The sequence below is a fragment of the Gopherus evgoodei genome, chromosome 1 (assembly GCF_007399415.2).
Source record: "Gopherus evgoodei ecotype Sinaloan lineage chromosome 1, rGopEvg1_v1.p, whole genome shotgun sequence".
In the NCBI taxonomy this organism is placed as follows: Eukaryota; Metazoa; Chordata; order Testudines; family Testudinidae; genus Gopherus; species Gopherus evgoodei.
The window spans coordinates 269,402,781-269,524,676 of record NC_044322.1 but is presented as its reverse complement, the minus strand read 5'-3'; the positions used below and the strand labels follow the sequence as shown (position 1 = coordinate 269,524,676).

General features: G+C 53.4%; 5 protein-coding genes across 8 annotated transcripts; 4 read left to right on the top strand and 1 right to left on the bottom strand.

The window, feature by feature from the left end:
• The first annotated feature begins 256 nt into the window (after nt 1-256).
• LGALS2 (galectin 2) lies at nt 257-17,515 on the top strand. Of its 3 annotated transcripts, none has more exons than XM_030545822.1 (6): nt 8,935-8,965; nt 10,380-10,531; nt 11,265-14,966; nt 15,336-15,418; nt 15,923-16,082; nt 17,311-17,515. In XM_030545822.1, exons 3-6 carry the CDS (start codon nt 14,961-14,963, stop codon nt 17,455-17,457), a joined length of 396 nt encoding a protein of 131 aa, XP_030401682.1. In that variant the 5' UTR covers nt 8,935-8,965; nt 10,380-10,531; nt 11,265-14,960; the 3' UTR covers nt 17,458-17,515. The 3 variants fall into 3 exon arrangements, with proteins under 3 accessions (XP_030401692.1, XP_030401682.1, XP_030401699.1); XM_030545839.1 differs by lacking the exon at nt 8,935-8,965 and having other exon boundaries at nt 10,401-10,531; nt 11,265-11,397; nt 14,821-14,966; XM_030545832.1 differs by lacking the exons at nt 8,935-8,965; nt 10,380-10,531 and adding an exon at nt 257-849.
• A 1,541-nt stretch (nt 17,516-19,056) lies between these two features.
• CDC42EP1 (CDC42 effector protein 1) lies at nt 19,057-32,187 on the bottom strand. Of its 2 annotated transcripts, none has more exons than XM_030545797.1 (3): nt 32,010-32,187; nt 24,663-25,758; nt 19,057-22,571 (listed from the first exon to the last, which is right to left on the bottom strand). In XM_030545797.1, exons 2-3 carry the CDS (start codon nt 25,093-25,095, stop codon nt 21,754-21,756), a joined length of 1,251 nt encoding a protein of 416 aa, XP_030401657.1. In that variant the 5' UTR covers nt 25,096-25,758; nt 32,010-32,187; the 3' UTR covers nt 19,057-21,753. The 2 variants fall into 2 exon arrangements, with proteins under 2 accessions (XP_030401657.1, XP_030401666.1); XM_030545806.1 differs by having other exon boundaries at nt 24,663-25,594.
• On the top strand, nt 25,909-28,548 carry LOC115644821 (proline-rich extensin-like protein EPR1). Its single transcript, XM_030549289.1, has one exon. The coding sequence runs from the start codon at nt 25,909-25,911 to the stop codon at nt 28,546-28,548; it is 2,640 nt and encodes an 879-aa protein (XP_030405149.1).
• A 22,026-nt stretch (nt 32,188-54,213) lies between the features above and the next one.
• CARD10 (caspase recruitment domain family member 10) lies at nt 54,214-78,153 on the top strand. Its single transcript, XM_030549283.1, has 21 exons — nt 54,214-54,220; nt 56,088-56,357; nt 57,424-57,561; nt 58,054-58,379; nt 60,887-61,069; nt 62,704-62,859; nt 62,958-63,083; nt 63,406-63,603; nt 63,788-63,934; nt 65,128-65,243; nt 66,496-66,536; nt 67,229-67,346; nt 67,616-67,796; nt 68,982-69,105; nt 69,484-69,724; nt 70,034-70,103; nt 71,450-71,540; nt 72,177-72,353; nt 74,847-74,968; nt 75,659-75,774; nt 77,319-78,153. Exons 1-21 carry the CDS (start codon nt 54,214-54,216, stop codon nt 77,524-77,526), a joined length of 3,156 nt encoding a protein of 1,051 aa, XP_030405143.1. The 3' UTR covers nt 77,527-78,153.
• Nucleotides 78,154-82,059: 3,906 nt separating this feature from the next.
• MFNG (MFNG O-fucosylpeptide 3-beta-N-acetylglucosaminyltransferase) lies at nt 82,060-97,518 on the top strand. The gene is made up of 8 exons (XM_030545789.1): nt 82,060-83,083; nt 90,667-90,715; nt 91,803-91,905; nt 92,212-92,365; nt 94,029-94,114; nt 94,796-94,961; nt 95,594-95,679; nt 96,089-97,518. Exons 1-8 carry the CDS (start codon nt 82,634-82,636, stop codon nt 96,147-96,149), a joined length of 1,155 nt encoding a protein of 384 aa, XP_030401649.1. The 5' UTR covers nt 82,060-82,633; the 3' UTR covers nt 96,150-97,518.
• Nucleotides 97,519-121,896: the final 24,378 nt, after the last annotated feature.

Sequence of the window (121,896 nt, the reverse complement as noted above, 5' to 3'; positions counted from 1 at the left end):
GGCGTGAGTCATGACTTCCATCCCTGCCTCTGCCAGAGAGGGGACGGAGGGAGCAGGGGAAGTAGAAGATAGGTTAAATACATTTCTTTGATTTATTGCTATCTAGTTTTACCATAAAGGATGATGGTGGGGAACTCTTATTGCAAAAGCATATTCCATGAGCAAAGTCTGGCCCTAGCACAGAGTACAGCCTCCGAGGTGGAAGTTACGGAGCAGCCTAAGAAAACCAAGCACGGTGGATCACCAGGTCTGGATGGTCAGTACCTCTATAGGTCGTGGTGGCAATCGAGTGTGAAATAGCAGAGCTGCTCTTGGGGATGCTTGGTCCCACGGTTGTCTGGGAAGCTCAAAAAGTCAGACCTATGCAGTCTGGCTTTAACATGGAGCTAAGGGAGGTCCTAGGAGTTACCGCCTCTAAATGCCCCATTGCTCGAATACGGTCTGAGCTGTGCATCGGTCTAGTTTGAGTTTGACTGGCAGTCCTTGGCCCCAGCTGAAAATCCCAGACCTGCTATCCTGCCCGAGGCTCCCTGAAAAACTTCAGTCCTGGCCTAAGTCAGGAGTGGGAAGCAGCTGGAGGAGCCTGTTCCACTGCTGTCAGCACTGTCTATCCTGGCTGTGCTAGAGCCTCACCCCCTGCCATTTGCCACATGCTGTCAGCTTCAGCCCTGGCTGCCTGCTGCTAAGAGACAGCAGGGTGGGGCTGCGGGGGGAGGACTGCTGACTGAAGAAGAAGCAGCCCAGCAGCTGGGAGATGCAAGAGAGCTGGGTGGAGGGTACAAAAGGCAGAGAAGCCTTAAAGGACGAGAGACCTGAAATGTACCTGCACAAGTGCACATTTCTCTCCAGGTAGGGTTCGGTGGCCCCGAGCTTCCTGCTTTGGAGAACTGTTGTGGGCCATATTAATCCCAGATCCCTCCACCCCCCAGGCAGGACTTTGAGTGACTCCCCTGTGGAGGCCTTCTGGGGCGACTGTCATTTGTGTGCCCATGTGCATGGTGTTTGCTGCGGAGGCTCGCTGGCAGCCGGCCCAATCGGAACTAGAAGCCTTTTGTATTTCCCAGCAAGCAAGCTGCCATGCCTTCAGCTCCTCCCCTGTAAGCTGTGACATGGGGGTGTCTGTTCCCACTTGCCCTGGCAATCCCCCAGAAGGGTCACTCTGTGTGAGTGGGGATAGGGGAATAATGGTTGGGTCTAGTGTGTGGGTGCTGGGTGGTGGTGGTGGTGGTCTGTGATTTACCGGAGGTTGCACTAGATGACTGGTGGTCCCGTCTGGCCTTAAGCCCTAAGACACCATGAATAGTGGGGTGCCCCCCGTGAGCTGGGCATGGCGTTGAGAGTGATGGAATCTGTTGGTTTATATCTCAGGTGACACCTAAAGCTGGGGGACCCCCAAGAGGATGACAAACTGTAAATCCTCCCTAGACACAAACATGGGGCCAGATCCGCAGCTGGAGTAAAGTACCATAACTCTGCTGCCGTTGGTGGAACCACACTGGTTCACAGCCGATGAGGATCTGGCCCATGATTAATATTTAATAATATTAATAACATGATTTATTTTTATTGCCATGGTGCCTAACAGCCCCACTCCTAGCCATTGTGCAAGGTGCTGTACGAACATGGTCCCTGCGTCAATTAAACCCTCACGTCACAAAATCTCCATGACACCATACTGTACTTCGGGCAATGCTGGCACAGCCTAGCAAGCGTTTCAGCCTGTACGCTTCCTGTTCTGATTTGTTTTCTGTATCACTGAGGTGCCCAGCCCTGGACCAGAATCCCACTGCCAGCGCGCAAAGAGATGGTCCCTACCCCAATGAGCTTACAATCTGAGTAGCCCAGGGGCTATTTATTCCTTTCCCAACAGGTCCTGCGGCTTGTGCTTTGTTTCTGCCCATTGGGGCCTTTCCTTGGTGGTGCTAGGGCAGGGGTTAAAATAAGGGGCGTGCCAGTGGAGCAGCACAGCTCCCTCCCTTGCTAAAAACAGAGGGGCTCCCACCTCCTCTCCCCGGCACAGCCACTCCTTCCCCCCTGCCCTTTGGCTGATGCAGCAAGAGCTCCCTCTGCTGTTTCAATCTATTGTAGCCTCTGTTCTCTGGTACTGCAGCTGGGTAAACTGATGTCATTTAGCTCGGTGTCCAGATTAGATGGCACCGTGTTTTAGTAACTTCTGGTCCCTGATCCACGGGGAGATGGTACCATGGAGCTGTTCTGTGACTATTCACTCCCTTGTTTTAACGAGATGCAGTGAGTCATAGAGACACCCCTTAGAAATTGTGCTGTGCTAAGGTGCTACATTCAGGCTCAGGAACAGATAACAGGCCTCCACAGGCCTTGCACTGCTGTTGCGTAGTAGCTGGGGATGCGTCTCCCATCTTGGCAGCGGAGGAGATAAGGCTATCTCTGCACTGACGGGTACTGTCTTGCAGTTAGTGTTGCCATCTGTCCCACTGCTTTTATCAGATCTCCTGGCTGGGCGAGTTTGTTTGTTCCTGGGTAGATGGCAATATGTTTTGGCTTGTTCAGCCTGGTACTTGATAAAACTTGTCTGGCCTGATCTGCATTCAGGCATTTAACTTGTATTACTCTTTCCCTCTTGTGGGAGCGAGTGTTTCCCAGCCAGCAATCTGAATGCAATAGAAGGAACAGATCGCTTGTGGGGGCTTGTCTCTCCCAAGAAACCTGGGGGCAGGCCAGATTCAGCCAGGGGCGCAGAGCGGCTCCTGCAAGTAGAACACATAGGGCAGAAAGTCCACTGAAGGGGGGAATTGTGGCAGGCCAAAGCAGCCCCAATCCCTCTGCTGTAGGGAGGCTGGCGTGGGGCAGCTCTGCTTGAAGAGCCAAGGGCTCGTGTCAGAACTGTAAGGTAGTTTCCTGGCCCAGCTGACTGCTGGTGGATTTGAAAGCTGCCCTGCTCTCGTGGAAACCCTAGGGGAGTACACTGGGAGTTGCTGTCACCTGTCCTTCCTTGGGGAGCAGGAAGGATGTAATGAACGCAATCTGTCATATGCTCTCAAGATCCCCCTCTGACCCACGATAACTATATGGTTGTCGTCTGAGGCCTGGTCTGCACTAGAAAATTAGGTTGGGTTAACTATGTCGGTCGGGGTGTGAAAAATCCACCACTCTGAGCAGTGCTGTTAAGCCAACCTAAGTCTCAGTGTACGCAGCGCTAGGTCAATGCAAGAGTTCTTCCATCGACCTAGCTACTGCCTCTCAGGGAGGTGGATTACCTATGTCAACAGGAGAATCCCTGCTGTCAGCGTAGTAGTGGCTACACTGAAGTGCTACAGCTGTTTGTAGCCAAGCCCTTAGTTCTCCCCTGGCGTTTGCAGTTCAGGTTCAGCTCTCTTCCCAATAGCTTCATTTATTTTTGGCATTTCTCTTGGCAGCACACTCATTGCATCAACCTGGGCTTCTCTTAGTTCTCTTTTGGCTATCTGAGGTTCCCCTTTTTAGAGGCCTATTTCCCAGCACTCAATTCAGTTATTTGGGGATTTCTGTTCCCTTTTCTAGCAGGCTTTTATTTTCAGTTTCCATCTGGTTTGGTTTTGCCGTTTCATTCTGTAGGCCAGGGGTCGGCAGCCTTTCAGAAGTGGTGTGCTGAGTCTTCATTTATTCACTCTAATTTAAGGTTTCGCGTGCCAGTCATACATTTTAACGTTTTTAGAAGGTCTCTTTCTATAAGTCTATAATATATAACTAAACTGTTGTATGTAAAGTAAATAAAGTTTTTTATATGTTTAAGAAGCTTCATTTAAAATTAAATTAAAATGCAGAGCCCCCCCTGGACCAGTAGCCAGGACCTAGGCAGTGTGAGTGCCAATGAAAATCAGCTCGTGTGCCGCCTTCGGCACCTGTGCCATAGGTTGCCTACCCCTGCTGTAGGCAATCAAAGGGAGTTTGTTCTAGTTAATTTCATAGCAACATATGGTTTCAACTTGACATCCTCTCTAAGCCATCATTTAGGCCCGGATCCTGCCAGGCGCTGAGTGCCTTCAGACCCCGTTAAAGCTGGTGGAAATTAAGGATGCTTGGCATTTTCCTGCATGCTCCCAGCACCTTGCAGGATCCACCCCCTTGGACTTTGGTGATTTGATGACCAGGGAACAGACATTGTTTGCTCTCCCTCTTGGTAGCTCATGAGCTAGGAATTCTTGTGGCTTCTCTCAACGTGTTGTTTGAACTTCAGAAGCTTCTCCTTTTTTTTCCAGTTGATGAGCCATCCTTGGCATTTCTGTCACATGTGTGACTCAGACAGACACTTTCTGCCTGTCTTAGGGATTTCTGTGACCAGGCAGCCTTGGATCATTGCTGTCCCAGTGTGATGAATAGCCACAGTCACTGATAATGTGCTATCAGCGTTGGTCTCATCTGGCTGGATGTAATGTGTGTGCAGTGATTTATCTGTCACCACCATCACGTTTCGGGTGGGCGTGAAGGATGTGGAGGTGGTCGGACGCTAGGGCGAGCTTCAAGCCACAGTCCCCTCAGCAATGTCGTCGGCAAGCAGAAATTGCAGGTTTGTTTTTACTGCATTGAGCTCAGTCGTGTAGCCTTACGCAGTCCTTGCTACGGGAGACGCTCCCCTCAAAGTCAGTGGGAGTTTGGCCTGTGAGACCCTGGCCTCAGTTTTGAAGAGTGGCCACTAACTGTGAATGGCTCTGTTTTTGGAGGCCCAGTTTGAGACACAAAGGGACTGATCTTCAGAGGCATTGAGCATCTCCAATTCCTGTTGGCCTCAACTGGAGTTGGGAGTGATCGGCTACTCTGAACGCCAGTTTGTCTGGGCCAGATTTTCAAAAGAGTTCAGCTCCCGTTTAGGATCCTAGGGCAGATTTGCAAAACCAGACTGCTCAGCACGTGGGATATGCTGGGAGCTGAGCTCTTTGGAAAATCTGGTCTGGTGTGTCTCAAGTGGAGCACCCAAAGTCCCTGGATACTTTTTGAACTGTAGGCCTCATGTTGTCATGTGCCTCAGTTTCCCCATCTACTCAAGAGGAGGCTAATATTTCCCTTCCACCAGGGCTGCGGTGACAGCGCCTTTACTTTTGTACAGAGAGCTGATGAAAGGTGCTAGGGAAGTGCAGGGTCTCACGATGCTTTCCCTCCTCCCGGAGCACTGTGAATAGGTTTCTCCTCCCCTCCCTTTGCCTGGCAGTGTCGTATCCTGCCTGAGTGGCTGAGGCAGAGCTGGAGAGCCAGCGAGCAACCTGTGCATCCTCGCCTTTGCCAGTGGAAAGGCCTGAGGACAAGCATTCCTCTTACCAGGCCCTTGGGAGGGGCCTTGTTGAGAACCTACCCGGTGCTAGTCTTATTGGAAAACCCGGGAAGTGCACCCGCCCACTTCTAAAGGCCCCTCCCTCAGCCTAGTGGGAGGGACCACTGGATCCAGGGACCAAATGAGTACAGGGGACAACAAATGAGAAAAACAGGGAGTGAGGTTAAGGTCATAGGTTAAAAATGAGTACCGGATGGGGACACTGAGCAGAGAACCTGGGACAGCACCCACTGCTCCTCAAAGGTGTCGAGGGAGCCAGCAGTTGCTGCCCAGTGGGACTCTGCCCGAATGCATGAAACTAGGGAGGAACGGAAATAGGCCCCACAGTCGCAGAGCACCCTCGCATCTATCATCCTCCTCCTGGTAGTGTAGATGGAGAGTTTGGCCAGGGCCAAGAGGAGGTTGACGAGGAGGCCTCGTGACTTCGTGGGGCCACGGATGGGGCTGACAAACACCTGCAGCTCTTTCCTCCAACCTTGCAACGTGCATGCCACTGCCCCCGGTCCCTGAAGAGGCCTTGTACCACCTCAGCAGCAGGGCCACTGGGAATGAAAGGGATGGGCTGGCAGTCAGGGCCAGCTTTAGGAAGTGTGGGGCCCAAGTTGAACATTTTCGACATGGCCCCGGCAGGGTTACCTAAAAAAAACAAACACGTAAAAAAATCCCTTTCATTTCTTCCATGTATTATTTACTTTCCATAACTATATAAATAATAACAAAATTATATATTACGTACATTGCGTAATGTATGTGGATGCATGTTAACCCCACCTAAAGTTCTTGACACTCCCTCCACATGGACCCATGCCCCATCCATCCCCCTTCCCTATCCCCTGACTGCCCCCTGCTGCCCCATTCAACCCCTCCTCTCATTCCTGATGCTCCCCTGGGACCCCTGCCCCATCCAACCACCCCTTCTCTCTGTCCCCGAATGCCCCTGGAACCCCTGCCCCTGACTGCCCCCCACTGCCCCATCCAACCCCTGTTCCTTCCTGACTTCCCCCCCGGGATCCTTGCCCCCATTCAATCTCCCTGTTCCCTGCCCTCTGACCACCCCGACCCCTGTCCACCCCCCCAACACCCTCCAAACTCCCCTGCCCTCTTCCAGCACCCCCTCCCTGCTCCCTTACCGCGCTGCCTGGTCCCATCGGCTGCGAAACTTTTGCATGCATAAGGGCACTTTCATGAAACTTTGTGACTGACTTTCCTCTGCCCTGAAGCACCAGAATACCAAGATGAGAGCAGCCCTCACAGTTGAGAAGTGAGTGGTGATAGCCCTGTGGAAGCTTGCAATGCCAGACAGCTACCGGTCAGTTGGGCAACAATTTGGAGTGAGCAAATCTACTGTGGGGGCTGCTGTGATCCAAGTAGCCAACGCAATCAAAGAGCTGCTAATGTCAAGGGTAGTGACTCTGAGAAATGTGCAGGTCATAGTGGATGGCTTTGCTGCAATGGGATTCCCTAACTGTGGTGGGGCGATAGACGGAATCCATATCCCTATCTTGGCACCGGAGCACCAAGCCAGTGAGTACATAAACTGAAACTTTTCCATGGTGAGTACTTTTCCATGGTGCTGCAAGCACTGGTGGATCACAAAGGACCTTTCACCAACATCAAGGTGGGATGGCCGGGAAAGGTACATGACGCTCGCATCTTCAGGAACTCTGGTCTGTTTCAAAAGCTGCAGCAAGGGACTTTCTTCCCAGACCAGAAAATAACCGTTGGGGATGTTGAAATGCCTGTAGTTATCCTCGGGGACCCAGCCTACCCCTTAATGCCATGGCTCATGAAGCCGTACACAGGCAGCCTGGACAGTAGTCAGGAGCTGTTCAACTATAGGCTGAGCAAGTGCAGAATGGTGGTAGAATGTGCATTTGGACGTTTAAAAGCCCGCTGGTGCAGTTTACTGACTGGGATAGACCTCAGCGAAACCAATATTCCCATTGTTATTACTGCTTGCTGTGCGCTCCACAATATCTGTGAGAGTAAGGGGGAGACGTTTATGGTGGGGTGGGAGGTTGAGGCAAATCGCCTGGCTGCTGATTACACGCAACCAGACACCAAGGCGGTTAGAAGAGTACAGGAGGGCATGGTGTGCATCAGAGAAGCTTTGAAAGCCAATTTCATGACTGTCCAGGCTACGGTATGAAAATTCTGTTTGTTTCTCCTTGATGATACCCCTCCTGCCCCCGGTTCACTCTACTTCCCTGTAAGCTAACCACCTTCCCCTCCCCGCTTCGATCACTGCTTGCAGAGGCAATAAAGTCATCGTTGCTTCACATTCATGCATTCTTTATTAAATCGTCACACAAATAGAGGGATAACTGCCAAGGTAGCCCAGGAGGGGTGGGGGAGGAGGGAAGGACAAGGCCACACTGCACTTTAAAACTTAAAAACTTATTGAATGCCAGCCTTCTGTTGCTTGGGGAATCCTCTGGGGTGGAGTGGCTGGGTGGCCGAAGGCCCCCCCACCGTGTTCTTGGGCATCTGGGTGTCAAAGTTAGACTCAGGACTCACAGTTTGTCAGACCACTCTGTTTTATTAGCACAGCGCTCTGCTAATAACACCCAGATAATGTGAGCACCATGCAAGACACAAACTATCTTATTTATACAGATAAAAGGGCGAGCACTTAGCACGATAACAAAGGAGGCAGAATCTGTTAAGTTTACGTGGGCTAGGCATGCCTATCTTATTTCCTTACTAACTATTACCGATCTTCTGTTAATGTTTCGCCATTAGCACCATTGTTTATGCCTAATGTTTCTTTTCCTGGCACCTGTATTTCAACATTTCTTATTTCTGCTTAAAGGTACATACAACATTTCTTTAATCCATTCTTATTTTTACAATATAATTCAATCTACTTTCACATGGGTGAGGAGGCTATGGAACTTGGGGAGGAGGGCGGTTGGTTACACAGGGGCTGTAGCAGTGGTCTATGCTCCTGCTGCCTTTCCTGCAGCTCAACCATATGCTGGAGCATATGAGTTTGATCCTCCAGCAGCCTGAGCATTGACTCCTGCCTTCTGTCAGCAAGCTGACGCCACCTATCATCTTCAGCCCGCCACTTACTCTCTTCAGGCCGCCACCTGTCCTCGCATTCATATTGTGCTTTCCTGCACTCTGACAGTGTCTGCCTCCATGCATTCTGCTGTGCTCTGTCAGTGTGGGAGGACTGCATGAGCTCAGAGAACATTTCATCCCGAGTGCATTTTTTTCACCTTCTAATCTTCGCTAGCCTCTGGGAAGGAGAAAGATATGCAGCTGGTGGAGGGGAAAAAAGGGAGAGTGATAGTTAAAGACACCTTTTATAGAACAATGGGTACACTCTTTCACGGTAAACCTTGCTGTTAACATTACATAGCACATGTGCTTTTGTTACAAAATCACATTTTGATGGCTTCACCCTTCCCCCCCCCCCCCCCCCGCATGGCTAACAGTGGGAAACATTTCTGTTCAGCCACAGGCAAACAGCCCAGCAGGAACGGGCACCTCTGAATGTCCGCTTAATAAAACCACCCTATTTCAACCAGGTGACCAGGAATGATATCACCCTCCTGAGGATAAGAGAGAGAGATAAAGAACGGATGTTGTTTGAATGCCAGCAAACACTGGGACCATATGCTGCAATGCTTTGTTCTGCAATGATTCCCGACTACACGCTACTGGCCTGGCATGGTAAAGTGTCCTACCATGGAGGACGGAATAAGGCTGCCCTCCCCAGAAACCTTTTGCAAAGGCTTTGGGAGTACATCCAGGAGAGCTTTATGGAGATGTCTCTGGAGGATTTCCGCTCCACCCCCAGACACGTTAACAGACTTTTCCAGTAGCTGTACTGGCTGTGAATGCCAGGGCAAATTAATCATTAAACATGCTTGCTTTTAAACCATATATAACATTTACAAAGGTACATTCACCAGAGGTCCCTTCTCTGCCTACAGCGTCTGGCCGGGAGCCCACCTTGGGTGGGCTTGGGGGTTACTGGCTCCAGGTCCAGGGTGAGAAACAGATCCTGGCTTTTGGGACAACCGGTTTCTCCACTTCCTTGCAGTGAGCTATCTTCAACCTCTCCATCATCATCTTCCTTGTCCCTCAAACCCACTTCCGTGTTGTGTCCTACTCCACTGACGGAGTCAAAGCACAGGATTGGGGTACTGGTTGGTGCACCCCCTAGAATGGCATGCAGCTTATCATAGAAGCGGCATGTTTGGGGCTTTGACCCGGAGCAGCCGTTTGCCTCTCTGTTTTTTTGGTAGGCTTGCCTGAGCTCCTTAATTTTCATGCGGCACTGCTGCGGGTCCCTGTTATAGCCTCTGTCCTTCATGCCTTTGGAGACATTTTCAAATGTTTTGGCATTTGGTTTACTGGAATGGAGTTCACCTAGCACGGACTCGTCTCCCCATACAGCGATCAGATCCAGTACCTCCCGTTCAGTCCATGCTGGAGCTCTTTTGTGATTCTGGGACTCCATGGTCACCTCTGCTGATGAGCTCTGCATGGTCACCTGTGCTGATCAGCTCGCAACGCTGGCCAAACAGGAAATGAAATTAAAAAGTTCGTGGGACTTTTCCTGTCTACCTGGCCAGTGCATCTGAGTTGAGAGCGCTGTCCAGAGCAGTCACAATGGAGCACTCTGGGATAGCTCCCAGAGGCCAATACTGTCGAATTGCGTCCACACTACCCCAAACTCGACCTGGCAAGATCAATTTCAGCGTTAATCCCCTCGTCGGAGGTGGAGTAAAGAAATCAATTTTAAGAGCCCTTTAAGTCGGAATAAAGGGCTTTGTCATGTGGACGGGTGCAGGGTTAAATTGAGGCAACGCTGCTAAAGTCGACCTAAAATCGTAGTGTAGACCAGGCCTAAAACTATTAAATGCCATGCTCAAGGTTGTGGTTGCTACAGCCGGGACATGTATGTGACACTGACAGCTGTTTCCACCTCAAGGGGACTGAGATTTTGAAAGCATTCCCAAGGGCCTAAGAGATCTCCTTGAAGCTAGAGGTTAGGTAATCTTATAGGGATGTTAGTCTCAGTCTCAGTTCCCAGGTCAAATTCCAATTTAGTAAATGCATTCTCTGCTTTTCTCTTTAGAAATGGTATTCTTCTCCTCTTCCTGTCCAGAACTGTTGCTGCCATTCATTGTTAATCAGCTGCCCTGTTCCATCCCAGAGGTGGCTGCCTTTCAGTGTTGTGATTCCTATGTACAGTTTGTAAAGGCCTTTGGGATGAACAGGACTATAAATGTAAGTTGTGATCATTAGTATGGTATTAACACCCATGCGCTTCTCCATGTGACAGTTAGGTCCCCCTCCTCTCGTCTGATTGTCCCATTTCAGCGGCGCTGAATTGCAGACTCACATCCTGTTGAAAGCCTGGCTCATCCTCGCTAGGCGTGTATGGCTGCTTGTGACAGTTAGTCATTCTGGGGCGAGGGCTCTGCATGGCGCTGCACAGTGCCCTCTGCTGTGACCATGCTTGCAGCTGCAAAGCACATATTTGGTTAGGCTAGGCTTCCTGTAGCTCAAGTGGGTTAAACACTTCCTGCCATTCGTGGGGCCTCCTTCCAGGCATGATTCCCACAGTGTGGGGCTGGATTCACCCGCACTTGGGTGCAGTTTGCATGCACACTTTGTGTCCAGGGAGGGGGCATTCACACCCCCTACCTCTGGAGGAGCGGGGGCAGCCAATGGCAGGCCCATTGACCTTCACTAGGCATCCAAAAGGGTGTGGCCTGGAGGAGGCTGCCCAGGAGATACGCTGATCCAGGCACTGGTAGAGCCAGGTGTATGGGCAGCTCGGGTTGCTGGATCCCCACCATTGGGGGCTGCAGCCTGGTTTGTGCTGGCCGACATGGTCACTCTCAATTGGTATCCTCCTCCCTTCCCTTAGAGCTGTTTCCTCCTTTCCCCCACAGGCTCCCCTCCTCCCTTCTTTCCCCCCCCAGCTCATTGCACAGACCATCTTCCTCTTTTGCAGATGCCCTTCAGTGGCAATTCCTCTGTGACTCATCTTCACAAACCCAGAAAGAACCAGAACGAGATTATCATGTGCTGGGATTTCTTTTGGGACCAGAGATTTGATCTTCCACCAGCCTGATCTCCAGCTAAAGGTGAGACTACACACCCTGCATCTTAGGGTACATCTACACTACCTGCCAGATTGGCGGGCAGCAATCAATCCAGTGGGGGGTTGATTTATCGCATCTAGTCTAGACGTGAGAAATTGACCCCCAAGCACTCTCCTGTTGACTCCTGTATTCCACTGCCATGAGAGGTGCAGGTAGAGTCGACGGGGAGTGGCAGCAGTTGACTCACCGCAGTGAAGACACCGCGGTGAGTAGGTCTAAGTATGTCGACTTCAGCTACGTTATTCACAAAGCTGAAGTTGCGTAACTTAGATCGCTTCTCCCCCTGCTTCCCTCAGTGTAGACCGGGCATTAGTCTTCACATGTAAGTCAGCAGTGTGGAGATGCGATGTGGCAGAGACAAGCCAGACATCCACCGTAGTCTCTCCATCAAACACAGTGGAGGCCTCCCTGCAGTTACAAGCTCTGCTGACACATGGCGGGATTCATCCCTAGCCCGGCGCAGGGACCAAGACGGCAGACAATGCACCTCCCCTTAATTGGGGGCTAGTTTGGCCCTTTGGTGGCTGTCAGGGCAGCTGTCATTTACACTATGGTTGCAACAGTCTCTGTAGACCTTTGCACCACTGCCAAAAGCTGCCATTCAGGAATGCCCTGTCCACTCCTGCTCCTCCACTACTGCCCCTGCTCCAGGGTTATGGAGCTGGCTACACTGACTGTGTGCCCATTGGAGACGCTTGCTACGCTGGGGGTATTCCCTGAATCTATATGGCACATGACAGGGATGAATTCCCCCCATCCCCAATGCACCACGAAAAGGGCTCTCTCTATGTGTGTATATATATGTTTCAGCTGTGGTGCTGAAAAGCCACTTGCTCTGGTCCAGGGTGCAACGAAACCTTAATCCGCCTCTGTGTGGAAAAAGCAGAGACCATCCCTTCCCATCTGCTTTGCAAGGGTAGTGTGAATCTGCATGCAGCCACTCTGTGAAGTGACAGGACAGAGGGGGATTTCTGGAGTAACTTCTGTCTTCCAAGATCTTGCTCCCCTTTTTGGGGACACCCCCATCCCTTCCCACCGACCGCATCGGAGCGTCCCCTCTGCACCTGGACAAGATCATTTTCCTCCTTGAAATCTGACAGTCCCAGTTTCCCACTTAATTGTAGCTGTTACTGGGGGAGGGGAGCCTAAAGAGATCAGCCAGGCCAATGCTCCCTCATGGAAGGAGAGCAGCTAGGATATTACTCTTTTGTAGGGTGGGAGTGGGAAGGAGCAGATGAGGTGATGGTCCTGTGACATTGACAGACCAGGTGCCAACTCATGGCAAGTCCCGTAGGCCTTGCTGAACTCTGACAAATGCATAGCTGGAAACCAGTCTAGGTCACCTAGGTGTTAAAATAGGTATCAGATTCATAAAAACATATTTAGTGTTTAGACTTTATGAAATGCTTGTGAGTTGCTACATGCGTTAATCTCACTTACAATAGCTGTGTCCCATGTTCGAAGATATTAGAGAGTTGGCTCTGAAACTCTAAATCAAGAGAGCAGCATTACCAACTATGAAATACTAGTTTGCCACAAGAGGTCTCATCTTCTGCCCAACAAAAGAAGGCCCATAGAAACCAGACAAGCCGTTGTGGAACATCAGAGGACAGAATACTTTCCTGATTGTTTCCCCCTCCTGCCATGAATGGGACGTGCATGTGGACTCGTCCCACCAGCTTGAACTCTGGCGGAAGCAAATAAAAATCCCTGGCAAGGAGGAACTGTATCTTTATGCTGCTTGGACTCTGCGGGGAAAGGATTACTAAGTATAAGCAAAAGATCCCCAGCACATGGTCTGGATTAACCCTAGGGATATATAAAACTTACTTATTATAGATGCTTCTACCTCCCGTTGGAACCTAAGACTGTAACTCATGTGTGTGTTTACCTGCTTTAAGCTTGTCAATAACTCCCTTACTTCTTTTTTTTAGTTAATACATTTGTATTTAGTTTATTACAGGCTAGAAATGTGATCTTTGGTATAAGATCTTAAGTGCAGTTGACCTGGGGTAAGTGACTGATCCTTTGGGACTGGGAATAACCTGAATATTGTGATTTTTGGTGTGAGGGACTGGGAGCTCTCTAGAAGTGTGAGGTGGCACCGGCACCTGGACTGTGGCCCTGTCCACAAGGCCCCACCTCCGCTTGGCCTCTCTCTTCCAAAGTCCCATTCTTGCTCCACCTTTTCCTGGCCCTCTCCCGAGGCCCTGCCCACTGCCACTTGTTCTTCTCTGCCTCTTCCCCTGAGACTCCCCCACTGCTCGCTCCTCTCCGCCCCCTTCCCCAATGTGTCCCACCCGCCTCTCACTCCTCTCTGCCTCCTTCCCAGAACGGGAGTCCTGCCCTAGGGGAGCGACGGAGGAGAGGAGGTGGAGATGAGCGAGCGGCAGTTGGGGGGAGCCTTGGGAGAAGAGGCGGAGCAAAAGTGGAGTGGAGTGCAGGCGGGGTCATGGTTCAGGTGCGGCGCCTCCTCCGCACTTCTGTGGAGCTTCGCTTCTGGTGGTCCAAAGGCAGTGGCAGGCCAGCGTGCCTTCGGAGGGGTGACCCATGCTGCCGTGGCATTTCCCCCATGCATGGCCAGCTTTTTTGGGGAGGTTTAACCTCCCCTGGCCTCTTATACACACCACCCATGGGGATCTCCATCCCCTCACAAGACTTGGAGGGGTTAAGGTGGCAGTTGGGCCAATGAACTCCCCAGGTTGCACCTGCAGGAGGTGCCAGGGAGTAGGGATTAATTAGATGAGACTCAGCTGGGCAGGAACAGGAGCCGCCTGTATAAAGCCCAGGAGTGGGGAGCAGAAAGGGGCTGCAGGGAAGTAGGCTGCAGTCACGGCCTGGAAGAAGGGAGGCATGGTTGGGGCCACAGTTACTTCCTGAGAGGTGGGAGTTTGGGCTGGCAAACCCAGGGAGGTGGGGAGAGCCAGCAAGGTAGGGGAGGCTTGGGAGAAAGGCAGCAAGGTTTGCTCCCCCAGCCACTGGGGAAATGGCTCCAATGAGGCAGTGCAATTGCCCCAAAAGCCTTTGATACCCCAGAAGTGGAGGACCATAGTGGCCTGGCCGCAGGGCCAGGTCACAGACAGGAAGCTGCAGCTCCTGGATCAAGAGGGGCTGCAGGGTGAGAGAAATAGATGAGCTGAAAGGCTGCTAGAGGAGGGCACAGTGCCTGGGAAGTGCTAATCCCCAGAGTGGCCAGGAGGAGGCGCCTCTAGTGGTGAGTGCACCCTCATGACAAGGTCCCTTAGTGATTAAACCCCCTCCGGGTCAGGCAGCTGGAGTAACTTTCCCGAGTCAGCAGAGTGCTGATCCCTTATCAGGGAATGGGGCTGGGGCAGGGTATTGATCAAGACACGTCAATTCTTTGCTCAGAGGAAGTTGGGAAGCAGATAATTCTTTGATTTGCAGCCTTCCCCAACGGCTTGGAGAGATGGGAGAGAGCTGTTAATGTGTAACTCTCCGAGACCTATAAGATCTCCTGCGGGAGGTGTACCTGAGCCAGATCCTCAGCAGTTCCCAGCCGCGTCTATCCAGCACCAGCAAGGAGGATGTCTGTAAGGATTGCGGTGTCTCACCATGAGCTCTTCCCTTTTCTTGCTCTCAGCTATTCCCCTGTATTGCTGGGCTCTCACGTTCTTCCTTTGTGTCTGCTGTCATCACCCCCGCTCAGTCGTTCATTCCCCCTCACCTTTCTATTTCTCCGGTTTCCACTCCCACCTCTTCCCCTCGCCAAGCAAGGAGTGTGGGGTACCAGGGTGGTCCTGGCTCAGGGCCATTAGGTGACAACTGGAGGGCAGGGGACCTGCTTCCGGCCTTTGTCCCGGCTCAGGTGGAATTGCTGAGCTTCGTTCCTTTTCATTTGGGGCAGGGGCTGGGCATGGGTCACCCAGGGAGTCTCATGACGTCAGGTCTCTCTGCCGCAGGAGAAATTTGAAATCTTGAACCTGGATCTGAAAGCAGGGAACAGCCTGAAGATAAAGGGCAACATCGCCAATGATGCTGAGAAGTGAGTGTGAGAGCGGTCTCAGACGAGGGGGGCATGGGCTGCAGAGATGGGGGCAGCACCCCAGTTTCCCTGACTGTACCAGGTCTGTCTCTCTGGCTTGGTACTTATACAGCCCCCACCACCCTTGTAACTGAGTGCTCCGCAGATATCCTGGCCCTGTCTGTGGATGGGGAAACTGAGGCACAGAGGTTAAAGCGACTTGCATGTGGTCAGCCAAGGTGTCTGCAGCAGAGCTGGGAGCTGAGCCCAGGTCTCCTGAGTCCCAGGCCGGTGCCTGAGCCGCAGGCCTGACCTTCCTCTAGGGAAAGTGGGTCTTGGGCTGGAAGCTCTAGCTCTCCCTAAAAGTGGCAGGGTGGAGCCCTCTGCCCCCCATGAAATTGGTAAAAGGAGAGGTGGGTGTAACTAATTCAACTGCCCTCCTTTGGGCAGGGGTGGGGCTCCTGTAGCAGCAATGCTGGCTCCGTGGGGGGAGTCTCTAATGCCTGCTCTGCTCCCACCGCACAGCTTTGTGATTAACCTTGGCAAGAGCCCTAGTGAGCTGGGGCTGCACTTCAACCCTCGCTTCAATGAATCCACCATCATCTGCAACTCCAAATGTGCCAACTGCTGGCAGTCGGAGCATCGCGACAAGCACCTGTCGTTCTCCCGGGGCTCGGAGGTCAAGGTGAGGCGGCTCCTGGGAAAGCAGGGCGGGGGTGGGGGGTGGCTGGATGAGCTGCCAAGCTCTTACTCTGCCACCCTTCTTCCCCTCCTGGCTGGTGTCTTCAGGCGTTGTTTCTCCCTGCCTGCATCTCTGGCTCCTGTGACCCTGAGCCCTCCTCATCAGCCTGTTCAGAGTCCCAGTCCCCACAGATCCTGTTCTCTTGTCATTTAACCCTGCCCATGCTGGAGGCCTCCTGAAGGCTGCTGCCTGTGACCTACCTTTGAGAGCCCCCCCGTGCCTCTGCCCAGCAGGTGCTCACGCCTTCGCTGGGGGAGGGAGAGGGCTGTAGGGAGCAGATCCCTCTTCCCCTGGCCCTCGGATCTGTCTCCATCATTCTCTCCTCGCTCTCACCCCTTATTTTCTTCCCTCTAGTGCTTTGCAGAATGAGACTCTTGGGCCTCCCTGCTCCCTTCTCCTTGGGCAGCTGTTTGTTTGCCTCTTAGCATTGCACAGTTAGATCACCCGGTTTCTCTGTGGCTTGGAAATGGTTCCTTCTCCTTGCCCAGTGCTCCCCGGGCTGGGCTGGCTGGGGCTGGGAAGTGCCCGCGGGAAGGAGACGATTCATTTCCAGCGATGAGTTATTAGTTTTGTTCTTTGAAGAGTCCTAGGTCCATCCTGTCCCCTCGCGCTGTCTGCGCTGTGGGCTAGAGGTGGCATTTCCCCACTGTTGCTAACCCCAAGTCAGATCTGCTGGTGGGGTAACAGTGGGAGAGCCAGTGGGGCAAGGCTTCTGCAGCCACTGGTATTTCATGTGCTGTCCCGCCCAGTGCAGAACAGACCTAAGCAACGCAGTGCATTAAAACAGTGGTGGGCGCAGGAGCCTTGTCTACACTAGGGCTCCCGGTGTTGCCACCACCGTTGCAGCTGAACCAGAGTTAGCAGCGGTGTGGGAGACATTGCCCCCAGTCTCCTGGTGTAGGCAAGACTTTAACTTCCTGAGACAGGCTGATCACTCTGATTTCAATGGGAGTTAGGTGCCTAAATATCTTTGAGGACCTGGGCCTCTGGCACCCAACCCTGCAATGCGTTTAGTGAGCTCAGCTCCCAGCAACTTGCCCAAGGCCAACAGAATCGGGGCCTTTCCGCCCAGGCAGTAGGGACAGGTGCTTGCTGTTGCCAGCCAGTTGTTTGCTTTTGATGCTAACTCCCCTCCCCGTTCCTGTCCTTCCCTTGCTCCCCGCTCTTGCAGTTTATCGTCAGCTTCCTGGGAGACAAGTTCAAGGTGAAGCTGCCAGACGGGCATGAGGTGGAGTTCCCCAACCGGCACAGCTACGACAAGATCACCTATCTGAGTGTGCAGGGTGGGTTCAAAGTCATCTCCTTCAAACAAGAATGATGGGCCCCGCTTCCCTGCTCTAATAAAGACCCCAGGTGAGGGGCTAGTTTGTCCCAACTGTGCTGGCTCCTGTGATGTCCTTGGCCATGACCTTTCAGCACCCAGTACAGGAAAGGTTCTTGTGGGAACACCCCGAACTGGGCTCACCATCTGCTGGGAAGAGGCAGATGTCCGCTATTCTGGTAGGATGTCTTCTCTAGGCACCTATGGGTGTGATTAGTGGAGTGGGAGACAGTGGCTGGGATGAAAGTGTCTCCAGGACACCAGAAGGGGGCGCTGCCCTGGGTGCAGTGACAGAGTGGAAAGGAGTTCCCAAGCCTGAGTGTGCAAAAGAAGGAAATGATTCTTTGGCAAGGCTAGGTTGCGGGTTGCGCTTTCAGCAGGCTGGGATGAACTGATGGCCAGGTGGGAGACAAAGCCCAGGGTTTATCTCAGTAGGAGGGTGGTAATGTCCTGCACCTGCAGAATGCTTTGTCTCCAGGCTGGGGAACACTGCTGGTGCATGGGGAGATTCTCTCTCCTTGGTGCTGTCCCTATACATGGAATTTCCCCACCAGCTGGTGTGAGGTGGCTTGACCTGCCCCCCGGTACCAGGCACAGCATTGAGGATGCAACTGCACAGGTGTTAATAAGTGCTTGCATCCAGCAAGAGATAAGGAGAATATTCCTCATCTCCTTCATTCTTATCACTGTGTCTCTTATCAGCTGGGAAATTCCAGCCAAGTTATTCATTACCCAGCCTTTCCAATATCTTATCTCAGTCAGTGTGGGTGAGAGAGAGGGGGAGGCTTTGGAATTGCAAGGGAATGAAACCTGTGTCAGCTTGCGTCGTTCACATGGGCTGGCACTACCTAATGTCTGGTGAAACCGCTCTGGTTAAAGTTGCAGTGACTCACTCCAGAGGTTCACATGCCACAGGGGGAATGGTGCTGGAGAAAAACTGGCTTGAAGCATTATGGGTAACTCCCCTCCACCCCACACAGCTGAACTATAGGAAGTCTTTGGTACCAGCAGGGGGCAGTCTTGCCCTCTGACAGTCCAGGACAAGGGGTTCCCAGCACAGGGAAAACAGACATTAGATGTGACTCCCCCAAAGCCCCACAAAGGGACACGCCTCACCAGGCTTAAAGTGGCTTCAGAGAAGAGCCAGCTTCTAACAAGTGGGGGTGAGGAAGAACTGGGACGGCTCATCCATAGCTGACTAGTGCAGGGTTCTTACTCCTTCCTCTCCAGCATCTCCTGCTGGCCACGGTCAGAGACAGGATACTGGGCTACCTGGCCCTCGGGTTGGATCCAGTGTGGCAATGCGTATGCTCAGGATATAAGGATAGCAAATGTTAGGGTTATTTAGTCGGCAAAGGCCAAGCATGGAAGAGACTGATATTTAGAGAGACTCCCCTAAAGGAGCACACACTGCTCCTTCCCTTCTACGTCCACTCTGCTCCAGTGTCTGAGGGTGATTCAGTAAAATGCAGAACAAATAACTTTCATAACATATGTTGTTGGCCTGTGGAACTCACTGCTCCAGGCTCAAGGGCTAGGGCTGGTTGAGAACATTTGTAGCCAGGGTGGCTATGAGCAGGATAATCAGGGCTCTAGATGCGAGGTGTAAACTGATCTCTGCTGGGGTCAAGATGGAATCTCCTCACCTTGGCCAGCATTACTGGGGTTTTGCTTTCCTCTGATGCAACACATATAGGTCACAGCAGGAGCGTAGGGACCAGAATGGCTGGTCCAGTGATCTGAGATGGGGTAGCAAATCCTATTTTCTCAGGAGTCCCAGGACTGGAAGTGCAGAGAATACCAATGCAGGGAGGGGGTTCAGGCACTGGGAGCTGGGAGGAGATGACTCACTGGAGTCTGAAAGTGCAGAGGGAGTAGACTGATTTGCTGCTGTTCTGCAGGCTGAAAGCCTGGGGCTGGCTGGGGCATGGGAAGAATCATCAGAGGAGAGAATAGTATCAAAAACTTTTTTAATAAGATCAATAATAAGTGCACAGGCTGCAAAGGGAGACAGTTGGGATGTTCCTTGGGGGTGGATCTTTGGTATGGAGCTTCTGTGACAAACGTGAATGAGCAGGGTGAGCCTGAGAAAGACCCTGGCTCCTAGGGTGGGGGCAGTGATGCGTAGCAATGGTTGCAGGCTCTGGACTCTACACTCTAGAGCCCTGCTGGGCACCTGCAGCTCCCGCTCACTTCAGCCCTCTCTCCCCCCATGGCTGAGCGTGAAAGGCTGAGCAGCTGCCTGCAGTGTGATGAGATCAGTGAGCTGGCAGCTCCAGGGCCTGTGTGGGGAGCAGAACGGGCTCCTAGGACTCTTCCTACCCAGTGTCAAAGCCTGGTTATTATGCTCTCGTATGCTCCCTGACAGACACAGACCCCCGGGGCGACCGGGCAGCGGGAGCGTGGGCATGGGATCCCCCCGGCCACAGACTCGCGGGCCCTGGGCGAACAATGGGCATGCTGTGCGGGCCAGTGGAATGACCTCACCACCCTAGTCATTCCTGCTCCGGGCTGTGGCACAAAGCCCTCTCTGTGTGAACGTGTCCGCACGCAGGGCAGCGTGGGGAGTGGCTCCTTCCAAGGGGCCGCGTTGCCCAGAGACACAAGGATCACAGTGAGCAGCCCCCACCCCCTGCCAGCAAAAGGACACCAGAAAGGGGAAGTGTGTTTGGAGGGGGGCGAGTTTAGACCCCTCCAAATAGTGTCAATGGGAACCCATCTCTGGAACGGCTGCCCAGACTAAGAGCAGCCCCCCTTTCAACTGCCTGGGTTGAACACTATAGCACAGAGAAAATGTTCTTGTTCTAAGAGGGGGTGGAAGGGCGTATTGGAGTTTGGGGGTGTCCCCTCTGGGGTATGGAGGGGGTCTACTGGGAGCAAGGGCAGCGGGACCTTATTCTGCCTGATTACTGGAGTCGCAGCATTGCCAACACTAACGACGTTGTTGCAACTCTAGCGCTATTTGGTGTTTCCCCTGAAGGCCCAGCTGCCAAAGCCAGTTACTGCCCGAGCCTCCCAGCTTTCATTACACAACAACAGGAAGTTTCTAGCTCTCCTGGTTGTGGGGGAAACCTTGAAACGGCCCCTCGGCGCAGTCCAGCACCGCAGGGCACATGGAAAGAACCCACCAGTTACAGCTTTGAAAAATCTCATGAGTTTTGACGTCTGACTCTGGCAGGACTCCTTGGTGCCCAGGTTAAGGGCCATGTCATGATTTCCCCGGCTGTGCTGCATTTGGATACCAAGTCATTGCTGGCTGCACTCCCACCCCCACCGAGCCTCCTGTATTGCTGCTCTCAACACCTCCCCGAGGACAGTGTGGCAGGAACTTGGGGGGTGGGGCAGGGGGAGCTCCTCCCCAAATCTGTGGAGTGGAGGAGCTGGCTCTCTCGAACCAGCCTCAGAGTCTTCAGCTCACGGTACTGCTGGAGGATAAGAGCCACACCTGCCTTTCTCCCTGAGCACAGCCCTGCACCAGCTCAAGGAAGGAGGGCCACCCCACTCAGGTGGGAGAACTCCTCAATCTGCTGCCTGCTCCATGGGGAGGGGATTGTTGTGCCCTTGGAATGGCCTCAGGGGGGAAGGGAGGCCCCATAACTGGCTTAATAGGGCAGGCCTTGGCAGGAGGGAACCGGGAATTAGCTAGCCCAGCGGTATGGCCGCTGGCTGAAGGCAACAGAACTGGCGAGGGCTGGTAGGAGCTGTGTGAGACAAGCCCAGCCCCCTCACTGACAGTGCTGTGTGGTGCTGCTTGGCAGAACCTCGTTCAATCCTCAGGCCCAGCCGTGCGCTGGAAGAACAGCCAAGAGCGCTCAGGCCCCAGAGAGAAGAGGAGAGAGAACGCTGTGCTGCTCCAGCCTGGGATGGCCGACTCGGAAGCAAGCCTGCCCCAGGCCTCTAGCTCAGAGGGACGCGGGGGAGTGAGCTGTGCGGCTGGAGTGCTTTCTCTGTCTGTCTGCTCCTGTTCGTTGCTTGCTGAGGGCTTACCAGCCCAGCCTCCCTTACCAGCCCAGCCTCCCAGGGAGCAGGAGCCTCATTTCGAATGAGAGAAATGAGTAGAGGGAAGGAGCATGCGATCATTGCGATTTCCCCATTAGCATGACCTGCCCTTTGGGGAAGGCGGGGCCTGCTCAGGGCACTGGGCGGATCAAAGAGCTGCTTCCCCTGCCTCCATCCCCATCAACCCTCTGCAGCCGGAGGGGTTCACAGCTCCCAAGGGGCGCTGGCCCCCGGACAGCTGACGTCTCTCGGGGAGGGCTGGGGAGTCCCAAGGCCACAGGAGATGGTGGCTGTTCAGACCTTCACTTCATCATCCTCTTCCTCCTCGTCGGCGTACTCAAAGGAGTCACTGCGGCCCTCCCCAGCTGTGGCTTCCCCCTCCCGCACAGCTGAGAGCGCAGCCTCCTCTTCCTCGCTGTGACTCCACCTAGCCTTCTCCGCCCGCCATGAGCTGACAACCGGGCTCTCCCGGGGCCCCTCCTCCTCTTCCTCTAGGCTGCCATGTGCACCTCTCGCGCTGTAGTGGCGAGCCAGGACCTGGGCAGCCCGGTGGAACTTTCCCGCCTCCATGCTGCAGTCATTCCAGTGCCCCTGCCACAGACTGTCTTTCGGGAGCGCCCCCAGCTCCTCAGCGGGTGCTGAGGCCCATGCAGGGCTCTGGTGCCCGCTCCCAGCATAGGCAGGCCCCTCCTCAGCATGCTCTAGGGCATGAGCATCTCCATTGGCATGCACCAACTGTCCCGATGGGGAGCTGGCCCCCTGCCTGGAGTGGCCCCAGAGGCTTTCTGCCATGTCGCCCTCTATACACCTGTCATTGGGTGTCCCTGATCCCTGAGGGACCCCGGCCTCAACCCACTCGCCATGCTGGGCAAGGGGCGACGCAGCCTGGCCGCCAGCCAGGGCCCTGGCTTCCTCCCTCTTGTCACTGCTGTCCATGGCTTCTGTGAAGCTGATGACCTGGAGGAGCTCGCTCATGAGGGAGGGCCCAAGGTCCAGGCGGAAGGACAGCAGGGAGTCCGAGCGCTGGAGCTCTGCTTCTGCGGGGAAGGAGCTCTCTCGGGCCTTCTCTGAGCGCGGGGCACGCGGGATGGTGCAGAACCCGGTCTCCAGCCCTGAAAGGACAAGGAGCCTTTTGGTGAGTGGGAAGCCTCTGGCACTGCACAAGAGACAGGGGGAGGCAGCAACTGTCACACTGGCTGGGGACGGACTGTCCTGTGCTATGGGAGACTGGGACTAGTGACTGTATGTAAACAGGGATAGACAAGTCACACATGTCAGCTGGGCTATTTTGGGATCAATCACTCTCATATGGATCACTTTGCTAGACAGCCTAGGAGCAATTTCACCATCTAGTGCAGAGGTTGGCAACCTTTCAGAAGTGCTGTGCCGAATCTTCATTTATTCCCTCTAATTTAAGGTTTCGCGTGCCAGTAATACATTTTAACGTTTTTAGAAGGTCTCTTTCTATGTCTATAATATATAACTAAACTATTGTTGTATGTAAAGTAAATAAGGTTTTAAAAATGTTTAAAAAGCATTTAAAATTAAAATGCAAAGCCCCCCAGACCGGTGGCCAGGACCTGGGCAGCGTGAGTGCCACTGAAAATCAGCTTGCATGCCGCCTTTGGCACACGTGCCATAGGTTGCCTACCCCTGATCTAGTAGTGCCTGCTCAGTATTGGGAAAGTCTGGCTTGTACTAGTGAAAACTAGCACCAGTTACATTCCACTGTAACGTGACTTGCCGGCGCTAGGGAAGATGGGAATCAGTCCCGCTGTTTAAGGACTGCTTGGTGCCGGACACCCATGGCCCAGCCAAACTGGAAGATAACAGCACGTGCTGGAACTGGTCTCTGCCAAGAGTTGAGAGGGTGACCTTGAGAGGGTGACGGGTGATCAGCCCTTGGAAACTATTTCCACTGGAATGGCTGTATAACCTGTGACCAGCAGGTGGCAGCATTGCACCATGCCACCTTCGCTGCCTGTCCCTGGCCCAGGCCCAGCCACTCCCACACTGGTCACACTGACCTGAGCATTAGTGCCACGGGAAATGCTGAGCTGGGCCCCTGCGTTTGGAGAACGCGGCCTTTGTGCTAAAGAACCCAGCCCCTGGCACCCGCCAGAGCGTCGCTCAGACATAGCCAGGACTGAGGAGCATGGACAGGGAGCCAGGGCTGGAACAGGGCAACCGGGAGGAGCATCAGCAGAGCCATTGGGGGCATGGAGGGGGGGCACTGGATAAGCGGGGGGCTGCAGGCCCAGAAATAGTAACAATGCCCAGCTCTTACACAGCGCATTTCCTCAGCAAATGATAAAGCGTTTTACATCCCATTTTACAGATGGGGAAACTGAGGCACAGGACAGGGAAGTGACTTGCCCAAGGTCACCCATCAGGCCAGGGGCAGAGCTAGGAAATAGAGCCCAGGTCTCCTGACTCCCAATTCAGTGCTTTAACCATTAGGCTACTGCCTCCCACTGGGCTGTCTCCAGAGCTGGCTGGCTGGGGGGACATCGCCCGCTGCCTACTCCCAGGAGCAGTAAAGTTCACCTAAATCACCCCCCACTCCTTTCTTCGCTGTGGGGCTGGAAACAGCCCTTCTGTGTGAACGCCAGCAGCTCAGCCTCTCCCTCGGTGCTTCCTCTTCACACTGGATGGACCGTTCCTAGTGGGGCACGCAGGCTCGGTGGCCCATTTGCACCCTGAGGCAGCCAGGGGGACAGTGAGTCTCCCTTGCTGTCTGTGAACAAGTTTCTCTCATAGGAGGTGGCTCGAGACCTGCCCCCCCCCCGACTCATTTCCCACAGGCCACCAATTGGCCATCAGATGGGAACGACCTTGGGTTACTACCACCTCAGCACTGGACTGGAGCTGGTGGATCAGAGGTGAGAAACTATATCCCACCCATAATGGCCTGAGCACTGCAGGGCCGTTAACAGGTGAAGTTGAGGGGAAGTGGGTTCGGGGGAGGAACAACTGGGGGCTAAGGGTATATCTCAGAAAAGGATCATTCTGGGATTCACCGGGACCAGGAACTCCCTTGATCATAGCTCTTAAATAGGCCAGTCCATCCAGAGATGGAGATTGCACAGATGGGGAAACTGAGGCACAGGAGGGTGGGCAGGGACTTGCCCTGGTTTCAGCGACACAGACGGGAATAGCACTGACATCTCCAAAGCCCATGCCCCCACTACAGGACTACTCACCATAAGCATAGTGTGTCTCGGACACGTTGTTTGGAGCGCTCTTGAAGGTGAACTTCCCAGCCGGGCTGCTGCTCCCATACATCCCCTCGTTGAGCTGTGGCAGCGACACGGCGTTCTTGATGATGGGCGAGATGTCTGGGGGGGCAGGCGAGGCTTCGGCCTTGCTCACGCTGCCCCGGTTCCTCAGTGGCGTCCTCCGCACGTGCCGCAGGGTCCGGGCAAAGAAGTTGTTGGCTTTGGCCGTCTCGGTGCCACCGTGGTTGCTGAGGAAGGAGGTGTCCCCGAAGACATCCCCGCCACGCCCCACGTGCATGGTGTGCCGGAAGTCCCCCAACGGTGGGCTGATCATGTCCGGCGTCAGCTCCGATTTCAACCGGCGTTTGCCATGGGAGCCCGACACCCAGCCAAGCACCGGTAGCTTCCCAAGACTCATGTCACACCCCGTTGTTACTCCACACCCTCGCCCCTAAAACACAGGAAACTGGCCTTCAGTGTGAGGGGGCACAAATTCCAGAGGGGTCACAGAGGCTTGTCACGCCCCCGGACTCCCCATCACTCATGCTACCCCCTCCTTTCGGCTGGGTCGTGTCCTGGGCTGGAGCGCTGCTCCCAGGGCCAGCCCCTGCTCCTGATCTTTGGAGACACCTTAGAGCGGCCGGTGGGAGTGTGGGCCTGACCTTTCTCCAGTTCGGCACTCCTTCTGGGTAATTGCTTTCCACAGCACTCATTAAACTGTCCAGGGGAGGCTTTTCTGAACTGGTTCACCCCTAGCAGCTTCTGCTATTGAGTGCAGGCCTCTGGATCCTCATCTCTCCAGGTGGGTGCGGGGAGTCCTGCTTGGCCCTGGGCAGGTAGGACGGCAGGGCTGGGGCGAAGGTATCTCCAAGGAGTCTGTCGTCACCCTGGCTGCTGCCGCTGGAGCTCTCGTGCGGCTGGAAGTAAGCAAAGCTGGGGATTAACGTTAATCCTCCATCTCTGTCTCCCCGCTTCCGCCCCCGCCGCCTGCTAGCGTGGGAGTGGCTGGCAGATGGGGCAGCAGGTCACAGCCGAAGGGGGGGATCTCAGGGCAAACTCCTTGATCCTGATGTAAGACGGCCTAAAAATGACAACAGCAAAGGTGAAGGCTCAGGGTGAGATTTTCTGACTGTTCTGGCTGCAGGAGTGAGTTACCGGGATGCTCTGCAGGGTTCCTGCCAGGAATGGGTAACGCCAATGCCTGGGGAGGGACGGGCCAGGTGAAATAAGAATGGACACTCCGGACCTGTGCCCGACACCACCCCTGCGACTGCACTTACCTCTGAACCTGTGCTCAACCCCGAACCTCCGCCCGCCCCTGCATCTGCACCCGCCTTCGAACCTGCACTCGACCCCACCCACACCCCTGCATCTGCACCCACCTTCAAACCTGCACTCGACCCCACCCCAGCCCCTGCATCTGCACCCGCCTTCAAACCTGCACTCGCCTTCGAACCTGCACTCGACCCCACCCACACCTCTGCATCTGCACTCACCTTCAAACCTGCACTCAACCCCACCCCCGCCCCTGCATCTGCACCCGCCTTCGAACCTGCACTCAACCCCACCCCCGCCCCTGCATCTGCACCCGCCTTCGAACCTGCACTCGACCCCAACCCCACCCCTGCATCTGCACCCACCTTCGAATCGGCACTCGACCCCACCCCCGCCCCTGCATCTCCACCCGCCTTCGAACAGGCACTCGACCTCACTCCCGCCCCTGCATCTCCACCCGCCTTCGAACCTGCACTCGACCCCACTCCCGCCCCTGCATCTCCACCCGCCTTCGAACCTGCACTCGACCCCACTCCCGCCCCTGCATCTGCACCCGCCTTCGAACCTGCACTCGACCCCACCCCCGCCCCTGCATCTGCACCCGCCTTCGAACCTGCACTCGACCCCACCCCCGCCCCTGCATCTCCACCCGCCTTCGAACCTGCACTCGACCCCACCCCCGCCCCTGCATCTCCACCCGCCTTCGAACCTGCACTCGACCCCAACCCCGCCCCTGCATCTGCACCCGCCTTTGAACCTGCACTCGACCCCACTCCCGCCCCTGCATCTGCACCCGCCTTCGAACCTGCACTCGACCCCACTCCCGCCCCTGCATCTGCACCCGCCTTTGAACCTGCACTCGACCCCACTCCCGCCCCTGCATCTGCACCCGCCTTCGAACCTGCACTCGACCCCACCCCCGCCCCTGCATCTGCACCCGCCTTCGAACCTGCACTCGACCCCACCCCCGCCCCTGCATCTGCACCCGCCTTCGAACCTGCACTCGACCCCACTCCCTCCCCTGCATCTCCACCCGCCTTCGAACCTGCACTCGACCCCAACCGCGCCCCTGCATCTGCACCCGCCTTCGAACCTGCACTCGACCCCACTCCCGCCCCTGCATTTGCACCCGCCTTCGAACCTGCACTCGACCCCACTCCCGCCCCTGCATCTGCACCCGCCTTTGAACCTGCACTCGACCCCACTCCCGCCCCTGCATCTGCACCCGCCTTCGAACCTGCACTCGACCCCACCCCCGCCCCTGCATCTGCACCCGCCTTCGAACCTGCACTCGACCCCACCCCCGCCCCTGCATCTGCACCCGCCTTCGAACCTGCACTCGACCCCACTCCCTCCCCTGCATCTCCACCCGCCTTCGAACCTGCACTCGACCCCAACCCCGCCCCTGCATCTGCACCCGCCTTCGAACCTGCACTCGACCCCACTCCCGCCCCTGCATCTGCACCCGCCTTCGAACCTGCACTCGACCCCACTCCCGCCCCTGCATCTGCACCCGCCTTCGAACCTGCACTCGACCCCACTCCCGCCCCTGCATCTGCACCCGCCTTCGAACCTGCACTCGACCCCACCCCCGCCCCTGCATCTGCACCCGCCTTCGAACCTGCACTCGACCCCACCCCCGCCCCTGCATCTGCACCCGCCTTCGAACCTGCACTCGACCCCACTCCCGCCCCTGCATCTCCACCCGCCTTCGAACCTGCACTCGACCCCACTCCCGCCCCTGCATCTGCACCCGCCTTCGAACCTGCACTCGACCCCACCCCCGCCCCTGCATCTGCACCCGCCTTCGAACCTGCACTCGACCCCACCCCCGCCCCTGCATCTGCACCGGCCTTCGAACCTGCACTCGACCCCACCCCCGCCCCTGCATCTGCACCGGCCTTCAAACCTGCACTCGACCCCACCCCCGCCCCTGCATCTGCACCCGCCTTCGAACCTGCACTCGACCCCACCCCCGCCCCTGCATCTGCACCCGCCTTCGAACCTGCACTCGACCCCAACCCCGCCCCTGCATCTGCACCCGCCTTCGAACCTGCACTCGACCCCACCCCCGCCCCTGCATCTGCACCCGCCTTCGAACCTGCACTCGACCCCATCCCCGCCCCTGCATCTGCACCCGCCTTCGAACCTGCACTCGACCCCATCCTCGCCCCTGCATCTGCACCCGCCTTCGAACCTGCACTCGACCCCACCCCCGCCCCTGCATCTGCACCCACCCCTGTACCTGCCTTCGAACCTGCATCCGACTCTGCATCTGCACCCGCCTTCGAACCTGCGCCCACCCCTGCATCGACACCCGCCTTCGAACCTGCACCTGACCCCATCCCCAACCCTGCATCTGCACCCGCCTTCAAACCTGAGTCTGCCCCTTCATCTGCACCCACCTTCGAACTTGCACCCGACCCCACCCCGGACCCCGCTTCGGCACCTTCCTTCGAACCTGCGCCCGACTCCACCCGACCCCACCTCTGAACCTGTACCCACCCCCGACCCTATGCCCGTCCACTCCGGCACCTGCGCCTGCCCTACGTCTAACCCCACTTCTGAACTTGTATCCCCGCAGACCTGTGCCTGAGCCCAACCCACGGGGTAGCTAGAAAGGGAAAGAAATACATTAAATATTATGATTCCTGGGGAATTCTTTTGCATTTCTATGGCAATTTCTCTCCAAGATTCACAAAGCACTTCACCAATGCTACCGTATTAAGCATCAGCCCCTGCAGCCCCCATTCTGGAGGCAGGAAAACTGAGTCACAGAGACGATGTGACTTGTCCAAGGTCAGCAAGCCAGCGGCCAAGCTGGGATTGGAAGCCAGCTCTCAGTCTGTCCACAAATAGTCTCTCCCTAAATATTATAGCGATAAGCAGGCTGGAAATAAGTAGGCAGACTGTGTCGGTAGGTCAGGTTGTCTCTGGGCTCCTGGTCCCAGGTTAAGCCAAGTTTCTCTCCTAGCAGACTCTCAGTCTTGCTTTCCAGCCCTGAATGGGTCAGGGTAGCTGTTCAGATCAGCTTTGCATTGTGGAGTGTTGCCATTTCAGAATCCCCTGGAGGCTGCTCCACTCCAGGCCTCCACTGAGCAGTCCTCTGCCAACACAGCAGGTGAATAATCAATGGGCCAAAGGCTGCTGGCACCTTGGCATGTTCCCCCTGCCCAGGTAAGTTCAGCTCCAGGGCCAGAGGAAGACACCTTGGTTCCTACACTGAGGGGCAGGGCTGGGTCCTTTCAGCAGAATTTGCGACAGGGAGGAGTAAGCCAGACAGGTTGCTGGCCGGGCTGGGGTCTGGAGGACTCTTGGAGGGCTAGGGGTGAGATTACCTATGGCCCAGCCCCTGAGGTTCTGCCTTGCAGCTGGAGAGCACAGACATGCTCTGTGGCTGTGTGTGCACGGGGCTAGGCGGAGCGATGGTGTGGAGGAAGTAGGGTTGGGGAGAAGGAGGAATGCCAGAACAGACTCCAGGAGATCAGTGATAAACCCAGCCAATACCCCCCGCTAGTGGCATTTCCAGTGCTCCTTGGCCCTTGTCCCCAACAGAGCCACCCTTTGTCCTGTCCCCAGCTGTGCTCCCAGCCCATTTCAGCCTCCTGCTCTGTGTTCCCCTCCCTGCCACGTTCCCCTGTGCTGCTGCCTGCAAGTCACCTTGACAAGGAGCAGGTGCCAGGGAGGGCTATGCTCCGGGAACGCTGACCATGAGTCTCCGTCACCACTGGCGCCACGTGTCCTTCGCCACTCCAGCCTTGTTTGCTCACCCAGGGCCCCTCTTATCTGCCAGGGGGTAGAGGTAGGCAAATGCAAAACAAAACTCCCCTTGAAATCCACTGCAACCATTGGCTGTTTCCCTGGGGATCGGGGGGCAGGGAGCCTGTTTCCTGGGGTCCTCTAACCCCATGGCTCCCAGGGGCCCGCCTCCTTGCTGATGGAGAAACTGGGGGAGCTCTCCCTTCTCAGCTGAGACCTGCTAGGCATGTGGTGTGGGGTGGCTTGGGGATCAGCCAGGCCTGGCTACAATGGGGATCCAGGCTTCCCCTCTGGACTGGGCTCCTACTGGGCTGTGTGAATTCCCCACTGCCTCCAGCTGGGGGGTTGGATCCCCCCTTCCCCCCATGAAGACCCCTCCCCCCAGCCACAGCTTGCACCCGTTGGGCCAGGCAAGAAAAGGATGGGGGTGGGGAAAGCAGGGGAATTTTCCGGGGCCCCTGCCCGCCCCCTGCAGCCTCGCTTAGCCATCCTGGGGCCAGGAAGAGCCAAGCCTCCTGTGCAGGGAAGGCAGTGGGGCGGTTGAGATGGTTCCCAGCACTCCAGCTCCCCTGGCCTTGGGCCAGGCTCAGAGAACAGGGAGAGGGGATGAGCTGTGCCCCTGCATTCCCCCTCCCCCCCAGGAGTCTCCCTCTCCTTGGGGCACATGGGGGCCAGATGCTCAAGGCTACAGCAGAGTCAGATCAGAAAGAATAGGGGAAGGGGGCAGGAGAGAGGTGGTGTTCAGCAAAAGGCCGATCTGGGCTGGGGGTTGTGGGCCCATTCCCTGCCTGGCGGGATCCTTGGAGGAGGAGGCGGGTACTTTTCTCCCCTTCGTTCTTTCCCTCACTACCACAAAAATGACTAGCCCACAACCACAGTCTGGATTTCAGCAGCCCACCCTGCCTCTAGCTGGCACTGCCCTCCCCTGCAATGCCAAATCCAGGCTGCAGGGCAGGCCTTCTGTCGCCAGCCTGTTCCTGTTACCCCTTTCCTTTTTGCCTGTCAGCCCTCACTGGTGTGTGGCCGCCCCAAATCAACAGAGGCGCTCAGAACCCTGCCTTCCCACCTGGTCTCTCTCGTTTGCAGCTCCACTCCAGTTAGTCTTTCATCCAAGTGAAACTCGTGATTCTCTGAGCAAAGGGTCAGCCAGGGCATGCGTTCTATTCCTCCTACTGTGTCTGTGTTACAGCCCATCACTGCAACGGCTGGGCCCTTTCCCTCTCCAACAGCTCCCTTCTCCTTAATCCTCCCCGCCTCTCCCCTTTCCCCAGGGGCCCCCAAAAGGCAAGCCACAATCAGACTGCCAACATCTCTCCAGCCTCCCTGCTCCCTGACTTCAGCTGGTTTCCACTGATTTGTCTCCGCTGGGATGGGAGGAAAGCAGAGAGGGGAAAAGTGATCCAGATGAGCAGGACTGCCAAACGCAGACTCCCCCACCACATGCCCGCCCCCAGGGCGTAAAGGCCCAGGAGGGAGAGGAGATGTCCAGGGTGGTCTGAGGAACATCAGGACGGGGAGGAGCGAAGGGAAATTTGGGCTGGAAATTGGGAGAACATTCCTAGCCGGGAGGGCCTATCAAGCTGTGGAAGAGTCTCTCAGAGGAAACAACAACCCCATTGCTTGGATCATGTAAAACCAGACTGAAGCGTGCTATAGGGGATGCTATAGGGGACAGTCCAGTGCTGAATGGCCTAGACAGGACCATCTCCAGCTCCTCTGAGCACAGGAGAAATGCAAACTGCGTGTGCTAGAATAAAGCACCGCTCAGCTCCCGGGCGCCTGCTGCTATATATATAGATAGATCACATAGGGGTTTTTTGGAACTGACCCGCATTGAGGCTGAGGCTCGAATTCCAAATGTAGCACTTTTTGCCCCCCTAACCCTTGAAAACAAAACAAAAACAAAACTACTCCCTTTCCTGTTAGGAAAAAAAAGTCTCTCTCAGACCCTGCAGGAATGGGTGGTCACAGTTGAGCGCAGGAAGGCAGAGGGAACCCTACAACCCTCCCAGCTCTCCTGCTGCCTCAGTGCCCCTTCTTCCCCCTCTTCTTCTGCGTCCCTCCCTCCACCCCCCCATCCCTCTCTCTTCTGCCATATCCCCCTTCCTCTCCTCCCCCTCCTTCCACATTCCCCTCTTCCCTTCCCCTTCTTCTGCCATATTTCCCTTTCCCCCATTCCCTACCCCCTCCTTCAAACCCCTGGTTCTCCAACACCCCACCACACGCGCCTTCCTTCGCTTGCCCTCTGCTCCACTGAACTTTCCCCCATGCCCGTCAAATCTTAACTTTAGCTTTTACCTTTTTGGAAAAAAAAAAAGGTTTAAAAAAAGAAAAGTTCTCCGAGGTTTCAAACGTTCCCTGTGGCTCTTGGTGAAGTGCTGCCGCTCCCAGGGGAGGTGACCCCCTTTTCCCACTGCTTGGGGGCTGGCTCCTCAGCAGTCTCCCCCTTCTCTGCGCTGTTCCTTGGCTGCTGTGCAGGAGCACTGGTGTCAGTGGAGGGAGGGAGAAGGGAATGGGGAGGAGATGTGGGAGCGGTGGGTGGGGTCTCCACATTTACTGACCAATCCCCAGCTGTCTGGGAAAGGAGGCCAGAGAAAAAGAGGGAGTTAGTCCAACTGTCCAGGAGAAAAGATTGCAGGAGCCCCTGTTCTGCCCCCTCCCTCCCCACTACCCCTTGTGCCTGGGTCGGCAGCATCTCACCCTCATCAAGAGAGCAGCCTCAGAGAACGCCTGTGTCTAGTTGAGTCTGTCTATCAGGAAGCCATGGCTGGGTCAGAGGTCCCTTGCCCCAGCCTGTCTGTGTGTGCTGTGCAACAGCACTGCCCACAGGTGACTGGGTGTGGCCAGCAAGGCTAAGAATTGCCGTGTGATGCACACCTCACTAAGAACATGTCTGAGGGCATCCCAGTCCTTGAGAACGCTGAGATTCACCTCCCTCACTATACTTTTACTCCAGGATTGCCCCTGCCACACACATCCCCGTTTTACCAGCAAGGGATGGGGAGAGCTCCGGCTGGCTTGGAGGGAGGGTCCCATTAGTAGAACTGAGCAGGGTCTCTGGGTAGGGTTGGAAGGAAGGTCTTCTTAGGGGCACTGATCAGGGTGGGGATGGAGGGTTTCACTGGCAGGACTGTGCAGGGTCAGGAAAGATGGTGTTAAGGAGCAGAATGTAGGCAATCTTGCCTAGTAGTCAGAGCAGGAGTCCAGGTTGGGGAACAAAGCCAAGAGTCTGCATGAGAGTCAACTGCCAGTTACCAGAGCTGGGGCCAAGTCAGAGTTGGGTCAGAAGTCAGAGAAAGGACTGGTAACTGATGGCTGGAGGTGAGGCATAAGGGTAGGAACGGGAGGAGAGACAGGGATCAAGCCTAGAGCAGGAGCACCGTGGGAACAGTAGCAAAGGCAGGAGCCGTGCAGGAATCAGGAACAGGGTTGGGTGCAAAGCAGGCACAAATAGGGTCCAATGTTGCCACAACAGGAAATCACCTTGTCACTCAAACAAACTTCCTGTGTCTCCTTCTGGCTTAAAAAGTGTGGTTGGACCAATTGGTGGAACCGGGCGATCTTCCAGTCAGGGCCCCTGTGGGTGGTGCCTTGGCTGAGGCTATAGTCCTACTAGCTTCTCAGTCCACCAGGTTTTGACAGACCTTGGGAGGCCAGGACGTGGCAGCTGTCTGGAGTGGCCCAGGCCTGAGTTCAAGACCTGGGACATCACAGAGGGTCTCATTAGTGGCCCTGTGCAGGGTAAGGCTGGAGGGTCTCATTAGTGGTGGCACTGTGTAGGGTGGGGATGGAGGATCCTATTGGGGGTACTGCATAGGGTTTCTGCATCTGTATGGAGCATCTCCATGGTATCGCCAGGGGTTTGTCCCTTTACAGGAGTGTGGTGAAAAATCCTGCAGGAGGGAATGTTGCATTAATGTCATCATGAGGGGAGTCTCCTGGGAGAGGTAGGGTGGAGTGTCTGGTTGATAGGAGGTACAAAGTAGAGGTGGGATGAGATCCTGTGGCTCTGTGTGGGAGCTCTGGGCCAGAATGGAATGGAGGGTCCCACTGGTGGCACAATGTGGGGGTCTTTAGGTAGAGGAGGGGAGATGGGCTCTCTGGCACTGAGTAGGGCAGGCATGAAAAAATTGCTACACAGCTGCTAGCCAGAGGGAGAAATGGAAGATGGGAATGAAGCTCAGATCCTTGGCATCTCCACCTGGGTGCTGCTGAGATTATGCCAGGCAGGGCCAGCTCCAGGCACCAGCTCAGCAAGCAGGTGCTTGGGGCGGCCAAGGGGAAGGGGCAGGACATTGGGCTCTTCGGCGGCAGGTCCCTCTATCCCTCTTGAAGGGAAGGACCTGCCGCCGAATTACCACCGAAGAAGAAAGTGGCATGATGGAGGTGCTGCCGATCACGATTGTGGCTTTTTTTTTTTTTACTGCTTGGGGTGCCAGGGTGCTGTCTCTGGACTCTGCTTGGGAAACTCCATCTTTGATATGGGCCTCTGTCTACAAAGTGTCTGATCAGTTTGAAGCTCTAGCCTCTTCTAGCTCCTGGTAGGGGAAGATGTCTATCTCTTTTACACCCTCCAGATCCTCTGCTGCTACCACTTTTCCACCCCTTCCCGGGCCTCTGCTCTTTGGTTCCCCTTTCCACATGACTAGCTCCAATGCATGAGTAGCTAGTGCTGCTTGGGGAAGTTAGAGGAGCTGTGTCACCTTCCAGAGTCTGCACACTGTTCAGAATGCCTCTACAGCTGCTCTGAATTTTTCCAAGCAGCAGCACGAAATTGATAGGATTCTGGGGAGTTTCACTGTTATGGCTGGTTTCGATGAAGTTTGGATAGGCTACTTGTGGCCCCATGTAATATCGTGGGCCAGGGATGGGATGGAGAGTCCTACTAATAGCACTGTGTGTGAGTACACGCTCACAGGGCAGCGAGACCTGTGTTAGTGGGGGAGGATAGCCTTGGGGCTAAAACACAGTGTGGAGAGTTAGATTCCATTCCTGGTTCTGCAACAGACCTGGGTAAATCAGCCTCAGTTTCCCCATCTGTAAAACAAGGATAATTTTTTCTGTCTCATGGGGGTGAGGGGAGATCAGATTCATTAGGGCAACATATTATTAACACGCAAAGCCCGCGTTCCTGGAATACTTATTACTGGCGTAGCAAACCTGCCAGCCCTATAGATTTGAGGGGTAGAAGGTGATGTCTGAAACACTCCTTTCTCCCTGGCGGAGGAGCTGCCCCACTAGAGGAAGCCATCTGAAGTGGGGAGAGGGGCAGGATAGGCCCTTTCATCAGATCTCATTCATCCCCAGAGGGATCTGGAAATGCTATTCCCTGTCATGGTGCATCCTCTTCAGTCTGCATCTCTCCTATGCTGGAGCCACTTTGGCTGGATGGGTACCTCCGCGCCTCCACTGTAGTCTCGAGGGCCCCCCACTCTCCCCAGTGTGTCTGTGCTGGGGAGCACTGATTCCAGACGAGTGGCAATCATCCCTGCTTGGGAATGCAGAACAAATCTCTTCCAGATGGGGGTGGGGGCAACACTCTCCACAGGGAGGGGTTGCGAGGAGTCCACTCTCTCTTCCTCCTGCTCTCCATCCCCTCCCCCACCACACTCTAAGCATCTTTGAGCTCCAGGGCAGCAGGATCCACTATGTTTCCAGGACAGTGGGTGGAAATCCAGCCAGTGGTTTTGCAGCCAAATGACCTGGAATTGTGATTCTTGTATCCCACCAACTGACCAGGATTAGGTTGGGGTGCAATGAGCTAGGAGACCTCCAAGGAACACGCAGGCTGCTGCAACCAGAGGCGCTGGCCATTCAGTGGGGTCACTCTGAATCAGAACTGAACCCAGGCTCAGCACAGTGGAAGGGGTGCTGTGCTGTGCTGTGGAAAGTGCCTTAAAAGGGAGCCGGGACATTTGATCCCTGGCACAAATACAGAAGTGTTAGCCCAGGTAGCCTCATTCCAAAGTGGGTAATTACTTACTCCATACAGTCCTCCCTCCACTGCTAGCCACCTGGAAAATGGGGACATAATCTTTCCTTTCCTCTGCCCTTTGTCTGGCTTGCCTGTTTAGACTGTAAGCTCTTTGGAGTGGGGACAGTTTCTCACTATGATATGTGCAGCACCTAGCACAATGGAGCCCTGATCACAGCTGGCACCTCCAGGCCATACAAATAAATAATCATATTAATTAATAATTAAAAATCAATAGGCATTTCTGCCGTGCCTCTCATTATGATGTCCAAGTGACCGCACAGTATCAGCTGGAGATGTCATTATTAGCTCTGATTTCTGTGGCATTGAAAGCATGGAGAACACAAGGAGACACGGTCCCTGCCCCAAGGAGTTTACAATCTAATGCATAGGTGAGAGGTGGGGATGCAATGAAAAGCCAAGTGACTGGGCAGCGGCACTCAGAGTGTGTCTTGCTAGATCCCCGTCTGGTTTTGAGTTGTCATTGCCCTACGTTTCCTCCCTCTCCTTGTGTCTACCATGTCCATGTGCCTAGGGTTCGGTGGAGGTGCTTGTTGCAAGATGGGCTTTGAAGGAGGCCAGGGTGCTGGGCCTGATCAGGAAGGAGATTTCAGTTATTCTCTTCCCTGTCACAGAGCTGCTGGGTGCAGGATGGCTGCTGAAGCCCAGCTTAAGGGTAATTGCCTTAAGGGTAATGGCTGGGTATCCGCCTGCTCTCCATCCACAGTGCAATCTGTAAAGTGCTTCGGGCTCCCGGATACTGGAAGGTGCTCTCCAATGGTAGAGGAAAATTCATTCATTAGTGGCCTTTGGCCTCTCTGGGATGCCCCTTGTCTCTCCACCTGGTCTCCTTTCCTCTCTCCATGTCTGGCCAGTGGCCCTTCCCTGACACATGTCTGTGAGCCAAGGAGGGCTGTGGGCGTGTGCCAGGTAGGTGACAGTGGGCATAGTGACAGTGCTCTTTGCATGGCTATTTCCCTTCCCCTCCCTGCAAGCGATGCCCTATCTTTGGCCTTGCTGCTCTCGTTGGCTGCTTTGAGGGCAGGCCGTGCTGGGGGCTCCAGGGCTCCATCCACACACAGGCAGAGTGGGGTCTCTGAGCGCTTGGTCCCTGCACAGTTATTTGGGAGGGAGAAGAGAGATGGTGGGAGCAGGGGCAGGCATCTGGTTCAGCACACGAGAAGCAGATATCCTGTTGCTGCCCAGGCTCCTTGGCTCATGTTTCCTCATTAACTGGGAGTGCCGTTCATTTGCGGGCGACTTCCAGATGTTTCCATTCTCCTCGCAAAGCGGCTGTGAGGTCGCATACCACACAGTCTAGGAATAACTGCAGGCATCTGGGCAGAGACAGCCCCCTGCCACAAGTGGAGGGGAGGGGGCCTTCCTCCCCACACCCTGCCTAGGGTTATCCAGCTTCCTTCTCCCCCGGCCCCCAGGGCCAGTCTGTCAGGCCCGATCCTAAGCCTCTGGCCCTGGGCACTTGCCCCCTCTCTGTGTGTCTCACCGAGTGACAATAAGGCTTTCTTTTGTGGGGGGGAGAAGGTGACTTCTGACCTTCTTCCCCCAACCCCCTCAGCTTCTAGATCACGGGGCCACTGAATAGCAGAAGCTATAGGGATTCTGGGACTTTATTCCCCCATCTTCCTCTTCCCAGTGATCAGAGTTTTTGGACACGTTCCTTTTGTGGCCGGGGGTTAGTAGGGGATGAGGCGCCTTTCCCCTGGGAGTTGGGGAGAGACACCGAGAGCTCAGGCATCGCTGTCTGCCAGATGCCAGGGGAGGGCTGAGTTTCCAGGCTCCCTCTCTGACTGTCCCTTCCCTCCTGTCAACTTTTATATCTCTGTCTCTTCCTCTCCCACCTGTCCTTCTTGCTTCCTACCAGCGCCGGTTGCATGGTGGAGGGGAATGCGCTGCAATGCTGGTGTGCCTGCTGTGGAGGCTGGGCATGGGTGTGGTGAGGGCAGAGGTGGGCTGAGAGGGCTGGGGGGAGTGGGGTGCAGAGGAAGGGGCAATGGAAAGCCCTGGGCAGGGGCACTCTCTGCTTGCCCCCTCTAGAAGGGAGGATAGGGTTGTGTCCATGGGGTGAGGGGCTGTTCTATAAACTAGAGACAGTAAGTGGAGATCAGGAACAGCTGCCGGGGGCCCGGAAACGCTTCTGGAATTCCAGGCGCCAGGAAAGGATTTTTTTCTTCGTCTTCTTCTCACTCCCCCCGCCCCCCATCCCTCTTAATTCTCTGGTTCCTGTTCACAGGCCCTTCGGGGGCCAGAAGGGGCAGAGGGGGGCTCAGATATCAGCTTTCTTTCCTGCAGGAGCCTGTGTAGCAATAGAGCAAGGGGGGGCACTTCTGGGTCCACTTCCCCTCCCCCGAATGCATTCCCTGAGCAGAAGATTGGGGTGAGGGTTGCACATCTGCAGGAGTTTAAAGTCTGTCTGTGCTGGCGGGAGGAGAGGGGTGGGGGGACAGCTAGGGGGCGGGCATGGGTAGGCTGCAAGGATAGGGGAGATAGGGAGAGAATGCCCTGGGGGGGAAGGGGGAGATTAATGGGCGGATGAGAGTGGGAAAAGGAGACTGCCTGGGAATGGAGAGGAAGGGGGAAAAGTGGAGACCGAGCTGGAAGACTGGAGGGGAGGAGAGAGGTAGTGAAAGGGTGGTAGACTGTGGGGAGAGTGCCAGAAGGGAAGGTTTGGGGTTGGCAGCACGCGCCTGTAGGTAAGGCAGTGAGATGGAGGGGGGAGATGTGTGTGGGGACAGGCAGGGAAGCGGAAGTGGAGGAGGCAGGAGAGGCTGGGAGGCAGGCAGCTACGGTGGGCTGGACGCTATTTTATCCTAATTGCTCTGCCTGTCCCTCCTACTTGGGTATTTTTGGCTTGGGGAAGGGGGGAGGCAGCTAAAAATAGGGGTCTCTCCATCCACCCCCCAAGGTGGCGTCTGCCTGCCTGTGGGGATGCTGCGGGGTCTGGAGGAGAGGAGCAGGCCGGGTCTCTTCCCCGAACTGTCTGGCTCTGCCTTTGTTTGTGTCTCAGGCCTATGAGGACAGGAAGAGGCTGTGAGGCTGGGAAACAATGGCTCATTCTCCTGCAGTCGGTAGCTGCAGAGCAGCGATAGGGATGCGGGCGGGCGGCCAGCAGGCAGGCACTGCCTTTGACCGCCTCTCTGGCGGGCGGACAAGGGCTGCGGTAGGGGGAAGAAGGGCTGAACGAACAGCTGCCCTGGGGCCTTGTGCAAAGCTGCGCCGAACCCAGCCACCCCCAAGGGGCACCCCCAAACCAGATAGTGTTCTGGGAGGGGTAAACAGCTCGTTACGACATACAGGGCCAGTGGGTGGTGCCCATGAAAGCTCCTCAAGCGGGGCCGTGGCACATGGTGCCCCTTTCCCTGCACCTGCAGAAGGTGGGAAATGTAGCGAGAGGTGGGAAAGGGAGCTTTCCTATGGGAATGGACTCAACAGAACTGTCTGTAAGGGGATGATAGAGCCTTTCCCCCAAACTATGTGCCCCCTAGTGCTACTAAGGAGACCATTCCAGTCTGTGTAGACTCAGAGCTGATGACTCCTCTCCCCTTGAGCTGTCCTGTACCCAACATCTATTGAGCGTGCCCCTGGCTGGAGCCATAGGCAAGTGTCCGTTCTTCTCTTCTGCTGAGCAGTGGCTCAGGTTCTTCTCCCTCCAACACAGCCTGGTCAGACTGCCCCCTGGGGAGGGCAGGGGGGTGGGTGGCACAATACATTCTCTTAACGCCCGGTCCTGGGGACTCCTCTCCCCATGTGCACCCTAACCCCAACTTGTGGCAGAGTCTCTCCCAGAATCCTGCTCAGCATTTCCTTCTGGGCCTCACTGGGGTCCCCCGAGCTGGGCTGTGCCACGTCAGATCCCAGAGGCCTTAGCTGGAATGGCCTAAATGACTCCCGCCCTGGCAGGGGTGAGCAGCATATGTCCTTGGCAGCTCCCTTCAGGACCTGACTTCATGAGGTTAAAAGGGTGCGGGGCTAATGCCTGAGCCTGGAGAGAGGTTTGCAGACTTTGTGCGGGAGGGGGGATCCCTCTCCACTCCTCCATGAGATCTCTGACTGTGAGGCTGAACGCCTGCCAAAGCGCCTCTTGTTTACTTAGCTGGGAGCTGACACATCCAAGGTCTCTGCTGATTCCAGTTTCCCACATGCAGCTTGCTGCTGCATTCCTGGAGAGAGTGGGAAGGGGTGGAGAGAGGAATGCAAGGGGCTTCGATCAGGGACCAATCCATTTGCTTCCTACCCCAGACAGCAGGGAGTAGCACCACACCCCCTGGGGGTGGCACAGAGCACTGTGGAAAGGGGGATAGTACCTGTGGAGTAGTACCCTGGACCTGCTGAGCTGGGGGCCTAACTGAGCCCTGCCTTATGAGCTGAAGTTACTACAGCAAGGTGGATTGGGCTGTGCTTGCTCCTTCCAGCTCAGGGCTAGTGCTCTGCACTGCCATGTGAGAGACCCAGATCCCAGTCCAACTCTTGGGGTCCTGGAAGTCCTGTGGGCATTGGGCCTGGTGCCCAAGGAATTAACACATCGGGAGAGCCAGGTTCCACCCACAGTCTTGTGTCTTGCTCCCCAGGGCTGGATCATGCTGCGGGGGCCCAGGCTAGTCTCACTCTGTAGTGGCTTGGCAGGGGCTGAGAGAAACTGTGTGGGCCAGTACCTTCAGGGACAACGCTCCATGCAGGAGACTCAGCTTCTGGTCCCAGCCCTGAATCCTTTGCCTGCACCACAGTGCAGCGAGCCAAGGGTTAAAAGTTTTGGTCTGCGAGAGCCAAGAGAGCCAAGGACAATCCAGCTCCAGCTTGGCAGCGGGAGGAAACGAGCCCCTCCCTTGAGGGCACCCTCTGCAGCTCTCCAGGCTCTGCCGTGCACGCCCTCCTTGGCAGCTGCCAGGCCTGGCGCTGGCCCGGACGCCTTTGGTTTTGGGAGGGAACACCACAGAGCTTTTAAAAATAAGCCTGGGAGCAAATGAGGCTCTTCGGAGTCGACTCTGGCCCCGGGGCTGGAGAGGAGCCTTGCCCTTTTGTGCTCTGCGCTCTCTTTCACTACGCGTCAGCAACCTCCGTTCCTAAGGCAGAGCACCCAAGTGAGGCTTGGGGCATGCTGCCCCCAGGGTTGGGGACAGCCCTGGCCATATGCACTGGTGTAGGGCCCCCCCTTCTGCCTGAGGTCGCTGGGGGTGACAGAGACGGGCTGGGAGAGCCTGGGGTGACTTCCTTTCTCCCTGCATCTGCCTCACATAGGCGCTTTCACACTGAGGCATGCTCTGTGTTGAGAATAAGGGGCTTAGTCTCCCTCTGAAGCAGCCACGGGAAATGCAGAGACTGAAGTCGGGGCAGCCAACAGCCCTCCCCTAGGAGGCCATGCACACAGAATACAGGGACTTCTTTAACTCTGAAGGGAGGTGGGGGAGGCCAGGCTCTTCCTGTTTATGTAACTAACAGACCCTCCCCCCCAAAGGGAGGGAGTCAGGGGAGGAGAGCTCACAGTTCTTGGTCTGTCAGTATGTCTGTGGCTAGAAAGACAGACTGAGGCTTGCATCCCTGGGGTAGGGCTGCAGTCCTGCGTTACTGAGACTGGGCTTTGATTTGTAAGGCCATGAACCTGACTGTGCCAGGGAGTCTGGGGTTAGATTGCCCAGGGCTGAGCATAGATCCTACTGGGGCAGGGAAGCTGGGGTTAGTTTCCCAGGGGCTGTGGCATAGATCTCACTGCACCAGAGACTGGGGTTAGATTCCCAGGGGCTGAGCATAAATCCTCCCCATGAGGGGAATTTGGGGTTAGATTCTTGGGAGCTGAGGCATAGCTCTTGCCACACCGGGGGCTGGGGCTTTGATTTGTCTCGGTTTTGTTTGTCTGTGCTGAATGCGATCTTGTCTCTGTCCTTGGCTAGTGTTGGTCTCTGTGGGATGGCCTGGGGGGGGGGTGGATAGATTGGCTCGGGACACAAGAATCAGAAGCGTTGGGAATGGTCAGGAATGTGGGAGTAGAATATTTAAAGGAATTGCACAAACAACAGCGAGTTAGCAATGGGGACGCCAAAGCTGAGCCTTTGCAACCGACAGAAGAGCTTCAAGAACCCCTGCATTATCTAGGGTCACTTCCCAAGGGCCAGTGGGAGGGGGCCTGGGAAGATGGACGTAAGGGGTGAAATCACTGGTTTATCCCCTTGAAAGATCTAAGCCCCAATTCTGGCTTATGTCAGCAGTGTAATGAGTTTGATGGGTCTCAGCCTGGGGCTCCACAAGTTGCCACACAGTCCTCTGGAGGGGCCTAGAGATAGCAAGGGATGCTGGCCAGGACTGGGTGAGCGTGCACATGCAGAGCCCAAGGCTGGAATAACAGGGGGCTTTGCAGGTCAGGAGTGAGAAGCACTGGCAGACTCTTGCACAGCACTAGGCTGCCCTTTCTGGCCCTGGCTTTCATGAGCAATCCAAATTCTTCCCTTCGAAGATCAAAGGCTATTGCATCAGCCATTGCTTGCCACAGCCTTTCCCCTTTTTACCTACAGCTCCATGAACTCCCCATGCCACTTAGCAGCAAGCCAGCCAACATCCCTGCAGGACACCCCCTCCTCCCTTCCTGTCTAAGTGCATAGCAGAGTGAGGGTGACACCACCCTGTGGCGCAGTGGTGGCAGTGCAGATGTTTATTGTGTAGGCTCCCTTTGATCTCTTCAGAGACAGCAGATTGGGGTCCGCCCCATGGCTAATTGCAGACAGCTCCTTACATCCTAGGCAGGAGATTTGGCTTCTATGTCATGGATAGTTTGAGCTGTGGCACAAAAAGAGGGCAGATCGCTCTCCCCTTTGTGCCTTTCTGTGTGTGCCATAGCGGAGTCTTGATATTCCTGCCCTCCCCTGAAGCTGCATCTCCCATCTCTCTAGGGTGACCAGATTTTCCAAGTGCAAAAACATAGCCCATGCTACAGGGAGGTGGGGGATGGGGAGCACATGGGTGAGAGTTCAGGTGGGGAGTCAGCAAGGTACATTTGCAGCAAGGTACATTTGAGAGGGTTGGGAAGCTTTGGGAGAGTGGACAGGTGCCTGCTCCTTCCTCTTTTCCTGTAGCAGCACAGCAGGGCTAGGTGTGTCTCTGACGTGGGTTTACCAGCCTCACTGCTCAGACCCTGGGCTTGCAGCCTTATACTCTTGAGGGAAACATGCTCTAGGTTGTAATGGGCATGTATACCGTCCTCTTCTGGATGGGCTGCCTGACCTGCTCAGGTGCTGTGATCACGTCACCCTCTAGTGGCTGCAACTTGTGGTAGCTATAGCCTCTGCTGTGACTACAGTTAACAGAGACTGTCCTGCCAGATGCCTGTGTGTTCTGGGAGCAAGACAACAGGAGCAATGTCTCCTCTTAAGATCACAAGACCAGGGGATAACTGTGGGATCTTCAATGGCTCCACGTGTACATTTAGCAAGATACATTTCCCAGCTGCAGAACTTATAGGAGCAATTTCCTCTTTCAGCAAATTGAAATTTTTTTTGTTAACACCGTGACACTCGAGCAAGATTTGGGTGCATTTATACAAGGGCTTTGTGCAACCGGTGTGTCCAGGTCCACCACCAATCTCAGAACGGCACCAGCGGGTCATGAACTTGTCTTGAGTGGCCACAAGCAGGAGTTTGCATTAGAGAGACTGACAAAAACTGTGGGAGCCAGACCTCCAAAAGCTGAGAACTGACACACCATGAGGAGGCTGAGTTACTGGTTATCTTCTCTATTTGTACTTGCACCTCCATTGGAGCTCAGATCTCAGCCATCAAGTTAGGCTGAGGCTTGAGCTGTACTCAGATGCAACTCCACCAAATAAAACCTAGCTATCTTCAGGCAGTGGTATCAGTTGCTCAGTGCTCTTCCCTCACACTAGGTATTGACCCAGTGCCCAAGCAGAGCCTTGAAATGGGGAGATGCTGTTCTGCTGCAGGTGCTGTCTTTCAGCCAAGATGGAAAGCTGACACTCTGCCTGCTGAAGTCAAGGGAAAGAAGGAAGGCGCTGTGCCTTGGAAAAAGTATTTACAGGTCTAAATGTAAGGCCTATGAACACTAGAAGCGATGGGACTTAGCTGGAGTGGAAGGCTGAGTGACCAAAGCAACTGAAAGGTGTTGGTGGCTGGGTGGAGTTCAGGAAGACCAAGGGGAAATGAAAGCAGAGGTGCTGCGCTGCCCTACTGTGTTGTAAGGAGGTGCTCGAGACCAGAGAGTTTTGTAACACACACTTATTAATCAAATCTATCAGAATATATTCTCTCTTCACCTCTAGTCTGCCCACCTGTTATGAGCTGGGCATATCACCTCTTATACTCTGTCTTACCTTCAGTTTGCAGGCTGGAGACCTGACTTGACCTTCCTGCAGTCCCACTCTGCTGCTGCTGCTGCTATGAGCAAGAGGCCATACCCTTCCTAAAAGGTCTAGAGATTACATCTGAGGCCACCCACCATCCAGCAATGAGCTAGAGAGCCAAGGTTGATTTCTTTGTGTATGGACTAGTGACCACAGTGTATCCCTCTCATTCACCCTCCCAGTGTGGCTTTCAGACTCCTTCCCTCTGGATATGGGTCAGATATGTGCCTTTCTCCCATTCATTCTACATGGATTGGCTGCAGACACCAGAGAACCCTATTCCGAGAGATAGGCCTTTCTTAGTTCCCATGGAGGAGAGATGGGAGCCAGCATCTGTAGAACATCCCTTTTCATCTGTAGCTAATGGGCCAGATCCTCAGCTGGTGTGAATCAGCGTAATTCCATTGAAATCAATGACAGGAAACATATCTAAAGTTGTTGGACTAGTAATGATATTCCTGTATTTATTAGGAGGGTTACGGGCATCAGAGTTTAGGTTGGGGAACCTTAGCTGTGAATGTTCTCACTTTCAAATATTTGTATTTTATAACTACACTGTTCTATGGTGATATTATTTTAATGGCATTAATATTCATTTAACCAAAACCTTAAATCCATCTCAAAGTTGTTTTCTGGGGGGAGAAATTACAACCTACATTTGTATGTCTGTCTTTCCATAATGTTGCGTACCACTGCCTGGAACATCTGGTTTGCGCAAGTTGATGTGGCCATGTTACCCTCTAGTGGCTGTCGCCTGCAACAGAAGAGTACTACTACACAAGCATGAACGTTTGAGGGGATACTGCTTGTAGTAGGGATTACAAACCCCACACAGACCAGCACCTTCCCTGCTTATAGGCAACCAGGCTGACCGTACCTCAGCACAGCTGCCAGAACCGCCATTTATGGAGACAAGCTCCCTCAGCTAGGACCAATAAGGAGAACAAGCCCAGCTATAAAAGGAGGAGAACTGAACAAAGAAGGAAGGCAGAAAGGAAAGACTGGGATGATAGTGTGGAAACAGCCCCATGTCAGGCTATCTCCAGGGAGCCAATAGGGAGATGGATTGCAAACTCTGGAATTGAAGGTCGTATTGATTTGTTTTATGTTAAGTTGATCGACTGGGCTGATTTGACATGTCTAGAGGAAAGCCGGTTAGATGAAAGTTGGGCCATAAAAAGGGACTGTACACAGAACAGTTGACAACGCTACTATGTTAATAATGTGTGGAAATGTCATCTTTGATCTGTTGCAGTCTGCACTTAGTGTGCAATCTGGATTTGTGGTACATTCTGTGGGCTTGATTTGCTGTCACTTTGCTTGTTATGCAGCTGTGTGTGTGTATGTATATTGTTTTAATGGATAATGAGAGATTCTGTAGCCCAGTGGTCAGGGCACCCCCCCTAGGAGACCTGGCATCCAGTGTCCCTACTCCAATCATTCTCTTATTAGTTATCCACAGTCAGGGGTGAAAGTAACTTAAAGGACTTACCAGTACTCTGGAGTCCTGAGCAGGGGTCGTGGCCTCAACTGGAAGAGGTGGGGCCTTTAACTACCTGGGCCCTTTAAATCACCTCTGGAGCCCTGCTGCCGCTGTTCCGGGGTGCTGGCAGCGGGACTCGGGCAGTGCTTTAAAGGGCCTGGGGCTCAGTCCGCTGCAGGGAGCCCTAGGCTCTTTAAAGCACTGCCAGAGCCCCGCTGCCAGAGCCCCAGGTAGTGTCTGGTGGGGGCCTGGGGCTCCCCGCAGCGGGCCCTTTAAATCACTGCTGGAGCCCTGCTGCTGCTGCTAACCCAGGGCTCTGGCAGCGGGGCTTGGGAGGCGATTTAAAGGGCCTGGGGCTCTGGCCATTGCAGGGAGCCCTGGGCCCTTTAAATCGCCAGCCTGGGGAAGCCAGTCCAGTCTGGCTTGGCATACTGGCTCTTGCCGGTACGCCGTACCATACCGTACCGGCTTACTTTCACCTCTGTCCACAGTGCAACAGCTTCACCAGGGCTCACTGAGGGAACCCTCACATCAGAATATCCCATAGCTCTGGGTAGAGGCCACACCTGAGAGACAGGAGACCCATGATCAAATCCTTACCCCCTCCCCCCATCAGGCAGAGAGGGAACTTGGGTCTTCCCCATCCCAGATGAGTGCTCTACCCAATAGGCTAAAAGTTATAAAGTGGGCATTGGCTCACTTCCTTCTCTCACCGTTTTGCATGGAGCAAGGCAGGAACCTAACCCATTCCTGCAAGGAACAGCTCAGGTGCCTACACCACCTGACTCCAGGTGGCAGGTTCCCACTTGTGGATTGTGAGTGAGGCATCTTCCCACAGCCTGGATTTAGGTGCCTATCTTCAAGAGAGGGGTGGGGCTTAGCACCCGCCCCCCCCCCCCCCCCCCGGCATCTCCTGTTGGCTAGCTTGGGCAGCTCCCCACCTAACATGCTGACTATTTTGTAGATTACATTCTAGGCATCTGCCTCTCCCCATTCATTGTAGAATAACCCTAGTGTCTAACTCAGGCTTTGTGGATTGCAGTGTTGTTCCTTGAATTTTCTAGATGACTAAAAGTCAGGCGCCACCATGCTCAGCACTGCAGCGCCTGTTCCTTTGTGGATCTGGGCCTTAAGTTTGTTCAGGTCTGTAAAGTACTGTTTATACAGCACCCCCATGAGGTGGTACGATTAGCCTCGTTTTACACCAGGGGAATTGAGGCATGGAGTTTTAGGCCAAAATGGTCGTGTCAATTAATTTTGCGTGCCCAATTTGAAATGCCTAGGGCCTTATTATTCAGGGCCAGGTCCACTGACAGGGAGGGGGCAATTGCTCAGGGGCTCTCGGCTGCTGCTGTGGTAGCGGCAGCCAGGAACCCTGGGCCCTTTTAAATCTCCTGGGTGGGCTGCAGGGCTCTTAGGTGTGTGCAACTGCTCGGGGCTCGGGTCCCACACTTTGGGGGACCCTGTGGGCTGGCACGGGGTCAATCCCAGAAGTGACGGATTCGTCACTTCTGCCCCAGCCCTGCCCCCACCAAGGATGACCCTGGTCCTGGGGCCCAGAATTCCTGTTAGTGAGCCTGTTTAGGGTACTTAGCATGTAAAACACTTTATTCAGAGAGGAACTCCCATTGAATTCTGTGAGTGCCCTGCACTTCTGCACATCAGACCCAGGTGTCCCAAGTTGGGTGCCCGGAAAATGAGAAACACACAGCGGCTTCCTGGGAAAATGTTAGTTTATGGGACTCATCCCATGTCCCACAGGAACTCAGAGGCAAAAGCAGGGAGATAATCCACATCCCAGGGTGTCACTCAGCTGCCTTAGCCATGAGACTATCCTGCGTCTTCCTGCAGCCCCTGCCTCATTCAATGCACACCTTCCAAACCATACAGCAAATGAGGCAGGGCTCCTATAGACAACAGCCTCCTTCACTACACAGCCCTGATTCATGCCTGGAGCACCATCCATCCTGTGCGCTGAATGAGGCAGGGGTCCTAAGGAAAAAACAGTATGTGATCATGTAATTAAAGATTGTTTCATAATGCATAACACACAAAGGGGCCAAATGAAGGTTTCATGAGCATCTTCAATTCTGCTATTTCCTAATGTTGGAGTGCTGGACGTTGCAACCTTCATGTTCTTTTCCCAGAATGTTTTGGATATAACTTCCTAATTTTGTAACAAAATCTTACAAAAATTTAAAAGCCAAAAATTTCAGGACATGGAACCATGCTGACACCGCACACAGGTCATCTGCGGGGATGGGTTCTTTAGATCCACAGCACAGTCTTCTTCCACGTGAGCTAATGGAGTAACCAGAAGCGGTGGACAGCTGTTATCTTCTACATGGACCTACCACTAGAAGAGCAGGACATAGGTGACAACTCACCACCCCCCGGCGGGCACCACTGATCAGCTCCTTCTCTGCCCCCAGTGCCTCCCACCTGCTGATGATCTTCTGTTCAGCAGCAGGCAGAAGGCACTGTCTGGGAAGTGGGAGGAGCGGGAGCAGAAAGAGGTGGAGTGACGGTGGGGCTTGCTTCAGGGAGGTGGCAGAATGGGGCAGGAAGAGGTGGGGTGGGGTGGGGCTTTGGGGGAAGGAGTGGAGTAGAGTGGGGGTCGAGCACCCCTGGGGAAATGAGAAAGTCGGAGCCTGTGAGCATGGAGACAAACACTTTGCCAGTTGTTTTCACAGATGTTTGCTGGACAGCAGAGAAGGCTGAGATTCGGGAATGCTAGGTTCTATTCCAGGTTTTGTAGTGAAGTTTTCTCTAGTGGTTACAGACCTTCCCTCCCACCCCACCTCTCCCTGTCTGCTTCGGCTCCTTTCTCCTTCTCCCCAGCTCCTGCTCCTGTCTTCTCCTGTTCTGCAACCCCCCGATTTGTTCCCCCAGTTCCTTCTCCTCTCCCTTCCCCTTCTGCCCTTCTAGGGTCTGCTTCTAACCCTTCCCTCCTGCGAACCTGACCACCCCCTACTTCTTCCGTGCTGCCTGGGAGCACTGAGTGCGTAGGGGAGATAGTCTCTCTGCTTTCAGTTCTACCACAGCAGTCCCTGGCAGCTAGGAGGAGTTGTTTCAAGAAAAGTCCTGCTCAGCCCCAGGATGGATGGAACATTGCTTAGTTGCTCTGTGATGATTGTGCCTGTGCAATCCTGTCACATGTAGGAGATGTGAATGGATGGAGCATGTTCCATTGCTCTGTGTGGATGGCACGTGTGAAGTTCTCTGGTCATGGGAAAGCTGTGAGGCAATGGAGCACGCTCCGTGAGGATGGAATCCTCAGAGAATTTAGCTGGTAAAACTGAAGTGTCTACTGAGCATGTGCGAACTGAGATTTTTCAGATGCTGATAAATTGGCCAAACGTGGCTGAGTTTTCAGAGGGACAGCGAAAGGCGCATCTCACACACCAGAACAACTCCTCAGTAAATTTCAAGTTTTTGTTCCAAAGCATGGAGGGGCTAGAGCTTCTCACCTAAATGGTTGTAAGAATTTTTTTTTAACATGACAAAACAATGTCTTTCTCCTGACTTCATTTTGGAAATGGCTGAACTGTTTTGGCTGAAACTTTCCCAGAAAATTTGGCTGAATGCATACACCCCAGTGTGGAAAATTTTCACCCCAAATGGTTAAAGTTTGGTAAAGTTATGAGTAAGGCTAAGATTTTGTCATGGATAATTTTAGTAAAAGTCAGAGACAGGCCACAAGCTTCCGTGACCTGTCCATGACTTTTACTAAAAATATCCGACAGATCACAGAACCTTGTGGCCTGTCTCTGACTTTTACTAAAAACATCCCTGACAAAATGGGGAGCCCAGCTACGGGGTCCACACTGCCTGGAGAGGTTGGGCAGCTGCGGGGGCTGCTCCCCCCACATGTGGGGGGGTTGGAGTTCCAGGGTTCCCTGGGTTGGAGCTCAGGGTAACTCGCCATCTGTGTCAGCAGGAGCTTTGAAGGACGCTGATGTGGACGAGAGCTGAGGCCTCTGCTGCCTGTGGTGGCCGGGCACTGTGATCGGGGGGCCCACCATCTGTAGTATTGCCTGTGGCGGCTGGGAACTCTGGGGGGCCTGCAGCCATCGAGAGCTGCAGGGTCACCCTGCTGCAGCGAGCAGCAGGGGGACCCTGCAGCTTCCAGCCCAACAGGACTGAATCCACGGTGGGCGGAGGAAGTCACGGATTCCGTCACTTCCACAACCTCTGTGAAAAAACCGTAGCCTTAGTTATGAGCAATTGAAAATAGGGTCTTAGAATGGAAAGTGTCAGAATGGAGAGAGGTTAATAGTGGTGTCCCCCAGGGATCTGTACTGGGCCCAGTCCTATTTAACATATTCATAAATGATCTGGAAAAAGGGGTAAACAGTGAGGTAGCAAAATTTGCAGATGATACAAAACTACTCTAGAGAGTCAAGTCCTAGGCAGACAGCGAAGCCACTCACCCATACGGCACCACTCACCTGTACGACGCCGACTTTCCCCTCTTCCAGGTGGGTGCTTGCCCATCTCCTGCCTCTTCCCTCCCCCGGACTGCCCTTGCCCCACCCCCATTCCACACCCTTCCCCCAATTCCCTGCCCCTGCCCTACTTCTTCTCCGCCTCCTCCTCTGAATGCGCCGTGTACCCATTCCTCCCCTCTCCCTCCTGGAAAGTGCTAAGCACAGTCAAACAGCTGTTAGGTGGCGGGAAGCACTGGAGTGGGGGGGGGGAGCGGGGATGTGACGAGCTGGAGAGGGGTAGAAGGAGGCGAGGAGCGGGGAGCTTGGCTGCAATTTTTCCCCATGGGTGCTCCAGCCCTGGAGCACCCAAGGGTATCAGTGCTTCCCTCCCGCTCGCCTCCTTACCTGAATATCGGGACAAATGGTGTCCTGATCGGACATTGACCGGGACGTGGGACAAAGGGTTAAATATCGGGACAGTCCCGATTTTATTGGGACATTTGGTCACTTGGACTAACCAGTTTGGAAAGGTAGTGTCTGACATGCACATTGTGCCGTGTAAATGGCTGCCTGAGGTCCATGACATCCCCCTCAGAAAACCTTTTCATTAAACAGAGAGAGAGAAAGGCTGACTCTGGCTGGTTCCAGCAGAGTAACTAGCAGCAAGAACTGTCTCTGCATGAGTCAGTCTCAGTTCAGAGCAGCCAGCACTGCTGGTACTTGCTTCTGATTGTTCATGTGCAACTGGCAAATTGATTCCTCTGACCTGAGGCAGCGGAGTGACACCGGCATTGAATGCTGACTGGAGATTACGGGTTAAGTTCTCCCACCTCACAGTGCAGTAGCCAGGCAGTGACTGTCTCTGGGAAGACTGGTGGTTGACCCCACTGAGTGAGAATGAGTTAGAGACAAGTTAACTCTTCCTGCATTACCAGAGCTTGGTGGCTGCAGTGCAAATATTGTGTTCTTGCACAGCATGAGAAATAAATCAGGACTCTCAGCATTTCCAGCAGCACGCAGGCCAGACATTGCTGCCAAGTCTGGTGAGCAGAGGAATATTTGAGAACGTGAGCGATAAATCAAGTCTTACAAAAGGAGCATTCGACTCAATTGTTTTATCTCATCCTCGGGTCTGCGATGCGCTTGACCTTGAAAATAATGCAGCACCAAAGGCAAAGGGCTTGTTTGCTAGCGGCTAAGCCCTCTCTTCTCCAGACCAGCCTGCATAGCCGAGCTGGGGAGCTGCATGGCGACAAACAGAGGAATGCTTCCCTCGCCAAGACAGAGAACCAGAGTCAAACCCAACAGCTGCTGCTCCAGCCTAAATGCTGGGGGAGGCCTCACCCCCTCTTCCTTGGGAGAGGATCCAGATAGCTGCAGCTTCTCTGGCCTTGCTCCCACCCACTCCTTGCAGGGCACTGCATAGAGGATGCACCCGCTCCTTTGCCACTCCATCCATGGGAACAGCCTATGGGGCCTTCTGATCTCATGAAAGAGGGGCCAAGGTTTCCTCGCACCTTTTCTCCTACTTTGCGCCGCTGTGGAAAAATAGCATATTTCCTCCCTATTATGGGCTAAATCACTGGTCCTCGGTCCATTCCTTTGCCCTGCTCCAGCAGAGCAAGGGAAGCAGGAAGCTGTAGTTGCAGGGCAGTTAGGGATTCCCTTTGCACCAGTTCGGGGACCCCAACCCTCTGTGTCACTTGCTTCTGGCTCCTCCTGGTGTGTTGGTGGTGAGAGGGGGAATGGCAAAATAGGCATAGTTTGACTTCTATATTTGGGGGGGGCAGGGCTGGGGGCATTTAACCAGGGCAACGGGGTGGCTAATGTGCAGGAGACACCAGCCGGGGAAGGGGCATCTTGGAATCCTCAGCTGGAAACCACCCAGCCTTGAGGGGCTCCAGGTGGGGCTGGGGCTGCTCCACTCCTGTGTGTGGGTTTCCTGTTGAGTCAGAGCTGGTCCCGGGCTCAGTCACATGGTGCTGCCAGGCCACATCCCTGCATGGCAGCTGGCAGAGCCGAGCCAGTCAAGTGACCACAGAGGCCAGGCGAGCTGTGAGCTGGCTGTGTGAGCTGCGCCCTGCTCCGCAGGGAGAGGCAGGAGCAATAGCTGGGTGCTGTGGGGAGGGGCTGCTGCTTTCTGGGAGGAGATTGAGGGCCAGGGAGGGGTCTGCCCAGGGGTGTGTGTGACATGCTGTTCGGGGGGCAGCTGACCCTTTAAGTTGTGCCCCCACCACTATCAATGTATACAGGTATTTTTTTGGGGGGTGGGCAATGTCCCCTATGCCCTCCTAATCTTCACCCTTGAATGGCAGGAACACTTTATGCTCTGCAGAGCCCCACTTGGCACAACAGCCCCTGGGGCCATTGCAGCTGGAAAGATGTAAAGCAGCCCTGAGGCTGCTCCAGGTTACATGGTTGGCTGAATTGGTCCCTAGCTAGCTCAGGGATCAAGGGAGCATAAATAACGGTGGTTTTAAGTCACCTTTGCTATCCCCCCTGGGTCCTGAACTGCCTGCAGCTTGGCCAGATTCAAGGCTCTGACCCTTGGGTTTGAATGAAAAGAGGAGGAGGGAAGGCAAGGGGGAAGAAACCAAGGACCAGTGGGGCTGCCAGACAGATGCAAAAAAGCATCAGTCCTAGAAGGGAGGCTCCAGGAGGGATTGAACCCAGCCCTCTTCCTACATAGCATCCTTAGGGCCACAAGCCCTCACCCTATTATCCTCCACTGCCAGACTGTGTGGTACCAGTGACCAGGACTAGGAATCACAGGGAGGTCAACCAGCACCTAATTTCAAGGCGGTGACAAGCCCTTATATAGTAGTGCAGGGCATTACGCCATCCACAGCTCAATGGGTGCTTGATTAGTCTCATTACAGTTGGTATGGCAACATCCATTTTTTCCTGTTCTCCGTGTGTGTGTGTATATCTATATATCTATAGATATATATAGATATCTATCTTCCTACTGTATTTTCCATTCTATGCATCTGATGAAGTGGGTTTTAGCCCACAAAAGTTTATGCCCAAATAAATTTGTTAATCTCTGAGGTGCCACAAGTACTCCTGGGTTTTTTAGAGATTCCCCAGGACAAGAAAAAGGCTGCTTTTGTTAGATATGACAGCAATATCTTCAGTGACTGGCCCCGGGCACCCTTTGGCTAGCACCTCTTAGAGATGATGGGTGTTTGCCCGGATGTGATTAATGATTCTGAGAAAGCAGTTTGCTCACCACCCACCGAGTGCCTGTAACTCATTGACCATCTGAAGATGCCTGGATTCAGCCACTCCCTTGGTAGACCAGGCTTCTGATGCAACCTACTGAGTTCTAAAATACAGCCACTCTCCATCTCCCAGTGACCCCAGGGTCTGGACAGAGCTGATAGCAGCTGCTTCTGCACCCTGACACCGAACACTGTCTCAGTCTCTCTCTCTCAAGGGAATGCTACTGGATGTGCAGATCAGGTGCAGCCCACAGGCTCCTGGGAAGCTGCCTGCACGGCGTTTGCCACCGTAAAGCTTGAGCACCCAGACTCGGAAAGGAATGTCAAGTGACGTAAGTGCCAGGACAGGAGGTACGGGCATGCAGCAAAGCAACCGACATCCTGCCAGAGAGTCGCTGTGGCGGCTGGCCAGGTGAAGAGCACCAAGAGGCTTTGTGGAGGGAGGGCAAGTCAGTGACCGTGCAGCTGCCTGACTCTGGAGGAAAGGGAACCCTGAGCTGGAATTGCTCTCTCTCCAGTCCAGAGGTCAGGTTTACACCCCACTCCCCGCCCACCTGGCCAGATTCTTCTCTCAGAAGGGAATTCACAGCTCGCATTCCTGGACAGGAAGCAGGGGTGTCAGTACTTGTTTTTGCTCAGCCTTCTTGCATTCCTGAAAAGGAAATCTGCCTTGCCACGTTGCTTGGTCATGCCAGGTGTGTGGTGGGTGTGGTGAGAGAGAGAGGGAGAAGGAGTGAAAGGCAGGAAGCAGAAAAAGGTGAGAAGCAGCTGGCTCCAGTGGTTTGGGACCCTGCTATTTGAGTGATTGCTCTCCTTAGCTGGCACTGTGGCATCGGCCATCAGCTGAGGGACTGATGCGAACAGCCCCCCTAGCTCAAACAGGAGGGAGCCAGCAATTTTTAGTGCTGGGGCTCTGGACTCTGCAAATCCCCTCACAGGCCCACGCTTGTCGACCTCCAGGGCATGCTGTCTTCCTACCAGGGCTGGGCACAAGCAGCAGTCTGGTAGGGGGTTGAGGTCCCTTTTATCGGGATGAGGGGTGAGTTTGTCTTATATTAACATTGTATCAATTTGTAAAGTTGGGAGCGGGGATAGGCTGTGACTACACACTGTTCACATGCTTAGAGTTTGTTGTTGTGCACACTATGCGATCAGAGACTGCGAAAGAGACAGGGCGGGGAAGGGTCTGGGACACACCTGCTGGGATTGCGATACAATCAGAAACCTGCCTGGGGGAATACAATCCAGACTAGATTCTTGCTGTGTGACACAAATTAGCGTCAGCCAACCAGAGCAGGAGTATGAGTCCCAGATCCCACCCATACTCCATTCCCAGCCCAGATTAGGCACTTGGAAAGGAGAGTACTGAGACACAGGGACTCTTGCTGCTCAGATTGGGAAGGCAGAGGGGAATTTGCAGGAGCAGAAGTTTGATCCAGCGGTTGGCTCTGGCAGTGTCCTTTTGGCATGATAGGTAAAAGAGCCCTGACAGCCATGGGCAACTGTCAGGCGAAGGGAGATGTTAGTGTGTGGTGTTCTTGTACTAGTACAATTGAGTGTGTGTGCAGGGGGAGAGTGTGTGTGTGTGTGTGTGTGTGTGTGTGTGTGTGTGTGTGTGTGTGAAATCTTCCTCATTTAGGACTTTTAAAGGCAGACTGTACAAACCACTAGCAAATGGACCTATGCCAGGACAAACATGCATTGGCAGGGGTGTGTGTGTGTGGGGGGGAGTGCTAGATGATTTAATGACTGTTGGCTGGCTGCTTTCTGTGATTCATGGAGTTTATTTTGGGCATCATCACAACCCTGCCCTGAAGGCACCTCGCCTCCACTTATGGCGCTGCACTTCGCTATTTGTGCAGTGGGGAAGACCTTCCTCCCCCAGGTCTGCTGGTTTGTGTGTGTGTGTGGGGCGGGGAGGAGATGGGGGACAGAAGAAGGAAATTCAGTCTCCCTGTTCACTCAGACTAGATAATGCTTTTATAGACATCACGCTGCCCTCCGCTGCCACCTGAAGCAGTTCAGCTCAGCCCTGCCTGGAGGGGGTTATGGAGGAGGCGGGGAAAGGGAATTCAGCCTCCAGAGCTAGCCTCAGTCTTACTGCTGTGACTGCTTGTCAGGAAACTGGTTGCATATTGAACAGTCGCAGGGCCCCCACTTGGATTTCCTTAGTGAGTGGGTAATTCAAACTCTCAAATCAATTCCCAGGAAGCGAAGTTCGACCCAGCAGCCAAACCAGCAGTGCCAGTGCTTGCCCATTGGGGGCCCTAAGCAGGAATATTTTTGAGTTTCCCCCCACAATACAAAATCAGGCAAGTTCTTATAATAAAATGGGAATAGGAGGCACCCATGAGCTGCTCAGGGTCATAAGCAATTGCTTAGTCTGCTTATGCCCAGCGCTAGCTCCGCAAACCAGTTTAGGAGCCGTCACACCCTTCAGGGTTTGCTGTTAAATTCCCCTTCTGCACAGTTCTGTCTCCAGACAAATAAATGAATCACAGATACAGAATAGAACATTAGTTGCAACAACGATTTCCCCCAGGGCCTTCTAGCTGATAGGAAGACTGCAGGCGCTTCGTCTTCTAATTATCCCAAGTGCAACAGGCTAGAGATAATTAGCTTTGTTCTTGCTGGATTAACTCCTACTGAATTCTCAAATTGACACCCTTGCTGTGCTGTTTGCTATCATTTAGCCCCCAGTTTAGCAAAGGATGATTCCATTCTCGCTTTGGGAGCTGCAGAGGAGGTGGTGAGCTTTGCCTAAGGTGGCACATTGTCTTGGGTGGCCTCTCCTTCACCCTCCATTTCTGATGCCCCAGGTGGGTGATCACTTTTTGATCCTTCTGGACAGTTCTGGTATTTAAGATGATTGATCGGCCATTTGGGCCTGGAGAGCTGACCCCTAGTGCCACTCCATGTCCATGACTCCCCACTGTCACAACACAACTTCTTCCCCCTTCCAGGCCCTGAGAATGCACCAAGACAGGCCGACAGCCCCGCACAGGAGGAGGAGGAGGTGTTGTGGGAGAAGATTGAGAGTGCGCGGCACCAGCTGACCCGATCCTTGAACCCAGCAAAGCTGACGCCCTACCTGCGCCAGTGCCGTGTGATAGACGAGCAGGATGAGGAGGAGGTGCTGAGCTCATGCAGGTTCCCATGCAAAAGCAATCGCACAGGTAGGAGAAACCCATTGTGACAGATTGCTATGCGGAAGCCTTCTTTGCCCAAGACGCCTCTGCCACTCAGTGGTGAAACCCACCATCACTGCTCCCTCCAGTGACCTCCCCCCTACAGCCAGCGCTCTGGCCCTGTTCCCTCCAGTGACCTCCTCCCACAGCCAGCACTCTTGTTCCGATCGATGCCTACAGCGACCTTCCTCCCCCCACAGCCAGTGCTTCTGCCCTGTTCCCTACAGTGACATCCTCCACAGCCAGCTCTCCTGCCCTGTTCCCTCCAGCGACTCCCCCCACAGCCAGCTATCCCGCCCTGTTCTCTACAGTGACACCCCGCACAGCCAGCATTCCTGCCCCGTTCCCTACAGTGACACCCTCCATAGCCAGCGCTCCTGCCCCATTCCACACAGTGACACCCTCCCCTCCCCAGCCAGTGCTCCTGTCCCATTCCCTCCAGGGATTCCTCCCACGGCCAGTGCTCACACCGCATTCCCTACAGCAACTCCCCTGCCCAGCAACCCCCCACAGCCAATGCTCCCTCCCCGTTCCTCACAGCGAGCCCCCCACAGCCAGTGCTCCCACCTCGTTCCCTCCAGCGAGCCCCCCCCAGCCAGCGCTCTTGTTCCGATGCCTACAGTGACTGTCCCCCGCCCCACAACCAGCGCTCTCACACCTTTCCCTAAAGCGACCTCCCCACAACCAGCACTCCCGCCCCGTTCCCTCCTGTGACTCCCCCACAGCCTGCACTCCCAACTTGTTCCCTACAGCAACTCCTCCACCCCCAGCCAGTGCTCTCGCCTCATTCCCTACAGCGACACTCCCACCACAGCCAGCGCTCCTGCCCCGTTTCATTCCCTCCAGCGACTGCCCCCCTAGCCAACGGTTCTGCCCCGTTTCATTCCCTCCAGCGACTGCCCCTACAGCCAGTGGTCCCACTCTGTTCCCTACTGCCCTGATCTTAAAAGTGAGGAAAGCTGGTGAATTCGCTCCTTGGTACAGTGATGTCATTACACTTGGTTGCTCATGGGTTTAGCAGTGCCTTACTCCTGTGTTGCTCTGTCTCTTTTAGGACACTTGATGGATATCCTTCGATGTCGAGGAAAGCGAGGCTATGAAGCCTTCCTAGAATCCCTGGAGTTTTATTACCCAGAGCACTTTACCCAGCTGACAGGGAGGGAGCCAGCGCAGCGCTGCTCTATTATCCTAGGTAGAGATGCAGCCACCTTTTCCCTCCCTAGCTGTGCGGTGGCTTAGAGAAACCTGTGTGTGAGGAACCCAAGCACCCTGAACCCTGGCCTGGGGAGAACCCTGTGTGTGTGAGGATCCCGGGCACCCTGAGCCCCTGGTCAGGGAGAACCCTGCGTGCGTGAGGCTCTCAGGCACCCTGAACCCCGGGTCAGGGAGAACCCTGCGTGTGTGAGGACCCCGGGGATCCTGAATCCTGGGTCAGAGAGATCCCTGTGTATGTGAGGGACCAAGGCACCCTGAACCCTGTGTCGGGGAGATCCCAGGGTATGTGAGGAACCAGGCACTCTGTACCCAGGCTTGGGAAGAGCCCCGTGTGTACCAGGAATTGCGGCACCTTGAACCCTGGTTTGGGGGTACAGAGTGACTGAGAAGTCTGTGTTCCAGATCTAAGACAGGGTGTTAGTTGTCTCTGTCTCAGCACCCAGGAATGTTTTGCCTTTCTCTCTTCCAGATGAGGAGGGCCCTGAGGGTCTGACCCAGTTCCTCATGTTGGAGGTGAAGAAGGTGAGGGCACAAAGGAAAGAGCACCTGGTGAGAGAGCACCAGTTAAAGGTGAAGAACCAGGCCCTGGAGGAGGAGCAGACCCGGTTGAGGCAGAAGCTGCAGGAGCTGCTGAAGGTGCAGGAGCGATGCCAGAGGTTGCGGGAGGAGTGGGAATCCAACAGCATGGCGCTGCTGCGGCTGAAGGATGAGAACTACATGCTGGCCATGCGCTATGCACAGCTATGTGAGGAGAAGAACCTAGCCGTGCTGCGGAGCCGGGACCTGCAGCTGGTGGTATGGCAGGGTGGGAGAGTGGGCGCTTGGCAGTTAGTGGGTGAGAGGAATGCTTATTACGGAGCATAGGCATGGGTTAGGCTGCAGACTAGGGTGTGATGGGTGTTCCCCTCGGGGGTGTGTGGAAGGGTGAGTATGTACGTTCTGTGTTGGTACTGCAGGCAGGATGAGTGTCGGGGAGTGGGGAAATGAATGAGTGTATATGTGCTAGTGGCTGAGGTTGTGTATTTAATGTGTTGTTTGTGGGTATTAGTGTTTCACTGAAAATGTGTGTGTTCAGCTGCATATTAGTATGTGATGGTGTGTTTTAGTATGTATGTGTATCAGACATTGCTCTGTCAGCATGTCTGTACGTGTAATCTCTGCTGTGTATGCTTGTTGTGGTGTACTGCATGTTGCTGTGTGTGTACTGTGTGTTCTCTGGGTGTTGCTCTGTGTGGGTTGGTGTTATATTTATTCTCTCCACTTACATAATGTCCATATCCATTTCTCTGTAGGAGGGAGCGTGGGTGTCTTGCTGTGTGTGTGCACTAGGCTCTGGGTGTATCTGTGCAAGGTGCTCTGGACTGCTTGGCACTGCGTGTGGTTACTGAGGTGATGGGCACAGAGCCCACCCTACACTTCCTCTCCCCTCAGATGACTCCAGGGAGAAGGAAATCATGACACATGTCCTGGTTACCATGCTTTCACCTCCAGCAATTACACACCCACTTCCTCTGTCTCAGATAGGACAACTGCACCTTGAGTTCACCTATTTATAACCCCGACCTTGGTAACACCTGTTCCTTGGGTCGTTCCAGTGCCAGGCTCTCACACAGCCCTGCCGATGCCCCTCCCTGTGGTGCTGCCCACTCCCATGCTATTCTAGTGCTGGGCCCCCATACATAGCCCTGCCCATGGCCCTCATGTCACTCCAGCCCTGCTCACACTCTGCTCGTTCAGCCCTGGGATCCCCACACAGCTCTTTCCCATGTCCCTCACTCTTGACCAGCATCCCTCTGCTATAGCAATCCTAGGCCTCTTCTGAGCACAGGCAGCTGGATTGTTTGTGGGTTTGATAATATGGACAAATACCCATCAGAGAATAGTGTGAGACCCACGGTCACAGTCTGGCCCAGCCCCCTTCTCTAGATGGACACCAAGATGTGATGAGTGGACCCAACCACTGGATCCCATGTGCTGCTAATCTCCCTGGGCCTGGGCAGTGACTGGTCACAATTCCTAGGCCTGGGTCTCTCAGGGTATGTCTGCACTGCAATAAAAGAACCGTGGCTGGCGAGGCTGGGCTGCGAGGCTCTAAAATTGCAGTAGATATTCAGGTTTAGGCTGAAGCCTGGGCTCTGGCATCCTCTCCACCTTTTAAGATCTCCAAGTCCAGGTTCCAGCCCAAGCCCAAATGTGAACACTGCAGTTTTATAGCTCCACAGCCCCAATCCAGCAAGTCTGATTCAGCTGACTTGGGCCAGGCACAGGTCTTCTACTGTAGTGTGGACATACCTTCTGTCATGCTCCTGGGTGCAGACCCCATGTCTGACACCTTTCCTGGGCAGTAGGATCCTGCAGTTCAGCTGCCTAGACCCCAGAACCAGTGCTCCACCCTCCTGAGCTCCCCCCCCTTGCTTAGATACATTTCCCTAGATCCTACCAGACTATGAAAGCTCTGGTTTCTTGATTAACCCCTTCAGAGACGACAAAATAAAGGTAGGAAAACAAGGAACACAGGTTTAGCATGGGAATTTCTTAGCCACAGAGACTTTACTCTTTAATAGAGCATGCTCAAGAGTCACATTTTTTGGAAAATAACAAATAGTTCAGAACACAGCCATGCAACTCTGATCTCACCCTGTCTGTGAGTCTTGGGTTTGGTTGGCATCATTCAGCTAGTCAGCCCTTCCTGCCTCCTTAACCTGGTCTTCTGATGATGGATGGGGCCTTGCTCAGTGAACCTCCTTTCTGAAATATAGCCTCTATTCTTCTTGGTCAGGTGGCCAGCAGAAGAAACTGCAGTTCTCCCAGCCATGTGCTCTAGCTGGGAAATTCCAGCGCCTCCTCGTCAGTCCAACTGCTGTGCAAGGAGGTCATTGCTCCAGGGGCTGGCTGGTCATTGAGAGACAATGGAAGCTGATGGGGCTAGATTGCTCTGTTTTAACTTCACAGAGTCATTCCAGTAGGTGCCAAGCACCTACTACCAAATGGATGCTCTAATGCACAATGGAGGTTGCAATACAATATGACCATTACAATTCAAAGTGGCAATCACTTAAACTGGAGCTCACGGTTTCGTACAGACCTAGCCTACTCTGTCTCGCCCACCAGCCCCCTTTGAGAGCTAAGTCAGAAGAGATCCCCCCCCTTTAGTTTTACAAGGCTTTCCCCACTGAGTTGTCTCAACCCTTGCTCTCATTATTCCAAAACCCTCTCCCTGTGTGCCAGCCTCCCCGCTTCGCCCCATGACACCTAAGGCAGAGGCAGTGGGCATGAGGCTGTCTTTGTTCTCTCTGCCCCAGGTGGACCAGCTGAAATGTAAAGTTACCAGCCTGGAGGAGGAATGCAGGCTGCTGAGGAAACATGTGTCCGCTGGGCCCCAGCGAGAGGCAGAGGAACGGGGTCAGCCTGACACCGTGCCTGAGCTGCAGGCCGAGAACCAGAGGCTGATGGCCTCACTCCAGGAGCTGCAGAGCATGCTGCAGGTACCAGTGTGGACAAAGGGAGAAAAGCATTGGTGGATTAGCCACTGGGCCAATGGGACCTCTGGCAAAACGGGTGCCCCCATGCCCTGCCACACTCTGCCCTGTGCTCCTGCCAGGGAGTGTGGGCACTGGAGGACAGGAGGAAGAGAAGATGGATTGGGGGGGGTGGGACTGCAGGCAGAAGGCGTAGGGAGGGGCCGCCACTTGCTCTGGCCCAGGGCCCCACAACCCCCTAATCTGCCATTGAGAGAAGGCTGGGTGACCCTGACTCCTCTATGGCTGGACTGCCAGTGGGGCTGAGAGCTATGTCCTGCAGGGACATAGTCTCACCCTAACATGGAAGGGATCTGGCGTGAGAGAGGGGGTGGGGCTGAGGCCCACACCCATGTTTCAGGTAGGGATGGAAGAAACTAGGGGTGGTGCTGAGCCCCCTGGCGGGTCACGTTGTTAAGGAAGAGCCGGAGGAGCTCTGGGAGATGCATTTGGAGAGAGGCTGAGGGAGTGGGGTGGAAGGAGGGAAGATGATGAGGGATGAATAGGGTTACTGGGTAGAGACTGCATGGAAGGAGTGTGTCCCTCTCTGGGACTGAGCAGTGCTGAAGGCAGTCAGCCTAGACTCTGCTCTCCTCAACTTGGGAGTGTTTTCAGTACAGCTGTTTCCACGGTGGGGAAAACTGATATAAAGCTCAGATTTGTTTACAGAGTCTAACAATAAGCAGAGGCTATAGCCAGAGACGCCAGACTAGAAAGGAAGCCTGGCACCAAGCATGACAGAGTAACAGCCCCCAGGACAATGGGATAGAAGGACCAACACCCAAGGGCATACTGGAATAGCAAACTAAACCCATGCTGAATTCTGAACAGCAACAAGGGCCCTGTCTAAAACTGAACCCTCAGATTCTCTTGGTCCCTGTCTCTGGTTTGGTGCTTGGAGGATCCTTAGCAGTCCAGGTTTGCAGATTCACACCTGAGGTGAGGTAATAGGACCTTTATGCTAAGTCAGAGGAACCTGAATAGGGCGGGCCAGAGGGCCATGGTCTCCCCATTTTTTACTAGCCGTAAGGGCAAGTGACTGTGGGCGAGGGGAGGAGAGGATCGAGTGGTGGGTGGGATGGTCGGGGAAGAGGCAGCATGGGACTAGGGCCTCAGAGGAATGGGTGGTGTGAGGGCAGGGTCTTGAGGAAGGGGCAGTGTGAGAGTGGAGCTTCAGGGGGAAGGGGCGGGGCCACAGTTCAGGCGCTGGTGGGGTTCCCTCCACTTTCAGGGACCTTCTGCTGCTCCTGCGCTAAGTACTGAGGGGACAGGCTTGTTAAGGCATTGGACTGGGACTCAGGAGATCTGGGTTCATTTCCTGGCTTTGCCACAGATTCTCTGTGTGACTGTAGGCAAGTCACCTGATCTCTCTGTGCTTCAGTTTCCCACAATAATCCTTCCCTTGTCTGTTTGGAGCGCGAACTCTTCAGGGTGGCGCTTAGCACAAAAGGGCCCTGATCTCAGCTGGGTGCTGCTGTAATAAAGGTGACCATAACAACACTCAACTGTCAGTCCCTTTAGCAGATGAGTCTGAGGCTGCCCCTAGCTGGGAGCATCCCTTGGTGCCTGTGGTTAGGCTACTCTGCTCTCTCATCTTCTAGGCAGCGAATGAGGCCCAGGTGCCGGGCTCCCAGCGGATCCTCCTGGACATTCTGGAGCATGACTGGAAGGAAGCACAGGATGAACGGCAGGAGTTGTGCCAGAAGCTCCACTCCTTGCAGAACGAGCTGCAGAGGGCTGAGGAACTAAGGAATAAGGTATTCCCCGCCTCCCCCCATAGAGCTGAAGAGCGAGGCCTTCTGGAGTGGAGATATTTGCCCCCTGGTAGGAGTGACACTCTGATTCCTGTCTCCAGTACCTGCAGGAGGTGGAGAACCTGCAGCTGAAGCACCAGACTCTGCAGAATGATTGTGATCTGTACAAACACCGGATGAACACGGTGCTGTCTCAGCTGGAGGAGATCGAGAAGGAGAGGGATCAGGTGAATTGTCCTCCCATCCAGAGTCCCCTTCCCCAGTAGGAGAGGGGCCAAATCTCCACTCCTGATCCCCCAGAGTCCTCTCCAGCCTCCACTGGGAGGAGGCTAACTCTGCATGCCTGAGGCCTATAGTCACCTCTTCCCTTCTCACCCTTAGTGCTCTCTCCATTGCTGGCAATTTTTCAATCAGGATTGGCTGCTTTTTTAGAAGATCCGCTCTGGGAATTATTCTGGGGAAGGTTCTGTGGTCTGTGTTATACAGGAGGGCAGACTAGAGCATCACAATGATCCTTTCTGGCCTGGGGATCTGACTCTCTCCCTGCAGGCTATCCAGAACCGAGATAGGGTGCAGCTGCAGTACTCCCAGAGCCTAGTCGAGAAGGACCAGTACCGCAAACGGGTTCGGGCCCTGGAGGAGGAGAGAGATGAGCTTCGGAGCAAATTCAGCCAGGTGGAGGGTGTGGAGAGCACTCTGGAGCCACAGCTGCAGCAATGCCAAGGCAACCGGGATGTGGGCATGACGGTGAGTGACAAGGAGCGGGTGGGAATGTAGAAGGAAAGGACCCTGAAAGAGGGGAGGCTGGAGAGGAGACCCTGAGTGGAAAGGGAATGGAAAGAGAAGAAGGGAGGAGCTGAAGGGTCTCCAAAGGGCCTGGGCATAGAGGGAACCAATGACCTTCTCACTGGGTCCCTTCCTTCTCTCTCAGGTGGGCACCTCCTCCTACTCCCTCCACTCCAACTTAAGCAGCACCTGGAGCCTGAGCAATAACCCCTACCCACTGGGGAATGGAGTCATGGACACGCTGGGTGTCCCCGCCATCACCTTTCCAGGGGACTCCACGCACTACAGCATGGTAAGAGCAGGGGGCCTTAGCCTAAACCCTGCAGCCCCTCTGCAGAGCGGGTCTGTGTTGGCGGGACCCTGTTTCATAAGACACAGAGGGGTGGGGGCTTGCCCAAGGTCACCCAGTGGGTCAGTATCAAAGCTGGGAACAGAACCCAGGAGCTCCCAGTGTAGTGTTCAGAGCAGGGCCAGCCAGAGGATTCAGGGGGCCTGGGGTAAAGCAATTTTGGGGGCCCTTTCCATAAAAAAAAAAGGTTGCAATATTATATTCTCATGGGGGCCCAGGGCAAATTGCCCCACTTGCCCCTGCCCCAGGCGGTCCTGGTTCAGAGGGGGCTCATTCCTGGGGAGTAGACTAGCCCCCCCGCCCAACCCACCAGTGCCCGTAAGTGCTCACTACTCTTGGACACAGCGATCAGTAGCCCTTGTACCTGGTTCCCTAGTTAGTATCACTGTGGATGTGATTTTCAGTCACACACAAAAAGCTATGGGGGCAAACCAGGCTCCATTGAACTCAATGGTAAAACTCCCATTGACTTTAATGGGGCCAGGATTTCACCCCAATCCTTAGAAACTCCTAATCCTTGGCAATATCCTGCAGTGGCAAGTTCCATGGGTTAATTACACAGAGTCCTTGCTCTGCTTGTGCCCGTTGCCTTTACAGCTCATCCCTTCTGTGTTACAGTGGAGGATAAATATGAGGACCTGACAGGTATTTCTTTTATATCCCCCCTCCGTCAGACCTACCCACGGCCTCGGCTGGGACCACGCCACTTGTCGGACAGATTGCAAAGGAATGGGGACTTAGTGAGGTGCAGCATCTTGTCTCATGTCTGCTGAGACCCTTCCCCCATCTCTTGGGGTGGCAAGGCTTGGCAGAGCCCCCAGGAACAGGGCAGGGGTGGAGAAGAAATGGGCACTGAACAGGAATAGGGTGACCAACAGCAAATGTGAAAAATCAGGATGGGGGTGGGGGGTAATAGGAGCCTATATAAGAAAAAGATCCCAAAACTGGGATTGCCCCTATAAAAAATTGGGACATCTGGTCACCCTAAACAGGAATGTGGTGCCAGCAGCTCTGGCTGGGATCTGAAGGCGACCCACCCAAAGAGGAGCGGGTTAGGGGTGCCCTTGGAACTGGACTGAGGGCTGCTCTGAATGGTGGGTGTGATGCAAGATGGTGTCTCTCTTGCTCCTGTTCAGGAGGTGACTCCAGAGAGCGAGAAGGACATTAACCGCCTTTCCACCTTCCCCTTCCCACCCTGTGCTGGCTCCATCCTCCGACGGCAGAGGGAAGATGGATCCGTGCCCTTCAAAAGGTAACACATGGAGTCCTGGCCCTTCCGTACCTCACTGAAATCCCTTACAGGTCGCTTCGGTTCCAGCCTCCCCAGCAGGCGCTGCCACAGGCCGCGGCCCTGGTTGAGGGGACATAGCAGGTACTTCAGTCCCAGCTTCTGGGAGCAAGGGATGCTGTACAGGCAGGGGCAGAAGTGATGGCTGAAGGGAGCACTGAGGTACTGTAAACTATGAACTGGGAAAGTATGTGCTGGAGCACATACATCACAGACTAGGAAAACAGGCCCTTGGCTGCCAGAAATTTGAGACTCATTGCAGGGTGCAGGAGTGCTGGCTGAGAGGGAGGGAAGGATGCAGGAGCGCAGCTGCTTGGGAGAGAAACACCAGCATTCAAGGGTGCAAGAATGCTGACTGCTCATGGAGAGGGTGTCTTTGAGAGGAAGTGTGTTGGCAACGCTGGCTGCACATGAGGGGAGCGAAGGAGCTGGCCATGTTTGTGGGGAAGAGCGGAGTGGAGAGGCTGTACTGGCTGTGTGGGGCAGGAGCAGGGGGCAGGCCATACTGGCCACCATGTGGGGGTAGAGGGCGGAGGGGCAGGCTGTGCTGGCTGTGTGGGGTTGGGGGAGAGCACAGGGGAGGGCTGCGCTGGCTGTGTGGCGTGGAGGGTCATGCAGCGCTGGCTGTGTGGGGTGGGCCATGCTAGCCATGTCAGGGCAGAGGGTGGATGAGTGGGCTGCGCTGGCTGTGTGGGGTGGGGGGAGAGCAGAGAGATGGGCCATGCTAGCTGTGTGGGGTCGGGGGCGAGAGCAGAGGGGTGGGCTGTGCTGGCTACAGGAAGACCGGGCCGCTCTGGCTGTGTGAGGTGGCGGGGGAGCGGAGTGGCGGGCCGCCCTGGCTGCGTGGGGTGGGGGGCAGGGAGCGGAGGGGTAGGCTGCCCTGGCTGCTTGGGGGTAGGGAGTGGAGGGGTGAGCCATGCTGGCTACAGGGAGAGCAGGTCGCGGTGGCTGTGGGGTGGGAAGGTACCACTAAGGAAGCCCAAGCTGCTGGGAGAAATGGGGTTGCAGCCCTGGCTGCAGCGTGGGATGGTGCCCATTTGGAAGGGTGAGGGAATGCTGGCAGTGGGCACGTGCTGCTGAGGAAATGTTGCAGAGCACAGGCTGTAGGGGAGCTGCTTTGGGAAGCCATGCGGGCATAGCAGGTGCACATCATGACGCTGCTGTTAGAAACACTGTTGCCTGATGATTCCCCTTTGTGTTTCCCTCTCCCTTCCAGCCTGTCCTGTGGGTCTTTTGGCAGCATGGAGGACATCACAGGTATCCGCAATCATGACTTTTCCAGAAGAACTTTCCTGGGAACTACGGGAGGGGAGAGACAAGGGAGAGAGGGGACAGGGAGCTGGCGCCAGTGCCATCCATCAATGAAGTGAGCTGCAAGGCTCTGCGCCCACTGGGGGGCACCATTGCCCCACGCTTCCCCTGTCAGCCACAGTAGCAGTCTCTGGAGGGTCCGCCTGTCTCTTGCGGAGCTTTTAGGATATTCTGGTCTGGTATATGTAATTTATAGAGGGTTTTATTGATGGAGAATTCGATTCAGAGTCAGAGGGGTAGGAATGGGAAGAGATAAATGCTTGAGCTTCGGGTTGTTATCGGTTCTTGGTGACGGGCTGTAACTCTCAAGAGCATGTCCCACTGTATATCTCGGGGCTGGCTGGATCTGTGGCACGGTCTAGTGTGCTGGCTCCCCAGCTGGGTGGTTACAGGCTACGTGGGTTCTGCTGTCAACCCCTGGCCTGTGGTGGAAAGGGGGTCGGGGGTAGTTGCTTGTACTCAGAGTCCTGGCCCAGGAGCTCAGTACAGGTTCTAAACCTCCTTCCATCCACAATTTACTTGTCTCACTCCAAACACCTTGTAGGTAGGACAGACCCCGAGCTGGGCTCCTGCAGGATTCTGTGTCTATGCAGTCATCAGTGGTGACTTGTTCTCTACTCTCCCTCTCTCTTTTCTAGGGAGTGTGAGCACTACTGTTTCATCGGCCGGTCTCTCCTCCCTTTCCAGCAGTGCACGCACCAGGATGAAGTCGGAGATCTGCTTGTCCACCATCTCTGACCGGAAGGAGCTCATCAGGTGGTGCTTTCCTTTCATTGACTCATCCTTGGGTTAAGCTTGGTGCTGGGGAAAGGTGAAGGATTTCATCTCCTGAACACTGAGGCAATGGGGGATCCCACTCCCTGTCTTGGGGTGGTCTCCCCGTTCTATCATTTCTGGGCTTTCCCAGATGGGACTGTGGCCCTATCTGGAAGGGGCGCTTTCTGATGGAATGAGAGGACGGACACGGTTCCTTGCAAAGACAATAGGCTTGAATTTCCCATTGTTGTTGTTTTCTCCCTCACCAGATCCCTGGTGGTGCAGCTGTCTAGCATGGATCACCTGACCAACCTAGTGCCCCAGCACAGGGGGCTTGGAGGGGACATCTCCATCCTGGGGGGGAACAGAACAGGGATTTATGTCCAGTGGGTGAAGCCAGGTTCAGAAGCTGAGAGTACAGGACTGCGCGAGGGCTGCCGGCTCCTAGAGGTGAGTCTGGAGATTTGTCATGTTCTGTGGAACCACAGTCCATCTTAAACAGCAGACATTTATTAAACAAGTCAGCTACAACCACAACATAAACAACTGGGTCTCTGCACCGCTTGAGTCCCTGCTTTGTCTCCCTTGTTCACCGGGAGCCAATCCCTGCCTATGCGGCACACAGAAACGAGTGCTTGAATAATATAATGGTAGTGAGCATATCAATACAGGTCTGTTTAGATACTGAATCTTTCTGGAATGAGCGGCTGTCGGGTTCCTTCCAGTCGGGGCAGTGGCAATACTGGGACCATAATACCACCATGTATTTCCCTAGTGTCTTCCATCCTGCAGGTCCCAAAGCACTTCCAAGGCTGGCTCACTCCTCAGTGCAGCCATTTTGCCTCAGTGACAACTCCCACGTTTTGTAGGAAGTTATGTGGAGAAGAACTGCTCCAGTGGAAGTGCCTTGGGGTATTTATGTTGGCAGAATATAATTACCTGACTTGCAGTTTGGCCAGGCCACTTGAATGAACAGCCCAGCTCTTGGAAAAAACACTCTCTTTTACAACCTTTGACACGCACCTCCAGCAACACGGCTCCATGCTGGGATACTGACTAGGAGGGAAGAACACCTCCTTTTGAATGTCCAGTACCTGAGTGCTCTCCTATCTGAGTATTAACAGCACCTGATGCTGCTTAATTGGAGAACAGGGTGGGTGGTGCTGGTGGCCTGTGATACACAGGAGGTTAGACAGGATGCTCTGGTGGTCCCTTCTGGCCTTAAACTCTATGGCTGTATGAACATCAGAGCCCAAAGCACCATGGGCTGCATGGGGTTATAAGGATCGACAGTCAGAGGGGAGCCACAGTATGAAGAGCATTGGGGAACAGCGTGAGCCATCTAGGCCAGCAGCAGAGGCTTTAGAGGAAGGTGCAAGAAATTCTGTAGTAGGCAGTTCTAGGGTATCCTGCTGTCAGGGATGGTCTCCCCCTGACTAGAGGCTGGGCTAAGCCCTGGATCATGACGATTTCAGTCCCTTCCAAAGCTCTCAATTGTCCTTTTAACTCTACTGGGTTGCTGGGCGGAGGGAGCTGGGAAGTGGAGAAGGAAGGCCTATCATCTAATGGCACAAGCTGCTCTGTGTCTCCTGTTGTAGTCGCCACCTCTCCCTCCTATCCTTCTTTCCTTGGCAGCTGAGGGGGACTTTGCCGAATGGGCAGGTGCTGTCCCTGGAAAACTGCACACGGGAGGTAGCTTACCTGAGCCTGCTGCACTGGGATGACCCAGCTGGTCTCATCTTCTTGCCTGATATGCAAGGTAAATTCCTGTGGCTGCTGCTTGTCTTGGGTGTAATGATGGTCGTCAGTGGGGTAAAAGCTCCCCTTCCCTTCCAGGGTGAGATGGGGAATTCAGCCTCCTTGTCCATTCAGCACAGAGCAACCCGAGTCCTGGGCTCTGTTCCTCCCTACCATAAGACCTCCCCCTCCCCTGCCTCAGAGGAGAATTGCCATGTTCGTTCAGTTCCAGGCTTTGTTTTCACACCAAGGCCCATGTGGCTGTGAATACCAGTTCATGTAGCACAGCTGTATGAGAGGCCCAGAAGTTCCAGCAATGACTGCCCACCTCACTCCTACCTGTGTCCCTTGGAGAAGGGCATGGGCTGTGGTGAATCTCATTCTGTCTCTCTTGTGCCAGGGTACCAGCCTCTCAAGGAGACCCTAGAAGAAGGGAAGAAAGTGACTGGAGACTCCTTCTATGTGCGTACCAATCTGACCTTCCTGGAGCAGTCTGACCCCTGCTCCCTATGCGTCAAGTGTCAGGAGATCCTGCATGTCACTGACACCATGCACAGGGGGCGGCTGGAGTGGTACTGTGCCCGCGTTGACCCACTGACACTGCGGGACCTGGACAAGGGAACAGTGCCTAATTACAGCAGGTAATGCAGGCATAGGGGGCTGCAGTCCTTGGTGGAGAAGCCCTCTCTTTGGGGTCTTGGGAGTGGGGAAGGAACTTTTGTCTTCCACCCTTTTTTGCCTTTGGGTTCCCAGCAGCTCTGTAGTACAGGCTGTCTAGCTTCTCAAGGTCATATCACAGCGCCCCTCACCGTGGCATGTAGGCATCCCCAGGAGAAGGAGTGATAGAGTATATCCCTTCCCATTGATGTTCTGACAGAGCTTTGTGAGTTCAGTGGAGTACGCTCCCTTCAGATTCTGTAGCTACCTGATGGTAATCTCTCTCCTCCCAGGGCTCACCAGCTTTTGAAGGTACAGGAGAAAGGCCAAGTGCCAGGGCCGCAGAGGGGCTGCAGGAGTAATGTAAGCTGGAGGAGAAAGTGGTGGAAAGTGTGTGTGTGTGGCGGGGGTGGGAGGGATTGCAATACCTGTAATATGCACTCACTCAGTGTGGTGCTCTGTATCCTGTCCACTGCTAGATGGGGACATATAGGGAGGGCCGGCTCCAGGATTTTGGCTGTCCCAAGCTGGGAGGGGGAAAAAAAAAAGCTGTGATCACAATCAGCTCTACTGTCATTGCTTCAGTCTTTGGCGGCTGGTCCTTCGCTCCAAGAGGGAGTGAGGGACCCGCCGCCGAAGAGCCAGACGTGGCGCCCCTCTCAGTTGGCCGGCCCAAGCAGCTGCTTGCTGGGCTGGTGCCTGGAGCCGGCCCTGCATATAGAGGTGGATGAGCCTGTTGCAGGCTTGGCTGGCAGAGCTGGGGCTGTTGGCTCTAGTAGTAGTGGCTGATGCTTTGAGCTCCAGAGGGCCTAGGGTCAATCCCAGCATGGCGTTACATGCTCATTTGACCAAGTGTGCCCTGTGCCTGGATTCTCACCTCCACTGAAACATGCTGTGGGGTGAATGAAGGGGAGAGGAGAACACCTTGCTGGAGGCTGTCCGAGCCCCCTGCGTGCTGTGGGAATGAGAAGAGCAGTAAAGGCCATGCCGTCTACTCTCCCATGGCTGGAGCATGGAAGTACCAGTGTTAGCTCCCTGGGCTGGGCATGAAAAGCAGGTCTGCAGTTCTGGGTCTGGAAAAGCTAGAGTCTCAGTCTCTTGCTTCCCTGGGGCCTGGGTCTGCTGCAGGGGCCAGGCCTGGGCAGGGACGGCTCTAGGTATTTTGCCGCCTCAAGCACAGCAGGCAGGCTGCCTTCGACGGCTTGCCTGCGGGAGGTCCCCAGTCCCACGGATTTGGTCGCAGCCTGTGGGAGGTCTGCCGAAGCCGCGGGACCAGTGGACTCTCCACAGGCATTTCGCCAAAGGCAACCTGCCTGCTGCCCTCGCAGCGACTGGCAGAGCACCCCCGGTTGCTTGCTGCTCCAGGCACGCACCTGGCGTGCTGGTGCCTGGAGCTGCCCCTGGGCCTGGGTGCTCTGTGGGTCTCAGCCTGCCTGGGGGAATGCTCAGCAGGCAGTGCTCTGCTGTGTGGGGTGAGGGTGGTGCTTCAAGTCAGTGAGCGGGCATGGAAAGGTGGCTCTGAGGGGGAGGCATGAAATGCTGCTCTGAGCTTTGCATACTCCTCTAAACGGAGCCCCTGAACCTCCTGTGGTCTGGGCCTCCGTGCCTCCCCCTGCCTATCTGCCTTCCAATGCGAGCTCTTTCTGTGCCGGTGGAGAGCAGTGGAGTGAAGAGTTCTGTGTCCCTGGTCTCTGCCCCATTCCCCTCAGCTGAAGAAACGGACCCTGGGCCAGCTGCGACTGGTGAAATCCAAACCACCCAGGGAGCCTCCTCCACAGCTGCTGCTGGACCCCTGCCCAGGTGAGCTGCTGCTCTGTCTGTGCCCTTCTTTGGTACAGCCCCCCAGGGAAAGAGGCTTCCTTGGGGACAAAGTCAATCCCTATGAATAGTACCTGGGAGGTCCCTGATGTGACCCCTCTGTGACTGCTTGCCTAGCAGAGCTGGGAACACTCCCTACCCTCCCCCACGACTCCATCTTCACTATCATAGGTTGAGGTCAGACAGCCTGGCCAGGAGGTTCCTTGTGGGACTTGGAGGGCTGCAGGGGGCAGAGGGTTTGTGTAGCCCCCTGAGGGAGAGGAGTGCCCTGTGTGTGTGCCTGCCCTGACCCAGCACAGTGATCAGGAAGTGGGGCTGGGGCAGCTTCATGGCCTACCAGGCTGAGCTTGGGAGGAGTTTGGGGGAAGCAGTGGGGTTGGGGTGACTGGCGAGTGGGTGTGGGTCTGGCAGTGGATGCAGCGGGGTGTGGGTGTGGCGGGGATGGTGGCTTTGGGATGAAAGGTGGGTCTGGCAGTGGGTGTAGTAGGGGGTTGGGTGGCTGTATGTACTGGGGCGGGGGTGCATGTGGCAGGAATGGGCATGATGTGGGGAGAAAGGAACGATTTCTGTGCTGCTGACGGCTCTTAGCTCTTGTTTACTCTCCTTCCTGTCTTCTAGACCCAGACAGGAGCCCAAAGCCCTACAGCCTTGTGCGTCCCCTGGTGGTGGAGGCCCCTCGCCCGGTGGTGCTCTCTCCTGACTGCATAGCCCCCAAGCTCATCAGGAACCTATTGGACCTGCCTACCTCGCGCCTGGACTTTCACCTGTGCCCAGCTGGTGAGCAGGAGCAATCAGGTGACTTACCCAGAATCCCATAGGGAGTGTGTGGTGGAGTCACCCCTCCCCCTGGAACAGACCCCAGCTCTGCTGAGTTCCGGTCCCTGTGCTAATCACTCGGCCCTTCTTTGGGGGAAGATGGCCTTTTTCCTCCTGCTAATCTGCAGCCACTTACCAGGGAGAGGGTCCAGGGCTGGCGCTTCCATTTAGGCAACCTAGGCGGTCACTAGGGCGCCAGGATTTGGGAGGGCGGCAGACTGCTCCAGTGGACCTCCCACAGGTGTTCCTGTGGACGGTCCGCTGGTCCTGCGGGAGGTCCTGTGGGAGGTCCACCGGAGCCACGGGACCGGCAAGCCGGCCCTGTGCCTAGGGCGCCAAATACCTTGGCGCCGCTCCTGAGAGGGTCTTGATGATAGGTTGCAGGGGTGCTGGAACAATTTGTATAGTGGGGGTACTGAGAGCTATTGAACCAAACTGTAAACCCTGGATATGATGGAAACCACTTCAAGCCTGGGGATGCAGCAGTACTCCCCACCCCTAGTTCCAGCACCTATTATAGGTCATTCCTATCTCTAGAGTTGGTGATATCCATGCCCATGGGAGGACCTCTCCAGTCTGGTGTGGGAGCTGTCTAAGAACCCAGGAGATCTGAGATGTGCACTTCCAGGTCTTTCAGGAATGGGGAAAGATGCCTCAATATCCTTCTCAGCAGCCAACACAATAGTCTCTAGCTCTTCCCTCCCGGCAGCTGCTCTGTCTGCCCCATCTTTCAGCCATTTCTAACCAGCTAGTGTCCCATTTTGCTTGGGTCTCTCCGAAACACCTGATGCCTCCCGTCATAATCTTGTCTGCAATTGTCTTCGGCCTGCGGGAGGGCCAGCTTCCCTCTCGAGCTTTTCTGTGCCACCAGGGATCCAGCCAGTCTCTTGGTCTGGTTGGAGCATTTTCCTTTGGTTGGATGGTGGTTGCTGTAACAGGTTCCTGCAGATTGTCCATAGCCTTCTTCCCAGGGAGCCCCCTGCCTTTGGCCTGAAGGACTGCAGCTCTGCTAGCTCTGTCTCTTCCTCGCTTGCCTCCAGGTGACCATTGTAACCAGCCGCAGCGCCATGTGCTCGCTCTTGCTCCTGTAAGGACGTCTCTCCCTCTCGTTTCTGTTGTTTTACTGATTAGCACAGCTGGTTGGGAAACGATTTTCTTTTCCTGCAAGAAATTTCTATGGGAACTGCTCCCCCACCACTGCCACCCCTTTTCTTTGGTGTTTCCCTTCAGAAATGTCCAAACTGGAAAATTAAAAAAAAAAAAATGGAGGGGGAGGGTTAAAATCTCCATTTTCCAAAACTTTCCAATGTTTTGAAAGAAAACATTCTGCCTAGCTCCACTCACGAGCTGTGTGACTTGTGCAGCTTGTGTGCCATCCTGCGAGTGCCCTGTTCTGCACCCTTTGGACCCCACTCTCACACCACACTGTGGCGTTGGAGGGCCTATGAAAGCCACTTACAAGGGCTGTGGACATCAACCATGGTGAGGATACAAGCTCCTCTTCTGGCTAGCCTGCTCCCCACCCATGGACTGCCCCTGCCCAGGGTGAAGGTGGGTCTAATAGGCATCGTCCCTCCACATAGCCAATGCCACAACTCAGGCAACTGCGCCTGTATTTCCCCTTGTGGTCCACCCACTCACAGGGTTCCTGGCTCCTCTGCTATCACCTCTCTTGGGCGGAGACCCGCAGCTCTCTCTCTTCTGACCAGGGTTTTTTCCATGCTGCACAGCTCCCTGCCTACACTGTGATATCCCCAGCAAGGCAGAGTGCCTCCGCAAGCCAGCTTTGCCTTTCTTCCTCAGAGGCTATACACAGTGTGATTATCCACAGTTAAGTTACCACACAGCGCTTTCTAAGCAAGCACACTTATTCTTAAAGTAAGAGCATTACAGAGAAAATATTAAAAACAAGAAAAGAACCTATGGGCCTGCTAATAAGCTTACAAGGGCTCTGGCTGGTAAGCAGTCTTTCAGATCCCACCAAGGGTTTTCCCCGTGTTCACAAGTTCATAACAGCTGTTAGTTCAGAACAAGGTCCCCCCCCCCCCGTGGATCTGTGAGTCACTCTCATATCCAGTTTGGGCCACTGATCTTGTCCTCACGTAACAGATCAGCCCACAGTGGCTTTCTTCTCAGGGTGCAGCTTTAAAAGGCTGGGTTTGGAGGTGAGAAGTTGCCCTCCCCTCCTCCCAAGTATTTTCCAGGGATCCCACTTGGTTTGTCTGGCATATTGTTTCAAGGAGTCTTGTGATGCTCATAACACTTCCCAGGGCTTACGTGAGTCATGTGTCCTAGAGGCATTAAATACAACCACACAATAACTGGTAAACAGCTGCATTTTTAACACAATGAATTCCTAGGATACTGAAACCTAATTCAAGGAGGTTTAATGTAATTCAGTAGGGCTTGTCTAGGATACTGCACAAAATTGCCATATCTGTCAAAGCCAACCCACTCTGCCTCCCTCTGCAGAGACCCTGGCTAATGACGAGCCAGCTGCTACCCCTTCCCAGGAGAACTGCGTGGCTCCAGGTTCCCTCCAGCACCAGAGGGAGAGCAGGAGGATCCGCACCATCCAGGAGTGCATCAGCAAGGTGCTGAGCGGAGAGCAGCAGCTTCTGGACACTGCCTGCTGGGTGGTAGTGGGGATGGGCACTAGGAAGAGGATGGGATTACTGAACGGGGGAGAAGGAGGAAGGGAAGAAACCACTGAATGGGGAGGAGAGTAGGGGGAAGGAAAGGAGTCAATGACTTGGATGCTGGGAACCTTCAAAGGAGTTCTCCAGCCACTAGCTTCCTCCATCAGACTCCGGGGCCCCATCAAGCATTGGGTCTGGTCCCTTTATGGAGTCCACATCAGGCCCCGCTCAAAGGGGGAGCAACAGGTGTTAACGCTAATTATGCTAAGCACTAATTAATCAGTGAGGTTTGCTCCATCCCAGCACCACCTCACATTCTCCAAGAGAGGGCGGAATGAGGAGAACATGGGCTCTGTGGAGGAAGCCCTGGTAGGCCCGAGATGCACGCTGCAAATGCATGAGGGGAAGGAGGAGCTAGGAGGGCCCCTGGCCAGGCTGGACACACAGCCTCTTGTGTATCAAATGACCCTGCTCTTTAATTCTCTGATTCTCTCTTGAGTCTAACTGTAAATCCACATGTAATGGAATTACTACTGGAAAAGCAATGATATCTCACAGTATGGGGCTTGATTTAATGTAACTGTCAGGGACTTTGGGTTATTTCTTTTCCATTTAAATCAGTAAATCTATGCAATTTCCTTGCAGAATAAACACTGCCTGCTGGAGCTGGGCCTCCAGAGGGTGAGGGATCTAATTAAAAGTGAAATATACCCCATCATTATCCACGTGGAGGTCACTGAGAAGAACGTCAGGGGAATCAGGTACAGAAAGCCCTTCAGAGGACTAGCAGAGGTCATACCGTGGTAAAAGAGTGACTCTGGCCCATGCTCAATGAGAGAGCAAAGGGAAGGGGCTGGGCGTGCTGCTGGGGGTGGAGAACTCTCTGGGGGGAGGGGGAGGGAGCCAGAGACAGATTAAGATTTACTGGGGCCCTGGGCACAAAGAACCTTCTGCCCACCCACTGTCTTGGGGCCCCGCCCCCTGCTCCTCCCCTTCCTCCAAGTCCCACCCCCTTGCCTGGCCAGAAGTTGAGCCAGTGTGGGGAGCCCTGGATCCTCCACCTGCCCTGGGCAGCATGCCCTGGAGGGCAGGGACACAGGCCAGGGGCTGCTTTCAGGCATCGCACCCAGGGTGAGTGAGGGTTCTGGGGCTTGCACAGCTGCCTGGCTCCGTGGGTGGCTCTTATTACAACCTTGGGTAACCATACATCCCATTTTGGCCAGGACAGTCCTCTTTTTTAAGCCCTGCCCCAAACTTCCTGACTTTTTGTCAATACTGGGAATTTGTCCCATTTGCTCTTGCCAACTGCAAATGGGACAAATGCCCAGTTTTGCCAAAAAGGGGCTCAGGAGGAGGGGGAGTGGCAGGGCTTGGGCTAGATCTGCGCATGGGGAGGGGAGGAGAGGGGATTGGACCAGTGACTCCATCTGCTGGGGATGGGGGGCAATATACTCACTGGGCTTTGGCTTCTGGCCAGGGGGCAGGCCTCAGCGGGAAGAAGAGAAGCAGGGAGTGAGGCACCCACAGGGCAGAGGGGAAGTCGGCCCCTTTGGGGGGCTCCATGCACTGCCTCTGCCTGCAGGCATCGCCACCCGCAGCTCACATTGGCCGCAGTTCCTGGCCAATGGGAGCTGCAGAGTCAGCGCCGGGGGCGGGGGCAACGTGCAGAGACCTCCTGCCCCCAACCCAGGGGCCGCAGAGATGTAACATCTGCTTCTGGGAGTGGAGTGGGGTCAGGGCAGGCAGGGAGCCTGCCTTAGCCCTGCTGCGCCACTGGACTTTTAGCAGCCTAAAATCTCCCAGATTGGCTCCAGTAGTCTCCTGGAGATAGTGCCTGATTCTGGGCGACTCCCGGCAACCCTATGCCACCAGCGCCCGGACCGTGGCTCTGCCCTGAAACCCCCCTGCCAACTGGACCACCTCTCCCTGAGGCCCTGCCTACATTCCACTCCCACTCCATCTCGGGCCCTGCTCCTGCTCGGTCAGTCAGCCTCCTCCCCTGATATCCCTCTGTCCGCTGTTCACTCCTCTCTGCCCCCTCCCTCAAGGCGTCCCCTGCCTGTTGCTTGCTCCTCAAATGGTGGGTGGGGATGCACTGGACGCAGGGGTGGAGTGGCAGGTGGTTGGGGGCTTTGGGGGAAGAGGTGAAGTGGGCAGAGGAGGAGCAGGTGGTGGGGCCCCAAGGGGAGAGGAGGAGTGGGGGGCGGGTCAGAGTATTCCGCCACTGGTGGGAGTGCTGCCTGGGTGGGGGCGCGTCACTGGAGGGAAGGGGTGATGTTTATGGCTGTTTCCCTTTCTCTGTCAGGAGCTTACTGCGGAAGCCAGGCCAGCGGGACTCTGATGTGGTGAAGCTTTGCCAGAGCGCTGAACAGGCTCTCCGCGCCCTGCCCTGCTCATGGGCCTGTGTGGATGCCCAGTCCTGGTGCCATGCTGAGGAGCTGGTGAAAGTAGTGCGGCGCTGCATCTTCCAGGAGCAGAACAAGGTCGTGTGGGTTGAGGATGGCAAGCTGTGATCCCACACCTGGCAGAGCTGGGGCCGTGTCTTCATGTTGGGAGGCTCCTTATGAGGGAGAGGGGCGCTAGCTTCCTTTCCCAAGGGTGGTGCCTGGAGCACACTTGGCTTCTTTCCTTCATCCCCAAACTGTTTCTGAAACAGCGTGCCACTTCTCCCTGATCAGACGCAGGGGCATGTCTTGCCATCAGTGGAGGTCTGGAAGGACAAGGTGGCCCCTCATGTGTCAGGGAGTTGGGCCCACTTCAGGCTGCTTAAAGACTGGCCAGGATGGGGGTAACATGGGGGTAACATGCAGACTCGGACTCCTTTCCCTTCATGTCCAGGTTTAGTGGAGGGATTTTCTTCAGAATTTCCTCACAGCTGGTAGCTGCTGCTCCCCCAGAAGTGCTCTTGGCATCCAGACCCTCTGTATGGCTCAGTCATTTGGAGAATCAGACTAGAGAGGAACAGAGGTGGGTGTGTGTGTGTGCCTTCTCCTACTCCCCTTGCCCAGCATGGCTCTCTATGGCATCCTGTCTACCTCAGCTGATGTCCTGATGGAAGCGGAGGTGGTACACATGCCCTGCCACAGGCAGAGTGACACTACGTGGAGTTTGTCAGGCATCCTCAGTGGGTGGTAATTGTAATTGTTATGGTGTATAAAATATTAATGGACCCTTTTAATTGGAAACCTGTATATAAAAGAGAATTAAATACCATTTATAATGGGAATGGAGTCGGGGCTGCTGCTTGCATTAACAGCTGGCCTGGGGTGCCAGGGTATTTCTCTTCTATCCCTACCTCATACGTCTCCTAACGTGCTCTGTCCCCTACACAGCCTTCCCAGCTCTCTCTCCAGCACACACTCAGGCAGCTGGTCCCTCTCTGGGAAAGTCAAGGGAACACTGAGGGCACTTCCCCAGTTCTCCCAGAGCCTTTGTCCCTGTAGCTCTGGTTATCTCCGGGAATCTGGGGCCTCCGCCATCTGGGTCCTTCTCCAGGGGAACAATAGGAGAGAAGGCTGCTGGAAGGCTGGGGCTTGCCTCACGCTTTGAACAGAGGCTGTGCTCACCCCACCGCTCTGACTCTGGAGCTGGCACCAGCTGTGCCCAAAATCCAGCCCCTCCCTCCCATCCTGACCCCTCCTCTCACATGCTGAGGGAAAAGGAAGAACAGAGAAGCAGAGTGGGGAAGAGACAGACATGAAGGGAAGGAAGGAGAGGAGTGGAGGGGGTCAGGAGGTGGTGTCTGTGCAGCACACTCCTGGAAGCATGTCTGGTGTTAGAAGCACCCCTCCGGGAGCAATAGTGCTCTTAGGCATGCGTTTAGCTTGGAGAGCCCTCCCCCCATCGGTGGCAGGGCTGCTTTGCAGAGCAATTGCTGGCCGAGCTGTGGAGTCCTTCAGCACTTGGGAGAGGCTGGATGCTTGGGGAGTGCCGGGGGACCTGCAGATGTTGAAGGGGAGGGCGGACAGCACTGGAGCTGGTATGTGCAGGCAGACATAAGGCTGGAGAAACGTGTGGGCCAGGCAGGGCTGGGGCCCCCCTTCACAGCCTCATGCTAGGGGTGATAGGGTTCAGCATGAAGAGAGGAGAGCCCTGGATGCAGGTCTGCATGTCCCCAGGACTGGGACAGCGTGGGCTGGGAGGGGCAGAGATCAGCAGAGGCTGAATGCTTGTTGCTTTTGCAGGATGTGGGAAATAGGTCCAGGCAGAGGATGGGCTAGACAATGCCAAAGTCCTCTTTGTGTCCCCATAATGATGCTTAGCCCTGAGCTAGTGCTATGTGGTTTTCCAGCTCTGGGCAAAGATGAACCCGCTGATCCTCACAGCTCCCCTGGGATGAGGTAATTTGTTCTTACATCAGTGCCTGCGTCTTTACCTACAGCCACAAAAACCTTGAGCAACCTCCTGGAGCGGCCCTACAGCAGTACAGAACGTAGCCCAAGCATTAGCCAGAGACTTCACCCTCATCCAGACGCATGCCCCCTCCACACCCCACCCATCCCAGGGACGCCACTGTTGCTACCAGTGTGCCTCTTGCAAAGTGACCTCTGTTGGACCAGCCCACGGGTGACCCCTCCTGGAGATTGCCCTGCTAGCAACCCCCTCCTGCTGAAACAAGGGAGACGGTCGCTCAAGTGCCGCCATTGAGTGCAGTTGTGACAGCACCACAGGACCCAGCCCTCTGAGAGATTTAGAGGTCAAAACCGACACCTTCCACTGCATCCAGGTGCTAACAGGCAGCCAGTGCAGCTCCTGGAGCATTGGCGCCATGGCGCTGTCTCTGAGCCACACCGTTTCCCCTAGGAATTGAAATTAGAGGAGGTGTTCAAATTTACAGGGGTGTGGGGTGGAAAATGACTAATTTGGCAACACTGCCTATAGCTAGTTGACCACTGGGGAGGAAGATAGGGGAATGTAGGGGGCACGGGATGTAGGGAAATTCCTGACAGTGATTCAGGATCTTCTGCCCCTGCTGAGGCTCCTGAGGTGTCAACAGGCAAGGCACCATGGAGCGTGCACTGCAGTAATCCCCAGGCTGGCTAATTAGAAGGGTGCACCTCTGAATGCCGTGGCTGTGCCCCCACCAATCTGTGACAGAATGTGCTGCTGTTCAAAGGGTTCTACAAATACAGCCATTGGGGAGCCTTCTACGGGAGCTCGGGAGACACTAGAGCTTTGGAGATGTTCTTGTTAGGTGCAGAACATAAACTGTCATCGGGGCCACTTCTGTCACCTGGACATGTGGCAGCAGATGTGGATGAGAAAGGACCCCGTAGATGTAGGCATTATCCCCATTTTAAAGACAGGGAAACAGAGGCAAGGATGACTTCTATAAGGTCACATGGCAAGTCTGGCAGAGCTCGGAATAGCACGCTGGAGATCCTGAACCCCCCCCCAACACTGCCCTAACCACTAGACAGCACTGCCCCCTCTCTCCCAGGCTTCTTCAAGGAGTCATTCCATTCCCTCCTGGTTTGTTTCAGAGGTCACATTGGCCTACGCTGATCCATTCCACAAGCCCAGCTCCAGCTGGTTCCAGATGTGATGGAGGGGGAAGAGAGGAATCCAAGGTAAACATTAGCCCAGTAATGTTCCCTGGCTTCAGTTCCATTCTGCACTGTATCACTCTTCCCTGGGGGGTGCCCAAATTCCCTGCCCCGGGAGGTAACGCTGCCTGATGTAGAGGAATGAGTCATGGGTTAAGGAATGGGTGGCATGTCATTAGCAGTCTTGGGCACCAATTACCAGCCGTAAAAGCCGTGTACAGTCCTAATGTAAAGAGTCATTTAGAAAAACTGTTCTACCTGCCCTCAGGGGAGGGGATCTGCTGGAGCGTGCATCTGAGTGTGTGTGCAGTCAAGGGTTGGGGGTGGATTTCCAAGTCCTCCACTAACTATAGCCTTCCCTAGGGGCAGTTTGCAAAACTTCCCTGCCATTGCTCTCGCTGACTCAGCGCCACGGGAGTTAACATTAGCAGCTGTAATGTACATGGCTAACCACTGGCCTAAGCACTGTGTGGAGGCGATCTGCTCTGAGCAGGGTTAGATGGCATGGTGAGCAACATAGCTAAGCTAAGAGCTAGATGCCCAGCTGCAGCTGAGATATGTGAAATGGGAGAGCTCAAATGGCTGTAAAGGTTGGGGCTGCTCTAAGTTATGCCCAACTATCCATGGGCCCAAGGGGAAGGTCCAACAGCTGGGATCGCTGGAGTGTAGGGATGCCTTATCCATCCCCCTTGCAACAGGGCAAGGAGAGGCAGTGAGCCAGTTAAGCTGGCATTCTAGCTGCTTTGTGTCACTTTGCATAGGGCCCTACAGAACCTGAGACTGGACCTGGAGCTGCCCTGGCAGCTGGGAAGAGGGGTTGGAAAGCCCCTTGAGGGGGTGGGGGAATCCTCTCTGCATTGGTGCTGAGCCTGGCACAGAGACTGACTGGGGAGGCAGTATACCCTCTGATTCTCCAGTGGCTGTCCCAGCTTGCACACCGTCTGCAACGGCTCCTCTGGGTCATTCTAAGAGCCAGTCTAAGTTCCAAGGGCATTAGAACTCCTGGCCATGCCGCCTCCCCTTCTCAGCCATCCCCCAGCCCTGCCAGCACATCACCTTTTGCAGGGGTGTTATGCTGGCTCTGTGCCTGCTGGGGCCCCCAATGCCACTGTGAAGCGGCCGCAGTGTGGGGTGAATTCTCCCCTGTCCCCCCGACAGCCTGGCTCAGTTTTGAGAGGCTTCCTGAGAGTTGGGGGCAGGGGCAGAAGCATGTTCCCCTCAGGTTGATGACATGAGAGTCGGGTCCCTGGAGACTTCCTCCTTCAGGCCCCATCCTATGAAGCCTTTTGTGCACACTCTGGGGAATGTGAGCCCTCAGCTAGCATGAGCATGAGCTCTTTCCTCTGGCCTGACACAAGGAGCAGCCCACAGGGCAGCAGCTGTGAGCAGAGGCGACAGATAGCCAGGATTCCCCGCAGGCTGAAGGGCCCCGCCTACCCTGTGCCCAAGGAAGGGGTGGGCGGAGCCTGGTGCCTGTAGCTAGAGGGAGTCAGTGAGAGCTGAACAGACAGAGCAGGTGGAAGGCAGCTCGCTTGCTTGTTCCCTGGACCTGGCTATCCCTAGCCTCCTGCCTGCATCAGCCTCTAGCCTGGGACCTGTCCTGATGCATCCTTTGATGCTGAGTCAGCCTCTTTACCTCCATCAAACTGGAAACCAGAGTCACTCACCTGGATATTCCCCCATCACACTTCCTGGAAACCTGGGACCCTCAACCCCTTGCATGGAATGGACTGTCCTCCTGGACCCTTGACCTTCCACCCTGACCAGGCCCCTGCCTAGGACCCTCAGCCTCTCAGCGAAGAGCCTGGGGTCTGGGTTAGTTCAGCTCTGGCTGTGTAATTTGCTGGCCTTCAGGTGTCTGCCTGTCACCTGTCCTACTAGCTGGAAAATAGGTCTTTCTCGTCCCTGTGTCTCTTTCCTGGAGGCTGCCCCCATTCCCAGGGGCAATTGTCCCTTTCAGCCTTGGTGTTTGGCTCTCTAAGAATTTCACTGCCACTTTCTGCTCTCCTCCCATCAGTTTCCATGGCCATGTCCTAGTTGGGCCTCAGCTTGTCTGTTCTCCCCTTTGGGAGGCATGAGGCCAGCATGGGGCTCACAGACCCTAGGGTGTGGAGGAAGAAGCTCCCTCTGCCTGTTGGGCTTCTTGCCGTGGCGTTGGAAGTTGACAGTGATGCGTCGGCATCTCCTCCACTGTCTCTCTGGAGTTGCTTTGCTCCTTGTCACCATGGCTTTCCTCTCCATGAGGCATCGTGGCACTCAAGAGGTGGGCCGCTACCAAAGGGTTGGTGATGGGACATCAGATATCCTGGAGCACCAAGCTAAAATGTTCCCAGCGGATGTGCTGGGAGATAGCAGCAAGAGACAGGAGCTGAAAGAGCCACCAGGCCCGTCCAAGGTGGTCTCTAGTGTGTGGAGAGGCCTGGAGCTTGGAGAGGTTTTCATAGCTGTGAAGACAACCAAGAGGTTCCACCAGACCAGGCTAGAGCTGCTGCTGGACACGTGGATATCCAAGGCAAAAGAGCAGGTGTGTATAGAGGTGGGAATGGAGGGGTTCATTATAGTAACAGGTCTCCTTGGTGGGCGTGTAGGGGACAGGAGGAATCTAATGCCTGTGGGGAGAAATAAGGACCCAGAGACTCATTATACTGAAGAAAGATCATGCTGCAGGGGAGTAAGATCAACTCTCCCATTCAGTGCATCTCCACTGTGCAGTCTATTCCACTGTGCAGAGAAACAGGGACACCTCACCCTGGTTGGACAGAGGGCTTTATTAACTGGGACTGAACCAGCTTCAGGCTCAGGGGAAAGCCCTGTAGAGAAAGACAGGGGTTTATCGTGGCTGGTTGCACAGGATTGGGCAGAGGAGTGAAATTTGACAGGGACCGTCAGCCTCACCTAAGCGTAGTCTCAGTGGGGCAGTTCACCCTCCTTTAAATCCAGCTACACTAGGGATGCAATGCTGCACATAGGTGACAGCTGCTGGGGTTAAAATATGTGTGAGGCATGGCAGGGCTGAGTGCTCTGCTCTTTCACCCTCAGAGGCCTGATTCAAACTGCTGATCTTTGCTCACAAGGGAATGAGTTTGTGTGGTTTCAGACTAGCTGCCTCCTCCTGTCTCACACCGTTTGTACACCTCACAAAACCACGTCTGGTTTAGGCAGTGTCTGCCCAGGAAGGACTGCCTGGAGTGGCCACGGGTGCTTGAGAACAAGATGCAGTGCCCTGGCTGAGGGGTGGGGAGAACCCAGGGTTAGCCCTGCAAAGGGCACAGAGGTGCCATGTAGCCGAGTTTGAGTGTGTGGGGCCCAGGGCTGGAATAGCAGGAGGGGTGCAGTGGAGCTGCATGTGTGTGCATGCAGAGTGCCTGCACGCCCCATGTCTGTCTCAGTGCAGTCAGTCTCTCGCTTGCTGGAGCACCAAATCCATTCACATGCGCTCTGGTGACGATTTCTCGGCCTCCCTCTGTACGTGTGGCCCTTGTTTCTGTGTGCTGGCGCTGGTGCCTGGACAGCTCTTCCCCCTTCACCCAGCAGAGTCTTGAGAGTTTCACATCCTGGTGAGAGAGCTGGTTTGGGGCGCATTAGCTCAGTGCACACTGGTTATCCAGAACGGACTTAATAACGGCTGTGGGGAAACACTGTTTGCTATCTGGGTCTCCCTCCGTAATGGGGAAAGTCTGGTGAAACTCATTGTAGACTCCAGGCATTTGGGCTATGTTTAAACAGGTCAGTTGGTAGAGGCCATGGTACCAACTCCATTGCTAAATCAGTGCCTAGTGGCTGCCCCATTGCTAATCTCACAGTCATGGAAGGGGTGCTGGGAGGGCTCTCTGACTGCTGCTTCCCTGCTTTGGGGTCCCCTTTTCCCCTGTGGTGCTGCAAGTGCAGGCGCCTGTCCTGCAAGTGGCTTCGCACAGAACCCCACAGGCTCACTGGTCTGCCCATGCGCAGCCAGTTGCAGAATCGGGGCCTAAATGAGGAGGCTAGGTTGTGGGAGTACAGAGGAAAAGAGCACCTGAGACAGAATAGGGCATTCTGGGTAAGGGCGGTTTTCCCTTCCACACACTGAGCTGTAACTGTCTGGTGCTTTCCACTACCTAGTCAGCTGCGGTTTGTCAGAGGAAGCCATGTCCTATTTTGAACCCACTTCCTCTGTGTGTGTTAGCATCTGAAATATCATACTTCCCCTTCTAGACGTGCTTCTCCAAGCCCTGAGTGCTCTATCTCCTACCCTGTAATGGCTCTTAGAGGATACCATACTTCTTGGCATATCGTGCTATGATGTGGGCTGAGCTCTGGCACATGGGCGCCATGATTATAGCCGGCCTTGGTGTTTCTGACTGGGCTTGCAAAACAATTTTTCCTACCCCAAACATAACTGACGCATGTCCATTCTGGCCATGCCAAGAATTAAGGGGAAGGAGGAGTGAGAAGATTCTCTGGAGCACCCCAACTTACCTGAACCTTTCTGTGTGTGTGTGTGTTTGAGAAATCTATAAAACTTGCAGATGCCACCAAGCTGGGAGGGGCTGCAAGGACTTTGGAGGGCAGGATTCGAATTCAAAAGGACCTGGACAAATTGAAGAATTGGTCTGAATTCAACAAGAGGAAATTCAATAAAGACAAGTATAAAGCACCTCACTTAGGAAGAAAAAGTCAAATGCACAACTACAAAATGGGTAATAACTTGCTAGGTGGTAGTACTGCAGAAAAGGATCTGAGGGTTACACTGTATCACAACTGAATATAAGTCAATAATATGATGCGGTTGCAAAAAAGGCTAATATTCTGGGGTGTATTAGCAGAGGTGCTGTATGTCAGACTTACGAGGTAATTGTCCTTTTGTAGTTGGCACTGGTGAGGACTCTGGCTGTCACACTTTAGGAAAGATGTGGACAAACTGAAGAGAGTCCAGAGAAAAGCAACAAAAATGTTAAAAGGTTTTGAAAACCTGACCTATGAGGAAAGGTTAAAAAAACTTTAGAGAAAAGAAAACTGAGAGGGACCTGATAAGTCTTCCAATATATTAAGGGTTGTTATAAAGCGGATGGTGATCAATTGTTCTCCAGGTCCACTGAAGGTAGGACAAGAATTAACGGGTTTAATCTGCAGCAAGGGAGATTTAGGTTAGATGTTAGGAAAAACCTGCTGACTATAAGGGTAGTTAAGCTCTGGAACAGGCTTCCAAGGGAGGTTGTGGAATCCCCATCACTGGAAGTTGTTAAGAACAGATTGGACAAACACCTGTTAGGGATGCTTTAGGTTTACTTAGTCCTGCCTCAGCACAGGGGGCTGGACTCGATGACCTCTCGAGGTCCCTTCCAGCCCTATATTTCTGTGACTCTGTGATTCTATGAAATATGTGCCCAACCGCCTGGGTCCTGCTGCAGAAGGGGAGTGCCACTGCTGGTGCTGAGGTCTGGTACAGTTGCCAACATGTAGGAAAGCTTCGCGAGTAGAGTTGGCTGGAAAAAAGGGGGGCAGGATGAAGGGGAGGAATTTTCAAAAGATGTTTTCAATTTTTTTTTTGATTTTTTGTACTGAAGACCTTTAGTTTTTCCTCTCTTTCCCCCCTCTTTGCCCCCCCACCCCCTTTTACCATGCCAGTGAAAAAGGTGGTGGTGGAAGGGAGAGGGGAGCGAAAGGAAAAACTGTAACAGAAAAACTTTCAGTTTTCATTGGAAACTAAACAGAAATGTTGCAAAACCAAACATACTTTGCTTTTGAAATTTTCTACCCCCAGGAAAGTTTTGCACAACAATAGCAGCCTGTCCGATTTGCAAGGGCCAGGTGTCCCACTGAACCAAGGCCCATCCTATGAAGGCTTTTGTGTGCACTCTGGGGAATTGGAGCCCCCAGCTAGCACTCTGCAGCCTTCATTCATCCCCGTGACACCCACGCTGATGAGGGAGGCAAGTATCCTTAGCCTGGTGGGTGGGGAAACGAAGGCAGAAAGGGCAGGGACATGGCTACCAGCACAGAGGGAGTTGGTATCAGAACTAGGACTAACCTGCAGGGATCACTTGCTCTCAGTCTTGCAGTTACTCCACTAAACCAAGCTGCTGCTCATGCTAACTGAGCTTCCCCTTCTTGTGGCCTGGGGACATGCGGGCTGCTAAGCCGCAGAGCCTCCCCCTGTACAGGCGGGCGCTTGCAGCAGCTGTCTGTGTTATCAGTGCCACATTAGATGGTACTGGCGTTGAGCTGAGAATCTGCTTGGTGTCCTCCCAAATGGCCCAGCCTTGTTCCATGGGGCCCCAAAGGCCAGATCTGGGTGGGTGGCTTTGCAGGAGTCGGGATAACCTGTGATCCTTATTATTAGTATCTGCAGAGCCTAGAGACCCCAGCCAAGATCAGGCCTCATTGCGCTAGGTGCTGCACACACACATTTCCTGTCCCAAAGAGCTGATGGCCTAAACAGACAACTCAGACAAAGGATGGGAGGGGAAACTGAGGCACAGAGCAGGGAAGTGATTTCCCGAAGCTTATCCAGGAGGTCAGTGGCAGAGCTGGGAATAGCAGAGCACAGCCCAAGTATCCTGAGTCCCAGCCCAGTGCCCCTGTGCACTGGACTTTGCTGCCTGTCTTGAGGGCTAATATGTGACAAGCTTTCACCCTGGTGATGGGTTTGTGTTTTCAGGGCTGGCTCTGTCAGGAGAAGGGCTAAATTTAATCTCGTAAGGGTGGACACTGATGCTGGCCCTGACATTTCCAGTTCCCCTGGATCCCGGGCTGTTCCCTCACTCCTGTCTGTCAGGTTATTCACCTGCTGCATGGTGTCTAAACCCTGGAGTGTGAACTCTCTTGGGTGGGACTCTCCTTGTGTCTGTCTGCACAGTGCCCAGCATGATGGAGCCCAAGTGGGAGTCCTGACACACTACTGCAATGCTGTTAATGAACACACTGGCAGCATGGGCTGTGCAGGCCCAAAGCCTGGTCCTTATTCTCCAGCTGTGGGCATATATGCTCCAAGGGGAGCTTGTCAGACGAGGCTGTCTGGCAGCAAGGGCTCCAGCCTTTCCCTTTGCACTTGGGTTCCAGTTGGAGTTTCCCCACGCCCATCTGCTTCTCCTCAGAACTGAAGGATAGACTCGCATCCAGGCCCCTCTGCCTTCCTAAGCCCACTCCACTGCAGCAAGAGTGGCAAAGGCCACTGCAAGCTCCATGCATTAGACAGGGGCTCTGAGAGCAGGGGGCTGCCTTGCATGGTTGAACTCCAGCTCTGTTGCGCCTGACCTTGATGTCTGCCAAAGCAGGCCCCAAGCCCCTTGGGCAAGCTATAGGTGCTGGGATACCATGGCGACAGGGGGGTTGTGCGAACCCCAGACAGACACAGCAGTTGGCCAGAGAACCCAAAGGGAACCTTAGCCCTCCCTCTGGCTGAGCTGGTAAAAGTGGTACCAAGTTGGCCCTGTCTGGAAGTGGCAGGATGTTCCCTGCAGGGGCAGAGGTAAGGGAGATGTGGTTTGAGGCTCCAGCACAGGGCCACCCAGAGGATTCTGGGGGCCTGGGGTCTTTGGCAGTGGGGGGCCCTGCTTCGGCAGTAATTCGGTGACAGGGGGTCCTTCTGCCCCAGAGTGGAAGGACTCCCCGCCGGCAAAGACCGGGAGCGGAAGAAGCTCCGAGGCTCCCGGAGTGAGTGAAGGACCCCGCTCCAGGGGCCCTGAAAAACTCTCATGGGGGCCCCTGCGGGGCCCGGGGTCTGGGGCAAATTTCCCCACTTGCTCCCCCTTCTAGGCGGCCCTGATCCAGCAAACTCCCCCCCAGACACCTTCAATGTGGATAACGGAGGCTGGCGTCTCCTGGAGAGATGGACTTCCAGGCTGGAGCAAATGCCCTCTGCCAGGTTTCTAATGGAGGCCCTCTCAGCTCTCTCCTGCCCCAGCCCTCCGCTAAGGGAGACGGGGCAGGCCATCTCTCCAGCAACTCCACCAGGCGTGGGGGTCGGGGAGGGAGCTGTCAGATGGCAGACTGGCTCTGCTGCTGCAGTCACCTTTCAGACACAAGTGGAGGGCAAGGGGTTGGGAGGCAGGACAGGGTCCCTGCTAACTAGAGACCTGCACGAATGGGCGTGAGGAGGGTGGGTTGCATAGTGCGGGAAGAACTCTGGCACCTCTGGAGTGGCTTCTCCAGATCCTGTTGGAAAGGCACAGCAGAGCTGGGGTGGGATGGAGAGTGATCTCGCCCATACCCTCACCCCACAGATGTGTGGCCCCCATCAGGCCCGGCTTTAGGAAGTTCGGGGCCCAATTCGAACAGTTTCGATGGGGCCCCAGCAGGGATGACTTAAAAAAAAACGTAAAAAAACACGTGGGGCTTGTACTCACCGGGCGGTGCTCCAAGTCTTTGGCGGCACTTCAGCGGCGGGTCCTTCACTCACTCCAGGTCTTCAGCGGCACTGAAGGACCCACCGCTGAAGTGCCGCCGAAGACCCGGAGCACCGCCAGGTGAGTAAAAATTAAAAAGGCGACTCTAGCCAGGGAAGGGATTCTCACTGGGCGCGGGGCCTGATTCGGGGGAATTGGTGGAATAGGCCTAAAGTTGGTCCTGGCCCCCATCTACCTCTGCCTCGCCAAACAGTGCTCCCTCACCTGTGCTGAACTGGAGGAAGCTTTCTTCATTGCCCTTGGGGGGGATCCCCCTCCCCTGCACCGGCGTCTCTCCCCTCCGGCAGTCTTGGCACCACCCACCGCGCCCTCTTGCTTCGGAGCTTGTCACTCTGGTGGATCGGCTGGTGCCAGCTGCCCATCAGCACAACCTCTTCACATCCCTTTGCGCAGGCTTGCCTGTTCCAATATTCATAGCCTGGCTTCCCCCTTTTGGTGTTCTGGCCCCTTCGCCCTCTTGCGCCTTGCCCAATAGCTGGGATGTGGCACCTGGGCTGATAGCTAGGGTGTGTGGTGTGGGCTTCCTTGTCCCAATGCCAGAGCCATTTGCTCTGGTGCCTGTCTGAATGCCCCTGTACTCTCCCCCTCCTCCCGTCAGCCCCCAGCCTGGGCACTGTGTTTAACCAGCCTGAGGGCAGCTGGTGGGGAGATTGTTTAATGCTTGTGTCTCTTTCTTTCAGCCCCTTTAGTTCCTTGAAAGCACATTTTCTGCATGAAGGGAGCTTTTCTCAGCTGGCCGTGATCCCCCGTGCTCCTGGGGCGGGGAGATGTGTCATAGAATGGCGGCTAGGGGCTGGGGGGTGGATGGACCCGAGGGGGTGGGGGCTGAGAAGCAGCAGGGGGCTATAACTGCTATACACACAAAAAGAAATTCCCCTCTTAACCCATGTTTCCTTTGACCACAAAGCTGCTACTTTCGGTTGCCGCATCGTTCAGACCTCAAAGCTGGGCCTCCCCTTCCCCAGCTTGCTGCCCGAGTTCTCCGTTCACCAGGTGGCAGGGCCATTGGGGGGAGGGGAGAGTTTGCTCAAGACCAGGTCCCCAGACTCTGCAGGTAACAAGGGTGCATATTGTAATGAAGGCCTCAGAACAGGCTTCTCTTCTGCACTGGCCAGCTACTGGGGGTCTTCCTGAAGAAAACAAGACTCCAGGGGCCAGGTCCTCGGCTGGTGTCAATCAGAATAGCCCCACTGACTTCAGTGGAACTGCCGGGACTCTGACCCCAGGACTCGTGGGTTCCCTGGTTGTCAGGGAACCTTCCCAGTGTGAACACAGGACGGGGTCCCAGCTGGGGGGGGAGCTGACCTCCAGATTTCCCAGCTCCCCTTGCCTCTTGCAGAGGAGGGCCCAGGATTTGAGCCCCTACCCTTCAGTCCCCTGAACCAAGAGGAAATCTCTCTCTGGCCTGCAGCTGGTGTTGGCTGGAGGAGGAAGGAGCCGTAGGATCCGTGCCTGCCTTTTGCAAGCAGGGCACAGGGCTGTGAGAGGATTATTTATCCACCCACCACCCCTGCAAGAGAAGGAGGAGAGGTGGTTGAGCAGTGAGCTGGGGCAGTATCTCCCACCTCCCTTGGCCTAGCAGGAGGCAGCCGCAGGATGTCAAAGGCACAGGCCGGAATGGGGAGGCGGGAGGCTTCGTGACAGCTTGGGAGGCCAGAAATGGAGCCAGCACCGGGCCTCGGAGTAACCTCGTCCTCTCCTCTCTCTCCTGTTTTCTCAGACCTACGTCTTTACTGACGAAGAAGACGAAGCCCTGCAGAAGAGAATGGGTAACCCAGCTTTTCCTATCACGCAGCTCCACTGCCCCAACTCCAGTGAGCTTTGGATCAGGCCCTGAGTGAGGGCTGGTTCTCCTCCTCCCACGCACAACAGGGTGCCCTGCTGGATCTGTGTGATAGGATGAACCCCGCAGAGCCCCCAGCGGGAGTGACACTGATTCACTCTGGGGATGAGGCTCAGCTAAGCTTAGTTTCCTTCTGAAAAATTGGGAGGTTGGGCTTGCCTTTTGAAAGGAGGGAGGCAGGAACCTGGCACAGCACTTGCCAGGAGAAGCTGCGGGCATTCCAGCTGTCCTGAAGAACAACTGGGTGGTAACACAGGGGTCGGGCACTGCTATCTTCCATCCCAGACATCGGTGGGTAGGAGGGTCCTATTGTTAAGGCCATTGGGCTGGGACTTGGAAGAGCTCAGTTCAGTTCCTGCCTCTGCAACAGGCTTCCTGTGGTCAAGCCACTTCCCCTTTGGCTGCTCCAGTTCCCCATCTGCAGGATGGGGAGGATGGTACTTCCTTGTATCACAGTGCTGTTGTCAGAGAGTCTACAGCCAGAAGGGAATGCCACATCTCTAGCCTGACTTCCTGAGAAGGTCATTATTGCTTGTTAGGCACCCACATGCCACAGTGCTAGAAGCGCCTCGACAGATCACTTGCGTGGTGCAGACTAAGCGCCACCCATCAGTGAGGAGTGAGCTCGTTCCTGCTGGTGTCTTGCTTGTGGGGGGAGAAATCCGGGATCGAAAACCCACAAAGACAAGTGTTTCCCCTTTCAGCCCAGCAGAAGGGACGGGGTCCCCTCCAGGGCAAGGCTGGTGTTCCATTAGGGGAGCAGCGTATGGGTTGTGAAGCAAAGTGCTGCATGAATAGGAAGATAGGACCCAGAGAGAAGGGTTGGGTGGGAACAGGCCGGAGAGATGTGAGGACCCCATTGGCGAGCAGGGTGTGAATGTAAGAGGGCCAAGACTGAATTAACACAGTGATTAATTGCTGCTCTCTGGCTGGAGGGTTCTCCTGTTCCAGGCCAGGCAGGTGGGGTGGGGTGAGAGTGCAGTGACCAGGAGCTTTGTCTCTTTTTCCCGCAGGTGACCATGTGATATTCACAAACTGCTCCACAGAGCATAGCCACCCAGCCCTCTCCTGCAAGATGGCAGCCGAGTTCGATGCATTCTTGGCCAGTGGCCTGAGGTGAGCACACAGGGGTGGCCTTCACACCTGTGTGCAGGAGCGTGGGAGGGAACTTCCCACTGCAGGCTAGTAGGGATGGGAAGCTGTCACTGCCAACCGGTGGCTGCTTGTGTGACTCAGAGGGGGCTGTGAGTGGAGTTCCAGTGGGAAAGGATGAAGAAAGATCTAGTTTGCAGAGGTGCTAATTAAAGGCCATCAGTGTGTAGCTGCACACGACCTCTATCAATAAGGCCCGTGACATGAAGCTGAGTCAGCAGCAGCATCCTGACCTAATCTCCTCTTGTCTGTCTCCCTATCTGTTGTCAGCTGGTTTTGCCACTTGGATGATGATAACTACCTAAACCCACAGGCCCTCTTGAAGCTCTTGTCTTCCTACTCTCCAGCCCAGGACGTTTACATTGGGAAGCCCAGCCTGAACCGGCCCATCCACACCTCCGAAACAATGCTCAACAATCAGACGGTAAATCCTGCCCCACAGCCACAGGGCCAAGCAGCTGATTGGCTCATTGGGGATCCTGAAGGGAGCTGATGGTTCTTGAATACGTCTTGTCAAAGCCCCAAAAGAGGAGGGTTCCAGGCCTGGCCTCCACTGGCCCCAATCTGGTCATGCGGCCTGTGACCAGAGTCCCAGGGAGGCCATGCTGAGATTGCTCAATTAGGGCAAACTATAAAGAATGGAGCAGACAATCCCCCAAACTAGTGGTTATTCCAATACTTAGCTCACAACAAAACAGCTTCTATAATATCTTATTGGTTACCCAGAAGCCAAGAACACAGTTCCCTTAAAGAAACCCACACTTTGGGCTCCCACCCAGACAGCTAAGTCAAATATGTTGAGGATTATTGAAAATATTGCTCATCATATGAAAAAATTCTACCAATCCCAAAGGATTGGACACAGTGCCCACCAAGTTAATGAATATTTTAGATTTTACCCAAATACACGCTTACAGCCAATTCTTATTAACTAAACTAAAATATATCAAAAAAAAGAAAAGAGAGAGTGCTGGTTAAAAGATCATTATACATACAGATATGAACAGAGTCCTTAGGTCAGGTTCATAGTAGAAATGGTCAGCTCTAGAATGGCAGAATTCTTTCAGAATTAGTCCATAGGCTCAATCCAATATCAGGGTGACCCGGAATGGAACTGGAGATCTCAATCTTTTGGCTTAAACTTCCCCTGATGCAGCATAAGCAGATGTGAGATAAAAAGCATCAGATCCCAAGAGCTCTTTATGCAGTTTCTGGGCAGTCTCTTGGCTGCATGCAGTTCTTGGGTGAACAATAGTGTCTTTGAAGTAACCTCCTATTTCCTAACATCTTTGGTAATTAGCTACATGGATTAACATAAGGCAATTGCCCATCTCTTACCATTTGCAGGTGGTTTGCTATATTCTCCGAAAAGAAATCAAGACAGTGATATCACTCCAGTCACAGCTCCTTTAACTGTTAATATCTCCTTTTGATCTCTGAATTAACAGAATACACTGATAAGAAGGAAACATTTGGTTACATTGTTCACTTCTAGCAATATCTATGTAAACACACAAAACCAGAAACGTTATCTACTAATATGGTTAAATCTGGGTCAATTAGCCTGGAAGTTGTTTAACCCTTTCCGGTCCCGTGTCACCCAACCACAACAGCATGTGCGGGCTCAGTCTGAGTAATGCACAGCCTGGAGAGAGAGAGAGAGGCAGTCACACTCATGCTGCTCCTCAGTGGGAACCCCACCTGCTAAGAGATTCATCCCATACTGCTCTACCAATAGGACGCCTTTGCTTCAGTGGGACCACCCCTTCTCTGAGTGAGGGGAGAACTCCATCTCTATGTTCAGCTAATCGACCCTCATCTCTGGACTCCTCATCTCTCTTCCTACTGGGCTGAAGGAAGAATTCTGGTCCTATGGTGGTAGCACAGTTGTCCAGCATTTTTGACCAGCTGATGCTGTGAAACCAGGCTCCCCTCTGTGCCACCCTATGTTGTGGTGCAGAAGGTGGATTACAGCTGGGTCTGTGTGTGTATCAAATGGCCAGTGCTTCAGTTTTGAGACCTGCAGGTACAGGAACTGTGACGCCCATTGGTCAGCCCCTTCCCTTTCTCTGCTCTTCTCTCCCCAGAGGTCCGTGCGCTTCTGGTTCGCTACTGGAGGGGCGGGATTCTGCATCAGCCGCAGGCTGGCCATCAAGATGGCACCTTGGGCCAGGTAAGCCGTGAAGCCAGTAGATATGTGAGCATCAGAAACCCAGGGGAATGTCATGGAAGATCATGCATGAGTTGGGTGTGTGTGTGGGGTGTGTGAGTGTATGTGAGCACACGGAGTGTGCGAGAGAGGGCACAGTGCAGGCCTACCTAGCTGTAAGTGTGCAAGAGCAGGTAGGTTAGGGCATGTATTTGTGTTGTGGTGGCACCTAGAGGCCCCACCTGTGCTGGTTACTGCATGCATGTTGAGCTGAGTTGGCACGTAAGTGGGTATCTGTTTATAAGTTCTTGCAGTGCAAACAGACAGAACTGGGCAGCCACCTGCCTTCTTCACAGCCAGGGTCAGGGGCAGCTCCAGGCACCAGCACGCCAAGCGCGTGCTTGGGACGGCAAGCCGCTGGGGGCACTCTGCCGGTCACTGCAAGGGCGGCAGGCAGGCTGCCTTCGGCGGCATGCCTGCGGAGGGTCCGCTGGTCCTGTGGCTTCGGCGGACCTCCCGCAGGCAAGCTGCCGAAGGCAGCCTGCCTGCCGTGCTTGGGGCGGCAAAATACCTAGAGCTGCCCCTGGCCAGGGTGAGGTGAATCTCTGAGGTCAGTGGCTCCTGATCTCTCATCCCTCTCCAAGATGGGGATCCCATTAGATGTCTGTATTTCCCCACTGATCAATGCAGCCCATTCTCTTCCAGCGGCAGTAACTTCCTGAGCACCTCGGAGCTCATCCGCCTCCCGGACGACTGCACTGTGGGCTACATTGTTGAGTGCAAACTGGGCGGGCGTCTGCTCCCCAACATGCTCTTCCACTCTCACCTGGAGAACCTGCAGCTGATCCCCAGGCCCCAGCTCCTGCAGCAGGTGAGGGGGGAAGGGGAGTGAGAAGAGAAAAGGAGAGGTTGGAGAAGAGATTTGGAGGGGGTGAGAGGAGAGGAGTAGAGCAGGCAGGCGATGACTCATGTCAGTCTGGCGGTAATTGTGACCCTGATTGAATCAACCGCACATTATTTCAATGAGGCTTTCCTGACAAATGCATCCCTAGATGCTTTCTGCAATGATGGGCAAAGGATGAAAAGGCAATTAACTAGCCAGTAAAACTGCTGCCAGTCAAAGAGCAGGGGGAGGGCCCTCCCCTCTGGAGCTGCAGCAGAGCCAGAGAAAGTGCCTGTTGCCCAGCCATGGGGCACATGTGATATAGCCCTGCATGTCATGGAGGAAGGGGGAGAGGCTTAGGTGAGATTGGGGCTGGAGATGTGGAGGAAATGGAGGTGAGGAGGGGGTGAAAGCCTGCAGCCTGGCCCTGTAAATCAGCCTGGACAGAGGCGAGAAGCAGTGGGGAGCTGGGTGTGGGACACAAAGCTTGTAGAGTGGCTCCCAGCTTCGGGGGGTGATGGGAGCATCTATAGCCCGGGCACATAAAAGCTGAGAGCCGCCAAAGCTGCCCCTTTGTTCCCTAACTTCCCCCTTTCCTTTCTCATGGTCTTTCCCTGCAGGTCACCCTCAGCTATGGTGTCTTCGAGAAGAAACTCAACACTGTTGAGCTGGCCGGCCCCTTCTCCCAGCACGAAGACCCCTCCAGGTGGGTCCCCAAGTCTCTGGCTTGTTTGGTCTGCTCCCAGAGTCTCCTATGAAAACAGGGATGGAATAGGGCATGGGCAGGGGCAGGTTGCTGCTCAGGAGTGAGGTGCGTTGGCAGAGCCGTGTAGCTGGAGCTGGAATCCTGCCTTCCCTGTTATTGTTTGTGGCATTCGCTTTGGCCCTGGTGGGAGCTGGATTGCCGCTGGTTGGGTCTGGATCCAGGGCTCACCTCTAACTGTCCTCACGTCCTTGTGAAGTTTAGGAGTCTGGAGGCGTACATGTAGAGCACTAGCTGCAGTGCAGAGCGAGAGCATCTGGTGTGGGATGGGGCACCAGGGAGATGTGCTCCTCCCACGCCTCTTCATTCGGCTGTGACAGCACACGCCTAACCTTCCTCCTCTCTCCTGCAGGTTCCAATCCCTTCACTGCCTTCTCTACCCGGACACTTCCTGGTGCCCGCAGCCCGTCTGAACTTCCACACCCAAAGGGTCCCATTCAGGCCAGTGACTCTCAGTTCATGTTGTGGGGAGGGGCACTCAGGGAGCGCTGGGTGCTCCCTCTCTCCTTCGCAGTGACCACCCTGGGGCCGCATGCTGCAGCTAGCGATAGCTTTGTGGGTCAGTGCTTGCTGAGCACGGCACAGGGTGAGAAGGTAGGATCCACAGCAAGGTGCTCAGGTGAAAATGTGGAATGTCACTGTTGGTGGGACACTTCAAATGCAACCCCGTTTCCCACAGGCTCTGGGACACTTGTAGGGGGTGAGGATAGGTGGGAGGGGAAGACGATGTGCCTCTGGTAATGTAGGCAGTGTAGTTGTAGTCCTGTCGGTCCCAGGATATTAGAGAGAAAAGGTGGGTGAGGTAACCTTATGCCTCTATGAACACAGCGAGACTTTGGCCGCAGCTGCTGACTGTGCAGGTATAATTGGAGACCTGGTGCCCCCTGCTGCCTGGATGGAGCATATCTCTGTATGCATCCTGAGCCACACTGACTGTGTGGGGCCGTGTGAATGGAGTGTACGGCTGGCCTTCACTTCAGTCTCTGCTGGGCAGAGCCTCTCCACCCTTTATGCCCCCAAACCCTTTCTCACTGACAGACAAGAGCCTTTTCTGTCCTCCCATTTGTTGAGCCTCTGCTGGCCAGGGCTCCACCTGCCCCAGCCCCCTTGTTAAGCCTCTGTTTAGATAGTTTGGCTACATGCTCAGGTCAGAAGCTCAAGTCTTTGATAATTTTTTTCAATAAAATGGCATTGTGATCACGACTTCATGCTAGATCAGTCCAAGAGAAGTGCTGCACCGGGACTGCTCGGGGAAGGGGACGGGGGCCAGGAGCCGGAGTGCTGGGATCTTCCAGGAGTCTTCCATGTGATGGGCGTGTGGAGGCGTGTGTGGGTTTGTGCATTATTCAAGTGGGGGATATCTCTCTGTCTCTCCCTGAGCACTCTCCCTTTTCTCTGCTCCACTGGGGATCAGGATAATCCAGCTTTCTAATGACCAGCCTGTCCTTTGAGATTAGACTCCAATCTCTACCTGGCAGGAGGGGATGTGAGAGGATAGACTTAAAGAAGGATTTGAAGTGGGAGAAAGGGAGAATGCGGTAGAAGAGGGAGGAGGAGATAGTGAAGGAGCACACAAGAGCAGATTGGAGATTGTGGATTTAGGAGCCATGCCAAAAAACCCCTAACTCACTATGGAGTGAAAACGGAAGGGTAAATAGCTTATTACCCCTGCTCTTCAGCCCTCCAGACACTAGGGGGCAGCTTCATCTGCACCTCACTCCTTGCTCAGTGCAGCAGAGAGGGGAAGAAAGAGTGAGAGGGAGAGGTGGCACTAGGGTGAGCAGACAGCAAGTGTGAAAAATTGGGACGGGGGTGGGGGGTAATAGGAGTCTATATAAGAAAAAGACCCAGAAATTGGGACTCTCCCTATAAAATTGGGACATCTGGTCACCTTAGGTGGGACATGCAAGGTTGCCGACTGTTCAGAAGGTTTCCAGATCCTGGGGGTGGGGAGGAATGTCTCTTGCTCTGGACTAGGCTTGGTGTGTTGCCCAAAGGTCCTTCCTAATTAGGGTGACCAGATGTCCCGATTTGATAGGGACAGTCCTGATTTTGGGGTCTTTTTCTTATATAGGCTCCTGTTACCCCCTACCCCCGTCCCGATTTTTCACACTTGCTGTCTGGTCACTCTACTCCTAATTGATGGGAAATGAATAGCAGTTCCATTTTTTCCTTGCTTACATACAGAGAGCAGACGGGGGGAAAGCTAAAATGCAAAGAAACCACTTTCAATGGCAAGGGACGCTCTGAATAAAAGAAATGTACAGTGGGTGCCTTTTCAAGGGAAGGTGTTTTTCAAAAGCCAGCGGTGTACGAGGAGGACCTCGGGCTTTCTGTGAGAATGCAGATGAAAGTGCGGTGTGATCTCTCTGCAGAGTTCTACAGACTGGAAGAGAAATCTTCAACACAACTGCATCTATTGCAGTCAGTGTGGTAGAGGCCTACGGAGAGCACCACTGTGTCTACCATTTTGCAAACCGGTCAGCCCAACCCCCTGCAAAGGAACTACAATTGTCCTGGCTTTCACTGCAGACCCTTGTGTAGGATATTGAAGGGTTAAAAAAATCACGTTTCAAAGGTGTTTCCACCTGGGCAGAGAGGGTTCAAGAATTGAAAGCGGGCTTTGATTTTTTTAGAGGAATACAGTGGCCTCTTGTCACTTTCCAGTCCAACCATTTCTTCCAGTCAGTGATCAACTTCTGAAGAGGCAGATGGCTCTCAAGTCCTGCTTTCTGTCACAAGAAATGCACCCTTTCATCTGGAAACTCCTCTCTGATGACCAGGAACAAGGGCTTGCTGATAACAATTACCTCTCCCTGGGTGTATAATGGTTTCCTTGCACAGTGACTGGAGCCCAGTAACCATATGAATCAAAGCCATTGAAAGTGAAGTCACCCACACTGCAGGAGTACGTGTGTGACAATCCATTGAGATTAAGGATGAAGTTTGAAGTCCCCGGGGTAAGAGAAGTGATTTGGGGCTTCAAGTTAACCAGAACAGGAAAAAGCTTCTGGCTGGCCTAAGCCAGTCTAGCGCCCAAGAGAGGAGTCTACAGTGCCTGGATTCCCTTCCCCCCACCATTTGAGATCTCACCTCATATGCATTCAGTGCTTAGATTAAAAGATCCAAACATCTCTGGAGACGTGACAGCAGGTGCAGAGGCAGTCAGAGCACAACACAGTGGGGGGGGGGGTGAGGGAGGGGGCGACTAAACAACAAACTCTGAGTCTTGTGGGAAGACAAGCTGCAGAAATAGGAGGCAAATGCTGGGTCAGGGCCTCATTGGTGTAAACTGGCCCAGCTCCATTTACCCCAGCTGAGAATTGGGCCCTGAAAGGGTCGAGTCCTTCAGCAGGTGTGTGAGTCCAAACCTTCTTAAACCGGTGGAACATTTCCTCGCCATACCAGCAAGCACCGCTCCTGTGGAGAACATCTGCTCTCATGAAGAGCCTGCAAACTAATGAGAAGAGGAGGATGTGGAGGAAAGCGGGGTTGTGTTAAAGTGAACTTCAAAAGGGCCTGTGGTAAGCCTGCTTCGGTGCTGTACTAGAAAGAAAAGGGCTCCTCAAAGCATACAAAGGGATCCAAAAACATTTTTTTAAGCACAAAAAAAGCCAGCTTCAGGGGACACTGGCAACTTGAGATGTGATCAGTGTTAAAGAACTATCCCTGTCTCTGAGTTAGGGTTTTACAATCCTGTTTTATTGGGAACAATCTAATGGGAAAGATTTTGTGGAATTTCTTCACTGTTCTCTGTGGCAACATTTTGAGACGAGCTTTTCTGACCATCTCTATTAGATGTTTGTCTCTCACCTGCTGCTGTGAGAAACTCACCCAAAGAGGTGAAAGTGACTAAGGCCCCAGGCCTGCAACTGACTGAGCAGAACCCCATTGACTGGAGTGGGGGCTCCTTGTCGCACAATTCACATGATCAGGGCCTAACTGACTATCCACAAAGGGTGGAATCCTGGTTCTACTGACAGCAATGGGAGTTTTGTCTCTGAATTCCCAGGCGCCAAGATTTCACTCCAAGAGGGGAAATGGTGAAACTAACTATGCACAGAGCACCATTGAATACACAAAGGAAACAAGATGGAAAAACTAGTGACAACTGTTTATTCCCCCACTTTATTCTTTCAGGTACTATCATCCGGGGTGTCATTTGTGACAATAGCAGGTAAAATAAACTCAGAGGGGCCTGTGGTGACTAAGCTGATGGGGCCCCTTAACTGCTGTACCTTGAATTTTCTGCCTGGTGCAATTTGATGTAGCTTGAAATCCAAGAAAGCTAAAAACTCATTTCTTCCACTGTTTAAAATGTGTATGATTAATATGGACCCCAAGATGGGGTGATTTGCCTATGTCTGATGTTAAATTGCTTCCCAGGATTTACTGAGCCCAAGTTAGTTATTCAGACATCTTGTCTGAATGCACCTCATTACAGCACCCATTGCTTTCCATTTCTGGAGCCAGAATTTATCAGTGAGCTTTGAGAAAAATTAAATAGGATGCTTTGTGCTTGGATTCTCTGAACCTGGCCTGTCTCCTGCTGGAAATGTTAGCAACCTGCTGCAAACGGGACTGATCAGGGGCCTGTGGGGCGGGGAGAGACTGCTGTGACCCCCATGTAATCACAACCAGAGCTGGCAGGGAGAAGAGGATCTGCTGCTGAAGGCCCCTGGGGCAGAGTGTCCTTTGGGATTATGAAAAGAGGTAAGGGAGAGATTGAGAAAGGGTCTGGGAGTGAAAGCCAGAGTGGGGAAATTGGATAGTGCTGGGAAGGGCAGCAGGAGCAACCTTCTCCTTCTCCTTCCCCTACCTAACGTCGGCTTCATTTGTGGGGCAGGCTGGTAAGATGGGGTGATAAAGAAACAGGGGCAAGGGGCTGCTGGCATAGGAGTGTAAGGGAGGGGAAGAGGAGACAGCCAGAATGAGGGACCAAGATAAGGCCAGATCTTCTGCTTGTGAAAATCAGTGTTGCCTCATTGACTTTAGTAGCTGCTGATTGATGCCAGCTGAGGATCTGTCCCACTGGGAAGGAATGAGGACACATGAGTGAGTGTGGGGCGGGAGATGCAGCCTGTGAAGGAAAAGGGTGAGAGGCTGGTCTCCCCCCGACAGTCAGGCCAATCCTGCAGTTAAGAACAGTCTCCATCCCTCACCCAGGTCGGGCGGTGCTTGAGAGATGAGGTGCTTCTCCTGCTCTGGGGAGCCATTCCCTGTGCCAGCGTTGTCATTATTTACACTCATTCTCTGCAGCGGCTGTGTGACTGGGGCAGGACAGCTGTGCTCTGCAAAGCACACATGCCTCTCGCTTTGTTGGCACCCGGCGGTGCAGGCTGGAGAGTCACGACAACCTCGCTCCGGGATAGATCACCACAGCTCCGATGCCAGCCCAGCCCTGCTGCAGCTAGGAGGGTAACACTGAAACCCAGAAGCTGCCTCTCCTTCCCCTTGCCACTGGTTGGAGTGTGGGGGGAGATTTTCGCTATTGGAGATCTGCTGCTCCAGTGGGAGACATATTGCCGGTTATTAGAGCTGGTGTCAAGCGTTGAAAGGCTCCTTGGCCCATAGTTCTCAATCCCCTTAGGCCCAGATCTACAAAGGTATTTAGGCATCTAACTCCAATTGATTGTAATGGTGGTTAGGTGCCTAAATCCCTTTGAGGATCTGGGCCAATGTAATTAGCTGAGTTGGAATTTGATGGGGAGAATGAGACGAACATTCTTACAAAAAGTGCCTGGGCTCTTTAATGGCCAACAGAGGGGTTAGGATCTTATGTCTCAGCCAAAAGCCAGGACTTCCCCCATCCCAGGGGTCATAATTCCACGCTGGACTGTACGGGGCTCACCAAGGAGACCACCTGCATGGAGTTTGTGCAGTACCTGCCTGGTCCTTGGAGGTGAAGTAGTGACCTGGCTCAACTGTAATTAGCTCAGAAGAGCTGACGAGCTCCCAGTGCTAGGCGGGCTGGCTGTTCAGTTTGCAGTTGGGTTGTATGCTAGGGTTGATGTGTGTTTACTGATTGTACGGCATTTGTGCCTATAGTCCCCATTGTGCTAGTACTTTGCAAGCACGCGGGCCAGACCTGCACAAGGAGTGCTTTGATGGTCTGCTACAGTAGCAAAGGGCTCCCAGGGTGGGCAAAACTGCACTTTTGGTGATACAACTTATTAGCATCATTGAGTTTAAAGCTAGAAGACATCACCTGATTATCCGGTCTGACCTCCTGTGTATCACACGCCCCTAGCACCCACACACGAAACCCAACAGCCAGACTTCGACCAAAGTGTTACAGCCCACGGGAGACTTGATATGTGCTGCAGGCAGAGCAGCAGAGGAACTGAAGTGCACCAATTCCTGAGGTCCCTGCAGTGATGAAATGGATGAGAGAGAACCAGATCAGACACCTACACCCACCCACTGTAGAGGAAGGCGAAAGACCTGCAAGGGACCTGGGGCGGGGGAGGAGTCCTTCTCGACCACACATGTGGGTAGAGCCTGAGCACGTGAGCAAGAAGCAGCCAGTCGAGCACCTGAGAGAGAGAGAAGACATTCGGTGCCCCCTCAGGGCCCTGGCCTGGCCTCATTATTCCAGGCCCCCTCTCCCAGCAGCAAAATAAGCTAGGGCTGCAAAAATGGAGCTTTGCTGGTGAAATGTTGTCTACACTAGGGGCTTGTGCTGTCACAGCTGCATTGGTGAGAGATTACCCCAACCAGCATAGCTATACCAGCAACGGTATGCAGTATAGCCTTGTCCCAAGCCAGAGACCATCCCTACCAACCAAGAGCTCACAGGTAAATAGACTAGATGGGAAGGTAGGGGGGAACAATGGCACGGATTGCTGAAACGCTGTGCCAAGGTCACACAGCTGAGCCCGGGATCGAATGCTGGGGTCCTGCCCACCTGTCGCTGTGTGAAACACAGCTCAGTTTCTTTTTGGAAGGTGCGAGCACAGTCCCCAGGAACACTAATGTCCGGGGAGAGGGCCTTAAAGTCAGTCTCCTATCACTGGAATCCCTGCAGCAGAGGCTGGCCAAACTCATTTCACTTATGACTGTGCTCTGCTGCCGCCTCTTGGGAAACTGCAATAGACTTATTTTACCAGGGGCTTGGTGTGGGCCAGAGGCGCGAGAGGGAAGATGCCCCTGTGCAGCTGATGGGGGGAGAGTCGAGCCCCTCTCCCAATCCCTGCAGTGCTCGGTTCAGCGTTATACAGAGTCTGTTTTTAGAAACAGTGGCAGATTCGCGAGCCGAGCTGAGTTTCCAAAGGGACCTATAAAACAAACAGCCTGCCATCTGCTCTATTGTCCTGGAATAGCAGCTGGGGCTGGGGGAGAGGGAGCCCGAGCCACGGGAATGGAGGGAATGAGAAAAATGGAGGAGATAATGAAAGCAAACCGGGGGTGGAGGGAGCAGAGGAAAAATGGGATAAGCGAGAGAGAAAGAGGGAGGGTGAAAACATGAGCTAGAGAGGAGAAGAGGAAAGAAAGGATGAAAGAAAGAGTCTGAGGGGAGAGCACAGGAACAAGAGGGAAGAGTGAATGAGAGTCAGTGAAGGAAGCTGGGAAGAGCAGAGGCGAGCGAGGCGGGAAGGCTGGAAGGGGATGTGGGTAATTGAGAGAGGAGCAAAGTGGGAACATGCAGAGTATGGTCCAGGAACAGCCCCTGCTGCCCTCCACTCAGGCAGCCAGGGCAGCGAGTTTCTGTCCCTACTGCAGGCCAGCCCCCAGCCATGCAAGGTCTCTCGCTCTCTCACCCAGCGTGCCCTACTGAGATGGGCAGCTCTGGAATATCTGGCCCCAGGACCAAGCTGGCATGAAATCCTGACTGCAAAAGAAACAAACAGGACAGCGAGGTCTGTGTCGCCACTCCTACGCAAGACTCCCGCCCTGCCTTGGCTTTTAGTGAGTGCCGCAGGGCAGAGATGGAACGCCAGGCTTGGCAGCAGAGTAAATAGCAGCAACATTGATCTCTCCAGCCCGGGAGGGAGGAGGGCTGGTTTTAATCAAAGGTAAATAACAGCCAGTATTCTCTGACCCTTAATCCCACTGGAGGGGAACAGCAGCGACTGTGATGGAGCCTGGCTTTGGCCAGCAGCAGCTGCTCTGCACAGATCGAACCAGAGGGAGCAGTGATGGGAAAGACCTGATGGGGTAGTTAGTCTGTCCTGCCCGGCTAATACAGGGTTGTTCTGGACAGTGTGTTCTCTGGGGCTTTCCCAGGTCTAGTGTTAATTGTCCCATGCAGTGGGACGGCCACCACATCCATATGGAGAGCACGCTGTAGGCAAACAGACCTCACTGCCTGCTACCCAGCCTGCATTCCCCTGCTGGGCTCCATTCCATCCATTGTGGAGATGGGGCCAAGCTGAAGCCTTGCACCCAAACCTCTCTGAATGTTGAGCTGGTTCTGAGTCAGAGCAGTGGTCAAGACTAGCCTCTGGATCCGAAATGGGCTACTCCAAACACCCAGGCCCCAAACCCCACTAAACCCTGGGGCAGTTAGCATTTGGGTGTAAATTCAATTGCAGGGAAAGACAGCCAATCCTCACTATGGTGTGTGCCTCAGATACCTACCCAATGGCAGAGGCACCCGTATGGGCTCTCTCGGTCATGACTTCCATCAGGTCTTTATGGGTCTCTTCCTTGCTCCCCACCCCACCCTCCCTTTCTTGTTGCAAGGCACTTTTCAGGCTTTCATAGTGATATGGTGAGCACAGAACCTGTGGCTGCCAGAGCATCACTAGCCCTCCCTTATCACGGCTAGAAAACATACTGTTATGGTTAGAGTTGCCAGGTGGCCCAATTACACACAATCTTCCAAGCTGTTTTTCCTCTTAGTGTGTAAGCAAGTTTTTAGTCTTGGCAGAAATGCAGGTGTGTTGTGTTGTTGTTGAGGTTACACAAGGTTCTGGGTAGAGGGAGCTGTGAGATTGGCAGGCGAGGCAGATCTCTGCCATGCTCTTTGATTAGAGTTCATTCTTGAGGCTGAGTTACTCCCTGGGAACCAGACATTGGTGTTGGATAGATCCTTGAAAGAAGGGTTGTCCTGCCTCTATTCCAAGACTGGTGTATGTGTGTAAATATACCAAGTTACACTTTGAGTATACCACATGCCACATGGGAAAGCTGATCTGCAAGATCCCAATATCTGCAGCTGCTCAGTAGAAGAATGATGGGGATACTGGGATCGAAAGAAGGGGCAACAATACCATATGTGCCCAGATGCAGATGGACACTGCTGTCTTTGAGACTCAATCCTGCAAGATTCGGAGCTACTCCTGGAGGTGCTGAGGGCCCTCATCTCCTAATGACTTCAGTGTTCAGCAGCTCTGGCAATTTGTCAGCACCTGGCAGGATGCTGCTTCTCATGAGAACCCCAGCTGGCACTCTAAGGAACAATCATGCACTGGCTGGTGAGGTGCGAATGTGAGAGAAAAGGTCACTTAGGAGGTCTTTTTCCAGATCTATTGCTGAGATTCTATGCTCCTCCCATCCGGAGAGCCCTAGCCCCACCGTGTGCCTGCACAATGCACAAACACACATCTCCCTAGTGCAACACTGATTACCCAGTGCAAGAGGCGAGCTAAGGCCAAGAATCTCTAGCGTATTAAAGCACCTAACTACCATTGATTTCAATGGAAGTTAGGAACCTAAATATGTTTGAGGATCTGGGCCATGTGTTCAAATTCATTCCATCATGAAAGTCCCTTCTCCACATGTATGTGTGAGCACACACATACACACCTCTCCCCCAGTGGGAGATTGTAGACACACTGTTCACCAATTGGGACCTCCAACTGTGTCTCTAGATAGATCCTGCTCCAGTGTTAAAAAGGGAAAGGAATTCATTCTTCATGTCCTTCCATTCCTGGGTGTCTTCTCCTCCAGTCCTCCCCTACCCCTTGAATCCTATGTTGTTTCTCTGTGCAGTGAAATGGAATCCTTCCAGGTATAAATCAGGATGTCAGGACCCTGGCTACAAGGGTGTGGGTAGAGGCTGGGGCCTGGGTTGGAGGGGACTCAAGAACATGGCCTGAATTCAGTCGAGAGGGTCAAGGCCAGAAGCAGCTACCCATGCCATGCCATCAGGAGCGGCGCCAGGGTTTCTGATGCCCTAGGTAGACGGCCATTTCACCGCCCCCCGCGGGTCCGTTGGACCTACCGCAGTGATGCCGGCGGACGGTTCGCTGCTGGAAAGGCTCCGGTGGAACTGCCGCAGTGATGCCGGCGGGCGGTCCGCTTGTCTAAAGGCTCCGGTAGACCTGCCGCAGGCATGACTGCGGTAGGTCCACCGGACCCGCGTGCCGCCCCCCCCCCGGCAAAATAGCGCCCCCTAAAAATTCTGGCGCCCTAGGCCATTGCCTAGGTAGCCTAAATGGTAGCGCCGGCCCTGCAAGCCATAACATCAGGTCAGAGTCAAGGTCAATGAACCACACCAGCCTGGAGCCAAGTGAATCAGTCAAAGTAGGGTTAGCGGAACAAAGGTAGGGTGAGGTGTAAGGAGCTGAGCTGAGAACTAGGAACTGAGGCAGAGTGAGGCATGAGCAAGGAGCAGGGAACCAGGACTAGGTATAAGGTCAGGTATCAAGAACAAGGTTGGGGCCAGGAATCAGGAGCAAGGCAATGCATCAGGAATCCGTAGCAGGGTCTGTTTGCAACAGAAAGCCAGGGATTCACCTAATTGCACAGACAGCCTCCAGATGTTTATTGAATAGCATGCTTGGGCCAATCAGAGATCATGGTAGTCTCTAACAGTTAGAGCAGCAAAGAGTCCTGTGGCACCTTATAGACTAACAGATGTTTTGGAGCATGAGCTTTCGTGGGTGAATACCCACTTTGTATTGACATGCATCTGAGGAAGTGGGTATTCACCCACGAAAGCTCAAGCTCCAAAACATCTGTTAGTCTATAAGGTGCTACAGGATTCTTTGCTGCTTTTACAGATCCAGACTAACACGGCTACCCCTCTGATACTCTACCAGTTAGGATCTCTCTGGGCAGGACATCCAGTGGTGCTTGACCCCACAGGGCTCTCAGAGTGCTGTTCCCCACTACACCAGAGCTGTTGGGGGTGATGTGGACATGGCAGCCACCCAGGAGCCAGCAGACCTGGGCTCCAGACCCCTGGATCCTCACACAGAAGCTGTTAGAAGCATCACAGGACTCACTCTTGCTTCCCAGGCAATCTTTGCCTCTGTCCAAGACGATATGTGTGTGGTGGGTTTGGTCATAGAGACCCCCCTGGGAACTGTCACATGATGTGCTGAAGGTACCTCTGAGCCCATTTTCTCTGCCAGCTTGGGACTCCAGAACCCTGCCTTGTTAATCCAGATATGCTAGTCTGCTGCAACCCAGACCCAGGTCTGTCCATGCCCCCAAAGCTGCAGACTTTAACCAAAAACAGCTCAGCAGGTTACCTCTCCAGCAACCAGACTCCCAGCTCCCAATGGGTTCCAAACCCCAAATAAATCCATTTTACTCTGTATAAAGCTTATACAGGATAAACTCATAAATTGTCCACCCTCTAAACCGTGATAGAGATGCACAGTTGTTGGCTCCCCCAGGTATTAATCACTTTCTCTGGGTTCATTAATAATCAAAAATGATTTTATTAAGTATAAAAAGTAGGATTTAAGAGGTTTCAAGTAATAAAAGACAGAACAAAGTAAGTCACCACACAAAATAAAGCAAAAACATGCAAGTCTGAGCCTAATTAATTAAGAAACTGAATACAGGTAAATATCACTCTCACAGATGTTCCAATAAGCTTCTTTCACAGACTAGACTCCTTCTTAGTCTGGGCCCAATCCTTTCCCCTGGTACAGTCCTTGTTAGTTCCAGCAGACATCTTAGGTGGAAAGCAGGGGTGTTCTCATGACTGGCAGCCCCCTTTTATAGCTTTGGCACAAGGCAGGAATCCTTTGTCTCTCTGGTTCCCCACCTCTCCTACTAAATGATTTAGATGAATTCCAGTATCCAGTGACATGTTCACATGTCCTGTGAGACCCCAGCCTCCATTCTTCCAGGGCTGACCCACACATACCCAGCAAGGTTCCCAAGGAAACAGAGCCATTTACATATCATTGATTCTGAAGCACCCTTAATGGTTTCCACTTAATGGGCTTAAATCAGTAATACAAGTTTATATCTTATTTTCCTAACTTCAAACATAGAAATAATAGGTGTAAACAAATAGGACTACCACACTCAGTAGATCATAAGCTTTGTAATGATACCTGACAAGAGACCTTTTGCATGAAGCATATTCCAGTTACATTATATTCACACTCATTAGCATATTTCCATACAACATTATGGAGTGCAATGTCACAGATGTGTGAGCCTCTTCTCAGTGCATTGCACCCTCTAACTGGTGCCTCTTACTCTGAGTGAAGAGTGGGGGGGTGTGAGTGGAGGGGTGTACAGGGGGAGGGAGTGTGGTCAGTTACATTCTTGGCCAGTCCAGACTGAGGAGCCAACCCCCTTCAGCACCATGGACAGCACAGCCAAGTCCTGCTAACCCCACTCACCTGGCCGATCCCCTCCCAGCCTGTGTCATTATTAGATCATTCTGGAGGTTCATTCAGCCTAACTGGGGCTCATAGACTTTAAAGTCAGAAGGGATCATCATACTGATCCCTGCTTGCTCTGTTTTGCTTCCTAAACAGCAACGATTTTCATTGTGCAGCCCTTTGGCTCCTCTTTATGAACCAATATGAAGAGTCGATGGCGCTAAATATGCAGCTGCTCTGAAGCTGCAGCTTAGATTTGGGTTATTTTTTGCAGACAAATCCTCTTTTCTATCAGATTTGACATCAGACAATCCCTCCAATGCCCTCTCTTTCTCGCTCCCTGTGTCTTTCACTATCTCATTCTCTCTGTCAGCCTCTGCATTTTTCTTTCCCTCACCCCATCTTCTCTTCTCTGCATCTCTTTCCTTCTCCCCTCATTTTTGATTCCTGTCTATTTTCCTATCTCCATCTCTCCACATACACAGTTTTCTCTTCTCTCCTTAACCCTTGCAGTGCCTCTCTTCTTTCCTTTTTCCATATTTATCTCCTTCTGATCTGTTCCCCTTCCCTCTTTCCTCCTTTCCCCACCCTCCCTTCTGAGCTGCTCATTTCCAAGGAGCTATGAATTTATCAAAGAGCCACCTCTTTGCTCTGGAGTCCTGAAGACAGAGATCATCAGGCACAAACACCCAGTGGTGGCCGATCTGGCATGGCCCTCCTACAGCGGATGAAGCCTGGAATACTTAGCAGAAGCATTAACCATTTTGCAGGCCAAGCCCTTGCATCCCAGTCAGTCTAGTGTCACACCTTGTGGGTGATACAGGCCAATAGCAGCACAAAGAAGGAATCAAGGAGGGAGTAGTCACAGGCCCCCTGAGACTTTGGTGGTAGGCGCTATAGAAAATCCATAGATAGGCAGATTAGATTAGATCAACTGCATTCGTCTAGAACAGTGGTTCTCAAGCTGTGGTCCATGGACCACTAGTGGTCTGCGAGCTCCATTCAGGTGGTCCGTGGATAGTTCCCTCTAAAGTGCGCACCCGGGTGGCCACACATGAGAGAATGAAGGACCACTCACCTAATTAGTGGAGCCCCGCAGGTGTGACTCCATTAATTAGGTGCCTGGACCCTGGAGAAGACGCACATGTAAAGTGAATTGGTGGCCTTGGGGGAAATAGGGGATAGGTGGGAGGGGCCAGGGGGTGAGAAGAGGGGGTGAGGAGAATTTGCGATGTGCAGGGCTGCAGCGGCCAGAGAAAGAGGCCACTTTTCCCAGCCCATGTCAGGGGCTGCCAGGGAGAGACCCCCCCTCCTTCCCAGCCCCAGCTTGGGGGCTGCTGCGGCAGGGGAGAGAGGGAGAGACCCCCCTCCTTCCCAGCCCCAGCTTAGGGACTGCTGTGGCAGGGGGAGAGAGGGCATATCCATCACGTTAGAAAGGTAAGACTACTGATATATATTTTTAAATACGAGTTGTGTACTTTTATTTGTAGAACAAAAAAAATTTTTTTTTATATAGCGTTTTTATCTAAAGCACTTTACAATAGTTAGCTAATGGTACAAACAACATTTGGAAAGCTCATTAAGTGGTCTGCCGAGACCCTCAGCAATTTTCAAGTGGGCTGCGAAAAAAAAAGTTTGAGAACCACTGGCCTAGGGTTCTAACACCAGCTCTATTCCTCGCTGGACAGCATTATAGTACATGCCTGCACACAAGTAGCATGGGAATGGGGTAGGAAACCGCACAGACACTTACAGGAGTGGAAGGGGTGAAAAAGCATCCAAGGGACTTGTACCCAATGTCCATTCCAGCCAAGGAGCCACAGAAATCCCCTCCTGAGTCCCCTCTCACCAGGGTTCTGCACCCAGAGGCCATTCCAGAGGGACACAGGGATCCAGTTCAGATTCTTATCCAGTTCCTCCTCTCACAGTCCATTCCAGGCTGTTCAGGAATACAGTTCAGGCATTCCCTCCAAGGCTATACAAATCCAGATTCACCCCAGAGTGGGTCCAGATCACTCCCTGGGAGGATACCTGTCACTCTTATTGACTTCAGTGGTAGTTACTGGTATCCTGTAGGGGAAGAATTGGGTCTGAGGCTTTATGTGGACTCCTGGAGAAAATTGTAATTGGGGCTAACAAATCACTTTGCCTGTGTTTCTGGACATTTGCCAGCATACCAGGGGTATTTACAAAAGCCCCTACGACCCCTATCCTCTGTCAGTCACCCTTTCCCTGGTGTTCAGCAGACTTTAGCACATGAATGCTGAGCTCAGCATGGGATCCAGACTATGCGTCCCTTTTCCTAACAAATCCAGAAAGGGGGCTCTTCTCTGGCTTTCCTTCCTCCTGGAATGGTTTCGGGGCCTGATATTCTGCTTTCTTTAAAGATGGGCCTGTCCGTGTTGTGATGCAGATGACAAGTCCCTCCTTAGGGTGATCAGACAGCAAGTGTGAAAAATCGGGATGGGATGGGGGGGGGTAACAGGAGCCTATATAAGAAAAAGAGCCCAAAATCAGGACTCTCCCTATAAAATCGGGATATCTGGTCACCCTATCCCTCCTCAGCCCTCTGGCGCTGCAGGGTAGTCAGCATTAGGATGCTGCAGCAGGACCGAGGAGGAGGGGTGAGTGGCTGGGTCTGGCAAGACAGCACAGCCAGGCTATTCAACACCAGTATCTCAGCAAGACAGACTGCTTCCTCAGGAGCAGCCCAGAAGTCACTTGTGAAAGTGATGGGCTTTCCCCAGGGGAAGCTGCTTTTTAGGGGAGCACTGTAAAGGTGGCATTCCCATATTTTTACCAAGCAGATTTCCGAACCTATGGTACTCCTAACACCTTCGGTTACTAAAACAAGAGGTGAGCTCAGCTTGGGGATCGCTCCACAGTTTCTCATTGTCAGGTGTGTCTATACAAGAGGTTTTGGTTAGGGCCCATCCCTAGTTAAAAATGAATAAAAAATCCCATTTACTTTCCACCCTTGCTGCTGTTCGTTTATTTTTTGCATTTCTTTTAGCTGGGAGGATGAAGCCAGAGCAGTCAGTTTCACTTCTGATTCTAGGTGCCTGCCTGCCTCCTGCAAGGCAATTAAGCACATGGGGAATTCTAAACAGGTGAGTAGTCCCACTCCAATGAACTAAACTACTGTTTGTGAGCCATCTTAAGTACTTTGCTGGATTGGAGGCCTGGTCAGTGTCACTCTCCAGTTCTCCTAGGATCCTCTACTGTTTGGCTTGCAGACACAGCATGAAAACAGTATCCTTTGGAAAGCAAACTGTGTTCATTGAACCTGGGTTTGTTTATTGACAAAAGAAAATCCCTGAAAACATTTCCACTGATGTTTAGGGAATCACCAAACCTAAATTGTAGACTGAATTGACCTGATTACATCCTTTCAAATGCCAGCTGATAATGCTGCTTCAGGGGCTGATCCTAGCTGATACTTAGCTCCTTCAGTTGGCATTGGAATTAAGAGGAGCCAAGGTTGCTCAGCATCTGGCAGGAACCATCTCTGAGTCTCTCTAAGCCCCACACTTTCCTCTGAGGCCAAGGAATCCCCAGTGTGAGGAGCCAGGAGGCAGGCAGATTCTCCGTCTCTGCTTTCTATTTACCCACCGTAGCACTTTTGTTCATAATAATTAATGCTGTTATTTCGGATGATGGACTCATTTGCATAACTGATCCAGCAGTGACTGTAATGGTAGCAATGGGTGGGGGTGAGGGTGGGGGTGGGGAGGCAAATTGAGGCCAGACTATCTGCAGGAGAGTCACCAACCGTGTGTGTGTGTGTGTGTGTGTGTGTGTGTGTGTGTGTGTGTGTGTGTGTAGGAGAGTGTGCAGGGTTTGGAGGATTGTGAAGGAGCTGGCAGTCCAGAGAGAGTGCCAGCAGGGGGCAGTCCATCACCACCACCACCACCACACACACACACACACACACACAGAGCTGAGCTCTTGGTTGTGAGAGCAGGCAGATTCCCGAAGCTGACTACCTCTTCCCTGTTCCTTAGCTTGTTTGTGTGCCAGTCAAGGCAGGGGGACTGCAAACTCACTTGACTTTCTGCACGATGAAGTAATAGACAACACGAGTGGTATGAAAGAAATGTCTAGGAGACAGGCTGTCGCTCAGGCACACCCGCACGCAGTCTCGGTTCACATAAATATTCAATCACACTTCCCTGGCATGGCAAATCAAGGCACTGCATTCAAAAACACACACACATGCACAGACACACATGCTCTGAGGATGGGTATGGTAAATATGGAATCTTAGGGACAGCCTTTCACCTTAGGGTTACCCACTCTAGTCTGGGAAACGGAACAGCCTGAGGGCATTGTGGAATGGGTTGCTGAGCCTTTCACTCCTAGGTTGGGATGCAAAGCACTTCATCTCTGGCATTAGTTCTGGGGCACCACAAAGGTGGATACATGCAAATATTGTGGGCTGGATTCTGCTCCCCTTACTCACACTGCATAGGCCCTTACTTCACATATGGGTCCATTGGTTTCAGTGGAGCTCTTCATGGAGTAAGATGCTACTCAGTGAGAAAGGGGGGCAGAATCTGGCACCAATGACCCAAGCCTCACAACATCCCCATGAGGTAGTTCATGGATAGAGAGAACTCCCTTTACTTATCACTGGGGGGAAAACAGCACCAGCTTAATAGTACATTGAAATACTGCGCAGCCAGATAGGCCAGGAAGTGAAAAATACTGTAGCTGCCTGAAAGTGGAGAGGGAATTTAATAATTCTCTGGCACCTTTATACCTAGCATCTGAAAGCACTGGACAATTAAAGAAGTACTGCCTCGCAGCACCGATCTTATTGCTAGACTCGTCTTACACAACTGAGTTACAACCTAGCTTGACCAGCTTGCATGTGCTAAAACACCACCTTAGTCGTGACTAGACCGGTAAAGGTACTAGTTAGATTGAGTTAGCTACCATGATCCACCAGCTCACCTGGTCTAGACAAACAACAATACCTAGCTCTTTTGAAATGCTTTTCAGTGGTAGATCTCAAAGTGCTTCACCACCTTTAACACACTTCTCCTCCCAACACCCCCGGGCGGCAGGGCAGGGCTATTTTACAGATGGCAGTCTGAGGCTAAGTGACTTATAGAAATTGACACAGGCAGTCTGTGGCAGAGCAGGGAACTGAACCAGAGTCTCCCAAGTCCTAATCACTGGACCACAGCCGTGATGATTTCTCAAGGTCCAGGCCAGCCCTACACTGCCATGAGTCCTTCTGTCTCTTAAAACCCAAATGACTGCAAGTGATCAGGACGTCAGTTTTAGAGACCCTCCAACAGCAGGGCGAGAGGGGATCACCAGTGCCACCGCTGGCACCATCTCGGTGTTCCTTAGAAGTATGGACAAGTCTAGCCCTTCTTAGTTTGTGACAGCTCCATGTTGCAACACAGGATGGACATTTAATAGCATGTGCAAAATGAGAAAAGGATGGTCTTGTAGGTGAAGGCACTAGGCTCAGGCTCAGGCAAGATGAGTTGAATTTCCAGCTGTGTCATAGACTTCTTTGGGCAAGTCACTTCATCTCTCAGCGCCTCAGCTCCCCATCGGTAAAATGAGGATGATAATATATCTTTGTCTGTCTTGCCTGTTTGGAGGATCAAAACTTCAGGGCAGAGATTGTCTTTTCCTAGGTGTTTGCACAGGGCCTAGCACAATGAAGCCCCAATCTCAGTAGGGTGCCATAGATCCCAAGGCCAGAATGGACCATTGTCATAATCTAGCCTGACTTCCTACATAACCCAGGCCAGAGAAAGTCCCCAGACTAATTCCTAGAGCAGATCTTTTAGACAAACAGCCAATCCAGATTGAAAACTTGCCAGTGACGGAGAATCCACCACAGCCCTTGGTAAGTTGTTCCAATGGTTAATTACTCTCACTGTTAATTATGTTTGCAGTCTTTCCAGTCTGAATTTGTCTAGCTTCTGCTTCCAGCCATTGGATCATATTACACCTTTCTCTTCTAGAGCGAAGAGCTCATTGTTAACTGTTTGTTCCCCATGTAGATACTAATAGGCTGTCATCAAGATACTCCTTAGCCTTCTCTTTGTTAAGTGAAATAGATTGAGCTCTCTGAGTCTGTCACTACAAGGCATGTTATTGAATCCTTTAATCATTCTCGTGGCTCTTCTCCGACCCCTCTCCAACTATTACCACCTTCGAATTGTGGTCTCCAGAACTGGACACAGTATTCCAGCAGCAGTCACACCGCTGCTAAATGCAGAGGTAAAATAACCTCTCTACTCCTGCTGAGGGTGCTACTATAATACAAATAAAAACTTGATTTGTGAGGAGGCAGGGGCTCTTTTTAGTAGACAGGTGTTCCCTATTACGTATGATGTTAATTGACTCTTCTCTTGGCTACCTCAGCAGAAGCCAAGTATAGAATGGCCATAGAGACTGAACGATTCTCTTCTTCATTGGCCGCAAGATGCAGCTGGAATCCATTCCTGGTGGGCCCTGACATCCATTTCAGGTTCTCCTAGTCTTAGAGGCTGCATCCGGAAAGCATTCTATTTCCCCTCCTCTTCTGGGGGGCTGCATCCTGTTCAGTAATGCGTTCATGGTGCCAGATTCTGATCATGGTTTCACTGGTGTAAAAGTGGCTGGAGTTGCTCTAGGTTTGTAACAGTGCAATATAGAGCAGAATCTGGCCCAAAGTATTTTGGAAACCTCTAGTGATGGTTCTAATTGTAACACTTAGTACAGGAAATTGCCTCTTGGACTACACTACCCAGAATCCTTAACAGGAAGCTGCTGGGCGTATCCTTTTGGGGTGTATTGGAGGAAATAAAAGATGGTGTAGTTGGAAGCATCTAGACCCCGTCTTTTCTTACCAAATCCTAGCTCTGTCTGATATTGATAAACTGTTGGAATTCTTCTGCAGTAAACTGTGGCCTGTTAGCGGACACAACTTCCTCAGCTAATCAGTAAAATGCTAACAAATTCAGTGAGCACTGAAATGCAGTTTTGGTTCGCCTCCTTCTCCCACAGGCTGCCTCCAGAACCCAGTACAAATGAGTCCTAGAAATCCAGTTCAGGAAAGATTGAAAGGAGGAAACAACAGGCGCAATGCACAGTATTTAAAATGATAAAAAAAAAAAGATATATTTTTTGTCTTTGGAGTTTGGCTAATTTATAATCTGTAAAAGTCTCTGCATAATTGTGTCTTGATTAAAATGATATAATTAGGCACTCTGGATCTCTCTCTCCTCTCCCTAAGATTATTTCTGTCTAATTGCTTTAATCTGTGTTTTCATGCACCCACTAGAAAATCAAAGCATGCTCCCGTGAGGACAAGAGTGAGAGGGAATAAAGCCTGCGACTCATTAAGCATGGTGGAGAGAGGAAACTGCATCTAAATCACAAATGTGTTAACGAGGTGAAATAAATGTAAAAAAAAAAAAGAAGATTTAAAATTAAAACTTAACACCTGCCTTAGATTTGAATATTAATTAAGGACCTACTGAATAGCAAATTGTTCCTCATTAAAGCCATCTTCCTGCCTTATCGATGGGGCGGAGATGGGGTTGGTTGGGAGATTAGAGTCTCTATCGATTGGCATTCTGGAAGTGAAGGCAAAAGTGTGGTCCTCAGGGAGTAAAGGGTGGGGGACTCTGCTGGCTGGAGATTGCAAGGCAGGTGGAGGGACTGGAGAGGGGAATTATGTGAAAAGGACCAGGAGGCCCAATCCAATTCCCATTAAAGGCAATGGCAAGACTCCCTTTGACTTCAGTGGGAGTTGGATGAGGTACCAGGTAAGAGCACTGCATAGTACCAGTGACAGGCACTTGATGGATGGATGGATAGATAGATAGTAATAGGCATCAGACTGATATATAAATAGTAACAGGCATGAGATGGATAGGATGTAAGGAACCATTGTAACAAACAACAGAAGATGAGGTTTGGACTAAGAAGTAAGAGCAACCTTTAATAAGTTCCTGGCCATATTTCCAGCTTGACTCCTTCTGTTAAATTCTGGAATCTTGAAAGCAGAGGTGAGCAACTAACTGTTAAGAATAATTCATTCAACCAATTGAACCTCTTTTTTCCGCTTGAAGATCACAATTTATATGTTATTTCAATTTTTTTGCATTTGGTAGGTTGACTGCCACTATCCCACATTCAAACCACATTGATGAGTTGTGATTGGTCAGACAAGTCACACGCTTTTTTTTCCTGCTATCTGATTGAGTGAAGATGCAAGAAGCAGACTTGTGTGTGAACAGACATTTCGGTCTCCATGGTATTCAAAACTTGTTGCAACTTTGAAATTCATATTCTGCCAACATTTTTGTGAGCAAAACGTTATTGCTCAAACTCTTATGGAAAGTGAATATGAAAGGGCATGGATATGGCCAAGTGGGTCCACAGAAAGCACTGACTGAATAGCTGCCTAAAGGTGTTTGCATTATTCACCCAGCACCAGGGGAAACCCCCTTTAGACTGCATTCACTTGGCATGGGGGTTGAGCCAGACACTGAGGGCTCCATCCTCAAAGAACTGAGCATTCTGGTCCCAACCCAACAATGCTCACAAACAGTTCTATTGACTTCAGTGGAACTGTTTCTGTGCAGGCTTGAGTGCTTTGCTGGAGCACAGTCCCAGTCAATGCCAAAACTCCCATCTGCATCAGCGGGGCTAGGATCTCACCCCAAGTGCTCAGCACCATTCAGGATCAAGCACCAAGAGGAAAGCAGCCGTCACTTCAGTGCAGCAGCTGAAGGGCTAATTTGTTAACCGAGAGAAAGGGAGGAACTACCCATGGTATATGACCCTGCTTTAATTAAGTGGAGCCTGTCGTCAAGTTACTATTTTATAATGTATCAATTTTAGTTTCTTTAGAATATTTATGATCCATGGGTCAGAAAGTGATATTCTATAGGCTAGGACTGTATAAAAGGGAGATAGATAGGTAAAATATACATAATGTTATTTGTTTTGATAATTTATGACAGTGAAATCTGTAGCCGTGGATATTTTTGTATAAATCTAATAATAATAATAAATGCATTACTACACGCTGAGCACTTTCCATGCGTATAGGAAGATTCTCTCTGTCTCTCTCTGGTTTTTTTGACTGCATCTATTACTGTGCTATAGAAGTCTGTACAATTTTCCCTCTGGGATCTATATTTTTGTTAAACAAATGTCTCATTTAATATCTTAGCTTTCTCTCACTAAACACAGGTCAGTCAATAGCCTAGAAAGGGCACTGAAGAAATAAATGAGAGTCCAATCCTACTGCCTTTGAAACGGATGGGAGTTTTGCTGTTGATTTCAATGGGAGCAGGACTGGATCCTTTGCCATTAGCTATGGGAGAAGGTAGGGAGCGGCCATGACTTTTTCATATCATAATCTCTATCTCCCAGCCCTGCCCTGGGAATTGATGATGCCCCCACTCTCCTCCCCTCCATGGGCCACCCTGGCTGGGATTATTTCTCTGTGATTCACTGGGCCCATTTGTTATTCTCTCCCTTAGCTCATGAGAGGGTTGAAATCCTACAAAAAACATCTACTGCTCACACATCTAGTGCTTCTCATCTCCCACTCCCACAGCCCTTCAAAAAGTTGGGGAAACTGAGGCACAGAGTGGTGTGGGGACTTACCCAACACCACACAGTGAGTCAATGGTATTGCCATGATCTCAGGTGTCCTGGCTGCCAGTAAGAAGCTTGATCCAGCAAACCACACTGCCTCGAGTCAAGTTTCTGCTTGACAGTGGAGAAAGGGAGGGAAGGAGAGAGAAGGCCTGGAAAGGACACACTGTCTGTCTTTCTGGCTCCTCCTTCACCCATTCCAACCATGGGGTTTTATTTTTTAATATTTATTTTATCTCATTCCTGACGTGAAAGATTAAAACAGAAGAGATTAAAAGATTACCAAAGTGGATGAGATGGAATGTGCTGTCTATCTCTTCTTCTCACTGGGGTAGAAAACTAGGAAACCTCACTCTCTCTCTTTGTCTCCCCCTGCCACCTCTTTCCCCACCCTCCTCTGTCTCATCTCCCATTGATCTTTGAAGATCAAAAGGACTTTTGATTTTGAATATGCAAGTCTGTCCATCTGTCCTGAAGGCCACTTTCTCATCCCTGTCCCGCTGTCCCCTAAGGAGGTGATTGAAACATAGAGTGCAGGTCAACAGGCAGTTGCAGAGGGGGGAAGATATGGGGGTGGGGGTGGGAAGGGGGAGGAGGGGAATGGGATTGATGTGGAAAGCTGCCTGCCTGGGATTGGTGGAGTCACCATAATGATATCATAGCTCCCTTTGCATAGCTGCCCCCTGTGACACCAGCTCCACCCCTTTTCCTCTCTTCCACAGGATGCCCTCATTCCTCCCTGTAAGTCCAGGAACCTATCCCCTCCATGGAGGCTCTGGGGCATGGAGGAAGGGGCAGAAGGAGCCTGTGTCTCACCCAGGGCTCCATCCCCATTCAGAGAGAGCCGGGTATGAAGGAGAAGACTGGGATAGACTGAACATTGGGGCCAAGCTCCTCTTTCACCCCGGCAGGAGGAATGGCTGGGTCCGACTGGGGGAGCCATGAGTGGGAAGAAGGCTGGAATGGAATGCACCAAACGGCACCTGCCTCCCATTAGGCATACGTCACCCAGAGCCCCTCGTCCTGCACAAATTTATGGCTCCGGGCAGGGTCCTGATCACTCCCTCCCAATGCTGGAGGTACACTGTGCTCCTGGGTACACTTCTGAAAATCTGCCCCCATCCTGCCCCTTCAGACTGGGTAGTGGGATTTATTACTCTCCTCCTGAGTGGGGTTTGCAATGGACTGAGTGGTGAGTCCGGCTGGCTCAGATTGCTAAGGGTAGTTTGCCCAATGCCAGTAGTGCCATGCCCACCCCTGGGAGCTGATTGCTAAGGCAGAGAACTCTCCAACTCAACTCCTCTGTGAGCGCCTGCTAGTCAGCAATCCTGTGCACATGCCAAGGGGACGACATTCAGCCTGCCAGCGCCGGCAACATGTCATTGGAACTGGCCTCTATGTACAACGCTGTTAGGGCAGCAATTGATGCTGGCACTATGTCAAATCTTCATGTTGCAGACCCAGTACTGGTATCATTAAAATAGACCCAGGCTCCATTCAGTGCAGAATAAGGCTCTGGTATAATCATCATCATCATGAATACTACTTAGCCCTGTGTAGTGCTTTCCATCTCCCAGTGTACACGGAGCAACTACTGCAGTTAACCATGTAAAATGGACGTGGCTTCTCTGAACAGGGCAACTGGTGCAGAACAAGGTACCAGTGTAATGGACAACAGGCCCTTCCTTTCCCCCTCCCTCTTCTTTCCCACCTTCTGGAGTCCCTGCCCCAAGCTGTGAGGGTGGGAACAGGACAAAAAAAAAACCTTCTGCCAACTTTGTGTTTCTCCCTCTCTCTTTCTCTCCAGCTGCCTGCAAGGGAGGTTCAGCGAAAATAATGAACTAAAAGCCAAGGCCCAGAGAAAGCTGATTCATCCCCCGCCCAGGGCCAGCGGCCGGCTCCAAGCAGAGCTGTAAAATCAATCTGTCACTGCTCACCGCATTATAGATCAGCGGAGAGATTCTGACTGCAGCAAGAGGCTGAGCCTGGCCTCCTCATGAGTCCCTCCTTCTTTCCCAGGCAGAGCAGGAACTGCGAATGCAGCCCCGACCGACCGAGGGACAGAGACAGATGGACAGATAAAGGGAGGGAGGGAGGGAGAGAAAGATGAGAAAGCTCAGCTGGAATGGTGATCAGAATCCCTTCCAATGTGACTCCTTCCCCTGCCACCATTCACCAGGCTCCAAAGGCAGATTACCCTGTGCATACAGCCACTTTCCTGCCCTCCCTCTTCCCACTCATGGGGTCACACCTGGATCAAGAAGTGTGTGTGCGTGTGTGTGAGGGGAGGGAGATAGGGTGAATGATTTCCTCCCCTCATGCTCCTTTGGGAATGGCTGCCCCCTTCCTCCCCAAACATCCTGAGGGGGCTCTATGTACTTCAATCCCCCTTCTCCAGAGTGTCATACAGATGCCTTAATGGGGCCCAGACCCTACCCCCTTGTCTGCTTACTGATCTTGGTGGAGGGCATGTTTACAAAACTGAGTGCTGAGGGCTGTCTGGAGGGCTAGGCTACTAATGGTGACAGTGGATACGGAAGAGGAGAAGGCCTTGCTTATTGGGTGATGAACTGGGAGAGGGACTGTCTCTACAACTGACTTGGGCAGAAAGTGTGGAAAACATTCGTAACTTGTGTAGTCTATTCAGCCATGGGATAATCCCCTAGGGACATTTACAAATGGAGCGGACAAAGCCGTGAAGAACATATTGCATGGAAGAATTCTGCATTGGACCAGGGGTGGCTTAATATATCTTGTCCATTCATAGTCCCTTGGATTCTCAAGTCTGTGTGCGTGCACAGATGGTAGTTTCCTACAGTTGCTGTGGATGGGCAAGATAAAGTAGTTTTCCTGAAGCTGGAGAGAGAGAGAGACAATCATTCCTTGAGGCTATTGCCAATACAATATGTGTGTGGAGCGCAGGTAGCTGGTTTCCCTAGTGCTGGTGCACTTGTGTGTTTTGTGTATAGGAGAAAGAATAGCTTTTCTGCAGCTGTTGCATATGTGTGGGTGAGGGCTGGGGCTACTTTTCCTGCAGCTTTGAATCTGAGAGTAAAGGAAGGGGCTATTTTCTCTACACTTGTTGCCTGTGTTTGTGTATGTCTGAGAGAAGGAGCGGCTGGGTCAAATTTCAGTAGTGTTGCAACCACGCAGCAGTGGCTCTGATTTAGTATTGGACCACTTCTTAAAAGTGGTTGGGCCCTGGCCCCCCCGGCTCTACCGCCTTTGGAACTCTGAGCAAATGTAAAAACCTTGCCCCCCAGCCCTCCGAAATTAGTGCCACTGGGAGGGATGTGGGTAGTTATGTTCAGAAGTGCTGTGCCGAGTCTTCATTTATTCACTCTAATTTAAGGTTTTGCGTGCCAGTAATACAGTTTAATGTTTTTAGGTCTCTTTCTACAAGTCTATAATACATAGCTAAACTATTGTTGTATGTAAAGTAAATAAGGTTTTTAAAATGTTTAAAAAGCTTCATTTAAAATTAAATTAAAATGCAGAGCCCCTCGGACTGGTGGCCAGGACCCGGACAGTGTGTGTGCCACTGAAAATCAGCTTGTGTGCCGCCTTCGGCACCCATGCCATAGGTTGTCTACTCCTGAGTTATACTGTCTTATTGTTCTGTTTGGACAGGCCTAGCACAATGGGCTCCTAGTCCATGACTGGGATTCCTAGGTAATATTACAATACAAATAATGATAATTAAACATAACATTGCTTGTGCGGATATGTTTGATCAACAGGGTCTCTACAGTTACTGCATTTTTGTGTGCGATGTCAGTTGTTTCCCATCAGCTTCTGTGTGTGTGTGAGAGAGAGACAGAGAGATGAGTAGGCTGCCAGAAGCTGTTGTATGTGTGTTTACATTTGTGCATAGCTGCTGGTTTCACTCCAGCTGTTGTTTGTGTGCATGTGTGTGATGGGAGAAGATGTGAACAGTTTCTCTGCAGCTGCGTTTAAGGGACTTGGACCATTTCCCTTCCATTGTTGCATGTGTGTGTTTGGGTGAAGGACATGA

What these genes read in the sequence shown, in the direction of transcription:
- LGALS2 (XM_030545832.1), top strand. An exon ending in ATCGCCAATGATGCTGAGAA is followed by an intron (nt 15,419 to 15,922) that starts GTGAGTGTGAGA and finishes CCCACCGCACAG; the next exon opens with CTTTGTGATTAACCTTGGCA. An exon ending in CCCGGGGCTCGGAGGTCAAG is followed by an intron (nt 16,083 to 17,310) that starts GTGAGGCGGCTC and finishes CCGCTCTTGCAG; the next exon opens with TTTATCGTCAGCTTCCTGGG.
- CDC42EP1 (XM_030545797.1), bottom strand. Translation starts at nt 25,095, where the DNA reads ATGAGTCTTGGGAAGCTACCGGTGCTTGGCTGGGTGTCGGGCTCCCAT. An exon ending in CGAGACACACTATGCTTATG is followed by an intron (nt 22,572 to 24,662) that starts GTGAGTAGTCCT and finishes TTGTCCTTTCAG; the next exon opens with GGCTGGAGACCGGGTTCTGC.
- LOC115644821 (XM_030549289.1), top strand. Translation starts at nt 25,909, where the DNA reads ATGGACACTCCGGACCTGTGCCCGACACCACCCCTGCGACTGCACTTA.
- CARD10 (XM_030549283.1), top strand. An exon ending in GCCGGGACCTGCAGCTGGTG is followed by an intron (nt 58,380 to 60,886) that starts GTATGGCAGGGT and finishes TCTCTGCCCCAG; the next exon opens with GTGGACCAGCTGAAATGTAA. An exon ending in GGATCCGTGCCCTTCAAAAG is followed by an intron (nt 65,244 to 66,495) that starts GTAACACATGGA and finishes TCTCCCTTCCAG; the next exon opens with CCTGTCCTGTGGGTCTTTTG.
- MFNG (XM_030545789.1), top strand. Translation starts at nt 82,634, where the DNA reads ATGAGGCCAGCATGGGGCTCACAGACCCTAGGGTGTGGAGGAAGAAGC. An exon ending in TATCCAAGGCAAAAGAGCAG is followed by an intron (nt 83,084 to 90,666) that starts GTGTGTATAGAG and finishes CTGTTTTCTCAG; the next exon opens with ACCTACGTCTTTACTGACGA. An exon ending in CAGCACGAAGACCCCTCCAG is followed by an intron (nt 95,680 to 96,088) that starts GTGGGTCCCCAA and finishes TCTCTCCTGCAG; the next exon opens with GTTCCAATCCCTTCACTGCC.